The sequence below is a fragment of the Schistocerca nitens genome, chromosome 3 (assembly GCF_023898315.1).
Source record: "Schistocerca nitens isolate TAMUIC-IGC-003100 chromosome 3, iqSchNite1.1, whole genome shotgun sequence".
Lineage (NCBI taxonomy): Eukaryota > Metazoa > Arthropoda > Insecta > Orthoptera > Acrididae > Schistocerca > Schistocerca nitens.
In genome coordinates, this window is record NC_064616.1 from 680,240,021 (window position 1) to 680,370,502 (window position 130,482).

At 40.6% G+C, this 130,482-nt stretch overlaps 1 protein-coding gene and 1 non-coding gene across 4 annotated transcripts; both read left to right on the top strand.

Moving 5' to 3' along the window:
- The first annotated feature begins 1,346 nt into the window (after positions 1–1,346).
- LOC126248634 (phosphonopyruvate decarboxylase-like) lies at positions 1,347–103,801 on the top strand. 3 transcript variants are annotated; one of them, XM_049949810.1, is made up of 9 exons: positions 1,347–1,430; positions 28,863–28,991; positions 31,796–31,943; positions 32,047–32,177; positions 45,209–45,368; positions 45,847–46,009; positions 54,267–54,483; positions 70,697–70,894; positions 103,381–103,801. In XM_049949810.1, the coding sequence occupies exons 2-9, from the start codon at positions 28,875–28,877 to the stop codon at positions 103,558–103,560; spliced, it is 1,314 nt and encodes a 437-aa protein (XP_049805767.1). In that variant the 5' UTR covers positions 1,347–1,430; positions 28,863–28,874; the 3' UTR covers positions 103,561–103,801. The 3 variants fall into 3 exon arrangements, with proteins under 3 accessions (XP_049805767.1, XP_049805769.1, XP_049805768.1); XM_049949812.1 differs by lacking the exon at positions 1,347–1,430 and adding an exon at positions 1,440–1,458; XM_049949811.1 differs by lacking the exon at positions 1,347–1,430 and adding an exon at positions 26,213–26,290.
- Trnat-ugu (transfer RNA threonine (anticodon UGU)) lies at positions 100,209–100,283 on the top strand. Its single transcript has one exon. It is a non-coding gene; the product is annotated as a tRNA-Thr (tRNA).
- Positions 103,802–130,482: the final 26,681 nt, after the last annotated feature.

Here is a 130,482-nt window from a genome sequence, read left to right on the forward strand (position 1 = left end):
CGTGCATTATCCTGCTGAAATGTAGGGTTTCGCAGGGATCGAATGAAGGGTAGAGCCATGGGTCGTAACACATCTGAAATGTAACGTCCACTGTTCAAAATGCCGTCAATGTGAACAAGAGGTGACCGAGACGTGTAACCAATGGCACAACATACCATAACGCTGGGAGATACGCCAGTATGGCGTTGACGAATACACGCTTCCGATGTGCGTTCACCGCGATGTCGCCAAACACGGATGCGACCATCATGATGCTGTGAACAGAACCTGGATTCATCCGCAAAAATGACGTTTTGCCATTCGTGCACCCAGGTTCGTCGTTCAGTACACAATCGCAGGCGCTCCTGTCTGTGATGCAGAGTCAAGGGTAACCGCAGCCATGGTCTCCGAGCTGATAGTCCATGCTGCTGCAAACGTGATCGAACTGTTCGTGTAGATGGTTGTTGTCTTGCAAATGTCCCCATTTGTTGCCTCAGGGATCGAGACGTGGCTGCACGATTCGTTACAGCCATGTGGATAAGATGCCTGTCATCTCCTCTGCTAGTGATAAGAAGCCGTTGGGATCCAGCACGACGTTCCGTATTACCCTCCTGAACCCACCGATTCCATATTCTGCTAACAGTCATTGGATCTCGACCAACGCGAGCAGCAATGTCGCGATACGATAACCGCAATCGCGATAGGCTACAATTCGACATTTATCAAAGTCGGAAACGTGATGGTACGGATTTCTCTTCCTTACACGAGGCATCACAACAACGTTTCACCTGGCAACGCCAGTCAACTGCTGTTTGTGCGTAGGAAATCGGTTGGAAACTTTCCTTACGTCAGCACGTTGTAGGTGTCGCCACCGGCGCCAACCTTGTGTGAATGCTCTGAAAAGCTAATCATTTGCATATCACAGCATCTTCTTTCTGTCGGTTAAATTCCGCGTCTGTAGCACGTCGTCTTCGTGGTGTAGCAATTTTAATGGCCAGTAGTGTATATTAGGTAATTCATTTAGCTTAGCTAGTGTTGACGTATCTGAATCAGCTTTAGCTGCAGTTCTCGCATCATCAGCAAGAAGAATTAGTTAAATTTCTTGAATATGTGATGAAAGCTCATTTATATAAAACAAGAGAAAATGTTGTTCTCTGTGGCACAAAAATGCGGCGAATGCTTGCGAACAGATGGTCGACACCCTCGCATCGCGACATTATGGTGGAGCTGTGCCCTTAGATGGAACACACGTTAGGAGCATTGTGGCTTCTATTTGACGGGTATGATCTTTGGAACGGAAATTACGAAGAGCGGCTGGGGCGCCCTTATCGCGGTGTCAGAGGGTCGCGGCGCACATTCGGGCGCAAAGTAGCCACTCCTGACTGCGCCAGTGGCAGTCCGCTGGCGACCCTCAGAGACGCAGCACGCAGCAGCACACCGCTGAGCAACCAGTAAGCCAACCCACTAGCCCCAGCCTTGGTAACAGTCGCACATGCCCGCAACTACTAGGAGGCTTCCATGGCAAATCATAATCGTGATGCTTCCACTTATTAACACATTCAAGAAACTACTCTTCGATAATAACATTTTTTGCGCCTCACTTTGGTTGACAAATGGCATGGCTACTTTCGTGGCCTAAAATTTATTTCGTCAGACTATCCGTAAAATGCGGCCTGTCTTCAATGAAAATCGATAAGGAATTCCGTTGGAAGATTTGAATTCATGTACACACCATCACGACCAGTCTCTAAGGTATTCGGCTTATCTCCCCACTCTCTTACCACATTGTCCCAGTCCCAAAATACTGCGGAGAAGCGATAAAGCACATTCTCCGTACATTGCAGACAGGTGTTCTCTGCTTTACTGTGCAAATTTCGGAGAAGCAGATCAGACACTTAACTTCATTTGAGATTCTCGAGGAATAGGCTCAGCTATGCGAGGAACAAGACGTTCCATTCTTTAACAATAATTTGATATTCTTTTTTAAGTGATGAACGAGAAGCAGGATAAAGTTGAACGCTTTTATGCCTACCGAGATAACACGCCGCGTCGTGGCTCAATGTGGCACTCCAAGGATAACTCGCGTATGCAGACCCGTCTGCTGATAACCCACAGAGGTCCCACTGATTATTTCTCTTAAGACAAATTACTGACCATCTTCACTGATTTCAGGCACTGTATGCCGGAGTCTTTCGCATATGTAGAGCTTATCTGCCGCCAACAAACATGGAAAATTAGTTCCACGGAGATTTAGCAGGAAACAAATGTTATTTTCGAATATTATAACAGTTAATAGACGAAACAAAAATGTAATGGGAGCACAGGGAAATCATATTGTTCAATCAAAAATATTTTTAATGTTTTTCGAAACAAATAGTGCAGCTGAAACTGAGCAAAGAGCACGAAACGCTTTGGACACAAACGGAGCTTGTCCCGCGAGGGACGGCAGCGCTTTTTGTCGTATCCGTTTCGTTATTTTTCATTCTAATAACTGCCTACTGTAAAAGTACAACTTCGAAGCGTACCCCGTCGGTACACTGATTCTCTTTATTTATTACTGTTATGACTACTGCACAAGCAGATCATGTGTAATGTATGTGAGTGTGAGTAATCACGAAGTATCTCTGTGTCTATGAGTGTATTAGACTCTTTCTTTGTTTTTGATCCGTTATGCTCTACTTACGTCGTTGGAACCAGAACTGCCAATGTGTGTGTGCGTGCGCGCGCGCACGTGTGTGTGTGTGTGTGTGAGAGAGAGAGAGAGACAAAGAGAGAGAGACAGACAGACAGACAGAGAGAGAGAGAATTTCTCTGTATGTACACGAATGTTCTGTATCCTTATTTATGGCTTATTATGTCACGTGAGATTTTCGGAATGATTTTCTTTACTCGTGTGAACTGTCGTATGGGATATCATGAACAGTGGGTCAACCATCCACTTTGAAAGGTGCATTGATATACATAGCCTGCCCTCTCGAACATCTCTAAAGGTGACAACCAAGCTGTTAATGTTAGTCCATCTATATGTGGCAAACGGATCTCCAGCAATAGGTTCTTACATCCTTTCATCAGAAGACACTGCCGAAAGGGTTGGAATGTAACACAGGATACTGATATACAGTCTGGTGATCGTTACGTGTCTGTCGCCATCTCTTCTCATATGTATCATCAGATTCTGATAACGAAAATTTGTTCCGCTAGCAGAACCAAAAACAACAATCTTTGTGTCGAGTTCCGCATAATCAGTTAATCTGTAAACTGTTGTTTGATTGCTCGGTGAACTATGATATGGGGTAATTTTGACATGCGGGATGTTCTCAAAGCTCAGTTTGAAGCCTGAAGTTAAAAGGAGTTTAGCAAGAATAGGCATTGCCTGCAGGGGGAGCGACTGTTAAAACAAAGTTTTTGAAAACAGCAATAAGTCGCACTTAGTATTCTATATTTACCGGTTTCGCTCTTCGAATCAACAAGAGCATCATCAGAATATACAAGGTAAAAGGTATAAATTGAGATAAGACGGAAAACTTACATTGACGTTACGTAAAGAACATTTAAACGGAAGTTACCATACTGGAAATAGAATATGTACTTAACGTAACGTCACTGTAAGTTTTTCGTATTATCTGAATTTGTATCTTTTACAATGTATATTCTGATGATGCTCTTGTTCATTTGAAGAGCATATTTGAAGTCCTGTTAGATTCTAATTGGATGCCAGGATTTTGAAATCTTTAGCTGATAATCACCTCAGAACTTTGACAAAAAGAGTAATTCGGTCATATTCGGATATAAAGAAATGGAAAGGGGATGGACCGGTAGAGGTGCAATGTGACTTTAACATCATGAGAGTTAAGTTGCGTGAAGGATTCTCCGTATCGAAATTAGTTCAAAAACTTGATTGGTTTCGGCGTAAATTAGAGATCATTATCGTTTATCATGGCGCAATTTTCATCGTTTTGTTAAATTTAGTATTTCATGCGTAGTTTTTTATAAAAAAATTTAGAATGTTGCTGTGTTTTTACGTTAGTAACTGTGAATTAAATGAGACAAAGAAACTTGTAATATAGCATCACCTGTGTTCGCTGCAGTAGGAGCTTGATACTTGTCTAAAGCAGTATTTAAAATTTCTGAGTTTAATATCAGACCTGGCAAGAGGCATTTCGAACATTTTGAGATTTGTGATCTCAAGTGTAATAAGAGTGTTTTCTTTTCATTATGCGTCAATATTGGGCCTCTCTTCATTTCCTGAGAACGTAGAGAGGTTTTCGATATCAGGGAGCAAGGTAGGAAAATGAAGTCGGATATTAAAGTCCGATCTGACGTACAAAGCTTAAAGATTTTGTGGTATATACGCAACTTAACGCAGAGCTTGTGCCAGCACTAGTAAAAAATCATCCAACGGTCGTGTCACGTGTGTAACGGAACTACCAGTCTTACTTACTTTCAATAATTATTAAAAATTGGGGAAGCTAATCCTGTGTCAACGGATAGGAAATATTACCCGTTGTCTTCGTGTAAGCATCGACACAGAGACATCAGAGCAGTTTCTGCCGAGAGAAAGTGCCGAACATTACATTGACTATACAATAATATAAGTACATAAGTAAACTAGAAAATAAAGTTTACTGTTTCTGGCAGTACTTCAGTAGGTGTAAATAACTGTGGAGCTCAGGCAGGAGCTGTTGCACCTTTCTTTATTGTATATCAGAAATAATAAATACGTGTATTTGCCCCAAGTCGTTATATTAGGCACGGCGATGTTAAAAATCGTAATTCATGATATTTATGTTCATGTTAACTGCAAAGCAGCAGATAGTTGCAACTGAAATTAAGTAAATAAGTTATCTTGGTTAGGAACCTGACGCTTTCAGTGACTGCACACGAATTTGGAGACTGCAGTGACCATTACGAGTGATTCGTTACGTAAACGTCCACAGCCACCGTTTTTAATGCGTAGTCTATCGCATCCTAGTGATAGGGAGAACAAAAACACACAAAACACAACGTCCCTTCTGAAGCGTTACGTGCCATTGCAACATTTCCAGTCTAGCCCCTGAAAATATGTTTCCCATCATTCTGGAACGACTATTTTAGGAAGTTCACAGCTAATTCTTTCTTATGCACGTGTTTAAACCTAGGTCATTGCACAGTCTTTAGTGAACCAGTATTCGATGGAACTTTAAAAACTCTAAAGGAAATAAAATGTTCCCAAAGCTCCGGGCTCAAGAAGTGGGCTACATTTACTTCTACAACTGTACTTCGCAAAAGTCCATACGATATATAGTGGATGACGATCACATAGTGTACCTGTATCATTGGAACAGACTACAGCTCTACTCTCGAATGGTACGTGCGAAGAGTGACTGGATATACGACTCTCAGTTAGGCCTAATTCGTTGAATTTTACCGTCGAGTCACTACGCGATATGTATTTGCGTCTCCCAATATATAATACCAGAGACACTCTCATTCTGACTACGCTAAACTTTGGTAGTTCTTCTTTTATACTTTGTTAACTCCATTTGGTGGATGTCCCATGCGAAAAAACAGTAATCAATTATGAGTCGGACGTGAGGATTCTAGGAAGTCTCCACAGTAGATGAGTTACACTGTCGATGATTTCTTTCAAACAACCTTAATTTGACACCAGTATTTCCTGAAAGTACATTTATGTGTTCGCTTCATCTAAAGTCAGTGTTAGAAAAAACGCCTAAATAATTTTACGTTGTGGCCGACTCTAATGTCATTGCACATGGTGAAATTTGACCGTATTTCCGCAGGTTACATTTTTTTTTCAGCTGTCACTCGTTGTACAGTCTGCAAGGCTTCCTGTGTTTATATTCTTACGGAATTCGTGACTGAAGTAAAGGTTGTCCTACTGTAGCGAAATTGAGGAATCATCTTCACCAACAACAACAACAACATCGGGAATTAGTCACTTTGAGACTGTTTTGACTTCAGGAATCCTAAAATTGGTATTTCCGTTTTTTCTGTAGTCTTACAATGTAACTATGGAGTAGTTATTACACAGTGTTAATTGATATCTATTATTTATTCTTTCAACAGGATTCAGCCATTTTATCTAATTTCCTTCAATTTCTTTCAGTATGCTCTTTACCATAACCGTTTAGAGGAGAAGGAGATAGGTTTATAACCTGAAACTTGCAGGGGACAAGGCAAATGGTAGACTCAGTTCAGTGAGGCAGTTCAGGTAATATGCATTCCTACTTACGGAAGGAGTAACTTACTAGACATTAGCCGGCCGGAGTGGCCGTGCGGTTCTAGGCGCTACAGTCTGGAACCGAGCGACCGCTACGGTCACAGGTTCGAATCCTGCCTCGGGCATGGATGTGTGTGATGTCCTTAGGTTAGATAGGTTTAATTAGTTCTAAGTCCTAGGCGACTGATGACCTCAGAAGTTAAGTCGCATAGTGCTCAGAGCCATTTGAACCATTTGAACTAGACATTAGCCCGAAAAGTTTTCTGAGTATTTTTCGATTGTCTGTGAACGATGCACGGTCACAATGAAAGAAAAAACACAAAATCTTCAAAAAAGAGGTAAAGATATTTGCGGCTGATTTGAGCATTAACAGGCGATCAACAAACAAAAATTAATTAAACTGAGGACTATTTTATTATTGTTGTTTTAGTCTGGAATTTCATAGTTAGTGTTGGGTTATACTGTTTTGTTCTGTGAGTTAACAAGTCCTGAATATTTTCTGGCCCTTTCTGTGATACTAAGAGGGCGTGCTGAAAAGTAATCTCTCAGAATTTTTTATGTGAACCTCATAAAGCTTCTTAAATAAAACAAAGTTAATTAACATTCTACATCTTTATTCTTCATGTCTACATATTTATTTCTCAACATAGTCACCCTGGCAACGAACACATTTCTCTCTACGAGAGACCAGTTTGTTGATCCCGTCACTCCAGAATGTTCAACATTGTTGATCAAGCCACAAACCTCACCTCTGCTTGTACCTCTTCATCACTATCAAAGCGAAGTCATAGAAGGTGTTCTTTAAGTTTCGGAATCAGATAAAAATCTGATTTCACACACGTCGAGGTAGCACCATCATTTCCTTTATTACGAGCACGAACAACCAAACGTCGCACATTACTAATATTGATACAATCATCACCATACATATCTTTCATTCGTCTATGGATTTCAATTGCCGGCCGTTTTTTGCAGTTAGAAACTCGATTACAGCACGTTGTTTCTCACCCACCGACATAGTTACATTACACACCACCAAGTTACATGCTACAATTCAGAGCACTCTAGCGGCAGAAGTCATACCTCAACCGATATTGACAACAGAATAAAAAATTCGGAGGCATTATTTTTCTGCGCTCTCAAGTATATACGGGGTGATTCAGCTGCCTCTACCGCTCTCGTTTTATGCAATACGCAATATTATAACTGGCCTTCATAAACCACGAGAGAGATTTTCTTATTTTCTCACTCATTAAGTGCACCACTTCCACACTCGGCCCCATCGGTCAGGATCTTCAGTATGTCGTTCATGGCACTCCCTCTTACAACCGTACAAAAATTTGCGTCTGCACGAATTATATCCCATATTCGACATTTTGGTCTTCATTGACTGGCCTTTTTACGCCACCGACCTAGTCGAGAACTTATGATTCGTAAGAGTGACGTTTGTCAAAACTTTACCTAATTTTGCGAATTTTAACAGCATAAAATAAACAATTACATCGTTGTATACGTCAGGCCTTCTGATTACGAAACTAAAGTGCTCTAAGTGTTAGGCCTGGATAGAACTGTCAACGTAATTGATTTTAGCGTAATGATTACAAATGTTGTTTATGTTTCATTACTCTCAGATGCACGTTGAAGTTAGTATCATAAACGAAATAGCCAACTACGTTGGAGGCGTAATAGCCCAATGAATTGAACCAAAAAAAGGTCGGATATTGGGAATAGTTTGTGTAGTCGGAAACTGTTGTACAATGGTTGGAGCGAGTGCCACAAACCACATCCGTTCTGAAAATCCTGGCTGGTGTGGGACGAGTGTGGGGCTGGAGCTGGGTTTGAAAGTCTCTTTTGTGCGTTTTTCGTGAATAACTCGAAAACCGTCGCCTCCAGCGGAAACGTATCACAATACAAAATTTAACTACATTAAATTTCCCACAAAAAGGTCCCGTTCATTTGTCTGTAGAACCAACAGTTTTCGTGTAGCGAGAGAGAGAATATGAAAATCTCACGCGTGGTTTATGAAGGAAAGGTATAACATTGGGGGTAGCATAAAGCGAGAGCATTACGGACAGCTGAATCACCTTGTACAGTATACAGTATATGCCGGGCGATCAGAAACAGTCTCAAAAGCTTAAAAGGGTGTTGCAGGAGAAGTTATTCTGAAATATAATTTTTAAGAAAAAAATTCGATATGTTGCCCCGTTTCCGAGATATTTAGCATTCAAGTTAGCAAATCAGATGGTCTCACGAACAAGAACTTGCACGCTCTAAGATGCGGTAATGCACAGACATCTGTGGTTCTGTGCATTAGCACTTGTTCAAATGTTCATTCCCAGTTAAACTGTGTCTTTTCAGATGTGATAAATTTAAGCTAGGTAAAAAAAAAAGGTACGCTTGTTCGGTTCGAGGAAACCAAACGAAGACCACGGTAGACGACACTTTTTCTGGCAGGCTGCTTGAATTTGCGCACACGACTACCTGATTGGCTAACTTCAATGCTAATTAAATCTGGAATGGCGCAACGTATAGAATTTTTTTTTTCCTTAACAATTATTTTCAGCACAACCTCCCCTGCAGTACCCTTCCAAGCCTTTCAGACTGTTTCTGTGTGTGTGTGTGTGTGTGTGTGTGTGTGTGTGTGTGTGTGTGTGAGTGTGAGTGTGTTCTCCAGCTCGCTACGCGCAAACTGTTAGTCCTACATAAAAAAATGCAAAGGACCTTTTTAAATGAAATTTAATGTTGTTAAATTTTGTACTGAAATACCTTTTCCTTAGAGACCGTAGTTCTCGAGTGATCTTCAAAGCACCCCCACTCATAAAAAATAGCTCCACACACCATGTCCCAGCTGAGTCCGACCTTACACCATTAATGTCTCAGCTGCGAATGGTGTCAGCGCTAACCAACACGTGGCAATGCGAGATTTCAACCAACTTCCAGTAATCTGTGCCGCACTGTTCGTAGTGACACTGTACCTTTAACCTCTGCCCAGAATTCATCTATTGTTATTCGTCAATTCTTCAGAGGCAGTCGCACAACGCTATGACCCAATCGAGGTGATGTCTTTCTGGTAGGTCCTGTCTCTACTCTTCTTGACTCACTGTTTTCCTGATTCCAACTTGTCGTCACTCACTCCGCAGCCATCGTACTACATCCAATTGTCTGTGCGTTCTGTCAGTACGATGCTTCCATGTCCTTCATGCCAATGATTCGACAGTTCCCAAAGCACGAAAGATGGCAATAAGCTGCTCGTCCACGTCCTCTGTGTAGAATCTGTTGCGACCTACACCTGAAAAGCTGCAGTAACATTAGACATAAGCAATGCCATCATGTACTGATACTATTCCTCATCTCTAGGTATGACTTTTTATGTACTGAAAATACGCTCAAATAAAGGTGAACCATAGACGTTGGCGTGGTGGGACGGTCGCAACGATACAAACAACCGTACCATAGGTGCAACCACAAAGGGGGAAGGGGGGGGGGGGCATCTATTAAGAGGCCAGACAAACGCAAGGTTCCTGAATATGGTCAGAAGCCATTTCAGTAATTGCAGGGGAAACAGTCTGGATGATTGACTTATCTGGCCTTGTAACTTCATCCAAAATGACCGTTCTGTGCTGGTACTGCGAAAGGCTGAAAACGAATGCAAACTACAGCCGCAATTTTTCCCGAAGACGTGCAGCTTTACCGTACTATTAAATGATGATGGCATCCTCTTGGACAAAATATTCCGGAGGCAAAATAATCCACCACTTGGATCTCCTGGTGGTGACTACTCAGGAGGATGTCGTCGTCAACAGAAACAAAACTGGCACTCTGCGGGTCGGGGCGCGGACTGCCCTACATCGAGCAGGTAGGTTAGAACATTTAAAAACGGAAATTGGTATGCTGGAGTTATATATAGTGGGAATTAGTGCAGCTCAGTGGCAAGAGGACCAGGACTTCTGGTCGCGTGAATACAGGGTTACAAATACAAAATCAAAATGGTTAGTGGTGGGTATGTTTACTGATGAATAAGAAATAGGAATTCGGTAAGCTAATATGAACAACATAGTGAACGTATTGTCGGAGCCAAGTTGGCACTAAGCCCACACTCACCACGGTAGTACCAATTTATATGCCAGTTAGCTTCGCATAGGAGCTGGGGGACTGGAATTCGATAGTAGGAAAAGAAGGAAAAACGGTAGGTGAGTATGGACTAGGGGAAAAGAACGAAAGAGGAAGCCGCCTGGTAGAATTTTACACAGGGTGTAATTTATACATTGCTGACATTTGGTTTGAGAATCATGAAAGAAGGTTGTTTACCTGGAAGAGACGTAAAGACACCGGAAAGTTTCAGATTGATTGTATAACGGTAAGACAGAGATTTCGGAACCATATTTTAAACTAGGAGCAGATGTGGACTCTGACCACAATTTATTGGTTGTGAACTGTCGGTTAGAACTGAAGAAATTGTAAAAAGGTAGGAAATTAAGGAGATGTAGCCTGATACGTTGAAAGAACGAGAGGTTGTTGAGAGTGCCGGAGGGAGCATTGGGCAAAGAGTGACTGAAACGAGAGAAAGAAGTACAGCAGAAGACGAATGGGTAGCTTTTACAGATGAAATAATGAAGGCATCAGAGGGTCAAATAGGTAAAAATATAAGTCTGAGTAGAAATCCTTGGATATCATAGGAGATATTAAATTTAGTTGACGAAAGGAGAAAATATAAAAATGCGGCAACTGGAACAGGTGAAAGGGTGTAGAATGGTCTAAAAAATGGGATTGGCAAACAGTTGCAAAATGACTGTGCATGAATGGCTAAAGGACAATTGTAAGAATATAGAAGCGTATATTACTAGGGGAAAGATAGATACCGCCTATCGGAAAATTAAAGAGGCCTTCGGAGAAAAGAGAAGCAGGATGGAAAACCTGTACTAAGCAAAGGAGGGGAAGCTGAGATCTGGAAGAGTATACTTAGGGGCTATATAAGGGAAATAAACTTTAAGTTAATACAGTAAAAATGTAAGAGGACGCCGGCCGGAGTGACCGCGCGGTTCTAGGCGCTACAGTCTGGAACCGCGCAACCGCTACGGTCGCAGGTTCGAATCCTGCCTCGGGCATGGATGTGTGTGGTGTCCTTAGGTTAGTTAGGTTTAAGTAGTTCTAAGTTCTAGTGGAGTGATGACCTCAGAAGTTAAGTCCCATAGTGCTCAGAGCCATTTTTTTTTTTTTTTTTTTTTTGTAAGAGTATGTAGATGAAGACGAGATGGGAGATACGTTACTGTGAGAAGAATTTGGCAGAGCACTGAAAGACCTAAATCGAAACAAAGCCCCTCGAGTAGATGACTTTCCGTCAGAACTACTGAAATCATTGGGAGAACCAGTCACGGCAGAACTATTCCATCTGATGTGCAAGATGGATGACACAGGCAAAATACCCTCAGAATTCAAGAAGAATGTAATAATTACAATTCCAAAGAAAGCAGATGCTGTCAAGTGCGAATATAAGTTTAACAAGTCACGTTGCAAAACATGGAATGAATTATCTACAGAAGAATGGAAAAACTTCCATAAACCGACCTTAAATAAGATCAGTCTGGGTTGCGGAGAAATGTAGGAAGACGTGAGGCAATACTAACCCTAAGACTTATCTTAGAGGATTGGTTAAGGAAAGGCGAACCAACATTTACAGCATTTGTAGCCGTAGGGAAAGTCTTTGACACTGTTGACAGGAATACACTCTGAAATTCTGAAGTTAGTGGGGTAAAATACACGCAGCGACAGCCTGTTTACAAATTGTATAGAAACCAGACGACAATTACATGAGTCGAGGGGCATGAAAGGGAAATGGTTGAGAAAGGAGTGAGACAGGGTTGTAAAATGGCTCTGCGCACTATGGGGCTTAACTTCTGAGGTCATCAGTCCCCTAGAACTTATAACTACTTAAACCTAACTAACCTAAGGACATCACACACATCCATGCCCGAGGCAGAATTCAAACCTGCGACCGTAGCGGTTGCGCGGTTCCAGACTGTAGCGCCTAGAACCGCTCGGCCACTCCGGCCAGCCGACAGGGTTGTAGCCTATCCCCGTATTGTTCAGTCTTATTGAGCAAACAGTAAAGGTAACAAAAGAAAAATTGGAGAAGGAACTAATAAAAACTCTTGAGGTTTTCCGATGATATTTCATTCTGTCATAGACAGCAAAAGACTTGGAAGAACAGTTCTATGGAATGGACAGTGTCTTGAAAGCAGGCTAAAAAATGGACGCCAACGACCGCAAAACAAGAGTAATGGAGCGTAGTCGAATTAAATGAAGTGTTGCTGAAGGAATTAGATTAGAAAATGAGACACGAAAGTAATGGTGAAATAACTGATGATGGCCGAAGTAGAGAGGATATAAAATGTAGACTGGCAAGAAAAGCGTTTCTGGAGAGGAGAAATTTGTTTCCATCGAATACAGATTTATGCATTAGAAAGACTTTTTTGAAGGTCTTTGTTTGGGGTGTAGCCTTGTGTGGAAGTGAAACACAGACGATAAAAAGCTCAAGCGCGAAGAAGTTAAAAGCTTTTGAAATGTGGTGCTACATAAGAATACTGAAGATGCTATCGCCGATGTTATTCAATCTGTATATTGAGCAAGCAGTAAAGGAAACAAAAGAAAAATCCATGGAGAAGAAACAAAAACTTTGAGATTTGTCGATGACATTGTAATTCTGTCAGAACGGCAATGGACCTGGAAGAGCAGCTGAACGGAATGGACAGTGTCTTGAAAGGGGGATATAAGATGAACATCAACAAAAGCAAAACGAGGATAATGGAATGTATTCGAATTAAGTCGGGTGATGCTGAGGGAATTAGATTAGGAAATGAGACGCTTAAAGTAGTAAATGAGTTTTGCTATATGGGGAGCAAAATAACTGAAGATGGTCGACTTAGAGAGGATATAAAATGTAGACTGGCAATGGCAAGGGAAGCGTTTCTGAAGAAGAGAAATTTGTTAATATCGAGTATAGATTTAAATGTCAGGAAGTCATTTCTGAAAGTATTTGTATGGAGTGTAACCATGTATGGAAGTGAAACGAGAACGATAAATAGTTTAAACAAGAAGAGAATAGAAGCTTTCGAAATGTGATGCTACAGAAGAATGCTGAAGATTAGATGGGTAGATTACATTACTAACGAGGAGGTATTGAACAGAATTGGGGAGAAGAGAAATTTGTGGCACAACTTGACTAGAAGAAGGGATCGGTTGGTAGGACATATTCTGAGGCATCAAGGGATCACCAATTTAATATTTGAGGGCAGCGTGGAGGGTAAAAATTATAGAGGGAGACCAAGAGATGAATACACTAAACAGATTCAGAAGGATGTATGTTGCAGTAGGTACTGGGAGATGAAGAACCTTGCACAGGATAGAGTAGCATGGGGAGATGCATCAAACCAGTCTCTGGACTGAAGAGCACAACAACAACAGGTTGGTAGATCATAAAAGTAATAAGCTGGCACTGAAAGGAACTGAGGAGAAAATAAATTTGTAGCACAACTTGAGTAAAAGTAGGGATCGGTTGATAGAACATGGTTCAAATGGTTCTAAGCACTATGGGACTTAGGATCTGAGGTCATCAGTCCCCTGGACTTAGAACTACTTAAGCCTAACTAACCTAAGGACATCACACACATCCATGCCCGAGGCAGGATTCGAACCTGCGGCCGTAGCAGCTGCACGGTTCCGAACTGAAGCGCCTAGAACCGCTCGGCCACAACTGCCGGCTGATGATAGAACATGTTCTGAGACGTCAAGGGATAACGAGTTTGATGTTGGAGGGAAGTGCGGAGGGTGAAAACGGCAGAGGGAGATCAAGAGGTGAATACAGCAAGAAGATTCAGATAGATGTAGGTTGCAGTAGTTATTCGGAGTTTAAGAGGCTTCTTGCACAGGACAGAGTACCATGGAGATCTGCATCAAATTAGTTCAAATTGTTCAAATGGCTCTGAGCACTATGGGACTTAATATCTATGGTCATCAGTCCCCTAGAACTTAGAACTACTTAAACCTAACTAACCTAAGGACATCACACAACACCCAGTCATCACGAGGCAGAGAAAATCCCCGACCCCGCCGGGAATCGAACCCGGGAGCCCGGGCGTGGGATCAAATTAGTCTTCGGACTGAGACCACAACAATAAGGATTAATTTAAATCAATGTATCCCATAGGCATGTAAATACAGAGTGTCATTTTAATAGCGTTCGGCCAAGATATTCATAGTGTAACATTTTCCGTGACTGCAATATTAAGTTACCTGGACTGTGTAATCAAGGAATGTATCGAGATACGAACCAGGAACCAACTAATCAACCATGCCGCCTGCTGCTACCTTAGCAAAGCTTCATATTCCGCACAGGGTTTATTTAGAACACACTACGACACTTTCAGCAAACGTAGAGAACTGACTCCTGGAAACGGTTTTATGATGATTATTAGTGTTTTAGGGCGCACAACAGCGAGGTTATCAGCGCCCGGAAACGGTTTGCAATCATGCCTATGTGGGCAGAACACTGAATGCTGCTGCCTTCAAACCACCAGATGGTCAATTCATCATCGCACCTGATGATAGCGACAGGATACATCGCCGAAATATTGTGTCCTTTGGACACTAACAGCCGACAGTGGACGCGGGAATTATTTTGAGATGCTAAAGTTCTTTCCTCACGTCCTGCGTGAGATGGTGCTCAGATGTGTGAAAAAATAGAAACTTTTATAATTGTTTTCGTTTACATCTTAATTAATTAATACTTAAAAGTATTACAGTGCACATTGCTATTCCTAGGGTATTGTAGCTAAGCCTTGTCAGAACATAAGCCGTTTACAAGGCATAGTTAGCATTACTGCACTCAAACTCCACAGAAGTCAGGTATTAAAAATTATTCATGTTCTTCTGTGATATCCATCAATGGAGTGGAAGGAGTTAGCCACGAATAAATCCTTTAGAACTATTTTAAGCTGTGCTTTACTAGTGACTGAACTTTTTATGGTAACTGGGAATCTACTGAAGATGTGTGTTGCTGAGTACTGGACACCCTTCTGGACCAAACTGAGTGATTTAATCTCTTAATGAAGATTGTTCTTATTCCTTGCACTCATTCCGTAAATTGAGAAGTTGCTTTGACAAAGTGTTACCAACATGAAGCAATGGAGACTTGGTTGATGACATATTATAAAATTCTTATGTAAAATGGTAAACAACAGTCTTCTAAAATTATGTACATTTATAAACAAAAGACAGGAGTGCTGTAACGAAGACGAGAAGTTTCTTAAGTCTGGGAATTATTTCATCACGGCTATCATATTATCCCCTTGCATTGTCTCTCAGATATAGAAAAAAGTCAATTCTTCCACAATTACTCTTTAGAATCAACAGTTTTTGTATAGAAACACCTGTATGATTTCACTTACTTCGCCATTATATAACCAATAACTTCGTCCCAGCCTAGTAAATATTCTTGTGATTTAATCGATTGACTTTATTTACTGTGGGAAGTATGCCCCAACAGGTGTGTGCAGTTCTACAGCATGAAACTCTTCATTAGTCACTGATCTGAGCTTTACAATAACGTTTAATCCTGTGAGGTATGCTAGCGAACACCACATGTACTCTCGCATATGAAAGAACCTGATGGGCTTAAACTACCATATAACGAATTATTAAACTACGTTAATTTACGCAGTTATGCTCTATGGCTATTACTGTACTGGTATGGAATTAAAATCACAAAAAAAGTTCAGCTTTTTAAGATTGTCAATGTCGTTGTAGCACTTGTAATTAAGTATATATTTTTTATATTCCTCTGGGATTTCAATTTTCCATCTCCAACCTAATGCATGTTGTAACTGAGAACTTCCATCCGTTTAGTTTTGTCGTTCTATAGCTGACTGATGGCGGTTTCTTCAGATTTGACAGATTCTTTAATCTACGGAAATCGGTACATTTATGGAAACGGATTTTGAGGTACATTCCTGTTGTTCAGTGCAGACATTATTGTTTCGACTGCATGTGACCTTGAATGTACATCACATGTCAAGTTTCCTTGGTAGTCCTTTATATTGCGTTCTAATTTCACCTTTATACAAACTTGATCTTGATTTTGGTATTTCGGGAGATTCTATGTAATTTACGGTATACAGTTCTCCAATGTGGTGTGTTTTATTTCGTTGGAACAGAACAACAATAAATTCAGGTGTAGGCTTATTCGTAAACCAGAAAATTAAATATCACTGAAGAAACAGCAGCAGTTGTTTGAAATATAAAGAAAATATACATCATGGAAATCAGTCAGTTTTAAAAGCAAATTCCAGTATTAGATAATAGTAGGAGACTTCAATGCAAAAGCAGAAAAAAGAAAACATTATTCTTCATTGGTAAATTTTTGTTACAACAGCAGAATTGGTCTAGGTATTCAACATATGCTTCCAGAAGAAATAAGTATAAGATAATCTTGATAAACTTTAAACAGGACTAAAAATGAAACTGAATGAAGAAATTGTATAGAGTGCTACGGTCCTGGGCCCATTTAGAATTATACACGATTATACACTATTAAAATGTTCAGTTACATATGAATGAAACTCATAGGGAGTGCGAAGTAGTTACAGCGAAATGATTGCTGGGAAAATGTGAAGAAATCGAAAAGGAAAAGATAGTTGTCAGGACAGATTCAGCATACTGAAAAGTAGAAGGAACACTCGAAGAAACAGAAATCAAAGGGCTGACATGAAGATTGGAAAAGTAATTCCACTGTTAAACGCGGAGGAGAGGGCGATGAGTGAATAAAGATCTTTACATGTGGGAGGAACTTTCTGCTAGAGTGATAGAAAAAAATGCGAGTCTATTTGAAGGACATAGGTGATCTAATATTAGAGTCAGAGTTCCACAGAACCTTGCTGCACTTACGATCAAACAAATCTCAGAAAAATCAGAATACGCTACAGGGAATATACCGTATCTACAGCAACTAGAGGAAGTTGGTGAAGATTAACTGGGAGCCATGATACTGTGAGAGGAAGTTGACAGAGACCTAAAGATCAGATGCGCACTTCGCTATCGACCAACGGTGGATCGGATTTGTGATGAATGGTTCAAATGGCTCTGAGCACTATGGGACTTAACTTCTGAGGCCATCAGTCCCCTAGAACTTAGATCTACTTAAACGTAACTAACCTAAGGACATCACACACATCTATGGCCGAGGCAGGAATCGAACCTGCGACCGGGGCGAGTGCGCGGTTCCAGACTGTAGCGCCTAGAACCGCTCGGCCACTCCGGCCGGCATTTGTGATGAGAATAATGAGGTGGTACCTATGTCTTCGGCCTGTTTGCCTTGCGCAGGTAAAACTTTCAATAGGATTAGTCGTATTCTGCTGAAACACGATGGCCGGCCGCGGTGGTCTCGCGGTTCTAGGCGCGCAGTCCGGAACCGTGGGACTGCTACGGTCGCAGGTTCGAATCCTGCCTCGGGCATGGATGTGTGTGATGTCCTTAGGTTAGTTAGGTTTAAGTAGTTCTAAGTTCTAGGGGACTGATAACCACAGCAGTTGAGTCCCATAGTGCTCAGAGCCATTTGAACCATTTTTTGAAACACGATGTGAACATGTTTTTCGATCACCAGCTAAGATTAAGACCCTTTTAACGTCTGTAAAGGATGATCTTGTTTTGCGTAAGGCCAGAGTCTAGCGTGTCCCATGCAGCTTTGGCATGTCATACATTGTTCAGACCGTACAGAACCGGTGTATAGAGGATAAGCATCATAGGCTCACAACAGCAATCACAGAACAGTGCTGTGATAGCAACTATGGCAACAGGTTTAACAAGGAATGTTAAGAAAGGACGGCAAATATTTTTCTTCGCAAGAGTGACGCGACACAAATTGCACACCACCACTCAGGAATTATCTGAATGGGACGGAAATCGGTAAATGTGATGTACATCTACAGAAAAACAACTATTACAACTTCAGAACAACTGGATGATTTATTCAAGAGAAAGAGCTTCCGAAATTAAGCAAGTTAATGGCGCGTTGGTCCACCTCTGGCGAAGACGTGTCTGGAGGCGTCTCGGACAGCTGTGGGATACCGATCTCTGTCGTCCGCCATACGGCTCGACAACCAGGAGTGATGGTTTGGGTTCCCTTCTCTTTTTATACAGGATCCCTTTGGTTGTCATCCGCTGCACCCTTACAGCACAGCGGTACGTAGACGATATTCTACACCGCGCTTCGTAGACCTTCAAGGCAAGCTATCCTCGGCTTACATTGTAGCAAGACAATGCCGGCCGCACACTGCGACAGTTTCTACTGCTTGTCTTCGTGCTTGCCAAAAGCTACCTTGTCCAGCAAGATGGCCGGATCTGTACCCAGTTGAGAACGCTTCGAGCATTATGAGCACGGCTCTCCATCTAGCACGGGATTTTGACGATTTAACGTGCCAGTTGGACAGAATTTGGCACGATATACCTCCGGAGGAGATCCAACAACTCTGTCACTCAATGCCGAACCGAATAACTTCTTGCATAAGGGCCAGGAGTGGGTCAAAGTGTTATTGACTTGTTCACTTTGTGAAGCTTTTTCTCTTGAATAAATCATCGAATTTTCTGGAATTGTTATCCTTCGTCTGTCTGTATATGTACATCACACCTACCGCTTTCCGTCTCATTCGGATAATATATTCGTGATGCATTTCTTCTTTTCTTGTCTTAGAGTGTGTTTCGTTGCCATTTTGGTACTCTGCTTTGAATATTTCAATATTGAGATCTTTAGCATTAATCGTAAATTTTTATATTTCGCGTATCTGTTATAAAGCACTGTTTTAGTCACATAAATTATTCTTCGAGATGATGCAAAAAAATACTTGTTTTCAGACAACTGAGGAGACTTCCCATAGCTAATACAAAATATTCTTGAAGACTCTCCAATAAGAGATGACTTATTATTGCCTCAACATAATGCAGACGAAGTTCTACGACTTCTGCTCGGGACAAAATGACATTTAAATTCGCTTAAAATATTTTAATGCAAGTCTCTCGTTCAATAGTACTGTGACAACGGAATACAGTGTGGCATTTACTGATATTTGTATTTCGTTAATGCCATCGATAACATCATAACTGCTTTTTGCATCTCCATTTATTTAAGAATTTGTGATCTGGGCTGTTTAGTATATACAGCAAGTTTCTGTATCGCTGTTACGATCGTTTGAAGTCTCAATGGTAGAAGTTGGGTTTAGTCCTGAATTTCCGTCTTATGACAAGTCACTCGGTATAGTTAGGTCTTTCTTTAGCTGATTTTGAAATTTAAAAGATTAACATGCATTTTTCCACGTAGATGTTCCGTGCTATATCATCAACCCGTGCCTTCCAAATGGTCTGTTGCATTAGTTTACGCAGTGTGTATTTCATAACGGCATTTTACACGCAGCTGTAACGTGGAGTGAGGTTTGTATACCGAAACAAATTTGCGTTTATTATATTTATAGTAAGCCCATCAAAATGGAGTAGGAGTCCTCTATTGAAAGGTGTGAAAATGTTTACATATGCAATGAAACGCGTAAACGGCGAATGCGCTGTTGGTTAATGATTTTAATAATTTTATTACGCCCCTTACCTTTCTTACCGTGCAACAAGACGCTAACAAAATTGGAGAATTACAATATAATAACATCATCCACCATTCAGTGCACAGAATCTTGTGAAGTACAAAGTTCGTTTTTAGATGTTTGCCAAATGGGTTAATTTAATATTTTGTTTATTTTTTTAAGCTTATCCTGCTAAGCGTTGCCAATCAAATAAAATTTGATTTATCGCGCTTTTCTTTCTCGGCTACCGTATTATAATTACCACAATATTGTTCACGTGTGGTTTTATGACAAGCGCAAAACGTACTAAAGATACAATAACCAATGAGACGATACCGAAAGACACTCACATCATGTTCGTGACGACCAACAAATTTCATCGTTTCGGTGTCTTTTCGTAGTTTGCAAGTGAATTCGTGTAATCGTAACGAACGACAAATGCAGATTCTTGTAAGCACTGTAGAGTTTTATACCACCGACTTCTTCCTGGTTCATATGCTGAACATTAATCCATTAAAAATCTAACTTTCTAGAACAGTTCTGAAAAAAATAACTACCCACTAATGTTCTCGGAGTTAACAAATATTCGATAGTAATCTTTAATACAAAGTAACTAGGTGTAGTAACAGTAGTTTCGAACAGAAATAACTTACATTTTAAAGCGAATTTCGGTCGTACTGTGTTCAGAAAGACTAAGTGTTCCTTTGGTAGCTCAGAGCGTTCCCCAAACGCGTTAGACACAACTGAAATATCATCGTCACCGAGACTGGCCTCCAGACGTTGCTTATCGCTCAGAACTTGACCCTGGAGCATGAGGCCCATAGCATGGGCGTGAAGGCTACACGGAGGGATCATTGCACGCTGCCAACACACGAGTCCCCAGGGACATCAACAGTTACAAACTACGACGCTCACTAATTCATGCTGACAACCGACGTGGTGAAGATAGGTTCGAATCCTGCCGGAGGAAGAAACACGTAATGCCAGAATTCTGGTGGCTAGAGGACGACATATTGTGGTACACATTGCTCGAGTATTATAAGTTGCGCCAGAGTAGCAGTTTGTATTCCAAACCTACCTGCACCGAGTTATGCAGAGGAATGAAATGACACTGTTGATGGCGAATTGTCCTCCGGATTGTGACGTGAAATTCGATTGCTTCTTTGATCCTTCCGTGTAGAGTATACGAGTATGCTGTGCGTCTCGGCTTCCAGTTTCACCGTCTCCAGATCTCTACATCCACGGCTAGATGCATATTCCACACGCCACTGTAAGATGTATGCCGGAGGTTAGTTCGTGTACCGCTAACATTTCTCCCATTTCCTGTTCCACTCGCGAGGGAAGCATAACAGTCGGCAAGCTTCCACATGAGCCCAAATTTCTCTGATTTTATCCTCATAGTCATTATGGAAGATTTATTCAGGAGGCAGTAATCTGGCAAAAAACATTGAGCTAAGGGTGTTGATGATACGATCCAACCCTAAATCAGTGTATCCAGCAATGTCAACGATTGCTTCGTTCAAATTCAGCCTCCTAGGACTCAGAGATTCCTATGGAGAAACTGTCAGAATCTGATTTTCCTTGAGTCTTTTACACTGTTTACGAATAATCAGGGCTAACACAAAAACGGGCAATCCAACAGCTGGCATTCCTTTAATTTCCACAGTTGTCGAAGCTGGGAGCATGAAAATCTCAACCGATCAATTTTTATGGCCTTCAACGGGCCAAGACAGTGAAAGATCTCACACAGTCCTCTTTCCCTGCAGGTTTTCAGAGAGCTCATTTCTTTGGACATAGAAAACTACCACAGAAATTTTCCGCTCATCCACTGTACAGGATTTCCCTTGTCTTCCATAGCTTCTATAATTGGCTCACACGAGGAGTTCCACTCTGCTGCTACCAACAGTGATCACAAAAAATGGTTCAAATGGCTCTGAGCACTATGGGACTTAACATCTTAGGTCATCAGTCCCCTAGAACTTAGAACTAGTTAAACCTAACTAACCTAAGGACATCACACACATCCATGCCCGAGGCAGGATTCGAACCTGCGACCGTAGCAGACGCGCGGTTCCGGACTGCGCGCCTAGAACCGCGAGACCACCGCGGCCGGCACAGTGATCACACCTTCAGCACTTTACATGGAAAAATCTGGGCAAATCACCACTAGTGGCGTCTCCAAAATTAGACACAGACATTTTCCCTGCTTCATACAAACTTCTCTGTAAGCGCAAATGCATTTACTCCTTTTAATCAGATGACTAGGGATGTTCACATAGTCATACACAGAATTCCCTCAAAGGAATTATTATCGTTCGTTTTATTTATCTAATGATTACCAACGTCAAATGTATAGCTAGACATTTCCATACAAATATCTACCATGACATAAAAATCCAATCTTTTAACAGAATGTATGTTTTTGTTGGAGGTGAATAACCTCAGTCCACCACTGTCAAGCTATATATTGTATTGATGATGTCCTATATTTCATTGGACCAAATTCAGATACTAAAACCACATACTGAATATAGAGAGCAATATTCGATCACAAGAACAGAAATTTGCCATATGCACACATCAAAAAACGCTTTGTATCACCTCGGTTCCTAGAGTTTCGCAACCTGTACAGAAAATTGGAATAAAGATCAACATAAACATCATTTCCGCCCTTTTTACTGCTCATGAAAACCACACATTGCATGTTGCACCACCATATAGCGAGACCTTCAGAGGTGGTTGTCCAGATTGCTGTACACACTGGTACCTCTGATACCCAATACCACGTCCTCTTGCATTGATGCGTGCCTGTATTCCTAGTGGCATACTATTCACAAGTTCATCAAGGCACTCCTCAACGGCGATTCGGCGTAGATCCCTCAGAGTGGTTGGTGGGTCATATCGTTCATAAACAGCCATTTTCAATCTATCCCAGGCATGTTCGATAGGGTACATGTCTGGGGAACATCCTGGCCACTCTAGTCGAGTGAGCCGTTATCCTGAAGGAAGTCATTCACAAGATGTGCACGATGGGGGCGCGAATTGTCGTCCATGAAGACAAATGCCTCGCTAATATGCTGCTGGTATGGTTGCACTATCGGTCGGAGGATGGCATTCACGTATCGCACAGTCGTTACGACACCTTCCATGACCACCAGTGGCGTACGTCGGTTCCATATAATGCCACCCCAAAACAGCAGGGAAACTCCACCTTGCTGCACTCACTGGACAGTGTGTCTAAGGCGTTCACCCTCACCAGATTGCTTCCAAACACGTCTCTGACGATTTTCTAGTTGAAAGCATATGCGACACTCATCGGTGGAGAGAACGTGATGCCAATCCTGAGCGGTCCATTCGGCGTGTTGTTGGGCCCATCTGTACCGCGCTACATGGTGTCGTGGTTGCAAAGACGGACCTCGCCATGGACGTCGGGAGTCAAGTTGCGCATCATGCAACCTAATGCGCACAATTTGAGTCGTAACACGACGTCCTGTGGCTGCACGAAAAGCATTATTCAACATGGTGACGTTGCTGTCACGGTTCCTCCGAGCCATAATCCGTAAGTAACGGTCATCCACTGCAGTAGTAGCCCTTGGACGGCGTGAGTAAGGCATGTCATCGACAGTTCCTCCCTCTATGTATCTCCTCCATGATCCGAACAACATCGCATTTGTTCACTCCGAGACGACTGGATACTTCCCTTGTTGAGAGCCCTTCCTGGCACAAAGTAACAATGCGGACGCGATCAAACCGCGGTATTGACCGTCTACGCATGGTTGAACTACAGACAACACGAGCCGTGTACCTCCTTCCTGGTGGAATGACTGGAACTGACCTGCTGTCGGACCCCTCCGTCTAATAGGCGCTGCTCATGTATGGTTGTTTACATCTTTGGGCGGATTTAATGACACCTCTGAACAGTCAAAGGGACTGTGTCTGTGATACAATATCCACAGTAAACGTCTATCTTCAGGAGTTCTGGGAACTGGGGTGATGCAAAACTTTTTTGATGTGTGTATGATGCTCTGAATTTCAGATAATGATGGACATTCACAACAAACTCTATTTGTAGGATAGTTCCAGACAGATTAGATCCCAATAGGCATTACGTTATACATGCAATCCATCAATCACTATTGTTTGAAAGAAGTGTCTACACCCAGAAATTCATAAATCATAAAATACTCACTAAATCTTCAGTATAAAAGGTTTGCACAGGGTATTTTATCAGATTACACGAGAAATGATGCCTCAAAACTTGTTAGTCACCATAAATCATTTTATTCTTACATATTCACAAGGGATAAAATATATGACGTTCACATACGAGTAAACATAGCATCAAACCCAAATAACCCGCGTATCCATGTTCTATCGCACTTAAAAAACAGTAAATCCACCTTCTCAACAGGTAACATTAGTTCATGGTTTAATTGATATAATGACGTCAGCATTTATCTGTATACAAAACTCTTACGATTGTGTTGCATTTTCGTCTCTCCCATCCAACTTTATGTTACTTATTTACGTTTAGAATCTGAAATAACCCCTATGAATATAAAACTGGATGAAACAAGTGGTCTAAAGAAGACAAAAAGTAGCAAGTATTCTTCGTGAGTTTATCAACCATCATATAAACAAATCTAGGTCTTAGATATTTTTCACAAGGAAAGAAAGTGACTGACCGTGTTAGACCAATAAGTTTCTCCACTCATTTATCTATGATACCATTTACATATCTCTAAAACCATGGATGTTGCAAAATAACTTCAACTTACGCGTAAGCTTACCCCTATGCAAGGCCTCGTTGATACAGTTCACTATTTGCTTGCCTAGCGCGCACCCGTCGGTGCTTGGTTGGCCATTCGCCAGCCACATGGTCATGTCGAGTACCTTGCTTATACTTTGCAAGGACACGTACACAGAACTCTCTTTTTGTCCTCTACCTCGAATACAATATCTTTGTTATTGGCAGATTGCAGTGGCGGGAGGGCAGTGGTGCCGGAGTGCAGCCAGCCACACCCGGAGGGTGGAGGTGAATAACACAGCCACTGCAATAGAGTATCGTATTTTCTGTGTGGCTGTGTGTTTTGGTTTGAATGTTTTATTTCTCCTCTCTCTCTCTCTCTCTCTCTCTCTCTCTCTCTCTCTCTCTTTGCCTGACTGTGAAAACCAGAACGTCGCCTTTACCTGGCCACAGAACGTTTTGGTTTGAATGTTTTATTTCTCCTCTCTCTCTCTCTCTCTCTCTCTCTCTCTCTCTCTTTGCCTGACTGTGAAAACCAGAACGTCGCCTTTACCTGGCCACAGAACACTGAAGACTAAAACCATGTGCTTCATACTGGTAAATTATTTTATAGCCCACAATAGCCAGCCCATAAATATATGAAATGGCTTCCAGATTTCCAGCTTTTTCAGTTGTTCCATATACCGATGCACAGCCAGGATCATTTAATGACAACAGAAGAAAGCTAATAGTATCAGAAACAATTGCAAAAAAAGCGGTTCAAATGGCTCTAAGCACTATGGAACTTAACATCTGAGGTCATCAGTCCCCTAGACTTATAACTAATTAAACCTAACTAACTTAAGTACATCACAGACATCCATGCCCGAGGTAGGATTCGAACCTGCGACCGTAGCAGCAGCACGGTTCCGGACTGAAGCGCCTAGAACCGCTCGGCTACAAAGGCCTGCAATTACACAAAAAAAAAAAAAAAAAAAAACCACCCTCAAATGAAAGCCAGTTCAACGCTCGAAAAGGCAAGTTTCGAATCTAGCGCCTTATCATCATTAAAGACAGAGCGTAAGCTTATAAAGGATAAGAATGAAAGAGAAAATTGCTCATGGTCTTTTCTTAAGATCAAGTGATGCAGCGAAATCACTTGATACCTAAATTAGGATGCCCTGACAGTGGCAAGAGAGTCCATCATGCAATCATGTTAATCACTAAGCTAGAGGGAGACAATGGAGCCGCATTCAGAAGGACGATGGTTCAAATCCGTGTCCAGTCATTCAAATTGAGGTCCTCCGTGATTTTCCTAAATCGCTCCAGACAAATACCGAGAGGATTCTTTTGAAAGGGCACAGGCGATTTCCTTCCGCATCCTTGAAACATTCCGAGCTTGTGCACCGTCTCTACTGGCCTTAATGTTGACGGGACGTTAAACCCACTTTTGCTCTCTTCCTTCTCTACACCTACTCATTCCGCATTTCAAGCAAAACGCGAAAAATGAACAACGAATATATGAATGTTCATACACAGCCACGATCTAAAGTCCTTCATCACACACACACACACACATACACACACACACACATACGTTCAATAAACAGCAAGTCGTGACGCACGATAAAAGGTTTGAATTCTGCACTCGACGCGCGCAAACAAGATGGCGAAACAAATGAGCGCGTAACACGCAGCAGCAGTGCGAAGAGTTCAGTGAATTACAAACAGGATCGGTAAGGACAACAGAAGGTGAGTGAATGCTTCAGCATTGCAGTTGTAACACACCAGTTTGAAACGGTTGTCCTCAACAAACAATGAAATAGCAAGAGTAATATAAAACATGGCCTTGCTAGTGAAATTGTGCTACAAACATGAAGCGAATAATACTTCCAGTGTTTCGTTTGAATACAAACAAGAAATCTATTTCATTTTTAAGGGTGCATCAGTACTGTTTACTTGTTTAGCGAGCACAACAATTTCAGGGACCATATTTCTATCGCGAATACTACAGATAAAAGCATATTGTTAATTACACGCTCGTTTGCGTAGCATTGCCCATCGTTGGATGTCTAATGTTGATAACCAGAACTAGTTCGGAAATACTACAGGCGTTCATGGCATATAGGACACCACCTTCAACGTAAACAATAATCATTACACATTTCCAACGTTCAGTGAGAATAAGTTTCCGTAAAGGAGTCACAAACTTTTTATCTCAATTAAGTCTTATGATGCTAAGTTCCGGCCCTCAGGGAATCTTATGGAGTCCGAATTAAATGTTTGTAAATAAGCGATTCATCAGCGATATTATACTAAAGATAATGCTACGGGTTAAGTCATAAATATTACATCATGTCTAATAGCGAACGTCCCTCAGTACGTAGCGGGATGTCCGAGGTCAGCCTTATCTGTGTTAATGACCCTCGGCTCAGAATGACGCACTGCTTTCCTCTTCTCAGTACATTGCGAGTGTATTCAGAACTATGTCACTGTCAGATATTTTATTTACGTTGTTACAGTATAATGGTGAATGAAATAATTTCCACATAATCATGGACTTGAGTACCTTCATCCATTACTGCTATAATTAAATTTGTTGCGGATGTGAATTGTGCCTCTTATGAGCAATGCCTTCTGAATCCGTGTTCATTGTCTCATTAAGAAAATTTGTGTCCAGCGTATTTCGTGAAACAAGTACCCGAAAGCACAAAATTCTAAAGTGGGTAAATACCAGTGATGTTGTTGTTGTCCGAAGACTGGTTTGATGCAGATCTTCACGTTACTCTATCATTTCCCGAGCAACAAATGCAATCCACATCCATTCGAAGCTGTTTAATGTACCCATCCCTTGGTCTTCCTCGACAATTTTTGCCCCCTCATTTCCCTCCAATACCAAATTAACGATTCCTTGATGCCTCAGAATGTTTTGTATCATTCTAACCCTTCCTTAAGTCAAGTTCTGACACAATAATGTTTTCCCATTTCGATTCACTACCTCCTCGTACCTCCTAATTACTTACGCTACCTACCTATTTATTCTTCAGCATTCTTCTGTATCGCCACATTTCAAAAGGTTCTATTCTCTTGTGGTCTAAACTGTTTATCGTGCTTGTTTCACTTCCGTACATGGCTACACTTCATGCAAGTATCTTCAAAAAAGATTTCCTAATGCTTGAATTTATCTTCATATTAACAAGTACTGCGTTTTATTGCCAGAACACTCGAATACTTAGAAGATGCAACAGGTCTACTAATGAGACTGCGCACACTACGTTTGTCCGTACTCTGCCAAAGTACTACTGTGCAGTATAGGATCCTTGCCAGATAGAAATGACGGAGGACATCGAAAAAGTTCAAAGAAGGGCAGCTTGTTTTGTATCATCGCGAAGTAGGGGAGAGGTTGTCAGGGATGTGATACACGGATTGGGTTGGTTATCATAAAACAAAGGCGTTTTTCGTTGGACCGAGATCTTTTTACAAAATTTCACAACCACTCACAATTTAATGTGTTAATTTTGTACATCGAGATTTGGGGCTTACTACCTAATATCACGTAGATGTCTTCAACAATATACGGGTTGCGGGTTCATCTAACTTATTGTTCGCCAGATGGCGGTTTTAGAAGACATGTACTTGAAGATAAGTGTCGAAACGTTTTTAAAAATTAGAACATTAAATTTTGACTGATTACGATGTGCAGTTTATCGTTTTCGAACAAATACTTTAATAGTCACTCAAGTTTAACCCCACATGGCTTGTTGTTTTATACAGGTGCAATGACGGCTATCGCTCGGGTTCAAATCGAAATGTTCTGTGTGGATGTGTAATATCAGCCAATGTGCAGAGTTGTAACTGAAAATGCTACGTGATATTCATAACTAAAAGATTTTAACACTCTTACATCAACAGTTTATAAGTATATGTGGTTGCAGTACGTCCATGAGATTTTCATGGAACATTGTAGTTAGTCAAAGAAATGGCCTTCTCCACTAACCTGCCACCATCCATCTTTATAAGATCAGAACTTATGCTTAGCGGAAACCATTTCACTGCCGACAGCTAAACTTTACTATGTTAAAGTTATGCTCTCTGTACAGCATGTTTATAGAGGCCATTTCATCAAGGTGATATCTTACGCCGCTGTGATACGCAGATACCATAATTTATGTAAGACTTGAAAATAACTTCCCATTGCCATAGTAATGTCTGGGTAAAATAGAAATGAACTTCATTTTAATTTAACTTATCTTGATGAAATTCTGTTTGATCGAAAACAAGTTCCACCACATTGTATGTAATATTAGGTTTCCTATTGTTTCAGATCTCAACAACAATGAGTGCATTAAGGAAATGTGTACTCCCCGTGACATCCAAACTCCTGAACCAATTAGAAGTCAAATGTTTCAGTACTTCATCGGCTTTAAAAACTGATACAACCACTCAGGATTTGGTAAGAAGAGTGAGATAATTCTCCTCTGTAAACATAGTATGTACAAACTGATAAAATATGTAACAGTTGGTTAAGTCCAGGCCTAGAAATATTTAGTATAGAAAAACACATTTTATTCTTCTTTATACAAGATTCTCATATCACAAAATTAATACTGAATCCGTTTCTCAATGTAATATGATGCTCACAACGGAAAATAAAACTCTTCCAAAGAAATATGTACAATACATTAATCTTAATCAACAATATTTTGCATGACCATGTCTGTGTCAGGTACTTTTAATTATGAAATGAGATCAAAAACTAAGAATGTTAGCAGCTATTTATATACTGATTTTTATTTCGCTGTGATATCCTTAGTTTAAAGTCCAGTCCTCATCTTCCAGACTATACTTATATTTCAATACACATTACTCACCTTTTGAAAGAGGTCACTTCTGTAGAGCATGTTTATAGAGGCTATTTCATCAAGATGATATCTTACGCCGCTGTGATACGCTGAGACCATATATATATATATATATATAATGACACTGTAAATGTTTTAATATTATGCACAATCTATCAACAATTACTTAATGCGAAAGGAGGGCAAAAACTACAGAACAGTTATTCAGTGGGAAACTTGTGGAATGGCACCAGAAACAGCAGAGATACATTAGTATAATTTACCGACAAGAATAACATGTTCACCCTTATTGAATACTTATAGAAGAAATACAAATATAAAATGGATTTGTCTAGGATTAATGAAACTAAAAATGGGACTCTATTCTAATGAACAGCAAAGACATTGCTGAAAATGTATATGTTACTGTCCTAAACCACTCAAGAATTTCTAGTGATTGGGGACTAGTGGGATGTAGAGTAGAAAACGTGCAAAACTAGAAAGAAACAGACTCACAGGCGGAAAGTGTATATAATGAGAATTTATTTAAAAATAGAGTAGTAGACTACATTAAAGTAAATAACAAGTGCAGCATCTTAAAAAAATGAAGATGTTACAGACATTGACGAAAGCGGAAATTATTTAATAAAATTGCTTCCGCAAACAGCGAAAAACGTTGCACGTACGAAGGCAGCAAAAGAAAGGAACATCTGAAATGGGGCAGAGCAGCTATTAAAGCGAAGATCAAAGTTTCAAGCAAACGATAACAGTAATGGTAGAATAAGCAAAATAAAAACAGAACTATTTGGAAATGTCTTCAGTAGAATGTGAGAAGAAATCATGAAAATATGTTCACAGAAACAACTGAAAACAAGAAGAATGTAAAAAAGGCAAAACAGAAACTTATCTTCAGCGTACACCACTACTGAAAAGTTCTGATGACAGGCAGCACATTAACTAATAATAAGGTGGAAGTTTTACGGTAATTCGAAGCTGTTTATATAGTTCAGGAGATGAATAAGGAGCACAGATACTTCTTGATGAAAATAATGACATTCCGGAAGTAATGCCAGCCTTTAGAAATATCAAAGAAAGAGAGGTACCTGCAGATGATTGTGATTCAGAAGAAATGGTTAAAGCTGGACGAAAACTGAGCAAAGGGAATTTGCAAAATCTTTCACACAATATCTCCAGTGGGAGGGCAATTCCCCAAAACCGGAAAATTCTGTAATTATTATATTTCACAAAAAATCAGATTGACTAGACATAATAACTATTATACTATTAGCATCCCATCCGTAATGTATAGGATATTCACTGCATCTATAACTTACTCCATAGAAAACAAAACATTAGATTTTAATCAGTCAAAGGAAGAAGATGGCTTTAGAAGTGAATGTATCACAATAGTCTATACGCAAACCTTGAAGAGAACTATAGAATGGAGAACAAAGTGTGAATGACCACTTTCTTTGGGACTTGTAAATTTTGAGAAAAGCAAGACATTGATTCAGTCCATCTCAAAGCACCGAGGAATTATACGTCAATTTTAGTACTTCCATTACTTTTCACCAAGACAACGGGAAAATTTTAATCGGATGAGGAGTCGGGAAATTAGCTTCCATATCATCGGAAGTATTCTCAGTAGCCCTACAGGAAAAACTGCGAACACCAAGACAATCGTTTGAAAACAATAATTAAAAGTTGCGTCTTGTTGTCGAATATATTATTCTGATCTAAACTGGAGAATCTCCTGACGGAAGCCTGCACAAATTCACGAGAAAGTTATACCTGTCAGGGAGATAGTTGGATTGATTGAGAATATTCTAGTCAGTAGGTAGACTGCTACATATTTGGGCCAGTGAAGTTTCATGAACGTGTATAATTAATGAAAACAAACAATAATTTCGTATTCATTTGTAGAAGTCTTTTGAGACAGATATAATTATCATTCCTATTTTTCAGTATCCAGTATTTATAGAGTAATGAGTATTAATATTTCCTGTATTGCCTAAAAATCAACCTAGACTGCTGCTGCTGTGATTTTTCCAATACACCAGTGGCTCATTTCTTTCTCTAACCTTGATAAAACTGAGCTGGAACGTCTGTAATTTCGCCTTGCAAATGTTTGTGTGGTTGACTCAATATGCACACGGCCAACTGCTCCTGCTATGCTTCCCCATCTCAGTTAGAGGTCCCGCTTTAATAAGATCGATGTCTACGAGAAGCCAAACTCAAACTCCCATCCTCCTCTCGCTGTGACTAACGATCTCGTCGTCGCTTGCAGATCTAAAATCTAACTGACGCCAGTCTATGTAATTCCCAGTAACTAAATAGCATAGTAAAACGTGTATACAATAGCTACAAGATATTGCTGTTCAGTAATGTATAATATCGTATGTTTCATTTATTTCAGCAAGTTAACGAGCAAACTAGACGAAATGTTGAAGTAGGACAGTTGACTGAACTAGTACGAGATTTCTTGCATCCTTCAGAGTTCTACGACGCTGTCAGAGGTATTGGCATCGATTTTTTCTGCGGCGTTCCAGATTCACTCCTCAAAGGCAAGTCACAATAAAATGGCAGAAAATCTTAATATTTTCTTAACACATAATAATTGTCTGTCATATCTGCATTTCATTAATTTTTAGTGGCTTCCCTTGACAGATTTTTGTGCATTCGTATCGAACCGTGTGGCGCCAGAGAAGCACGTCATTGCAGCAAATGAAGGCAACGCGATTAGCATAGCGTCCGGATACCATCTGGCCACTGGTAAAGCCAGTCTTGTCTACTTACAGGTTTGTAGTGATTCACTCAGTATCATCTTTGTTAACTGAGACTAACAAAACTTAACATTTTTTTTTTAACCATAGGATAGTACATGAAATCCATAATCAATGAAAACACTATCAAGTACGTGTCTATGCACTGTACAAGCCGTCAAAATAAAAAGTTGACCGGTTTATGGCTATATTGAATAAAAGCCCCCAGGAACGTCTAAACAGCTCGGTTAAAGGAATAATATCTAAATTGAAAGGCGTGTTAGAAATGAGTGCGTGCACTGCGTGTAAGTAGAAGCGCTAGTTGTCAGTGAACACAATAAGCTGAAGCAGGCTTGTCCGCTGGTACTAGGTCAAAAACACTAAGTGTGAAGATTCATGTAGAAACAAAGATTAAATTTTAAGTTCCGTTACGTCTTTAGAAAAAACAGTAAAAGGTACGCATGTGATATTGGTACTGCCGAGAACGTGAGCAGAAGATGCGTTTATGACCTGTTCAAACTCTTCTGAGATAGAAATTTCCTATTCTACTCTGAGTAGGTAGAACACAGTTTATGATATCTAACACTGACAGCGATGTGAAGAGCAGTGGACACAACAGGCGGTTCCTGTGGTCGATAGCGGCTAACCGGAAGTAAAATCTAGAAAGTAGGATAAGTCATCGTAAGCGTGCGCAAAACAGCGGGGAGCGATTCGAATCGAAAACGTAAACATTGGCAAGGTCAGTCACCTTGCTATCAATGGCACGTACCGAAGGCTTCAGAGAATAACGAGGAATTGAGGGACCAAGTGTGAGGCCGGCCGCGACATTATTTTCTCGTCAGCGTACGGGACTACGTGACATACTCGCGGTGGCGGCGCCCTCCTTGGTAGCGAGCTGGGACTGTGCTACGAAGCCTGATTATCTCTGACTTTTCCTCCAAATCGATACTCAGGGTGGGCGGGGAAATCCGAATCGCTGTCGGATACTAAACCACTCCCCCCCCCCCCACACACACACACACCTTTAATCAGCTATTTGGGCCGGAAATGGCCAGGACTGTCTTGACTTCGTTGAGGAGAAGAAGGAGTGGTGCTGGGATCCCCGCCAACGGCTCCCGCAGCGTGTCCTCGTCGTGACGAGCCAGATCGGATGTCGGAGGTGATTCTGGAATTGCTTGGTCCTGTCTGAGGGCAGCGGGTGCCGGCCGTAGTCCATATAGAGATAATGGTTCGACCGCCATGGGTGTTTCATTCCGGGTACGCTCAACCTCTGCCGACTGCTTGGTGATGGAGTCTCTGACGTTGGTGGGAGCCGCAAGTGGCTTAGCGTACGAAAGTGATTCCACCTCTACCGGCTCCTATTGCTAGTCATTGTCGACACACTGTTACACCTAAAGCGAGAGTGGAGATTATGGTTGTGGCAGACGAGCTGTTGACCAGGATTTTCCTGGCCGTTATTGCGTGAGTCATGCCCGGCCGTTTGAGAATGGTGTGGGCGCTACGTATCGTTGCGGGTGGAACTGGTTTCGATATCTGACGATCTGCTCCTAGCCCGTGGTAAATTCAAACATTTGTCGCCCATTACTGGGAACGAAGACGCTTTGTCTCCACCGTGGGTTCCGGCCCAAAGTGCGCTCCATACGTTGGAGCACTTGCGGTAAAAGACTGTGTCCACGGGTCGAGAGCTCACTGAGCCGAGCGCATGAGGAATAAAAGGGTGCAGGTTCAGCGTGCGTGTAAAATTTCAGTATGATTCAGTCCATTTACAGGAGTGGACCAGTATTATGCGAGGAGGCCGGTGCTTGCTTCCCCGGAGTCGACTGTCACCATCATCTTGCGCACCTGCATTTAAAGGACGTGACCGTTCAGTCCGCTTCAGAATACGACGCTGGATAGAACATGAAGTAGTCAGGTGCTCATTATCGTTGCGTTTACAGAAATTCTTCAACGCAGATGCCATGAACTGAGGGTCATTGTCGGAAACCAGGGTGTAACGAAACCATGGTGTAACGTGCCCTTTATTGCAAATATGATGGATAGTGTACGGATGGTGGTAGCCATCTGTGCTACATATGGAAACATAGAAAGGGTATCAACGACTAGCAACCACATTGCTCCTTGGAACTGTCTTGCGATATTAGTAAAGTTCTGGGTACCATTTACTTTTGTGGCTGTTTCGTCTGATCCATACCTGAGCGATGCGCTAAAAATTGCCAAGGATCAGTAAGTAACAGCTCAGCACAAGCTTTTTTTAACAATTCTACTGGCGTCGACTTCCTTTATAGTAGCTGCCACCGTTGTGCTATATAATCAACTGATAATGACAAATCAACTTTATTATCCGATCTATCGAGCACCCATCGTTCGGTAGTACGGTGATGCGAATTTAGTAGTTAGCGATCTACCGTCCTCGTCATTGGTAGACGTTCATAAATAGAAGCAAACCAAGCGGTAGCTCATAGAAAACTACCCTCCACGTCGTTGTCGAAGATTTCCAGAAAAGTTAGTGCAACCAAATCGTGTCAGATTGAGCACCAACATATAAACGATGTCACTGCTCGTTCTGTAACATCACCAGGTTTACATGCCGCAAAGAGGAGCATCTATAAAGTGTCTTCCTTGGCCAGCTGGCGACGACAGCCACCGCCAGCGTGTTGCACTCTTGTATTGCCGGTGCCAGTAACAGCAGCAGACTGGCTGCAGAAGCTCATGCTGCTACTGGAAATTAATGGAGTAACGAACGGCGGAGTTACAGTTGGAGACAGATGCGACCGTGTCTCTGATTAATGTAGATAAATATGGTGGATCAGCTCACCACAGCGGTATCAAATGGTTCAAATGGCTCTGAGCACAATGGGACTTAACTTCTGGGGTCATCAGTCCCCTAGAACTTAGAACTACTTAAACCTAACTAACCTAATGACATCACATACATCCATGCCCGAGGCAGGATTCCAACCTGCGACCGTAGCGGTCGCGCGGTTCCAGACTGCAGCGCCTAGAACCGCTCGGCCACCCCGGCCGGCACAGCGGTATCCTCAGTGCAGAGTGCTGATGGACAATGGACAGTCGATCCCGTTGCGGGGTCAGATCATAGTTCAAGCTGAGTATAAAAATGTATCTAGGTAACTAACCCTTGCGATAATAAACTCTTGGATAACAATTTTGCGCTTTTTAGTGTCCAAATTCAAGACCCAGTGAATCTAGTTTTAACCATGATTCCATTGAAAGTACTTGATACGTTATGTGCGCGGTATAAGCAACTGTTTTAACCTACATTAGGTTGTGCAACAGGGTTTCAAGCTCACGTATCTTTAAAAAGGCATCAGTGCCTAAGTTTTGTAGAGCACTTACAGTGCCTTTCAGTATGTGCGATCAAGTTAAAGCAGAACTAAAGGGATTGTTCAGTATCGTCCAGCCAATGGGCAACACCCTTGGTTGTAGTAAAAAAGCCAAATGGATGAGTTATGGCAACTTTAAGTTTGCTATTAATAGTGAAGCTAACATAGATCTGAACTCAATTCCCTAGGCTAGAGGAATTGTTAGCAAAATTGGCTAGGGGCATTAATATTCTAAAACAGATCTCATTGATGTCTATTTTCAGTTACCTGTAGGTGGTAAGACAAAACAGTTTTTAGTGAGTAATATGCCATTCGGCGTGTATCGTTGTAATAGATTACCATTTGGGGTTGCAGCAGATCCTGTCATTTTGCAATTCATGCGAGGTATCCTCAATTGTATTAATTGTTTAGATGACTTATTAATTACCAGGTCCGCGTGGGAGAAACATCTGGAACATCTACTGACGTCGTTTGCGTAGCTTCAAGCCCATGGTGTGCATTGTCAGCTTCACAAGTGTAGCTTATCTGAGCCAAGTGTAAAATACTTGCGACACATATTAAGTAAAGAAGGGCTTAGGCCCACACAGAATCATGTGGACGCAATAGTGACTTACTGGCTCCCAAGAATTTCAAGGAACTGCAGTCGTCTTTATTCAAAGTTAATTATTATGCGAAATTAATCCCAAACAGGTCATATTTCCTACTTAATTAATCAAGTACATAAAAAAGAGTTAAATTTTTGTGGTCAGGGCGTGTCAGAAGGCTCTCTTGCAACTTAGAAAGCTGCCTCTTGCTTAGCAATGTTCAATGCAGGTTAATGCTTCACGCTAGCCACCTATGCCTCAGGTTCCGGCACTGGTGCAGTACTGCCCCATAAAAACGTCTACGGCATTTGTGTCTAAAGCATTAAATGTGGTCCAACGAAATTACTCGCAAGCTATCATAAACGATGTCAAGAAGTTTCATGTATATCTTTGTTCGCCCCTGGTAGCTGAATGGATCAACTGCGAACTGAAACGGGTGTCTTCCGACATCCGCCCCGAGCAGATGCAACGAACGTAAACGAGCAAAATGAAATTTAAAAAAACATTTTTAAAAAAATGGTCAGCGCGACGGGATGTCATACTTAACGTCCCGTGTTCGATTCCCGGCTGGGTCGGAGATTTTTTTTCCGCTCAGGGACTGTGTGTTGTGTTCTCCTTATCATCCTCATTTCATTCCCAGCGACACGCAAGTCGCCGAAGTGGCGTCAACTCGAAAGACTTGCACCAGGCGAACGGTCTACCCGAAGGGAGGCCGCAGCCACACGGCATTTCTGTATCTTTATGGTATGAAATTTCAGCTGATCACTGATCACAAGCCTCTCATTTCGTTCTTCGGTTCCAACTCACTATTTGCTGATAAGACAGTGCCGTGGCTGCAACTGTGGACATTGTTAACTAACAGAGCCGCTATAGGTCTACCATGCAGTACTCAAATGCGGATGCACTTTCCCACTTGCCTAGCGGCAAGGCACCAAGCTCTCCAAGCTCTGTGTTTTACGTTGGACACCAATCAGGAACACACCGTTGACGAATTCCCAAATACAGTACATGATGTAGCAACAGAAACATGCCGCCATCTGTTATTCAGCAGGGTGTTTTCTGCAGTGCATCAGGGTTGCCGATTACAAGGAAGCCAATCAGCATAACTTCCATACAAATTCCCAATTACAGCCTATGAAGTGGCAACAGAAACAGGGTGTCATCTGCTACTCTGCAGGGTGACAGGGTGTTGTCTGGCGTGCAGCGGGGTTCGCCGACTCCAGGGAAGCAGTCACCAGCTTCCTCGAAATATACCAGTCCACCTCTGTAAATGTACGTAATCCGATCGAAAGTTTGCACGTGCGTAGAACCTGCATCCGATTCGACGTGCTTAACGCAACTGATGGTGTCTTATTATCAGCCACGAACGAATCTATAGACCGTGTGCCACATGTGACCAAATTCTGCCCGCGCATACTGCAGCTGGTCCCCACTGGGAAACATTCAGAATGAAGGCAACGGCGTGGCGTCATTTGTACTGTCTCAGTGTTTCATCTACTGTTTGTTCTATCTCGAAATTGAACTGTTTCTTAGGTCTCAAGTATACTTTATCATCAAAGGCAACTATATTGCAATAAATATTTCCATTTCTCGTAGCAAAATTTAAAATAATTACCGCCGAAAACAAAGTTTAAAAAGTAACTTGCACTTGTAGGGCAATAGGGAATAGTGGGGAAGTATGGCACAGGGAGGGAAAAACGTACATAATCATGTAATTTTGCCGACAAATATATTTAATGTACACAAGATACAATTCTCAAATCACTCTTAAACTCTTAAAAGACTTACTTATCGGTAACAGAAAAAATAATTTGATTCCATAACAAAACTGCTGAAATATATTAACTTCCAAACAAAGTTCTAAAATAATTATTTGTTTACGTAGTAGAGGTGATTTGTTTTACATTCATCTGTTCACAGAAGTCACGAATGTAATCTTCGTTCCCAGTACTTCTGCAATAATAGTTCTACATACGACGCGTCATACATTTTGCAGGAAAAATTAAACTTGTTTACTGAGCCTTGTAAGTCAGCAGCTCATGCTGCATACGCTTGTTTACGTTGCTTAACCCAGTTGCTTCTACGTGGCTTCGGTAAGCATAATAGTCAGTCAGCAAACCATAAACATCATCAAAGCTCAAACTGCAATTGTCTGAGAGTGGGTGTAGTTTTTACACCACGTAGTAAATTTATTGCTAGAAAACAGTAAAAGTTCACTTTGACGTTCAAACCCAGTTGTTTGATTTGCCTTGCAGTGAAGATCAAAACGACATAAACACAACTTCCAGTTCCCGTTTGCCTTGTCGAAGCAAGCAGGTGGCTGAGGGAAGGTGATGACGCTGCAGGTGCAATCTGTTGTTGGTTTAGCAGTCGTGCAATTTCTGCTGTTGCTGTTGGACTCCCGCAGCTTTTCTTGCTGTTGCCGTTGTTGTTGTTGTTGCAGCTGTAATTGCTGCTGCCACAACTTTCGAAATTCAGGGCCCATTCTTCACACTGAATAGTTGCATGGAGAAAAAGTACTCGTCGCCACTTTTCTATCCTAGTCTGCATAGGTAAAACAGAGTTTATGGTCATCTACACCGAGGGTGACACAGAGACTAGTGGAACAAAAAGGCGGTTTCTGTAGAGTCGGCGTCGGCAAAGTTCTCGAAGTGAACAGGCAGCCAGAAGCAAACTCCGGAGGATAGCGAAAGCCGACGTAAGCGTGCTCAAAGCAGTCCTGGGAGGGATTGTAATCGTAAACATAAACACAGTGAAGATCAATCACTCAACTATCAATGATGCATACCGAAGGCTACAGAGAATAGCAAGCAATTGAGGAACAAGAGCAGGGTTATGGTATTTACTGGAAGTCCAACTGAGAATATGGGGCCACGTGACACGTTCGCAGTGGTGGCACCCTCCATGGACCGAGCTCGACCGTGCTGCAATGCCTAAGTATCTCCGACTTTTCTTCTAAATCGATACTCTGGCTTGGCGGAGAATCCGAATCACTGTCAGATACTAAAGAAAGGAAGCTATTGACCCACCAAGTGGGGACTGAACGTCAATAACCATAACAATAGACAAGGTAGACCGCAGTAGACACTGGCCCAAAATCTCGGATTTGTGTAATAAGGATACACGGCATTATCTAATTTTGTCAAACATCAAGAAAAAAGCGTTTTCTTTCGCCACTCACAATGGCCCCCATCCTCACGATTTATAAGAGCTGGGTCTTAAGTGTGTCTGTTATGTGTGACTGTAATGGGTGTGTGTATAGCTTGTTGTCACGTTTGTGTTGTGGGACAATCAGAGCACGGAAAGAGTTAAACCTGGTACCCACAGATAATCTAAACCCCCTCTAATAGCACCAAGACGATCGCTGATGTTGATGTGCCCAACCGACAGACCATCATCAACAGTATCACATGCCATCACTTCATGAGACGCTTTAGAGAAGTATGATATTTAATCCATGACATTAACACAAAGTTTGGTGATCAAGAACTTGCCGGACAAATGGTGACGATGAAAATTTCTTCGACCACGAGGATTCGAACTGGCTACCTCCAAATCGAGAGCCTCCACTCAGGCGTGCGTTAGTGATCTGGGCTACGGAACAATGTACATGTTGTTACCCATCTCAAGACGTTGTCCAGTTGCTGATTTTGCGTGACCCGTGTGGAGGTTACAACAGTGCAGAAATGTAGCACATGCAATACAAAAATTTTGTAAATGTATATGAAGATTTAGTATAGAACAAAAACAAAACAAACTCAAAATGTGTATTAAATTATTGGAGTCTTTTAAATAGTAATTTTTGTTTTAGAAATGCAGCACTTAAATGATTAAACAAATAAATAAAGCGCACGACCCTTATCCTAAGTATCTCTTCAGAGTCCAGCACCTAGAGGCAGCAATATGTGATTCCGAAATGGATTGTTGTCCGGACCGCGCACTATTCCACTCTCAGATAAAATAATACATACATGGGACAGTATAAAAATATCCATTAAAGATGATAGTTACATGACTAGAGATTGCGCATTCTGAGTAACATAGTGGATGTCATTTGTACTAGTAAACCGAATACTTTTAAGTCTCAGGACGATCGCAAAATAGACTCCGAGCACATGACACTCATAGTGAAAATGGAAGGGTGAGCGATGCCAGTGGTGACGTAATTAGTGAAGAGGTACGTAGAATAACGGCAAAGGACGCACCACATCATACTGAAATGTTACCTTCACCTGCTGTCGCAAGGATGCTATCGTGGGCTACGGTGACGGTAAGAGCTGCAGGAAGTTTTTAGCAAACAGAACACAGTATGTTGCTCTCAATGGAGAGACGTCTACAGACGTTAAATTAACCTCTGGCGTGCCACAGGGGAGTGTTATGGGACCATTGCTTTTCACAATATACATAAATGACCTAGTAGATAGTGTCGGAAGTTCCACGCGGCTTTTCGCGGATGATGCTGTAGTATACAGAGAAGTTGCAGCATAGAAAATTGCAGCGAAATGCAGGAAGATCTGCAAAGGATAGGCACTTGGTGCCGAGAGTGACAACTGACCCTTAACATGGACAAATGTAATGTATTGTGAATACATAGAAAGAAGGATCGTTTATTGTATATGTGATAGCGGAACAAACACTGGTAGCAGTTACTTCCGTAAAATATGTAGGAGTATGAGTACGGAACGATTTGAAGTGGAATGGTCATTTAAAATTAATTGTTGGTAAGGCGGGTGCCAGGTTGAGATTCATTGGGAGAGTCCTTAGAAAATGTAGTCCATTAACAAAAGAGGTGGCTTTCAAAACACTCGTTCGACCTATACTTGAGTATTGCTCACCAATGTGGGATCCGTACCAGGTCGGGTTGACAGAGGAGATAGAGAAGATCCAAAGAGAGCGGCGCGTTTCGTCACAGGGTTATTTGGTAAGCGTGATAGCGTTACGGAGATGTTTAGCAAACTCAAGTGGCAGACTCTGCAAGAGAGGCGCTCTGCATCGCGGTGTGGCTTGCCGGCCAGGTTTCGAGAGGGTGCGTTTCTGGATGAGGTATCGAATATATTGCTTCCCCCTACTTATACCTCTCGAGGAGATCACGTATCTTCCCGCGAACCATACGCGACTGGAACAGGAAAGGGTGGTAATGACAGTGGCACGTAAAGTGCCCTCCGCCAAACACCGTTGGGTGGCTTGCGGAGTATAAATGTGGATGTAGATGTAGAAGCGCAAGTAACAGCACCTGCACGCTTGCATCAATGTTAAGTAGTAGACAGTCTAGTACTTTCTAATATATTTAAAAGTTTTGCATATTTATCAAATAATATGACTGTGCCACAACGCATCATCGGAATCATTGCGGAAATTACATGGATTTGCTAGAATATACCGGTGGTAATACTTCCAGTTCCCACTAACAATAGATGTGGTGGCGCCAGAAATCATGGGTAACATCCGAGACACTAGAGATGCCACGAAGACTGAAAGAATCCCTGCGCCTGTCAACTGCGATCAACACAATTTCTAGATGTTTGTGCACCATGGTCAACTCTTGACGCTCCTGGCAAAACTGACGTAGTCCCAAGCCAATGTCGTTGCTAGATAAGAGTAATTAAACACGTGAAAGAATCTAAAGAACTGACAGTATGCAATAAAGTAAACTAAATACTTTGCACAAGTCACGTACAATGGCATGTTTCTATTCGGCTGATGTATTCCCTGGCGCGTAAGTCAGGCGACAGTTGCGCTCACGCCAGCATGAAGCTACGCAACAAAATTCTTACATGCAAGCCGAGCTCTCATGAGCACACAGACAAGCAAAGAAATTAAGAATGAAGCATTTATGCAGAGATATAAAAGCTAGCAATTGTCCGTTTCCATTGGCGAAACTTCAATAAAATAATCAGCCTAACGCTTTACGCAGCTGCCAGTACAAATGTTGACTCACTAGGATAGATGTATGATCTAAGCATATTATTGTAACATATAATTTTGTTTTCAGTATTTTTTGTGTATTAAGCTTTAGTATTCTAAGATTCGAAAGTACACTGAGGTGAGAAGTCATTGGATAACGATATGAAAATATACAGATGACGGTAGTTTCGCATACACAAGGTATAAAAGGGCAATGCATTGGAGAAAATGTCATTTGCACTCAGGTAATTCACGTGAAAAGTTTCCGACGTGATTATGGCCGCACGACAGGAATTAACAGAATACGGAATGGTAGTTGAAGCTAGACACATGGGACATTCTGTTTAAGAAATCGTTAGAAAATTCAATATTCCGCGATCCACAGTGGCAATAGTGTGCCGAGAATACTAAATGTCAGGTATTACTTGTCACCACGGACAATGCAGTGGCCGACGGCCTTCACTTTACGACCGTGAGCAACGGCGTTTGTATAGAGTTGTCAGTGCTAACAGACAAGCAACACTGCATGAAATAAACACAGAAGTCAATGTGGCTCGTACGACGAAGGCATCCGTTACGACAGTGCGGCGAAATTTGGCGTTAACGGGCTAGAGCAACTGACAGTCGACACGATTTCCTTTGCTAACAGCACGATATCGTCTGCAGCGCCTCTCCTGGGCTCTTGACCATGTCGGGTGGACTCTAGACGATTGGAAAACCGTGTCGTAGTCAGATGAATCCCAATTTCAGTCGGTAAGAGGTGATGGTAGGGTTCGAGTGTGGCGCAGATCCCACGAGGCCATGGATCTAAGTTGTCAACAAAACATTATGCAAGCTGGTGGTGGCTCCATAATGGTGTGGGCTGGTTTACATGGAATGGACGGAGTTCTCTGGTCCACCTGAACCGATCATTGACTGGAAATGGTTATGTTCGACTACCTGGAGACTATTCACAGCCGTTCATGGACTTCATGTTCCCAAAAATTTTGTGGATGACAGTGCGCCATGTCATCGGGCTACAGTTGTTCGCCATTGGTTTGAAGAACATTCTGGACAATTCTGGCGAATGCTTTGGCCGTCCACATGACCCGAAATGAATATCGTCGAACATTTATGGGACATAGTCGAGAGTTCACTTCGTGCACAAAATCCTGCACCGGAAATAATACAGACACAGTATGGCTCAGTATTTCTGCAGGGAACTTCCAATAACTTGTTGAGTCCATGCCACGTGCTGCACTAAGCTGGGCAAAAGGAGTTCCGGCACGATATTAGAGGGTATCCCATGACTTTTGTCACCTCAGTGTATAATTATCTGTAGATTATTTCAGGTCTGAAACAGTCTCTATCACATAACTTCTGGAACTCAATATGTGTAATACAACCTACTTTAGGATGGAAGGGAAAGAGCTCAATAAAATTAGAAGTAAAAATAATTAGAGTTTATCCGAAAAAAATGATCGTAACTGTAAAATTACTTAACCAGATGAGTACAACAGGACTAACTAGCACCCTCTACACGTTTCTTTCTAAGCATTTGCTAGCTAAGCACGATAAATATTTTACAGCCGTAGATTCAGATAAAGGAAATGTTCCTCTACTTACGTTACTAAATTCTCATTGCGAGTCACGGTAAACTAGATAATAATGTGATGTACCATTTCACGCTAATGAATAAGCAGACAAATATTTGTGGGCGAAGTCCTCTCCCATATGCATACGGGATAGCTAGAAATTCTTAGACAGTTAATTGTACATTATGTGATCAAAAGTATCCGGACACCTGGCTGAAAATGAGTTACAAGCTCGTGGCGCCCTCCACTGGTAATGCTGGAATTCAATATGGTGTTGGCCCACCCTCAGCCTTTAGGCATATGCTCAATCAGATGCTGGACGGTTTCTTGGGGAATGGCAGCCCATTCTTTAGGGAGTGCTGCACTGAGGAGAGGTATCGATGTCGGTCGGTGAGGCCTGGCACGAAACCGACGTTCCAAAACATCCCTAAGGTGTTCTGTAGGGTTCGGGTCAGGACTTTGTGCAGGCCAGTCCATAACAGGGATGTTATTGTCGTGTAACCACTCCGCCACAGGCCGTGCGTTATGAACAGATGCTCGATCGTGTTGAAAGATGCAGTCGCCATCCCCGAATTGCTCTTCGACAGTGGGAAGCAGGAAGGTGGTTAAAACATCAGTGTAGGCCAGTGCTGTGATAGTGCCACGCAAAACAACACATCCATGAAAAACACGATCACACCATAACACCACCGAATTTTACTGTTAGCAATACACATGCTGGCATATGACGTTCAGCGGGCATTCGCCGTTCCCACACCCTGCCATCGGATCACCACATTAGGTACCGTGATTCGTCACTCCACACAACGTTTTTCCAGTGTTCAATCGTCCAATGTTTGCGCTCCTTACACGAAGTGAGGCGTCGTTTGGCATTTACCGGCGTGATGTGTGGCTTATGAGCAGCTGCTCGACCTTGAAATCCAAGTTTTCTCCCTCCCGCCTAACTGTCATAGTACTTGCAGTGGATGCTGATGCAGTTTGGAATTCCTCTGTGATGATCTGGATAGATGTCTGCCTATTACACATTACGACCCTCTTCAACTGTCGGCGGTCTCTGCCAGACAGACGAGGCCGGCCTATACGCTTTTGTGCTGTACGTGTCTCTTCACGTTTCCACTTCACTATCACATCGGAAACAGTGGACATAGGGATGTTTAGGAGTGTGGAAATCTCGCGTACATACGTATAACACAAGCGACACCCAATCACCTGCCACGTTCGAAATCCGTGAGTTCCGAGGAGCGCCCCATTCTGCTCTCTCACGATGTCTAATGACTACTGAGACCGCTCATATGGAATACCTGGCAGTAGGTGGCAGGACGATGCACCTAATATGAAAAACGTATGTTTTTGGTGGTGTCCGGGTACTTTTGATCACATAGTGTATATACTGTATAATCGAATCCTAATATTTGGGATAAGTTCTCAGGCGAATTGCTAGACTGTTATGCCAGACATACACAATATTTCGTCAACTGTCAAAATTGTTGCCATCAAGTACACTTATGGACTTCATAAACGCCTGGAAAAGCTGAAGAATTAAATCTGCTTCCAGTGCCTTATGAGTATGGTCAGATAATGCATGTCATGTTCTACAGCACTTGTTTTCTACAGCAATACCGTGTAAACTAATAGCACAATACACATCTTGCCTGTTCCAACAGAACTCTGGACTCGGCAATACTGTGAACCCACTAGTATCTCTAGCATCTGGAGAAGTGTATTCCATACCAATGTTGCTGCTTATCGGTTGGCGTGGTGAACCTGGGAAGCGCGATGAGCCACAGCATTTGCTGCAGGGACACATAACACCAAGGATACTAGGTAAGTAGAGACAACCGTAACTTCCGTCTCGACGTAGGACGCGGCTTAGAATTTTAGGGTTGTTTAACAGAAAACTTCCCACAGATCTGATGCATTCACACATAACGTAATCGTGGAGATGTTACTCCGTGATGCAGAAAGGGATCTAAGAAAGTCTTCCATAAGGAAAATCCCACACAGTTCTTTAGGAGAAAAGCATTATGCTGGATATTCTCTGGATTAGTCGCAGGTATGTGACAAATACGCCAGCACAGCAAAGCATAATTATCAAATGTAATAAATAATTCTGTGAATTCGCTGAAAGTATCTCGTTGCGTATTTGGATACTAGCAGACGTACAGTCTTCTGTAAACACGAAATTGTCAATAGTGGGCAAAATTTTTATAAATGTTTATTTGGTCATCATCAACTATATAATTAGATAAACATATAGACATCTGTAACAAGAAATTATTTGCTACTTCATCATGTTTTACAGAGGCTGTGGGTATTGAATACACTACACTACCCGATTACATCGAGGGAGCTAAAAGAACTTTGAATAAAGCCAAGCGGTATATGGAAGCGAACAGTTGCCCTTACGCTTTACTCGTCAGGAGGCAGACATTTCTTCCTTGTAAACTACAGATAACGCCATCAAGGTATGTATTTTGTGTGTAAGAGAGCGTACGTGGCTGCTTGCATGTTTCTCCAACTGAACTTCGTTTCTAATAACCTCGCTGTGGACAGGTCGTTAACATTAACTCTCCATCACTTTTCTCTTTATAAATACATCACAGAAAAGAATACTTCACAAGCCATTTTAGTGCTACTATGGTATTTATTTATTTATTTATTTTTGATTCGCTAACAAGTGCGTCGTCTTTGCAGTATTAAGTGAACATTGGTATTAGGTGAAATCACACAGTACCGAAAACGTAGTTTTTTATCAATTGCGGAAACTATTTTCCAGAGTGTACTGTCCATGAGTAGGTCTATGTAGGTATATCTATTCGTATCCTTCTTAATTCAGGGTACAGCAGGGATGACACATGCTCATTGGAGATAATAAGACTAAAAATTTCATATCGTAGACCACATATCAGTCGTTGAACTCTGAAATATGTCATCCTAATTGTCGCATAGTCTCACGTTGTGATAATGAATACAGGCTGAAGCAATGAATTAAAATTTGTACCCAAGATTCAAATGGTTCAAATAGCTCTGAGCACTATGCGACTTAACTTCTGAGGTCATCAGTCGCCTAGAACTTAGAACTAATTAAACCTAACTAACCTAAGGACATCACACACATCCATGCCCGAGGCAGGATTCGAACCTGCGACCGGAGCGGTCGCTCGGTTCCAGACTGTAGCGCCTAGAACCGCACGGCAACTCCGGCCGGCTGTACCCAAGGGTATCAGGCAGATGCGGTAAAGGATCTCCAACATTAGAATAGCATCTTAGAATTGAACGAAATGAGGATAATCCTACCTGTACCCCAGACGTAGGTCATACATTAAACAAATGAAATTATACAGTATGTTCCAGAGACATATTAAGTCTCAACTTTATCTATGATAACGAATACAGGTCTGTATTCCTTATCATAGATACAGGCCTGTATTCGTTATCATAGATAGATTTGAGATTTTATACAGGGTGTTACAAAAAGGTACGGCCAAACTTTCAGGAAACATTCCTCACACACAAAGAAAAATGGCTCTGAGCACTATGGGACTCAACATCTTAGGTCATAAGTCCCCTAGAACTTAGAACTATTTAAACCTAACTAACCTAAGGACATCACACACACCCATGCCCGAGGCAGGATTCGAACCTGCGACCGTAGCAGTCCCGCGGTTCCGGACTGCAGCGCCACAACCGCTAGACCACCGCGGCACACACAAAGAAAGAAAATATGTTATGTGGACATGTGTCCGGAAACGCTTACTTTCCATGTTAGAGCTCATTTTATTACTTCTCTTCAAATCACATTAATCATGGAATGGAAACACACAGCAACAGAACGTACCAGCGTGACTTCAAACACTTTGTTACAGGATATGTTCAAAATGTCCTCCGTTAGCGAGGATACATGCATCCACCCTCCGTCGCATGGAATCCCTGATGCGCTGATGCAGCCCTGGAGAATGGCGTATTGTATCACAGCCGTCCACAATACGAGCACGAAGAGTCTCTACATTTGCTACCGGGGTTGCGTAGACAAGAGCTTTCAAATGCCCCGATAAATGAAAGTCAAGAGGGTTGACGTCAGGAGAGCGTGGAGGCCGTGGAATTGGTCCGACTCTACCAATCCATCGGTCACCGAATCTGTTGTTGAGAAGCGTACGAACACTTCGACTGAAATGTGCAGGAGCTCCATCGTGCATGAACCACATGTTGCGTCGTACTTGTAAAGGCACATGTTCTAGCAGCACAGGTAGAGTATCCCGTATGAAATCATGATAACGTGCTCCATTGAGCGTGGGTGGAAGAACATAGGGCCCAATCAAGACATCGCCAACAATGCCTGCCCAAATGTTCACAGAAAATCTGTGTTTATGACGTGATTGCACAATTGCAACATTACCTTCCTTCAATTGGACCAACTGGCGGTGAATCGAGGAAGTACAGTACATACTGACGAAACTAAAATGAGCTCTAACATGGAAATTAAGCGTTTCCGGACACATGTCCACATAACATCTTTTCTTTATTTGTGTGTGAGGAATGTTTCCTGAAAGTTTGGCCGTACCTTTTTGTAACACCCTGTATGTCTCTGCAACATATAACTTCATATGATTAATATCTCACATAATGTTTACTACCTCCATAAACCAGTTCCGTTGTTTTTGATAGCCATTCATTTTTCAGTTATATTTCATTTAACAGTAACCAACAATTAACTTTTTGTTTCGAATACTCACATAACACCTCATGATAACAAGCCTGAACCGGAACTGTCATCAGTGTAACCACCATGATAGATTAATGTTAGAGTCATAACTCAGATGCTCCAAAATAATGAAAGTTGAGATGGCGACATATTCTCATATAGCTTTATACATAGAACATAATTCACGTAACAGTTATTCACATTTGGCACAAGATCCTTGAGAAAACCAGTGTTAGACTTCATGGCTGGTTTCAAAAGTCTCGTTATCCGCGGGATCGTGTGAGTTTTGTTCCGTACCTCATCTTGACAAATCAGCGATTAGCTCACTTGGCGCCATTTTCTTGTGTAGTAGTAAATGTTGATGCCAGTGGAGTGTGTTTTCTGTTCTGTTCAGTTATTTTGGGGAATATAATTTAATATAGTGGTTGGAATAAAACTGATTTGAAACACAAATCATGGAAGAAAACGTTTCACCCGTTGGGGAAAGAGGAAGGCCAAGGAAACGTTCACAGCATCCAGAAATGTGGAAAAGTCAGGAAGTCAAATGAATGAGGTTTTCTTCATTGTTTTCAAATTAAACTGATTCTTGTCATTGGCTTGATTTGTTCCTCTACGTAAGAATGTATAGGACCATTCTTTTGAGCTTGACAGTGAGGAATCGCAAATTCAATATTTTAAGTCCATTTTTGAAAAATAAACAGAACCTCACAGTTTAGTTTGTTCTATCATTATAGGTACAAATCTTCAGTGCTGCCCCAGTATCCAACATGTCAACACCGTGGAGGAGCATTTAATTGCTGTTCACTTTCTATGAACGCTATTAAAAACTTTCATGATTTGTTTTATAAAACACCGGAAAGAGATTATCAGAATCAGTTCATATTGAAGTATGTGGAAATTCGCAACGTCATCAGACGTCGACCTAGAAAAGACAAATCAAGTCAAAACCAAAAGTCGCAGCTGCTTAGAACGACGAAATATTTTATACGAAGCACACAGAAAAATAAAGTTCCAGTTTGCATGTCAACCTTTATAAATGTATTGGGAGTGTCACGATTCATAATAAATAATATCACTAAACAGCTTCATCAGCAAGGTTTTGTACAAGACCGGAGAGGTGGCTTCAGGAGGGCGGCAGAATATGAACCCAAGAGAGACTGTGTCATGAACTTTATCAGTAGTCTAAAGTATGTAGAGACACATTACTGTAGAGACGAACAGAAAGACGGTATCTGCCTGCGAATATGAACTGTAAAATGTTATGGAAAATTTATTCTTCCAAGCCCGAAAACATCCCTGTGAAGCTATCTTACTTCGGGTACATCTTTAACACAAAATACAACGTAGGCTTTGGTACACCGAGAACGGATGTGTGTTCTACGTGCTTAAGCCTAGCTGAAAAGTTAAAACATGAGAGGGACCCTAACAAGAAAACTCAATTAATTACTAAAAAAGGGTTCACAAGTTAAAGTATATGGCATTTTTTAACAACCCGAAGGACAAAGACGTTGAAACGTTAATTCTTTCATTTGATTGTGAGGAGAATATTCCATTGCCCAAAGTTCCAGATCATTCATGCTATTATAGCAGACAAATTTATGTCCAGTATTTTACCATTGTTAAAGTTCACAGTAAATCTAAGTTAAACCGTTCCACTGTCACTTCTTATTGTTGGCCAGAAAATGAATTCAGTCGAGATTCAGATACTATAGTCTCATGTGTGTTTGATACATTAAACTCCCAAGACACGTCCCATTACAAACAAATTCGATTGGTATGTGATGGGTGTGCTGCAAAAAATAAGAATTCTACTTTGGTTGCGATGTGTCTGTTTTGGCTTTCCGTAAAGTCTCCGCCACATATTGATGGAAATGAAATGATTTTTCCAGTCACCGGTCATAGTTCCATTCCTCCAGACCGTGTGTTTGGAAATACAGAAAGGAAAATGAAAACAATGGAAGTAATAGTAGAGCCTGAACAAGTGTATGAGATAATTTCGAGTTAGTCAACATTGAAATTGGTAGGAAGAGACTCTAGTGTTGCCGACTTCAAGAATTGTGTGAAAATTGCATAACGAAATCCAGGATCATGGCATTTTTCAATTTCAAAATGCAAGCTCATTTACATAAGGCGCGGAGTGGGAAATAAAATTCTTGTGCGTGGTGAACAAACGTACAGAAATGACTTTGGAGTGTTTAGATCTGTGTTTAAATCTGGAGTAAATGCACTTACACATCCCGAACTCATCCAACCAAAGAATTCAATCTCTTTAGAGAAAAGGAGGGATGTTGAAAAACTTCTGACTGCACATTATGGGGAAAACTGGAGAGAAATTGAGGAGCTCAAGTTCTATAAACATGTCATTGATGAGAATGCGTCGGATCAAACTGATAATGAGTGTGTGTGTGACATGATTCAAGAGGAACTTAATTGTGATGTAGACATAGAAGAGTAAAATTATTTTCAGTTTTAGAAGTGAATCTCCTTCAAATCTTCAGTTTTATTTTAGTAGCTTATCTTCTTTTGGTATTTGATGGTTTCTGTCTTCTCAAAGAATGCTTAACAAGTTTGAATTATTTTCCTGATTATAATATTCTACTTTTCTTTGTGATCAATAATTAGTTCTCATGAATGGAAAATTTGTAAATTCCTTTGATCATTAAACTGAAGAAATGTGCACGGTAGACATTTCTTTTATGAAATTGCAAACGGTATTCGAAACTAGAGAATATCTTTTGTAAACTAACAAAGTAAAGTCCATAAAAGATGAATAATTGGTATGTATCACGATTAAAATCGGAATGTAATATTATATATACACTGTAGAAGAGAAAGTGGCTTGCAGTCGGAACCAAAAAGTGTTGCATATCGAGTCGCAACACGATAGTTTCCGCGAAACCAACATCGTCCAAACAGCTCAGTACCAAAACTCACAAGATCCTAAATGGATATTGACAAAACTTACATGTTCCACAGCTCATTAACAAAACTCACATGATCCATAATATAACCTTAAATAATTGTCAGTCCGGAACCGCGCGACTGCTACGGTCGCAGGTTCGAATCCTGCCTCGGGCATGGATGTGTGTGATGTCCTTAGGTTAGTTAGGTTTAAGTAGTTCTAAGTTCTAGGGGACTGATGACCACAGCTGTTAAGTCCCATAGTGCTCAGAGCCATTTGAACCATTTGAATAATTGTAATTTCTCAATAAGCAAACATAATCAGAAATGTACATAATGATTTATAGCCATTGTTCTTGCACATACTGATGTCAATATATGGGACATGCGCACGACGCATGTAAAACACGTTTTTAGTCATTTGTGAAAATTTATGTTTTTGGAGCATGTGAGTTATGCTTTTATACCATGACAAATTAGTAGAGACGCAGCATTTACGAGACAGTACACAGAATTGTAGAAGCTAGCAACATTTAAAACTTTAAAAAATCACGTACGTTCGGAAATTAAAATCCGTTTCGACATATAAAAAGAGAGATATAAAGAAAGTAAGGGAGAAATATTTAAAACAGTACAACGTCGAATAACATTTAGTTTCACTGAGAAGATATCGTCGAAGCAGACGAGAGAAGAGTAAGAAGGAAAAGTATTCATCTTCATTTCCCGTAGCTCTGGTTAGTGTTACATGCAGTGAGTAAGGAATGTATTTGGACTTCTAAATATTCAAGCTTTGGAATTTGTTTGCACTCACATCTTTGTGTTGGCGAACGCCTATATTGGTGACTGTTATAGACCTAGTATGATTTCACTTTATGTGAAACAACAGAATTGTAAATGTACATATACAATACTTGTTCACAGATACAGAAATTTTGTTCCGTTCGCAACGTGGTGCTGAATTGCTCCGTTGCCACAAATTCACAAGCAAGAATGGAAGATTATTAACATTTGTTACCAAGAAAACACTACGTGAGACGTTGGATTAACACAATAGTCACCAAAGGTCGTTACTGTTTGTCTACCCAACTGTCCATATTTGCTAATACCTGCGGAGAGGGGTATGAAAACAAACATGAAATTATGTACGGCAGGAGAGTACATGTCGTCTTGAATTATTTCCGATCTTGAATTTTTGAAGTACCATTGCTGTGTGCTTCATAGTTTCATCTTCGGCTTTTCTCTATAAATTCTGTACACCACTCATAGTTGGTTTTTCTTAATCACATAGTCAAACAACGCGTTAACGTTTATCTTCCCTATTCTTACTTCTTTGACGTTGGCAGAGCCATCTGCCTCGCCTAGACGATAGTCATTATATTTGCATCTGCAGGTATACTTTGATTTATAATAACTGTCCTCCACAAGTATTACCAAATATTTTTCTCTGCGTAACACAGATATTTTGGTTATTAATTACTTATATGGGTATCTGAGAATGGCACATTTCAAAAATGTCAGGTGCTTGTCACTTTCGTTTTCGGCCATGTTGTATGCCCTGACAAAGCATTTCGGGGATTGAAACGAATTCTAAATAAGCAGTTTCTTCAAATGTTTCTAAAAATATATGCCTTCCAGACTAGGGTCTATCAATGTATTAACACAGGAAAGAAGCTGCGTACGTTATACGTGTCTGTTAGGAAATATTCGTTCCCAGACAGTTTCGATTATTTCACTACAACGACTGTGTTATTCTACAAGACGACGACTGCATGATTGCATTCAACCCTAAAATGATCATTTTGAGCATATACCGTATCGACAAGAGAGACTCCACTATTACAGCAGAACTAGAACGATAATTAGGAAATTTATAAATGGTAAACCCACGTTCGTATAGATTTTTCTTTCCGGTTTGTTGACTCTTTGTTTCCTGATGACTTGAGTAACAAATATTAAAAATCATATCGAATACAGGGTGATTCAATAGGTTGCGCATAAACTGAAGGAGCTGATAGAGCAGTCGAAATACAACTTAGGAATAGGGGACATATGGTCTTGGAAGTTATCGTGAGTAGATGAAAACTTTTGAGTGTCAGTGACAATAAGGACTGTCAATGCATTCGCTCCTTAATTTCAGCGAAAACAATTAACTGTTTACTCAACAATGATTTAAATTACAGAATGTGTTCAAAATGGCGATCACTATATTCAACACAGGCGTAACATCCTCGTAGAAAATTCTGGTGCGCTATACCAAGTACACCAGGCATCACACGAACGCCATCAGACGCTGCAATTATCCTGGCGAGAAATGCTTCTTCGTCGGGAGCTGGCACCAAGTGCATAAAGCTCCTGATATGTCACACAAAAAAAAGGTCAAGAAGTCAAGAAGCGTGAGATCAGGGGAGAGAGGTGGCTATGCAATTGGATCTGCCTAGGGCAGGGCCAACGAGACATGCGGGCCCTGTAGCGTGCGTCATAGCGCCTAAAACTACGGTTCTTCGAGTTGCAGCGACTGTTTCCGGCAGGGAGCCAGTTACCATTTAAGACCAGATTAATGCCTCGTTGCTGCGCATGTAAATACAGTCAAGCTCCCTTTGTGGTAAGGTCTTATGGGACCAAACTGCTGAGGTCATCGGTCCCTAAGCTTATGAACTACTCAGTCTAACTTAAAATAACTTACGCTAAGGATAGGTAGCCCACGAGTAGTTCCAGGGGACCACGCGAAACCGAACAGCCTGCCGGATGGAGTCATTGCGACTGGGATCAGCACATCTCGATCTTGGCCGCTTTCGGCCTTGTAGATACTTCTAGACAATGGATGCGCTGCCTTTCATACAAGCAGTTTCTCAGTTGGCCTCATAAAACTGAGTGCCCCCTATTGCAGCCCTCCAACCAAGCTATAATTCCTGACACTCCCTTGAGTTAAACTCGGGTCAATCACCTTGCACTGTGACCGATCTGCACGGAGGTGGATTAGATGGAACAGCAACAGTGTTTTCCTCCAAAATTTATTCCAGCAAGGAAATCTTGCTTAATACAACTTAAATGGCCAGAAATAGTTTTCTTTTGTTTCAATGCAACTGGCAGACACTAAAGTTTTTCGCGTATTCTTCCAGGTACTCGATGACAAGGGAAATGGCACTGCAGATTATTGTGGATACAATAATGGATAATTCGATTATTGTAAGCACAACAGGAATGCTTTCCAGAGAACTCTTCGAATATCGAGTTTCGAGAGAACAAGGACACGATAAAGATTTTTTGACAGTGGGATCCATGGGCCATGCCTCTACAATCGCCCTAGGAATCGCGTTGCAGAAGCCAAGTAGACAGGTAATACTTTCATTATTGCTTTTAATTTTAATTTAAACACTTCATTTGTTCAAAATTTCGATTTAATTCTTCTTTGGTTCATCCTGCAAACCTAAGTACAATTTAGAAGCTATGAAAAAATAAAAGATTGTAACGATGATTTCTAAAATCTTTTTGTTTGATATATTGCCTTAGCAGGTCAGAAAATATTTTTTACTATTACTTTGTTGATTTTGTAACAGCAGATCGTAGGTTAATTTCTGGATAGAGAACTATTTACTAGTGTGTAAATGTAACTCCATTCACGACTATGATGAGTGAAATATGATTCAGTCGTGTTCGCTTTGACGTGCTTATTCAGATATTGTGGAAAGAGACAATGTTCTTCGAGAATTTAATAGATTTTGTAATTCATCGGATCCAGAGGCCTTATATGACAAACTGTAATTATTAACGATTATTTGTATGGTAGTAGTTTAGATCTGCTGATGTAATTGAGTGGAACCTATCACGAAAGGTTTCGCTTCAGTCTGCAGTAATCAGCTGCCTTCCTAAGTGGTTAGTTTAAACATGATGTACCTCTTCCTCAGTAACCTAATTTTTCTGATAAAATTTTTCATCTGTTATGTGAATAGATCGTATTGAGTAAGAATTTATAATACTTCATTTGGTCTAGTTAAATGATTGATCACTTGGTGAAATATTTGAAAACGGGGTTTTCTGATAGAGAAGTCAGCACATTCACTCACTGGACTTGGACTTATATTCTAACTAATTTTTGGAGGGCCGATGTACCCCATAAAAAAAAGCCGGCACGGTAGCTCAGCGTGCTTGATCAGAGGGTTAGCTACCCTCTGTAATAAAAAACTGAGTGAACAGATCAACAAAGGACCTGAACGGCTGTTATCGGACGTCCGCTACGAACAAATTCATCGACCAATATAGTGCAAAAATGAGAAAGAAAAAAAATCGGTCTAAGGCGCTACAGTCATGGACTGTGCGGCTGATCCCGGCGAAGGTTCGAGTCCTCCCTCGGGCATGGGTGTGTGTGTTTGTCCTTAGGATAATTTAGGTTAAGTAGTGTGTAAGCTTAGGGACTGATGACCTTAACAGTTAAGTCCCGTAAGATTTCACACACATTTGAATTTTTTTTATTTTTATTTTTTTTAAATGAACACGTAAACCTTTCTGTACGAGCTCTGATTTCATTTATTTTATTATGATGACCATTTCTCCCTATCTGGCTGGAAAGCAATAAACTATTTTTACATTCAACTCGCTTATCATGTCCATGACGTTCACTCCCTGTTACGCGATAAAAAAAACGAGCTGCCCTTCTTTGGACTTCTTTTTATATCCATAGTCAATCCTGTCTGGTAAGAATCCCATACCGCACAACAATACTCTAGCAAAGCACGGACAAGTGCAGTGTGGGTAGTCTCTTTAGTAGGCCTGTTGCATCTTCTAAGTGTTCTCCTAATAAAACGCAGTCTTTGGGTTGCCTTCCCCGCAACATTATCTGTGGGATCGTTCCAATTTAAGTTTCTCGTAATTGTAATGCCTAGGTATTTAGTTACATTGACAGCCTTAGATTTGCGTGATTTATGGTTTAACCGACATTTAACGGATTTTTCTCGTTCTCATGGTGATGACTTTCCCGTATTCACAGACAGTTACCACTTTTCGTACCGCACAGATATTGTCTCTAAGTCATTTTGAAATTGGTTTTGATCTTCTGATGAGTTTACTAGATGGTAAATGACAGCATCTTGTGTAAAAAATCTAATAGGGCTGCTCTGATTGTCTCCTAAATCGGATATATAGGGGAACGCCAGATATCACTTCCGTCTTGCGCGAAGATTTTCCGTCGACTGATATGTACTGTGACCTTTCTGAAAGGAAATCACGTATCCAGTCACACAACTGAAGCGATACTCCATAGGCACGCAATTTGATTAAAAGTCTCTTGTGAAGTACGGTGTCAAAAACCTTCCGGAAATCTAGAAACATGGAATCAGTTGGAGATCCCGTGTTAATAGCACTCATTACTTCGTGAGAATAAAGAGCTAGCTGTCTTTTGCAAGAAAGATATTTTCTGAATCCGTACTGACTTACCTCCGAGGTAATTCATAATGTTCGAACATAGTATATGTTCCAAAATCCTACTGCAAATCGACGTCAGTGATATGTGTCTGTAATTCAACGGATTACTCCTATTTCCTTTCTTGAGTATTGGTGTGAGTTGTGCCGCTTTCCAGTTTTTTGGTATACATCTTTCGTCGTGTAAGCGATTGTATATGACTGCTAACAAGGGAACTTCCCCATCGCACCCCCCTCAGACTTAGTTATAAGTTGGCACAGTGGATAGGCCTTGAAAAACTGAACACAGATCAATTGAGAAAACAGGAAGAAGTTGTGTGGAACTGTGAAAAAATAAGCAAAATATACAAACTGAGTAGTTCAAGGGAAGATAGGCAACATCAAGGACAGTGGGCCCATCGGAGCGCTGTGGCCTCGTGGTAACGTGAGCAGCTGCGGAACGAAAGGTCCTTGGTTCAAACCTTCCATCGAGTGAAAAGTTTAATTTTTTATTTTCAGTTTATGTGACAAACTCTTATGTTTTCATCATTTTTTGGGAGTGATTATCACATCCACAAGAAAACCTAAATCGGGCAAGGTAGAAGAATCTTTTTACCCATTCGCCAAGTGTACAAGTTAGGTGGGTCGAAAACATATTCCTGTCATGTGACGCACATGTCGTCACCAGTGTCGTATAGAATATATCAGATGTGTTTTCCTGTGGAGGAATCGGTTGACCTATGACCTTGCGATCAAATGTTTTCGGTTCCGATTGGAGAGGCACGTCCTTTCGTCTACTAATCGCACGGTTTTGCGATGCGGTCGCAAAACACAGACACTAAACTTATTACAGTGAACAGAGACGTCAATGAATGAACGGACAGATAGTAACCATACAAAAATAAAGAAAGTAAAATTTTCACTCGTGGGAAGACTTGAACCAAGGACCTCTCTTTCTGCAGCTGCTCACGCTACCACGGGACCACGGCACTCCTGAGCTCACGTTCTCCTTGATGTTGCCTATGTGGCCCATGGACTACTCAGTTTGTATATTTTGCTCATTTTTTCACAGTTCCACACAACTTCTTCCTGTTTTCTCAATTGATCTATGTTCAGTTTATCAAGGCCTATCCACTGTGCCAAGTTATAACTAAATCTGAGGGGGGTGCGATGGGGAGGTTCCCTTGTAAGTATGGGGCCATTGAGCCCGCCCGGCTAGCCGCTCGGTCTATCGCGCTGCTTCCTGAGCGGGAAGGCATGCTGGTCCCCTGCACGAATCCGCCCGGTGGAATTAGTGTCGAGGTCCGATGTGCCGGCCAGACTGTGGATAGTTTTTAAGGCGGTTTTCCATCTGCCTCGGCGAATGCGGGCTGATTCCCCTTATTCTGCCTCAGTTACACTATGTCGGCGATTGCTATGCAAACACTGTCTCCACGTACGCCTGCACCATAATTACTCTACCACGGAAACATTTGGGTTACACTCGTCTGGTATGAGAGGTCAAGCAAATTTTTGTCTGCTTTTTTTTTAAATAGATTTATTTTGCATTTGCTGTTGGTGGATTTCGATGATGCGGTGGTCAGTCTCGTTACAGCGAACATTCCGCCACTTGTCACCGCATCCCTCATAATGCTTCGTACTTGCTCAGGCTTATTTGTTGCTAAGAGGTCAAGCATGTTTTTGCAACCATTTACACTTCGAGTGGGCTTCTGAACTAACTGCTAAAAAATAAATTTCGGGGAAAGCATTTTAGTACAGTTTCTGACCATGTTTTATATCTACCAGCTGCTTTGAACATGTATTTTCACTAACAATCGAGGGTAGATTGAAGCCACCCGCAACTGCAATTGTATGGGGGGGGGGGTACCAATTTATATTATACTCAAATTTTTTTAACGGTTCAGCAACTGAATCACCTGGGTCGGGGTGTCGGTAAAAGGAATCAATTATTAATATATTCCAGTTGACAAGTATAACTCTTAACCATACCAACACCTCAACTTTGCTACTTCTAACCACAACAAACCCGGCGCCACCAACAGTATTTAAACTATCTTTTCTGATCCCAGTTAGATCTTTTGTTAACATTTCGGCTGAATTAGCTTTAGCCAGCTTTCGATACCCGTAACCATTTGAGCTTCAGTGCTTTCTATTGGAGCTCTGGTTCTTTCCCGACACGGCTACGACAATTTACAGTTGAACCACTGATGGTTGCTATGTCTACCCTCTTCCTCTGCTTGTCCTGCACCCTTTGAAACTGAGACCCTTTCTAGTCTTTCCCGACAGCCTCTAACCTTTTTAAAAGAAAAAAAAACGCCCACTCCACACTACTCGTGTAGATACTACATGTGTGTAGTAGACTCCTGACAGACTAAGCTGAACCCGAAACCCCGACACGCTATGGCATAAGTCGAAAAATCTGCAATCTACACGGTTGCAGAATCGTCTAAGCCTATAATTCAGAGTCTTTGACTCGACTCTGAACCAAAGGTCCGCAATTGGTAGTGTCGACGATACTACAGATGGCGAGCTCTGCCTTCATCTCACAAGCAAGACTTGCACTCTTTACCACTTCAGATAGCCGCCTGAAAACAGACAGAATCTCTTACGATCAAAAGCGACACACATCATTAGTATCGACATGAGCCAACACCTGCAGTTGGCTGCACTCTGTGCTCTTCGTGGCACCTGCAAGCACTCGTTCCACATCTGAATGGACACCTTCCAGTATCCACACAGAGTGCTCACTGGATTTCTTCCCCTCCTTAGCAGCCGTATATGTAAGAGGACACATTATGCGCCTGATATCGGAGCTCTCAGTAACTAGTAATGCCACCCTCTGTGGCTGCCCAGATCCTGTGGGCCAGAGACTTCCTCTGGAACGGATACTCAACTGCATCTGGCTCAGGGTCTTTCTTTACAGGTGTATTGCTGATAATGTTACACATTTTGTTTACTGTAGACGGTGTTACGTATTTTGTGTTTTAACTGAGGTATTTTTCCAAAATGGTTCAAATGACTCTAAGCACTATGAGACTTAGCATCTGAGGTCATCAGTCCCCTAGACTTAGAACTACTTAAACCTAACTAACCTGAGGACATCACATACATCCATGCCCAAGGTATGATTCGAACCTGCGACTGTAGCAGCCACGTGGTTCCAGACTGAAGTGCCTAGAACCACTCAGCCACAGTGGCCAGCAGGTATTTTTCGCTCATGTTTCAAGTGATGTTAGTGATATTCTTGAACGTGTTTTCAGACAGAAGTATTCTGTGATTTTTATAATGTATTGATCTACCACATGTCAGACAGTATGGTCTTCCTGTAAAAGCTTCTTCCTGGTGTTAACTGGTACAGCTGTCTCAACAGTCAAGATTTTGATAGGAATTAATCACGACAGAGTTGAAGAGAAATTTTCTTCTGCAAGATAAAGTAGTACAAGCGATACTAGAGTGACTGACAGGGACAGGAGGTCCTTAAAGATGGTTATCATTTCAGATAAGAAGACTGCTGCCACCAAAGTGACTGTGGGACTTAATAAGTGTGTATACAACATGATTTCAATTAAAACAGTGCAATGGAAACTGTTAAGGCAAATCATCCATGGAAAAGATTCTTCTGGCCAACATCTTGCAAACATAATGAATGCAAAGAAAAGAATTCCATGTTGCAAGGGACATTAAACATTACTTCTAATGAAAATAAGCAATGTAATCGGATGAGACTGTACTGTTCCCTGCCATAGGATGTTTTTACAGGCAGAGGGGCCCAAACTCACAGCTTTACTTCCACCAGTACATCATCTCATACATTCCAAATTTCATATAATTTCTCCTTTGGAACTAGTGGGATTAGCACTCCTGGAAGAAAGGATATTGCAGAGATATAGCTTTGTCATAGCCTAGTGGGTGACTCAAGAAAAAAGTTTTCACTATGCAGTGGACTGTGTTGATACGCAACTTCCCTGTCAAGTTTCACAGAAGAACTTCTGCAAAATTTGGGAGGTAGGGGATGAGGTATGGGCAGAAGTAAAGCTGTGAGGATTGGTTGTGAGTCATGTGTGGGTAGCTTAGTTGGTAGAACACCTGCTTGCAAAAGGCAAAGGTCCCGGCTTTGAGTCTCAGTCCAGCACATAGTTTTCATCTGCCAGTAAGTGTCATATTAGTGCATACTTCACTGCAGAGAAAAAATTGATTCTGAAAAAAGCCCCCAGGCCATGGCTAAGCCATGTCTCTTCAATATCCTTTCTTCCATGAGTGCTAGTCCTGCAAGATTCACAGAAGAACTGTGGAGCTTGGAAGGCAGGATATTAGGTACTGTGGAAGTAAAGCTGTGAGTATGGATTGTGAGTCATGCTTGGATAGCTCAGTTGGTAGAGAACTTGCCCACAAAAGGCTAAGCTACTGGGCTCAAGTCCTGGTCTAGCATACAGTTTTAATCTGCCAGTAAGTTTCGTATCAGTCTACGGTCCACTGTGGAGTGAAAAATTCACTCAGGTTACAAGCATTGTTTTGAAGCCAAGCAAAGAAGCACCAACAGAGAAAGTAGTAAATGATGTTTTTGTGAAAGTTACTGAGTGGTTTAGCACAATTTGGCTCCCTTTAATCTTTGAAAATCACAGCTTACCTAGTTTTGTACTGACGAAAGTATCCCATCTGCTTTTACCTAGTACATCAACAAGAAATAATAGAGTAGAAAGTTTTAAGTTCTTAGGTGTGCATTTTAATGAAAATTTAAACTGAAGAATTATATAGCACAGCTTCTAAAAGTTTAGGGTGAGCCACATTTGTCATAAGAATAATTGCCAACTTTTGGAGACATAGAATTCAGTAAATTAAATTATTTTGCATATTTTCATTCACGGATGTCTTACAGACTGATATTCTCACTTAGGTAAAAATATTCATTGCACAGATAAGTACTTATAATTTTGTGTGGCATTCACACACCTACATCTTGTAGGCATTTGTTCTATTGACGCATTCCACATCATACCATTGATGACAAATATGATCTGTGCAACAAGTAACTAACTAACTGAACCCAGGACCGCAGTATACTGCAGGTCAGTGAATAATATGTAGACAACAATGTTTCATTATTGTATTACTTCTTAAGCATTCTTAAGATGTAACACCATGCACTAATTTTGTGTTTAGTGTTTCTACATAACTTGCCCATTGTAAATAACTGTCTATCCATACTCATAATAATTTTTTGTGGGAGGCCTTCTGAAGCCTAAAATTTCCAAATTCCATTACTATGCCAGATTCTTCTTTGCTTCTTAAGTGGCTGAAGCTCATTCACACTTCTGTTTGCCATTAACTACCAAACAGTTATGACAAAACCATTTTCCTACCTCTTCTGCTATTACTACTATTTTCTACTGTAGGTTGGGTACATTTTGTTACTTAATAAAAATAATGGTGCTGTCTACAAAATACACAGCATCTTCTGCATATAACTGTAGCAGTAAATCATTTAAAACTACTGATAACAATAAAGAGACTAGAGGTACCTTATTTAACTTTTCTGATTGTTGAGACTGAAGTTCTGCCATCATGACAAACTTATACCCTCTGATACCTGTCCGACAGATAGGAGTTGAACTAGTCATTGGTCATAAACAGGATACCATAACAATATAATTTACTCAGCAAAAGGTTTAGAAACAGCCCACAGTTTGATTCATCACTGTGTATGAGACTAAGGTTCACTTTCTAAAAACAAAGACTGTGGTTTCAGTGGGTTTGATTTTTCTAATGACATGCTGGGCACTGGACAGTATTTTACTTTTATTCAGCAAATCTGATAGTCCTTCATATATTATTCTTATGATATTTTTTGAGAATCTGGATAATAATAACACTGGTCTGTAATTGGTTACATCATATCTGCCATCTTTTTGAAGGAAAAATAAATAAATAAATAAAAATAAAAAATTAAGGCTTTTGCTATCAACTTCAAAAACTCTATACAACATTTCGTTTTTCAGTCTGCTAATGCAACTAGTGTCCTTAACTTCTGATGGTGTTCCTCAATGTGGAGAAATAGGTTTTCTTCATTCATAGGTACTTAAGAGTTTGAAATGTTATTGTTGGGTTCATTCAAATACACTTCACTACATGGGTGTACAGTTTTGAATAATACAAGTAGGCATAATTCACTTGAAACATGTACTCTCTGTTCCTCTGTATATCTGGAATGAAGTATTTCACTGTGCAGCTCTCCTTACATTGCAGTCTTCATTGTAGGTATTCTGTGGACATTTCTGTCTGGCTCTAACAAACACTTAAACACACTATGGCACTCAATTGGCCAGCTAAACACCCAATCTTAATCTTATAGAAAATTTCTGATGCTAATAATGAGTAGACTAAAGGTACTTTCAGAAATGTTTTGTAGAGAACAACAGAATAGGTTTCAGATCAGAAAATCTTGCTTAGAAGTGTTTCTCCAGTCTACCAAATTGTTGAAAAACATAGAGGCTACAGCTATCCCAGTACATACCCCCTTTCAAGTATGATAATCCTTTGATAAAGTTAACAGAGTTACATTATGGGAAATTTTAGGAAATAATGGTGTACTTCAGCATCTAATGCGTATTATTCAAAATACATACAAACACAGCAAAATCAAAGTACAAAATGGTATGCCATTTACAAGAACCTTCTCTCAAAGAGTGAGACAATGGTGTCCTTTACCGCACACATTCTCATATACATGTATAAAAACAGTTGTATGAATCAGTAGCAGCTCATGCCCATTTTCTTTGGTGGAGCCCAGATAAAAAGGCAATAAACTTCATAAAGGAACCATTTACAACTGTTGTTGTATAACATTCATGTACATCATTTATGTTAGAGGAAAGGAACCTTTCAACAGGTTTATTTCCCATGATGTACCTCAGTATAATGACAAACTGACTTTTGCATGTAATATGTGTTATTCCAGCTGCCTGCACAGAAAGAAAAGTGGCAGCATTAATGTCTTTAAGCAGTTCTTCAATGTAAACGTGATACATACAGCCTGAAAGTTCATTTTGTATAATTTGCTACACATATTTACAAGTATAAGTATTACAGCCATCTAATTCATCAACTAACACACTGTCAAGATTTTCATGAAGAGATAATAAATCTAAGAAATTACCACAGTTAGCTGAACCCTTAGTGCTAACTCATGTGTGTTAATGTGTTCTCTTAAATATGAGGGCTGTTCAGAAAGTAAGGTCCAATCAGTTGTGAAATGAAAAACAAATAAAAATCAAAAAATTTTTATTTCCAACAGATAGCCACACCTTCCAGCTACCTCTCTAAATAGTTGCTACTCCAACTTAGACATTTGTCGTGGTGTTGAACAAACTTTCCAGTACCCTCATCACAGAAAGTAGCTGCCAGTGCTTTCCACAATTCTCTACACTGGTCTGCCTTTCATTGTTTGTGCCAAAATATTGTCTTCATAACTAGTGGTTCACGTGAACAGAGATGACAACGGAGGGAGCCAATTAATGGTTGTTTTGTGGGTGATGAAACACTTCTCATCGAAAACGCTTCATTGCCCCTGCAGAATGCGGCTGAATATTGTCTTGAAAAAAGAAATTCATGACATCTATGTAATGTGGGTTGCATAGCTTCAGGTTAAATCTCTCATGAGATCCGCATACTTGGCAGGAGACACTGTTGTCTTAGGCATTTCTACTTGATCATTTTGCACTCTGGACAGATAAGGGTGACACGAAGCGAATGACAGGTACACTAAAGACACTGCCCAACACATCTGTGCAACGTTGCATTGGATTTTCACAGTGGTTTCCATTTCATGCCTAATCGGACCTTACTTTATGAATACACCTCATACTTTAAATCCTTACAGCTGATTGTTGTCCACAATCTTTCACCACCAAATAACGTGCAATAGAAACAAACTTCTGTTTCTCTTCACTCACTGTTAAGTGCAACTATGTACTGCAGAAAGTTATTTTCTTCTTTCCATCAGGTTGAGACATTATGAATCCTTCTGGATGATTTGGGAATGACTGCTTAGTTTCTAGCTTCTCTTTCATATACAGAAAATTGTAGAATTTTGTAGCAAGCAATCCGCTTTATTGATTTTAAAATCACTGTAAGAATTCTTGAGTTTCAACCAAAAAGCTCCAGAGTACAAAACACTACTGAGAGATGGCCACATATACAGTTTGCGACATTTTGCGTTGGCCTACAGGATGGTGCGATAAGTGATGTAGATGAAAATTTGGGTTACAGGCTTAAGCCAATTGGCCCCAGACACTGTGTATAGGTGTAGATGGGTCAAGAGTGGTAAAGTGACAGACAACAGAGCTCGCTCAGGTGCAGGGAATGAGGGGTATGCATGAGCCAGTCCATCCAGTGGGACCATCCAAAGTAGCTCCAAGCTGTGCTATGGACAGGGGTGAGGTGGAGGAAGGGAAACAACTTGGTCACGTCACTACAACTGTAGTTTGCTGAGCTGAGGGTATGGAGGCAGTATGGGCCACAAAGTGCTGGCCCTCGGCTGAATAGGGTGGGGACAGGAGAAGAGGTCCATCACTGTGGAACGATGGGTTGAGAGGAGGGGTGATGGAGAGTAGCAGCAAGATTTGGCCCCACTACTGGCAGCTTAGAGAAACATTGTGTGTTTCTGTAATGGAACTATGGAAACTGCACCTGATTACTGATAGTTACCCATACTATGCCAAAATCATTTCATACTACTGCACCAAAATCATGTCATACTTAAACTGTTTCATATAAAACTGAAAAAAAAATGCAGAATGAAATTATATCACAAAATTCTGGTGGGGCCAGGCCCCTATGACTAAACTACTGGATTGATTTCAAGCAAACTTGTTACATGTACTGCTTAATGTCCAAAAAGAAGTACTGTGGGAGTAAGAACCAGCTATCTCCCCTTGCAGTGGGGGTGGCATAGGGTGCAGCCATTGAAAGAGGAGGGAGGAGATACGGGCAGTGAAAGGGGTGAGGAGGAGATAGACAGACAGAGAGAGGGGGAGGAGGAGATGAACAGATATAGGGGAAGGAGGAGATGAACTGAGAGAGGGATGGGAGGAGATGGACAGAGAGTGGGAGAACAGGGGTAGAGAGGCAGGGAGGAGAGACGTACAGATAGAGGAGGTAGGAGGATATTGACAGAGAGAGGTGGGAGGAGGAGGAGGATGAGGAGCGGGAGGAGGAGGAAGTGTGTGCAATACATGTGGTATATATGTGTGCAGGCAAAACCGATGGTAAAAAGCTAGTTTAATCCCCTGATATTCTGATGTGATGTACTAACATTATTTTTCACTGTGCTTTTTTGGGAATCTTGTGACATATTAACATTATTTTTCACTGTACTTTTATGAAAATCGTGTGATATATTAATATCTCTAGTACCTACCTGTCTGAGCTTCTGATTAAGCTTAATTTCATTCTATTTTGAATCATTGGACACTGAGCCTCAAAAAGAGGAACTTCGTGCCCCCCCCCCCCCCCCCCCAAAGATTTGTTATCATCCCAGCCAATTTACCCTTCCCTTTGCAACTGAGATCCAGGTCATGTCTTGTGAAGTCTCACCTACAAATACCATCAACAAGAACCAAACCTATGCCTGACAAGGTAGCCACCCAAAGCAGCTGATATAACTCCATATTGACCCTCCTGACAGAGCTGTTCAATTGTGGCTGATCATACTGCATGAAAGCAGGAACTGAGCCAACATTTGTATGGTTTGTTGCAGATGCTATCATTAACAGGACACACAATATTGTATCCCTGATCCCTATCAATACTGTTTTCTGCTCCTCCCACTACCACAACATGATCCAGCTTTGTAAAAACCTTGCACAATGATCCTACATCCTCTATCACTTGGGTAGGACATTAATTGGACTTGAAAAACCTTGTGACCTGGAACCTGTCACCTAATTTTTCTTCAAGATCTGGCTCACACATGTTCAGTCCTTAGATCCAAAGTGAAATTGTCCTCAAGAATGTGGAAAAAGTAATAAATTTGAAACATATTTTCATTTTAAAGTTAAAAACAAACTTCTAAACTTGTCACAGATTTTTAAATTTATATTCACTAAATGTTTGCATGAAATCATTACAATTTTGGCTGTTAAAACATTATTTATTGCAATAAATAATGTTTTAACAGCCAGAAACAGAATGATTTCATTTAAAAATTTCACAAATGCTGTGGACCACTTATCACCAGACTTCTATATTCACTAAAGTACAGAAGAAAATTCTTATGCTATTGTAGACATATATCATCACACAAGTACAGAAGGGGGATTTTACGAAAACTAATGTTATTTGATGTTAATAACAGTATACATGTTAACTAGTTCTACTAAAAACTTCAGTTATGTAGAAAAGTTAACCAACAACAAATCCTTTAGGCTCCTTTACAATTGCATTTTATTAGCGACTAAACATTTTATAACTGCTGAAAAGTTATTGGAAATGAGTGTTACTGATTAATGGACCTTCTGGGTTAAAGTGTGTGAATATAAATCTTTTGGCAGCTTATTCTAATTTCTTTTATTGATTTCATGAACTGAGCTGTTTGTTCGAAATTCCTTGTAGAGGTCTCTGCAAGACATTCTTAAATTCAAACCATGAATAATTCATATTACATGCTTTTGGAGTCAGAGAACTTCAACTTGGCTTGATGAGTTGCATCAAAATATGACCCTGTATGAGATTATAGAATGAAAGTAAGTCATGTATGTATTTTTTTAAATTTTGTATCACTTATGTCTAACAACATTCCTATTTTTTCTTCTTCCGTATCCGGATGCATCAATTATATCTTCCCTTCCCAGTACTTAGCAATGTAGTTTGCTTTGTCATTGACTTTCAAAATATCACCTTTAGTGCATGTTATAGACATATCTGGGCAAATCAGTAGGTGGTCCAAGTCCTGTATTGTTCCGCATTCACACCTATCGCTGTCACTGTAACCCCATTTAAATAGATTTTATTTGCACCCAGTTACTCCAGTGCGCAGCTGGTTTAATGACCTCCAAGTTGTAAAAGGTAGTTGAAATCCTGCAGATCCCTCCTCAAGTAGTTCCATTGTGGAGTGTGGCACCATTTCTTCCCAAAGAGATAGCCGCCTTGCGACGGGCTTGGTGGCGAGCTCTTCAGTAGTTTCAATGAAACTCCTGCGGGATTTCAACCGGACACGTTGTTTTTGGTGCATATGCATCGGGTGTCGAGGATCGTTCTTTTGTTTTGCTCTTTCGATCTCGGCGGCTACTTGTCTGCGGATAGTGGGTGGTGCTATGCCTATGATGGGATAAATGATGTCTGTGGGAGTTGGTTTGAGCCATCCTGTGGCAATATGTACAGTTTCGTTTATGGCGATGTCAACTTGTTTAGTGTGAGCAGAGTTCCTCCAAAGTGGCGCCGCATATTCCACTGCTGAGATACTCAGCACCAGACCCGTGGTGTGCAAAACATGTGGTTGAGCTCCCCATGATGAACCTGTTAGCTTCCGCAGTACATTGTTCCTGGCACAGACCTTTTTTTAGTGTTGTGACAGTGCTGCTTAAAAGTAAGTGCTCTGTCCAGTGTTACTCCCAGGTATTTTGGGCTGTTTGTATGTTTCAGCTCTTCCCCTTGCCACATGACTCAGAGTTTCCGTTTGGCTTGTTTGTTCCTAAGATGGAAGGCGGATACTTGAGATTTACTAGGGTTTGATTTGAGATTATTGCCATCGTAATAGGTAGCAAGTTCTGTTAAGGCTCCTGTGAGATTCTCCTCCACTTGTTCAAAGGTTTTATCCTGAGTGGCCACTGCTGCATCATCAGCATATATGAACATTCGTGCCTGGTGGCTGATGGGAAGATCATTGGTATAGATGTTAAATAATATTGGAGCCAAGACACTACCCTGTACAAGTCCATTTTTCTGTGTCCTCCATCGGCTGTTTTTAGATTGTGAGGTTACATAGTAGCGTCTGTTCTGTAGCATGCATTGCACGAACATGCATTCTGGGTAAGCAACTTATGGTTAACTGTGTCATATGCCGCACTGAGATCCAAGAATGCGACCCCAGTTACTACTCCTCTCTGATAGCCGTCTTCGATGTACTGTGTGAGATTAAGGATTTGGCCACAGCATGATTTTCCTGGTCGAAATCCAGCTTGTTCGCTAATAAGGGCTTTGTCCACATAATCAGCTATGCGTTTGAGGATCATTCGCTCCAGCACTTTAAATAAATGACAACGCAGTGAGACAGGCCGGAAATTTTTAGCTTCAGCTGGGTCTTTCCCTGGTTTTAATAACACAATAACCCGAGCTTTCCTCCACAGTTTAGGAATTTGCATTGTTGTGATAGTTATTCATTAGCTCTAGGATCCATGCTTCCTATAACAAATGAATGATGCCCCATTTTCTGTTTCTTCTCTCATAAAATTATAAAAATTAGTTGGCAAAATAAGTGGATGTTTATCGAATGCTCCATTCAGGAATTCCACACTGGAAATTATCTTTGCCATATAATTCTCTGTGATGTATTTTAAGAGTGCAGATGTATTGTCTGTTCCATTATGGTTTGTAGTCAGCATACTAATCACTTGTGAAGAGAATCTGCAGGAATGTACACTCAAGCACTCACCCAAGTCTGAAGCATTAGTGGTTAAGTATTGTATCTTGACAAGCAATTTACAGCACTGAAATGACAAAGAACAGTTATTATTGTTACATCATAGTGTAGCACACAAGACTGCAATTATTATAAAATTCATAAACTTTTAGCACAGCTGTTAAGCAGGGATGCAATATGGGCAGTATGGGCAGTTCAACACCTTCCATATGAAGATAATTCAAACTTCATGTTACCTATAATTTCCACTTCTTCTTCACATGACACCACAGCATGCAGCTCACTAATCCAATATGAACTCAGTAACACAATAGTGTCCTTCATCAGTCCATGGTAATGCAGTATGGTGTGTGATAGAGGCAGCCTAGATGTGATAGTAATACTAAAGAAGTCATAATCCAACTTTTAGTGGCTTTCCATGCTAATAGCACAGTGTCAGTGATGTAGTTAGTTAATTCTAGGCTCCATCCATCATGTAGGCCTATGCAATACACCATGTTGATAAAATGTGATGTGTACCATCCATGCACACTTTTCATTTATTTATGCATCTAAAGACATATCTTCCAGAAACTTTATGTTTTTCTGATATGTGTTTCACAATGTGTCACTGTTTTCTGTAAGACACAATTTGATGACAACACAAATGACAATGTCGGTAATTGCATAAGAAGATGGAAGAAAACAGTTTTAGTATTTATTATTATAGGAATAATGTGGAGACATGTTATTAATAACATTTTCTTTGGAATAGAATTTATTGTTTTTAATTTTCTGGAAAATTACAATGGTCCTAATATACAGTTCAAAGTAATTTTAGCATATTATTGTTTAGAATGTTGAGTGGAACTCAGTACATAATTTACTTGTGTGAAATTCAAGACTAGTTTGTGTGTTATGTGCATGAATTTCTTAGTGAATTATTTTAAAATTTCATCACTTTGATCTAAATTTTACTCTCAATGTTTGTGGAGTGTGTAGTTTGTGGCCGTGGAACTTACCTCTTCAGAGTGTTTATAATATTTTGTGAAACTGTATTACAAAAATCTTACCAAAAAATAATACTGTGCCATATTATTTGCACAGTGAAGTGACAAAACTCATATTGAAATCAGAGCTTCAGAAATATCTTGTGATTTGCTTCCCCAACTAGGAGAATTAATTTTAGGTATTTTATGATGTAATAAATCTGTGGCCCTTATTTTCAAAATGTGAGCTGTTTAATTACAGGTCATAATTTCTAAGTCCTTTCTATATAATAATAAAAGAAATTTTACTCTCAATGTTTGTGAAGTGTGCAAAGCATACAGTATTCCAGCAAATCAATTGAGTTATTCAAACTGAACATCAAATCCATAAACACCTTAAATGCTTTTTCTGGTTTTTATATCCAAAATACAATGTTTAGAATAAAATTATAAATCATGACAATATGGCATTAAATTATTACCTTTAGAATAAGCAACAGGACATTGTTAAGGCATTAATCATACAGACCTGAGCAATAATTTTCTTCATCAGGTATACTGCCTAGATGGTGATGGAGCGATGATAATGCATATGGGTGCACTTGCTACAATAGGACAGACAAGTCCAAAGAATATGAAACACATCATTTTTAATAATGGTGCGCATGATTCTGTGGGAGGACAACAAACAGCTGCTAGAAATCCACAATTTGACATAATTAAAATATGCAAGGGAAATGGATACACACAAGTAAGTTGCGTACAAAATTATCATAATATACACAAAAATTACTAACTTGCATGTCTGAAATGTAGCATAATTTGGTGAGTAAAGAAGCTTCTTATTTGTTGAAATTGCTGTAACTGTATAACATCAACAAAGAAATATAAAAATTTTTAAGAAGTTTTACTCATCTCACAGTGTTTTCAAATATAGATCTACTCTCAGAAGTTTTATGATTCCCAAAACTGCTTTTATGTCAGACTTCAATTGCAACCTATCTCTTTACACTGAATATATAGCAATATACAGAGATTAAAGGATAAAATTATCTATACAGTAGTAGATATTTGTGGTGTAATGGATGTTAAATGCCTGGGGCTATAGAAGAGATTGTCAATGCCTACACGTAAGTATAAGGATTAATTTCTTATATCAAAATAATGAATAACGAGATGGGTATTAACCACCAAATATCAGATTATGTCTTTTAAAAATGCAGTATGGATGAAGAGAACATTTGCTTTCACTTTTCAAAAGCTATCAACAATTAATGACATTTACATGCCATAAATTTCAGTGATGTGGCAGGTATTAATTTTATGGAACAGTGTACACATGAGATCTAGGCCATTTTCAGTTAAGTGGATATTTCTGTGAAGAATCCTTACATTTTATGAAAGAAGAAAATAAATAAGTTTGTGAATTGAGAGATCATGTCACTAGTATTTCAAAGCTTCAGCAAGTGCTCTGTGACCTATTGTGCAAGTTGTAAAACCATCAAATTTGTGCATTCACCATTTACCACAGTTTCAGTTTTTGTTTGAAAGACTAGAGTATCATGTATCAGAGAAGGGCAGATTGTTCCATTCCCTCACAACCTTTCCTGTAAATGTGGAAATGCTCATTTTAAAATTATGATCTAGTCTTTCACTCTTTCACCATTTTTCAGTTTTGTGCTTTCTTCTGTCTGATTGTGCAATGTAGCCACGCAGTGTAATGTACACATTGGCTAAAATATAACAAATCCTTTTTCAGATGCTTGATTATTCCAGTGCCACTTCACTAGTACACATAATTTTGCAGGTTTTCACTGCATTCTTCAAAATTAACTATCATCTGTAGTTCATCACTTGAAGTAGAGTGTTACTTTTCCTATAGATCATACTTTTTACACTAAGATTCTAATGCATTTCTTTCCTTTTTGAGGAATGGGGAAGAGCGGGTGTATCCCAGGTAATTTAATTTCTCAGTCTGCATGAATAAATAAAGAGCTCCCTATAAAACATAGTTCAACATTGGCTTATGCCTTTTTCTACAGAACCTCATCTGTTGACTCTCATTTATATTGATGTCACACTGTTCACCCAGTTCTGTATTCTGCAAATATTCTCCTGAAGAGTCTCTCTCTTAATTCTTTTCTGCCATGGTAATTGAATGACCAAAACTCTAATAATTACCAGTGACCTGTGCCTGAATCATTCACATGTATTTTGAATGATAGTGGTGCCCATACAAGACCTTGTGAGAAATGTAATAAGGTTGTCAATTTCATTGGTCTTATTCTCTGTTATCTGTGTTTTTTAAAGAACTTATACCCAGATCACCACTTTTTCACTAACCTCAGCAGTATTTAGTTTTTGAATGAATGCTTTTGAGCAAATCTATAAACGGTTTCTGCCAAATCCAATAAAACACTGTGTAATTAATTTCCTCACCTAATGTGTCTGATATGTGCCAGACAATTTCATAAATATAGCTAAGGGCTCTTCATTGTCGTCCATGGTGGCTATAGCTGCTAGCTGGCAATGTGCAAGTCAGTGGTTTTATACCTGCCTCCCGCAGTAACAAGGGGATTGTCATCATAGATACGAAGGTAACAGCCATGGCACCTTCTCTAACTATGAAAGCTGTGCTAAAGGAGTAGTCCAAAACAAATTATGTACTCCAACAGCTTCAAGAACCAATGTAATAACAAATGCAGTACAGCTCACTCCTGCTGGAACAAGCACACAGAAGTCTGAAAGCAAGATCAATAATTCAGGGAAACACTCCACTATTCCAAGTAGTTGCAAGAATAATGGAAAAACAAGATCAGTGCAGCCTACAGTGACAACCGACACACCGAAGAATGGAAAAATGAGCTTAAGACCAAAACGACCCTCAAGAATGAACCAGGATTTTTTCTACCCTAGAACAGGAAAAGTTGCAGTATAGAACTTTCAACCAATGTGTAGACAACCAACTTCTCTACGATGAGTTCGATAAAACAAACTGTAAGTGTAACTAAATCTAGGCTCCCATCAAATTCTTTTCAAGTTATCAGTCTAAATATTCAGTCTCTAAGAAATAAATACTTTGAACTAGAAGTTGCTTTAGATGAGTTTAACATTGAGTACTTGTGTCTTTCGGAGCATTGGTGTAGGGAATATGAATTAAACAACATCATTATACACCCTTGTAGACTAGCTAGCTCTTACTGTAGGGAAAATGCCAGAAGTGGTGGTGTCTGTATTTATACAAAAACAGGGATAAAATTCAAAAGGAGATGTGATATTGAAAAGTTAAGTGTAGAAATGCATTTTGAAGCAGCTGCTATTGAGTTGTATGGTAAGCAAAGGAAAACGATAGTAATGATTGTGTACAGATCACCATGTGGAGGTGAAGGCAAATTTTTTTCAAAACTAGAAATTATGTTAAACATTGGGTACAATGAAAAAGCTACTGTGCTTCTTTGTGGGGATTTTAACATAAATCTTATGTGCAATAATATGGTTAAAGATAAATTTCTGAATCTTTTACAGAGTTTTAACATGTTACCCCATGTAATAGGTCCTACCCGAATAACACACACATCACAGACCCTCATAGATAATATATTCTCAAACATAGATTCCAATGAAGTGGAGGTAAATAACACTGACCTTGGTTTATCTGATCACAATGCTCTTGTGCTTTCTGTTCCCCCAATGCATGTGAAAAAAACATCTTGCCACACTTATAAAAGAAGTTTTTCTAAAGAAAAGTGCACACATTTTGTTAACTGTCTAACCAATGAAAGCTGGACAGATGTGAGATCAGAATCAAGTGCAAATAATGCATATTCTTCTTCTATATTCATGTCACAATTTGAAATGTTTCCCTACGAAGTTAGTGAGGTCCAAGTCTTCAGAACAAAAAGCACACAAACCTTGGATAACTACAGGCATTAGGATTTCCAGTGTAACCATGAAAAGACTGAACCAAGAAATTAATACTTGTTCAGATCCACAGTTTGTAGAATATGTAAAAACATACAGAAAAATATACCGAAAGGCAATAGCAAAGGCAAAGTTGCTATACAATGACAATTTAATCAGTAAATCAGACAACAAACCACAAACTATATGGGACATAGTGAGGAATGTAACTACTACCTTGGGAGAAGAGGAAGAAATAATACTTAAAAGCAGTGAAAATTGCAATATAGAAAAGAAGGAAATGGCAAACTATACTAATAACTATTTTTTAAATGTACCACATTCACTAAACTTAAACTTCACAAAACAAAAAATAATACATGCTCCAAGGGTTGCCTGCAGAATGAATATTCCTTCAACAAATGAACAGGAAGTAATTAGAGTGATTAGAAGCTTAAAACCAAAAATGGCAGCAGATGTTGATGAAGTACCAGTTTCAATCATAATAAGAACTGCAGTGCAGATTGCAAAACCTTTAGCACATATTGCAAATTTATCCTTTAGTGAAGGTGTGTTTCCTCAGTGACTGAAGATCTCAAAAGTGAGGCCACTATTTAAAAATGGAGACAGACATAAAATAGAAAACTACCATCCAATATCACTTCTTCCTGCTTCCTACAAAATATTAGAGAAAGTGATGAAATTGAGAGTCACTAGTTACCTAGACAATAGTAAACTTTGGAATAGTAATCAACATGGTTTTCGTGCAAAATGAAGCACAGAAACTGCATTCATAGACTACACCCAAGAAATACACCACTGGCCATTAAAATTGCTACACCATGAAGATGACATGCTACAGATTCAAAATTTAACTGACAGGAAGAAGATGCTGTGATATGCAAATAATTAGCTTTTCAGAGCATTCACACAATGTTGGCGCTGGTGGCGACACCTACAACGTGCTGACATGAGGAAAGTTTCCAACCAATTTCTCATACACAAACAGCAGTTGACCGGAGTTGCCTAGTGAAACACTGTTGTGATGCCTTGTGTAAGGAGGAGAAATGCGTACTATCACATTTCCAACTTTGATAAAAGTCGGATTGTAACCTATCGCAATTGCGGTTTATCATATTGCGACATTGCTGCTCGCGTTAGTCGACATCCAATGACTGTTAGCAGAATATGGAATTGGTGGGTTCAGGAGGGTAATACAGAACGCCATGCTGGATCCCAACAGCCTCGTATCACTAGCAGTTGTGATGACAGGCATCTTATCCACATGGCTGTAATGGAGTGTGCAGCCACGTCTCGATCCCTGAGTCAACAGATGGGGACGTTTGCAAGACAACAACCATCTGCACGAACATTTCTACGACGTTTGTAGCAGCATGGACTATCAGCTCAGAGACCATGGCTGCGGTTATCCTTGACGCTGCATCACAGACAGGAGCGCATGTGATGGTGTACTCAACGATGAACCTGGGTGCACGAATGGCAAAACATCAGTTTTTAAGATGAATCCAGGTTCTGTTTACAGCATCATGATGGTCACATCCATGTTTGGTGACATCGCAGTGAATGCACATTGGAAGCATGTATTCGTCATCTCCATACTGGCGTATAACCTGGTGTGATGGTATGCGGTGCCATTGGTTACACGTCTCGGTCACCTCTTGTTTGCGTTGATGGCACTTTGAACAGTGGACGTTACATTTTAGATGTTTTATGACCCGTGGCTCTACCCCTCATTCGATCCCTGCAAAACCCTACATTTCAGCAGGATGATGCACGTCCTGTACGGACCTTTCTGGATACAAGAAATGTTCAACTGCTGCCCTGGCCTGCACATTCTCCAGATCTCTCACCAATTGAAAACATATGGTCAATGGTGGCCGAGCAACTGGCTCATCACAATACGCCAGTCACTACTCTTGATGAACTGTGGTATTGTGTTGAAGCTGCATGGGCAGCTGTACCTGTACACGCCATCCAAGCTCTGTTTGACCCAATGCCCAGGCGTGTAAAGGCCGTTATTACGGCCAGAGGTGGTTGTTCTGGGTACTGATTTCTCAGTATCTATGCACCCAAATTGCCTGAAAATGTAATCACATGTCAGTTCTAGTATAATATATTTGTCCAATGAATACCTGTTTATCATCTGCATTTCTTCTTGGTGTAGCAATTTTAATGGCCAGTAGTGTAATGCTAAATCACAGTAAGGCTCAGTTTTTGCAGTTTTTAACACACAATACAACTAAACCTAATGTTTTAATTTTACAGAACAGGCATATGATTAGTGAAACTGAACAGTTCAAATTTCTAGGTGTTCAGATAGATAGTAAGCTGTTGTAGAAAGCCCACATTCAGGGTCTTGTTCAAAGACTTAATACTGCCATTTTTACTATTCAAACAGTATCTGAAGTGAGCGATCGTTCAACAAAAAAATTAGTCTACTTTGATTATTTTCATTCGCTTATGTCATATGGTATTATATTTTGGGGTAACTCTTCCCATTCTAAAAGGATATTTTTGGCTCAGAAACGGGCGGTTCAGGCAATAAGTGGTGTAAGTTCACGAACCTCTTGTCAACCCCTGTTCATGAGTCTGAGTATTTTGACATTGGCCTCTCAATACATATATTCCTTACTGTCATTTCTTGTTAACAATATTAGCTTATTCCCAAGAATAAGCAGATTACACTTGGTTAATACTGCAGAAATCAAACATGCATTTGGATCGGACTTCCTTAACTCTTGTGCAGAAAGGTGTGCAGTATACTGCTGCATCCATTTTCAATAAGCTACCACTCAAATTCAAAAATCTTAGCAGTAATCTATGTGCTTTCAAACCAAAACTGAAGAGTTTCCTCATGGATCACTGCCTCTATTCTGTCAAGGAGTTCCTTGAAAAATCAAGCTGATTCTTATTGTATTGTTGATTGCGTTTACTTAAACTTATGGACTGACTTTTTTTGGGTTCATAAACATTTATTTTTATCTGTTATTACTTTTATGTTGTGATATCATGTACTGACATGTTCCATGACCTTGGAGATTTGCTCCGTAATTTGGTCCCATGAAACTTGATACGTAAATAAATTTTAAAAAATCATAGAGCCGTCAAACAAAAAACTGTGCCCAGTTCTTGCAAAAAAGCACAGCTCACACCTGCCTACAAGAAGGGTAGTAGAAGTGATCCACAAAACTACTGCCCAATATCCTTGACATCAATTTGTTGTAGAATACAATGATGTATCTTGAACAGAATGACCTCCTCAATGCCAAGCAGCATGGATTGTGAAAACATTGATCATGAAAAACTGAACTTGCACTTTTCTCACATGACATACAGAAAGTTTTGGATTAAGGCAGTCAGGTAGATGCAGTATTTCTTGATTTCTGAGAAGTATTTGACTCAGTAGCACCTATGCTTATTGTCAAAAGTTCAAAAGTGTGATCATATGTCGTAGCAAGCAAAATTTATGACTGAATTGATGACTTGTTGGTAGAGAGGATGCAGCATGTTATCTTGGATGGAGAGTCATCATCAGATGTAGAAGTAACTTCAGGTGTGGCCCAGGAAAGTATGTGGGGACCCTTGCTGTTCATGAGTATATTAATGACCTTGCAGACAATATTAATAGTAACCTCAGACTTTTTGCAGATTATGCAGTTATCTATAACGAAATACTATCCGAAAGAAGCTGGATAAATATTCAGTCAGCTCTTTGTGAGATTTCAAAGTGGTGCAAAGCTTTGCAACATGCTTTAAATGTTCATAAATGTAAAATTGTGCATGTCACAAAATGAAAAAATATGGTACCCTATGACTGTAATATCAGTGAGTTACTGTTGGAATTGGCTAACTCATACAAATACCTGGGTGCAACGCCTCATAGTATATGAAATGGAATGATCACATAGGCTCAGTCCTGGGTAAAGCAGGTGGTAGACTTCAGCTTATTGGTAGAATAATGAGGAAGTGCAATCAGTCTACAAAGGAGATTGTTTACACATCACTCGTGCTACCAGTTCTAGGATATTGCTCAAGTGTGTGAAACACATACCAAATTGGACTCACAGTGGATATTGAACACATATAAAGAGGGGCAGCTTGAATAGTCGCAGGTTTGTTTGGTCCATTGGAGGATGTCACAGAGATACTGAAGAAAATGAACTGGTAGACTTTTGAAGATAGACATAAACTATCCTGAAAAAGTCTATTAATGAAGTTTCAAGAACAGAGTTTAAAAGATGATTGTAGAGATGTGCTACACTCCCCTACACATTGCTCACATAGGGATCATGATGATAAGATTAGAATAATTACTGCGTGCACAGAGGCATTCAAACAATCATTCTTCCCATGCTACCTACATCAATGGAAGGGCGAAAACCCTAACGACTGGTACAGTGGGACACACCCTCTGCCATGCGCCTCATGATGATTTGCAGAGTATAGGTGTAGATGTAGATGTATGTGTATTTACAGGGTACAGTCATGGTTCCCATAGGTTTAAACAACTCAGTGCAGTGAGTTGTCTTGCAATTTTTTGTCATAACTGGTAGAGCCTTTTTTGTAGCTTAAAGATAGTTTGTAGATTCTGCTCATTTGTCCTCCAGAACATTATTACATAACTAATTACAGAATGAACATATGCTAAATATGCTGTTCTGGTGCATAAGCTACTATGCACAGAATTTATTACTCTAAGTACAAAGCATGCTGAAGTTACCTGTATTTGCTTCCCAAGGGCACTTATATGCTCAGTCCACTTTAACTGTGTGTCAGCATGCATCCGTAGAAATGTTTTTCATACACATTCTGTGAGCTCATCTTCCACTTTTAAAGAGTTATTTTTGGATTTTCTGCATATGTGGAAGCTAATGTTGTTGGGTTTTTTTACATTCAAGGTTAATTTGTTGTTGCCTACCCACCTGCATACATGCAGCAGTGCTTCTTCAGCTTTGTCATTTAGTATACTTGGTGATGCACCACTGATTATAATGTAATGTTACTGTCATCAGCAAAGAATAGTGTTCACTGTGTCTGACACTCTGGGGAAAATCATTGATATACACTCCAAGGAAGGAAAAAAAAGAGAAAAGAAAAATAAATAAATAAAATGAAAAAAGATGCACCATGAAGGAATTACCCAAATTGGATGGAAATTAGTAGATGTGACATACATGTACAGACAAACAAATTATCACTGTTTCAGAAAAATTGGATGATTTATTCAAGATAAAGATCTTCACAAACTGAGCAAGTCAGTAATGTGTTGGTCCACCTCTGGCCTTCATGCAAGCAGTTATCTGGCTTGGGACTGATTCATACAGTTGTTGGATGTCATCTTGAGAAATATCATACCAAATTCTGTCCAACTGGCATATTAGATTGTCAAAAGAGTGAGCTGGTTGGAGGACCCCACCCATAATGCTCCAAACATTTTCAATTGTGGAGAGATCTGGCAATCTTGTTAGTCAAGATAGAGTTCGGCAAGCATGAAGATAAGCAGCAGAAACTCTCACCATGTGTGAGTAGCTATTATCTTGCTGAAATGTAAGCCCAGGAGGGTTTGCCACGAAGAGCAACAAAATTGGGCATAGAATAACATTGACATACTGCTGTGCTGTAAGTGTGCCACAGATGGCAACCAGAGGAATCCTGCTATAAAATGAAATGGCACCCCAGACCATCACTCCTGGTTGCCAGTCCGTATAGCAGATGACAGTCAGGTTGTATCCCACTGCTGTTTAGGGTGTCTGCAGACATGTCCTGGTTGGTCATTGGGGACTGGAATTTCACTAACTGGAGTAGAATTGTCTTCAGAGATGAGTCTCACTTCAAAACAGGCCATGATGACCAGAAAAGACATGTCTGGAGATGCCCCAAGGAGCTAGAGGATACCAACATGACTGTCATCCATCATACAGCCGGTAACCTGGAGTGATGTTCTGAGGTGTCATTTCTTTTCATAGGTAGTCCCATTTGATTGTCATCTGCAGCACCATTACATCACAGCCATATGTCAATGATATTCTACACCCTGTTTTGTTGCCCTTCATGAAAAACCATCCTGGGGTTACATTTCAGCAGAATAGTGGCTACCCACACATGGCAAGAGTTCCTACTGCTTGCCTTTATTCTTGCCAAACCATACCTTGGCCAGCAAGGTTGCCAGATCCCTATCCAAATGAGAACATTTTGAGCACTATGTGCAGGGTTCTTCAACTAGCTTGGGATTTTGATAATCTAAGGTACCAATTGGACAGAATTCTGCCATGTTGAACAACTGCTTGTGTGAGAGACAGAGATGGTCCAATGTCTTATTGTCTTGCTCAATTTTTGAAGTTCTTTCTTTTGGATAAATCATCCACTTTTTCTGAAACTGCAATCATTCATTTGGCTGTACATGTACTACACATCTATTGATTTATGCCCCACTCAGATAATTCCTTTTAAGTGTGTATATCATGAAGAGCATTAGGCCAAGCACACTTCCTTGGGGAACTTCAGTATTAACATATCTAGCTTAGAAAGGTGTTTTATGATATAGTTGGAGTTTGTTTGAGAGATCTCTACCCATTGCACTCTGTTTTCCAGGTATGAACAAAATCACTTATTTGCTATCCACCCTATATCTAGAGAATCTAGTTTATTTAAAAGGATTGTGTGGTCTACTGTATCACAGGCTTTTCTAAAGTCAAGCAAGCCTGTTACATGGTTTTCTTTGTCTAGTGCTTCCATAACAACATTTTTTTTTTTAAATGAGCTATAGCTGATTGTTTGCATATACTACGCCTTAAACCAATGTGTTCTTTACACAGAAGATTGTACTTTGTTAGGTATCTCATGAGTCTAACCTTCATTGTGGTTTCTATTACTTTTGAAACTGATGACAGTAAAGACATAGGCCTATAATTTTCTATATTTTAAGGGCCATCTTTCTTATACAGCAACAGGACCTTCGCATACTCTAGTGTCTCTGGGAAGCAGCCTGTGGCAAATCGTCCATGTACTACGATGTGTGCTAAGGGGTCTTTGATACTGTCTATACAGTCTTCAGCAAGCACACACGCACTTCATCTATACTGTGGAGATTTTATTTTTTAGGTTCTGAATAATATTGCTTAGTTCTTCTGCAGTGGTGGGTTTTAGCATCTTTGTGTTTGGAACATATTTCAGTGTTTGTGCAGTCTGTATTTTGTTAAACTTCTGTTGTATTACATTGGTGCATAAGTTCATAGCATTTTTGTTTTGAATATTGGTATTCTAGTTGGTATGAGTTTCTTTACCAATTGTCATTTTTTATGTGTAGTTCACTGTTGTTATTTGAATTTACATGTTGTCATTTTGTCATCTGAGGACAGTGAACGGAGCTGTGGACACTAGAAAATGAAGAGCAAAGTGGAGAAATCAGAACATTTCCAACATATTCTTCTGTTTGAATTAAATAGAGGGGTGATAGCAGCAGAGGCAGCCAGAAACATTTGTGTCATGTATGACAATGATGCCATTTGATAGAGCACAGCAAGAAAATGGTTTTCTCATTAAGGAGGATCATTTTGACGTTAGTGGCTCTCCACACTCAGGCAGGCCTTCAGGGTTTGATGAGAGTGGTTTAAATGCATTAATCCACAATGATCCACAGATGCGTACTTGAGAACTGACAAACGTGATGAACTGTGATGATTCCACCATTGCACAACACTTGCATGCAATGGGGAAGGTTCACAAATTGGGTGTATGGGTACTGCATGCTCTAAGCCAAAACCACAAAAATCCTCAGGTGGCCATATGTACATCTCTGCTTGCTCATCATCAATTGGCTCATGAACAACAGACTATTGCTATCCTGCTATTGCTATCCTGTATTGGGGAACAAAGAGAAGTCCAAGGGAGCCAAGTCTGGAGAATAGGGGGGATGTGAAATGAGTTGGAATACTATTTCCATTTGTGACAAGAAATGGTGTCATGAGAAAAAGAAAGGGCTGGTTGATCCCAAACAAGGCAGCAACTCCCCACACAAAGACCTGCAGACATCTACAAAAGACAATTTTACACATCTGGTGGAATAGTGACCACGTGGTGTCCTACGAATTACTTCCCCAAGTTGTTAACATCATTGCTGATATTTATTGCCTACAACTGAGATGTGTTACAGACACAATTAAAGAACGAAAATTGGGAAGACTGTGTGAAATGATGCTACTCCACAATAATGCCCATCCACATTCTGCTAAACCGGAAAAAAAAACACTATACAGGAATCAGGTTGGAAAGTCAGACCACACCAATGTTACTGAATTGAACAACCTTCAAGGAACTTTCTTACAACATGAAAATGTGCTGAAACATGGCTTGATGAGTTCTTTGCTTCAAAACCACATGTTTTCTACAGTCACAGAATTGAAAAGTTACCCTAGTGTTGCCAGACTGTTGTAGAAGTGAAGGAGAATATGTTATTGATGACTACATCTACATCTACATCTACATTTATACTCCGCAAGCCACCCAACGGTGTGTGGCGGAGAGCACTTTACATGCCACTGTCATTACCTCCCTTTCCTGTTCCAGTCGCGTATGGTTCGCGGGAAGAACGACTGTCTGAAAGCCTCCGTGCGCGCTCTAATCTCTCTAATTTTACATTCGTGATCTCCTCGGGAGGTATAAGTAGGGGGAAGCAATATATTCGATACCTCATCCAGAAACGCACCCTCTCGAAACCTGGCGAGCAAGCTACACCGCGATGCAGAGCGCCTCTCTTGCAGAGTCTGCCACTTGAGTTTATTAAACATCTCCGTAACGCTATCACGGTTACCAAATAACCCCGTGATGAAACGCGCCGCTCTTCTTTGGATCTTCTCTATCTCCTCCGTCAACCCAATCTGGTACGGATCCCACACTGATGAGCAATACTCAAGTATAGGTCGAATGAGTGTTTTGTAAGCCACCTCCTTTGTTGATGGACTACATTTTCTAAGCACTCTCCCAATGAATCTCAACCTGGTACCCGCCTTACCAACAATTAATTTTATATGATCATTCCACTTCAAATCATTCCGCACGCATACTCCCAGATATTTTACAGAAGTAACTGCTACCAGTGTTTGTTCCACTATCATATAATCATACAATAAAGGATCCTTCTTTCTATGTATTCACAATACATTACATTTGTCTATGTTAAGGGACAGTTGCCACTCCCTGCACCAAGTGCCTATCCGCTGCAGATCTTCCTGCATTTCGCTACAATTTTCTAATGCTGCAACTTCTCTGTATACTACAGCATCATCCGCAAAAAGCCTCATGGAACTTCCGACACTATCTACTAGGTCATTTATATATATTGTGAAAAGCAATGGTCCCATAACACTCCCCTGTGGCACGCCAGAGGTTACTTTAATGTCTGTAGACGTCTCTCCATTGATAACAACATGTTGTGTTCTGTTTGCTAAAAACGCTTCAATCCAGCCACACAGCTGGTCTGATATTCCGTAGGCTCTTACTTTGTTTATCAGGCGACAGTGTGGAACTGTATCGAACGCCTTCCGGAAGTCAAGAAAAATAGCATCTACCTGGGAGCCTGTATCTAATATTTTCTGGGTCTCATGAACAAATAACGTGAGTTGGGTCTCACACGATCGCTGTTTCCGGAATCCATGTTGATTCACACATAGTAGATTCTGGGTTTCCAAAAACGACATGATACTCGAGCAAAAAACATGTTCTAAAATTCTACAACAGATGGACGTCAGAGATATAGGTCTATAGTTTTGCGCATCTGCTCGACGACCCTTCTTGAAGACTGGGACTACCTGTGCTCTTTTCCAATCATTTGGAACCCTCCGTTCCTCTAGAGACTTGCGGTACACGGCTGTTAGAATGGGGGCAAGTTCTTTCGCATACTCTGTGTAGAATCGAATTGGTATCCCGTTAGGTCCAGTGGACTTTCCTCTGTTGAGTGATTCCAGTTGCTTTTCTATTCCTTGGACACTTATTTCGATGTCAGCCATTTTTTCGTTTGTGCGAGGATTTAGAGAAGGAACTGCAGTGTGGTCTTCCTCTGTGAAACAGCTTTGGAAAAAGGTGTTTAGTATTTCAGCTTTATGCGTGTCATCCTCTGTTTCAATGCCATCATCATCCCGGAGTGTCTGGATATGCTGTTTCGAGCCACTTACTGATTTAACGTAAGACCAGAACTTCCTAGGATTTTCTGTCAAGTCGGTACATAGAATTTTACTTTCGAATTCACTGAACGCTTCTCGCATAGCCCTCCTTACGCTAACTTTGACATCGCTTAGCTTCTGTTTGTCTGAGAGGTTTTGGCTTCGTTTAAACTTGGAGTGAAGCTCTCTTTGCTTTCGCAGTAGTTTCCTAACTTCGTTGTTGTACCACGGTGGGTTTTTCCCGTCCCTCACAGTTTTACTCGGCACGTGCCTGTCTAAAACACATTTTACGATTGCCCTGAACTTTTTCCATAAACACTCAACGTTGTCAGTGTCGGAACAGAAACTTTCGTTTTGATCTGTTAGGTAGTCTGAAATCTGCCTTCTATTACTCTTGCTAAACAGATAAACCTTCCTCCCTTTTTTTATATTCCTATTAACTTCCATATTCAGGGATGCTGCAACGGCCTTATGATCACTGATTCCCTGTTCTGCACTTACAGAGTCGAAAAGTTCGGGTCTGTTTGTTATCAGTAGGTCCAAGATGTTATCTCCACGAGTCGGTTCTCTGTTTAATTGCTCGAGGTAATTTTCGGATAGTGCACTCAGTATAATGTCACTCGATGCTCTGTCCCTACCACCTGTCCTAAACATCTGAGTGTCCCAGTCTATATCTGGTAAATTGAAATCTCCACCTAAGACTATAACATGCTGAGGAAATTTATGTGAAATGTATTCCAAATTTTCTCTCAGTTGTTCTGCCACAAACGCTGCTGAGTCGGGAGGTCGGTAAAAGGAGCCAATTATTAACCTAACTCGGTTGTTGAGTGTAACCTCCACCCATAATAATTCACAGGAACTATCCACTTCTACTTCACTACAGGATAAACTACTACTAACAGCGACGAACACTCCACCACCGGTTGCATGCAATCTATCCTTCCTGAACACCGTCTGTACCTTTGTAAAAATTTCGGCAGAATTTATCTCTGGCTTAAGCCAGCTTTCTGTACCTAAAGTCTCTCTTACATGTATCTGTTGTGTTTATTAAACTTATGGAAAAATGCTATGAACTTATGCACCAATCTTATATGAGGGGCATTTGAAAAGTCCATGCAAAAATAAAAACTACTAACGTGTTTGGGGTAAACCTTTTTTATTTTTTGACATAGTCTCCTTTTAGACTTATAAACTTTATCCAATGCTGTTCAAATTTGTTGATCCCTTCCAAATAATAGGAATTGTCCAAGTCTGCAAAATAGCTATTAGTTGCTGCAATCACCTCCTCGTTTGAATAAAATCTTCGTCCCGCCAGCCATTTATTCAAATTGGGGAACAAAGAGAAGTCCAAGGGAGCCACGTCTGGAGAATAGGGGGGATGTGAAACGAGTTGGAATACTATTTCCATTAATTTTGTGACCACAACTGCTGAGGTGTCTGCTGGTGCAGTGTCATGATGGAAAAGGACTTTTTTGCGGTCCAATTGCCGACGTTTTTCTTGCAGCTCGGTTTTAAAACAGTCCAATAACAATGAATAATATGCACCTGTAATAGTTTTACCCTTTTCTAGATAGTCGATGAGGATTATTACTTGCAGATCCCAAAAGACAGTCGTCATAACCTTTCCAGGCGAAGGGATGGTCTTCGCCTTTTTTGGTGCAGATTCTCCCATGTTAACCCATTGTTTAGATTGTTTTTTGGTCTCAGGAGTATAGTAATGTATCCATGTTTCATCCATAGTGACGAAATGACACTTAAAGTCCTGTGGATTCTTCCTGAACAGCTGCAAACAATCCTTGCAACACTTCACACAATTCCATTTTTGGTCAAGTGTGAGCAATAGTGGAACCCATCTTGCAGATAGCTTTCATATGTCCAAATGTTTATGCAACATTTTATGTACCCATTCATTTGAGATGCCCACAGCACTAGCAATCTCACGCATCTTAACTCTTCTGTCATCCATCACCATATCATGGATTTTATCAATGATTTCTGGAGTCGTAACCTCCACAGGGCATCCAGAACGTTCAGCATCACTTGTTCCAATATGGCCACTCCAAAAATTTTGAAACCACTTATAAACTGTTCTAATCGAAGGTGCAGAGTCACTGTAATGTTTATCAAGCTTCTCTTTAGTCTCCTGAGGTGTTTTGTCTTTCATAAAGTAATGTTTAATCACCACACGAAATTCTTTTTCGTCCATTTCTTGACAATCACTCGACTTCCTTGATTCACACGAATGCCAAACACAAAGAAATAGACCAATATGGCAGAAACTTGGTGTATATTCTTTCCAAAGATGCTACTAACTAAACACGACCTCAATACGCACTGGTGGTTCCATCTCTTGGACTTTGCACGAAATTTTCAAACACCCCTCGTATCTTGGTAGATATGGTGCTGAAATATTGATTTGCAAAGTTCTTTAGTCTTTTGGAATCACGTATTGTGCTGAAATTGTGTGTTCACCTGCCGTGTAAAAAGAAAAAAAAGAAGAAAAGAGTTTCCGGTACTGTTGCCTTCCAGATGGTGTTTTTTTTTTTAACATCTTAAAATGGTGTTTTAATGCGTTTTTTCATCAGAGGTACAGTGTACCACCACAAATCAAGCAGTGGTCTCCTGTTTTGGGACATTACACGCTGCTTTTATTTTATTTTCTGTCTTCTATAAATTTTCCATTTTGAGACCTTTCTGCTAGTAGTAAAACTTCTCTATACTAGTGTATGTTTTTGCATGTTATGTTTTTGAAATGCAGGATCATTATTGTTAATTTTTGCTTCCAAGATCCTTGAGGGTTACAGAGGATTATCCCATTGGTCTCCCCAGTTGCTCTTGTTTTGTGCTTTAATGGCTCTTAGTGCTTTTGGGAACCCTTCTTCAAATTTGAATTTATATATCAATATCAACTTTTAAAACTTTCAATCCATATGAGTCTCTGTGTACAGCTTTTTCAATGTTTCACTCTTCATTTGCATGGAAAATTCAACCCTTTTTGGCTCCAAGAAAATACTTCTATATATGAGTATTTTAGTTTTGTTTTTTACAGCCATGTTTAAGAACTGACTAGAATGATCTAAAAGGTCAAAGTTATCTACAACAACATCACAACTTTCTTTCTCCAAGTCGATTAGTATATGGTCAATGATCGATACTGAATGCTTGGTTACCCCTCTGGCTGTGTTAATCATGGTGATGTTCTATAGCTGTATATAATGTTCATGAATATGTTGCAGAACTCATCTAGGTTCAATGTGTTAATGTTTAAATCTTCTTTGCCCTTTGTGTTAGGAACCATGTCCAATACCTGGATTAATTTTGCTATAGATGTATCTATATCACCACTAGGAGAGTGATAAATACATAGTATAGTTAGTCTTTGAAATGTATACAGCTTTCTTATCTCTACAACTTATATCTCTATATGTTTTTCCTCATTTGATGAAATAATGTCATTTTTACCAATAGATGTAATCCCTTCCTTTACATACAGGTATACCAGTATGCATGATCAACCACCTCTCATAGTGGTTCTACTACAATGGCATGCTAGATAATATGAACTTAGAGCTACATTTGTTATTTCAGATCCCGTACACCAATGTTCTATTATGCAAACAAGTGAACTATAAATAGTCTGCAGTTCCACTTCTAGCTGTTGCACTTATTTCTTATGGACTGGATTGTTTGGTGGAGAACTGAGAAACACTTAGCACTGCTTACCTTGGAGACTCCTAATTTTTCTTGTCTTTGTATAGAAATCATTTGGATGATGAGGAGCTATAATTTTCTTGTTCACTTCACTATCCGTTGTTGTTCCTGCTGACTCCTTGCCTGTTTTTGCATGTTTTTCTGGCACTGATGATGGTTCTCTCTCTTCTACTTCTTTTTTTTTCCCCTGGCAACTGTGTTGAGTTTACCCTTTTAGTTTTGAAGTTATTCTGGCGGCATCTTTTTCTCCTTTATCAGGGCTCACCAGGTATTTTCTCCCCAAGCCATTTTGGTGTAGTCTGTGTCATATGTGGAATCTAAATCCTGTATTAGCTCATATCAACACATTTCACATTTTTAAAATGTCTGTAGATTTTAGCAAACTGACCATTGGCACTTTGTATTTCTGAATTAACACATGGCTGTATCACAAGATTGTGGCAATGTGGAATATTAACAGTTACATTTGTCCAGGTTTACTGTGTGAAAAAAAAATAGTTATAAACTATGATGTGCACACATTTTATTCAACATATAATTGTCACTACAGATATTCAAATTTAGGTTACGAAAAGTTCGATATGCCTACCATCATTGGCGATGATGTGGCACAGATGAATAGCAAAATTCTGCAATGACCTGCTTAAGTGTTGGAACATTGATGATGTTGATGACCTCCTGAATGGCTGTTTTCAGCTCAGCAATGATTTGGGGTTATTGCTGTATAATTTGTCTTTAACATAGCTCCACAAAAAGGAGTCACATGTGTTCAGATCCAGAGAATATGGCAACCAGTCAAGGCCCATGCCAGTGGCCTCTAGGTACCCCAGAATGCAGTCCCAAAAGTTATCCTCCAAGACGTTAAACACTCTCCTACGTCTGTGGGGTAGAGCTCCATCTTGCATGAACCACATCTTGTTGAAATCAGGATCACTTTAGATAGTGGGGGTGAAATCCTCTTCCAACACCTTCACGTACCATTCGGTAGTCACTGTGCCATGACTGGACATTGCACACCACAAAGTTACCCGTTGAGGGTGAAGAGACTTCTCAACTGTGAAATGCAGGTTTTCAGTCCCCCAAATGCGTCAATTTTGCTTATTGTTGAACCCATCCAAATGAATGTGGGCTTCATCACTAAACCGAACCACGCATGGGCAAACTAATTCCAATCATTCCCCATGGCCAACAGTGCAGTTTGAATGTCCTAACACAAATTGTTCAGAAGTTATGATGATTTTATTTTATACAGTTCAATAATTATCACCTTGTACGCATGAGGTTTTTCAGACACAGTTTAACATGGTGCATAGCATTCACTGTTTCATTTTTGTATACATCGTTTGAGCCTCCCAGAAGTATGACAACATCTATAGCGAGTAGATTTTTTACCTCTCAGATGCCATCAACTTTGCAATTTGACCAAGAGGGGCTCCTCATTTCACTATACCACATGAATATAGGACTATATTTTTTAGTTTCTTTCTTTTAGTCTATTTGCAAGTCCATGACCACAGCCATCTGAAGCACAAACAGTTTTGCCATTACTGGAGTTCACAGCCTGGGAATCATTCTGTATCATTTCACTAAACACTTGAAGACAACTTTGGATCAGCAAATTTGTATTGGCCACATTCACACTTATTTGTCAGCATTGATTAATTTTCTGCTCCTACCTTATTCACATTGTTCTTTTCATTTCCACGCCATTCATAAGAAATGCATACTGGTACAGCACTTCTGGAATTAAGTTTTTGTGTACAAATTTTATGTTACTTCCACAGCTTTTTTTGATTTGGTACTTTTCCCTAAGGGTGACACTACCGTACAGAAATTTTTGCACGTTCAGTTCACCTATTTTATGCTGTAGTTTCATAATATCAATTTTTAAAGTATCAATACTAAACTGTAAACTAGCTATGCATCCTTTCAATTTGCTAATTTTATCCTTACAGTGTTCCCGCATTTTCTTATTTACAGCAAAATTCACATTTTTTAAACACATGCTTAACTTTTACCATAGCCACAATCTTGGACCTATCTTGTTGTATGAGAACAACAAATAAACGGCCAAGACCAGCACAAAAGTTCAGGTGGCAATTAGAAAAAGATTTAGTGACAAAGAGAAGTAGGCCCACATAGTTGAACAATTGGGTAGCATAGGCTAACATGAGTATGAGATGAAACAGTCATATCTAAATAATGTTTTGGTGGTGTATTACACAGTCAGTCCATGTCTGATGAAAGCCAACAAGGTTTACACCTATTTAAGGGCACTGCTGATGACATACATCAAGGATTTCTTTTGAAAGATGTCAGCACAGCAGAGGACTTCAACATTCTTGATTCTAGAACATTGGAGCAGTGCACCAGAAAAGAACATGCTAAAATACAGAAATGCCATAACGATCAGACAACATCCAAGGTACTTGATGACACAGATAACACCAGTACCCTCACCAATTCAGTCACCAAACAGAAAACAGGTATGTGGAAAATGGGGCATGGGCACAAACACCAATATGTTTCCATTGATGATAACATGGGACGTCATACACTACTGTCAAGAAAAAAGAAAGGGTGTGTGATAACTATTATTTCACATGATATCAAACAAGGTCATTCTATGCACACTATGCAACTGCATATAACTACAAGCGATCTGTATGATGAAACATATTGCCATATCCGTGTCAAGTATAATGTCCGACATGCCGCAGTTATTCCCCTTTGCTACACAGATGTTCCAGCCGCCAAAAATCTGGAAAATTAAACAAGATGACCTATGTTCTGAGACTCAATTGCCATTGTACTGGAGTATTCAAATGGAAAATATATCCAGCTGACAGGATAGACATGTGAATTTGTCATTTTACTGAAATGCAGTCTTTATGTAATCCTGGGGTTATAGCAGATATCATAAGCAGTCATAGACTGTGGTAGATTGTAGCTTCTAATTAAGGAAGCTGAAGTTAACACAACAGTTGCTCTGGGTTCATCTTTACTGTTGAAGATACATTTAACCTACCATCACTGAGATGAACTCTAGCCAATAGTCTAGATCAGTCATTGTCAAACTGTGGCCCACAGGCAACAACTGGCCTGAATCAAGTAGTCATGTAGTTTACAATTGTCAGCTGTATTTTACAATAACATGCATCTAGCAACTAACAGCTGGATCCATGAACATCAAATAACTTTAAGGGCCTCTTGATAGTGTAGTTTTCCTGCAAGTAAAAAAAAAAAAAAAATTACACCGACAGCAATATTTTAAGATGTGCTTGATTGCAGTTGGCATTGGTGAAGGCAGCCATGAGATAAGTAAAGGGCTGCTAGCCTCAGGGGCACAGGGGTCAGTAGCATGGCCACTGTAGCATTGGAGGATGTGAAGGAGGGTGAATGTTTCATTGTTTATCTTCCAGTACTGACAACTCACAAGCATGCATGAATCATACTGGTCACCTGCTACAGAATAAATTTTAACACTGAAGTGACATGTATTCATCAATGTGCATAACAGAGATTGTCATCTTCAAACTCAGTACTTATTGGTAGCAAGGAATGTTAAATTTATTAAGACAATGCAATGAATACAAGAAAACTGGCATTCAAATAATTTATCAAACTTTTGTGATGGTGTCTGATACTTAGTAGTGCATTTGAATATAAGTACAGATACTACACTACTGGCCATTAAAATTGCTACACCAAGAAGAAATGCAGATGATAAACAGGTATTCATTGGACAAATATATTATACTAGAACTGACATGTGATTACATTTTCAGGCAATTTGGGTGCATAGATACTGAGAAATCAGTACCCAGAACAACCACCTCTGGCCGTAATAACGGCCTTTACACGCCTGGGCATTGGGTCAAACAGAGCTTGGATGGCGTGTACAGGTACAGCTGCCCATGCAGCTTCAACACTATACCACAGTTCATCAAGAGTAGTGACTGGCGTATTGTGACAAGCCAGTTGTTCGGCCACCATTGACCAGACATTTTCCATTGGTGAAAGATCTGGAGAATGTGCCGGCCAGGGCAGCAGTTGAACATTTCCTGTACCCGGAAAGGCCTGTACAGGACCTGCAACATGCGGTCATGCATTATCCTGCTGAAATGTAGGGTTTTGCAGGGATCGAATGAGGGGTAGAGCCAGGGGTCATAACACATCTAAAATGTAACATCCACTGTTCAAAGTGCCATCTATGCGAACAAGAGGTGACCGAGACGTGTAACCAACGGCATCCCATACCATCACGCCGGATGATATGCCAGTATGGCGATGACGAATACATGCTCCCAATGTGCATTCACCACAGTGTCGCCAAACATGGATGTGACCATCATGATGCTGTAAACAGAACCTGGATTCATCCGAAAAATGACGTTTTGCAATTCGTGCACCCAGGTTTGTCATTGAGTACACCATCGCAGGTGCTCCTGTCTGTGATGCAGCGTTAAGGGTAACCGCAGCCATGGTCTGCAAGCTGATAGTCCATGCTGCTGCAAACATCGTCCAACTGTTCGTGCAGATGGTTGTTATCTTGCAAACATCCCCATCTGTTGACTCAGGGATCAATACGTGGCTGCACGATCCATTACAGCCATGGGGATAAGATGCCTGTCATCTTGACTGCTAGTGATATGAGGCCATGGGATCCAGCACGGTGTTCCGTATTACCCTCCTGAACACATCGATTCCACATTCTGCTAACAGTCATTGGATTTTGACCAACACGAGCAGCAATGTTGCAATGTGATAAACCGTAATCATGATAGGCTACAATCGGACCTTTATCAAAGTCAGAAACATGATGGTACGCATTTCTCCTCCTTACACGAGGCATCATAACAACGTTTCACCAGGCAACACCAGTCAACTGCTGTTTGTGTATGAGAAATTGGTTGGAAACTTTTCTCATGTTAGCACGTTGTAGGTGTCGCCACCACTGTCAACCTTGTGTGAATGCTCTGAAAAGCTAATTATTTGCATATCACAGCATCTTCTTCTTGTCGGTTAAATTTCGCATCTGTAGCACATCATCTTCATGGTGTAGCAATTTTAATGGCCAGTAGTATATTATTAATCAAAGTCATTCACACACAATTAAACCAAGAACACTTACCATGCAACTGTGGTATCACAATTATTAGACTGCTGAGTTTGGCAGCATTCTGAAACAGAAAACAGTCAACACAAAATGTTCCAAATGATGCCAAATTTTAATACACTCCTGGAAATGGAAAAAAGAACACATTGACACCGGTGTGTCAGACCCACCATACTTGCTCCGGACACTGCGAGAGGGCTGTACAAGCAATGATCACACGCACGGCACAGCGGACACACCAGGAACCGCGGTGTTGGCCGTCGAATGGCGCTAACTGCGCAGCATTTGTGCACCGCCGCCGTCAGTGTCAGCCAGTTTGCCGTGGCATACGGAGCTCCATCGCAGTCTTTAACACTGGTAGCATGCCGCGACAGCGTGGACGTGAACCGTATGTGCAGTTGACGGACTTTGAGCGAGGGCATATAGTGGGCATGCGGGAGGCCGGGTGGACGTACCACCGAATTGCTCAACACGTGGGGCATGAGGTCTCCACAGTACATCGATGTTGTCGCCAGTGGTCGGCGGAAGGTGCACGTGCCCGTCGACCTGGGACCGGACCGCAGCGACGCACGGATGCACGCCAAGACCGTAGGATCCTAGGCAGTGCCGTAGGGTACCGCACCGCCACTTCCCAGCAAATTAGGGACACTGTTGCTCCTGGGGTATCGGCGAGGACCATTCGCAACCGTCTCCATGAAGCTGGGCTATGGTCCCGCACACCGTTAGGCCGTCTTCCGCTCACGCCCCAACATCGTGCAGCCCGCCTCCAGTGGTGTCGCGACAGGCGTGAATGGAGGGACGAATGGAGACGTGTCGTCTTCAGCGATGAGAGTCGCTTCTGCCTTGGTGCCAATGATGGTCGTATGCGTGTTTGGTGCCGTGCAGGTGAGCGCCACAATCAGGACTGCATACGACCGAGGCACACAGGGCCAACACCCGGCATCATGGTGTGGGGAGCGATCTCCTACACTGGCCGTACACCACTGGTGATCGTCGAGGGGACACTGAATAGTGCACGGTACATCCAAACCGTCATCGAACCCATCGTTCTACCATTCCTAGACCGGCAAGGGAACTTGCTGTTCCAACAGGACAATGCACATCCGCATGTATCCCGTGCCACCCAACGTGCTCTAGAAGGTGTAAGTCAACTACCCTGGCCAGCAAGATCTCCGGATCTGTCCCCCATTTAGCATGTTTGTGACTGGATGAAGCGTCGTCTCACGCGGTCTGCACGTCCAGCACGAACGCTGGTCCAACTGAGGCGCCAGGTGGAAATGGCATGGCAAGCCGTTCCACAGGACTACATCCAGCATCTCTACGATCGTGTCCATGGGAGAATAGCAGCCTGCATTGCTACGAAAGGTGGATATACACTGTACTAGTGCCGACATTGTGCATGCTCTGTTGCCTGTGTCTATGTGCCTGTGGTTCTGTCAGTGTGATCATGTGATGTATCTGACCCCAGGAATGTGTCAATAAAGTTTCCCCTTCCTGGGACAATGAATTCACGGTGTTCTTATTTCAATTTCCAGGAGTGTAGTCAGTACTTGGGTACTGGCAGCCCATGCTACAGCTAGTCTATTGAAGGGTTGTAACACAGTACTTTATGTAGATTACCAATTAATAGTCTAAAAAGATCAGTGCATATGTGGCCCAAGATGTTGACTCACAATGTTAGTATTGACTCTTGAGCAAAAAAAAAGTTTTACGACCACTGATGTAGATGCTTGATTTAATTATGAATCTCTAGTCAAAGGCCAGCAGGTAGTCAACCTCACAAAAGAAATCCATCAAGAAATTCTCACATTAAATATATAGGTCAGTGATTATTATAGCCACAAGTGGATGAGAGGAGCTTTTGGTCACCAATTGCCATGACTAGATACAATTTATTCCTAAGGATGTGCAAGTAGGGACAGCCAGATCAGATCAGAAAGATCAGCTCAGTGCTATACTACCATTACTGACAACCAACCAGAAGAATCTCCTGCCATTAAGTTATGGCTTGAACAAGAAACAACATTCACAAATTTTGGCCATTCTACATCAATTTTTGGGTGCAATTAAGTCCAGAGTGGAGAGAAGGCAGACCAGCCACCACCATGTGAAATATCGTATCAATACTTGGGATCACACCATCTATCAGCCTGCATATAATGTGTCTCCAGCTGGACAACAGGTAATTCAGAATGAAGTGGAGAAGATGCTGCAAGGTGACATCATTCATTACAGAGTTTCTTGGTCTTCCCTGTAGTCCTTGTGAAGAAGAAAGATGTCACATGGAATTTCTGTGTCATTATTGGTGGCTCAACAAAATCGCCAAAAATGATATATGGTCTCAAGGTTGACAAGGCTTACTAGGATAAGATCGCTTTCATAACACCAGATGATCTCTGTGAGTTCAAAGGTATGTTGTCTGGTCCAGGAAATTCTCCAGCCACATCTAGTGCACAATCAACAATCTTATTTGACATTTTATATGGATGATCTATGCTTGGCAGATGGATATAACTGTTCTTTTCTCAAAGACATTTTCAGAACGTCTAAACTGCTAGACAACAGTGCAGAAGTGTGTTCATGACATAAGTCTTCATCTGAATAAAAGAAAATGTCTCTGTGGCACCCAAGAAACAAAAATCTTCAGGTATCTAGTTAAGACACAGATTTTGTTCTGATCCAGAAAAAGTAAGAGCAATAACAGATTTTCTAGCTCTTTGGCACAGTCATAGCCTAAAAGACTATCTCAGAATGTCTTCCTACTACAGATGTTTCTTAAAAGATTTCAGTTGCAAGGCATGACCAACATAAGAACTGCTGTATTGAGATGCCAAATTTTCTTGGAGCAAGGAGCAAGAGAGTTCATTTTTATTGTTAAGGAGCCACTGACATCTTTACCAGTCTCAGTACTTTTTGACAAAAATTCCAAGACAGAACTACACACTGATGCTAGTGGTTATGGAATATGTGCAGTTGTAATTACTCTATGACTGAGAAAGGGTGTCTTGGAGTTATTTGGACAATCAGTATATTATTACCCTATTTATATGGCAGGCTTTTTGCTATTGTGAATGACCACTATTTTTTGAGCTGACTGATAAGAATTAAGAATTCATCAAGATGACTGGCAAGGTGGACACTGAAGATTCAGAAATACAGAACTGAAGTAATATACAGATATGGAGAGTGATGCCGAGGAAGCCAACTATCTTTCCTTGGACCCACTGGAACAGCATTACAGCACTGGTGATATCCCAATCACCACTGCACTAATTGAGACTGAAATTGAACAAAGGGAAGATCAGACATTACTGAACAAAATGGAGGCCTTAGAGGAGGAATAACTTATTGAAGGAGAATTCAGATTAATAGATGGAACATTGTATAAAAGGAATTACCACTCATTGGGACAGAAATTGTTGCTTGGCACTGCAGAACATTTGCAGCCAGCCATATTGAAGTGTTTTCTATTTTCATGATGCTCTATCCTCAGATCATCAGGGATTTGTGAATATGACTGATCCAATCAGAAGCAGGTATCATTAGCCAGATTTCTACAGATCTGCCAGGCATTATGTAAGTCACTATAGGGAATGTCAACAACAGAAGCCTATGCCTATGCTCCAAGACATCTGGAATCAATCTCTCCTGCAGTTTCTCCATTACACAAGTTTAAATTTGGTTCTTGGGTTGGTTTCTCAAGTCAACAAATGGGAATAAATGGATAACAGCATGCACTGATTACTGTACCGTATAGACTGTCACCAAGGCTGTACAAACTGCCACAGTTTTGGAGATTGACTGGTTTCTTGCAGCAGACATAATTTTGAAGCATAGAGCACCATGCTTATTGATCTCTGAACATGAAAAATTGTTTCAGTCATGCCTGGTGTCAGAAGTTATTTCATGATGCAACATCGTCCACAGGATAACAATTGCCTACCATCCACAGGCAAATGTCCTCCTATAACATTTTAATAAGAGGCTAACAGACATATCCTTATGTATGTTAATGACGTATGAAAGCCTGGGATATAATACTATCTGTTGTGATATTTGAATGCAACACAAGAAAGCAAGACACTACAGATTTCATGAGGTTTTTCCAGATCCTTGGTCAAGAGTGTGTAACAGCAACTTCTATGTATGCTCAATAGACATGTTTTCAGTGTAAAGTGATAGTTCTATGCTCTTGAAACTGCTACTAGATTCCAGATTCTACACAGCAATAGGAGCAGTTGTTCACCTGTATGTTGCAACATAAAGCTAAAGTACTTTAACTGATTCACTCTTTTCCCAAGTTTTGTGATCTTCTTTGCAGAATTATTTTCGTTTTCCATGTGTGTCTCATTCGCTAACACCTACCTTAGTCAGATTTCTGTGAAAGTCTGTTGATCACTGCACTCTGAAATACTGTGTAAGCAGACTAAATGTTCTCAGACCTCATACTCTATAAAATCATTATATATCTGTGAGTTTTGGTGAAATGCTCTGCAGTGGCCAAATAGTAACTGACTGTCATGTGGTTAGTGAAATAAAAGAAGCTATAGAGCTCAAAATATCTAAAACTTCAACAAAATGGTAGCTTGCAGCTTAGTACATTGTAGAACTCGTTTATTGTGAGGTTATTGTGAGCACGGCAACACAGGATGAAAAAATTGCTATACAGCTGTGGACTAAGTACCCATGATGTCACAGCCGGTACCATAGCTACATAAAGATGAGCCCAGCAAGCACATGGCAGTCAATTACCACTTGATGATGGCCACAGCATACTTGGTGGAAAGTTGATGGGTACATAACCATTTGATGAGGTTGGAAGCTTGAGAGGATTTTATTCTGTCATATAACCATAAGGCCATGCATTAACGAACAGTTAAACACATTTAATATCTTCTGACTTATTTCACTTTCATAAGAACCATTTTATGTAGGACCTGTGCAAGGAACAGTAACCTAACTCCTTTTTTCTTGTAAATATATATTATGTATTCTTATCTCCTTCCATAACTGAGTGGTCAGTGCAGCTGACTGCCATGTGAGGAGCCAAGGTCAATTTCCTGGTCCTGTCAGGGAATTTTCTTTGGTAGGAGGTGGTACAGGGTGCACTCAGACTCATGACACCAACTGAGGAGCTAGTTGACCAAATAGTGCCGGTTCCAGGGTCAAGAAACACAGCAATGACTGGGAGAGCAGTGCACTGACCACATGCCTCTTCATTCCGTATCTGATGACACCATTGACAGAGGATGACACAGCAGTTGGCCAGGCCCGATTGATCCTTCTGGGTTCAGAACAGATAACTTTATGTTTGTTATTTATTATGTATTCTCATTTTATCACATATTTTACATCCTTGAGGATCTCCTGACAATAGATCTATTGAACCAAGAGTATGTCTAATCTAATCCAAAGCAGTGTAGCAGGTCTATCTATAACACAGAGTATGAAAAATGTAATCTGAATTTTGCTTAGTGTGTTATGGTCCTTTTTAAGATATCACTATTGCAGAAATTTAAATATTCTGCAGAATAATTTGAAATTATGTTTAACTCTATTTGATCAAAACCAACATAACCATAACATTGATGCAAGAATTGGTGCATGTAGTATGACATTGTGGTTAGCGTCACTGGACTCTAAGAGTCCAAAGTTGTGCTGTTTGGACTGTGTCACTCTCCAGCACCTTAGAATATATGATGAACAATCTGCTTTGATATCTTAAATTAACAATGTGACTTTAGTATCTCAATAACGTTTTCATTGTTCTGAAAACATTTGAAAATCTTCTAAGGCACCTGACAAGTCTGTTGAAGTGTGTTCAGACTGCAGGCCTCTGCCTATATCCAAAAAAATAAAAAATAAATAAAAAATCTTAGGGCATTTAGTGAATGGCAAAGGAGTTCATTCTGAGCCAGAGAAAATAGTCACAGATTTTCTGACGCTTTGGGAGTTTCATGATGTTGGAAGTTTTCTATGAATGTGCTCATACTACTGGCAATTCATAAAGAACTTCAATACCATGGCACATCCCTTACAAAAACTACTGAACTCTGAACTACTGCAGGGAGACATGAAATTTGCCAGGAGTGCGGTGCAAGGAAGATATTTCCTTTTCCTTACAGAAGTGCTAACATCATCTCCATTTCTTGCATTGTATGATGAGAATGATGAGGCAGAACTTCACATCAACACTAGCTGTTATGGGATGCATACTGTTCTAGTGCAAATTCAGAAAGGTGATGCAAAAATGTTCTCATTATCCAGAGTGAGATTTTCACTCTTCAGGGGAGTGTGTAATGATACGAAACTTCCTGGACATTGAAACTGTGTGCCAGATGGAGACTTGAACTCGGGACCTTTGCCATTCACGGGCAAGTGCCCGTGAAAGGCAAAGGTCCCGAGTTCGAGTCTCAGCCCAGCACACAGTTTTAATCTGCCAGGAAGTTTCATGTTCTCATTATGCTTCAAGAATATTCTCCAAGTCTGAGATGAACTACACTACAACTGAGAAAGAGTGCCTTGTAGTAGTTTGGGCCATCAACAAGTTCCAGCCTTATTTATTTGGAAAACCATTCACTGTTATGATAGACCACCACTCTCTATGCTGGCTGATTACCCTGAAGAGCTTTTCACGTCAATTGGCAAGATGGGCACTGAGGCTTCAGCAGTATGTCATCACAGTAGTATACAAAAGCAGATGCAAACACAAGGATACTGACTGCGTTTCAAGGAGTCCTTTGAAAGAACTCAGCAACATGGATGAAGTTTGTCATCGCTACATTAAATAACATTGCTGCTGAACAGTGGGAAAATCTAGCACTGTTGAAAACCATAGATGCCTTGAAAAAGGAGGAACTGACTGAAGGAAAACTCCAATTAATAAAAAGACGAAATGATAATTAAATAGACACCCTAGCTGCAAACAGGCGTTGATATACTTCACTGGGGACATGTTGAAAATGTGTGCCCCGACCGGGCACACGCTATGCCCGAACTCGTACGGGACTTGGTAGATTAATCTGCCACGAGTAATGAGTATGATGGGCAAACATCTATTAGGCGCACTACGAATGTAGTGGTGTGGACATGTTGGGAATGTGGATCTCACGGGGAGCGTGCAAGGGATAAGTCCCTGCATACGCACTATCCTCTGTGCCCTCGGTGGCTCAGATGGATAGAGCGTCTGCCATGTAAGCAGGAGATCCCGGGTTCGAGTCCCGGTCGGGGCACACATTTTCAACATGTCCCCAGTGAAGTATATCAACGCCTGTTTGCAGCTAGGGTGTCTATTTAATTATCATTTCATTTCTAGCAAAGCTGCATGGTCATCCACGGTATGTGTTCTTTCGGGAACAGATACTACCGTCATATATAATAAAAAGACCATTGTATAAGAGGAACTGTGATCCAATGGGGCAGAAATGGTTCCTCATCAACCCAGCTCATCTATGGACAGCTATCCTGAAGTATTTCCACAATGTTCCAACATCTAATCATTTGGTATTCCAGAAGACTCTAGGCAGAGCCAGATGCAGGTATCATTTGCCAGGTCTCCACTGATCTGTTAGGCACTATATGAATCACTCTAAGGAATGCCAACTGTGAAAGTATGTGCTGCAGTTACCTCCATGGCATCTGGTACCAACCCAGCCTGCATCAGTACCATACCACTGGATTGGAAACAATCTCTCGGGGAGATTCCCAAAGTCAACAAATAGTAATCAATAGATAATACTCTGCACTGATAACCTCTCTTGCTGTGTTGTTACCAAATCTGTGCCCACTGCCAAAGCTCTGTAAATTGCAAATTTTCTTTGTGGAACACAACAGTGTGAAGCACAGAGCACATTGTGTGATGATCTCTGACTGTGGAAAAGATTTCCAGTTGAGACTAGTATTGGAGGTAATTTCACATTGCAGTGTCACCCACAGGATGACAACTGCGTGCCACCCATAGACAAACTGTCTCACAGAATGTTTTAATAAGACATTGGCACATATGTTCTCAATTTACATTGATGTCAAACAGAGTGGTAGGGATACAATACTGCCTGTCATGACACACACAACACAGCAAAGCAAGACATATGTTAGTGACACTGTTTTTCCTGCTCCATAGTTCCATAGTCAAAATGGCAATGGATTGACTGTTGCTGTTTCAACCGGATGAAACTCAGAATGACTACATGAAACCTCTCATCACGAGGACCAAAGAATCAAGACAACTGGCTCACATATGAGCCCTGGATGCTAAAGGAAGACCAAGGGTGCTGTAATGGCAAGCACCAGCTGGTGAAATACAGCCCAGGAGAGACAGTAAGGATTTTTATGCCGGTGCAGGAAGTAGGACTCTCAGGAAAATTAGTGAAGTTCTACTTTAGAACTATCATATCCTTCATGACAAATGAATCTGAGTATTATGACCCTTCATCAAGAAGACAAAAGCACAGAGATATCACCCATGTCTTCTGTAAGAAGACCTACTACAGTCCTGAGATGCTGATTGCTGATGGCAGCTTCTCGTTCAGAGATATAGAAGACTCACTCGATGAGCATGACGCTTTGATGGGAGGGGTACCTTCAATGCTCTTCGTGGTGAAAAGGATATGACAATATTGCCAGAATGCAAGGATGTGTCAGTGCTGCCATACAGAGAACCATTGACAACACCTAGAATCAGGGTACTGTAGTCAGCTCCAGTGCGAACTTCTGAAACTTCAGGGCACTGTTTCTCCAGGAGAGGTAGCACTACCATGAGCTGTGATGCATGGAGTGTGGCACAATGATTAGCACCATTGGCTGGTGTGCTGTGAGTTACCATATCAAACCTGACCACCAGCAGTTATTTCTTATTTAGTATTTGTCATTTCTGGAAGCTTTTCAAAATGGCTTATGTTTGTAATGCTTGTATATTTCTGGAATGTTTGCTTTTTGTATAAATAGCTGCACTCTCCATCTAGGAGTTCAGTTCTGTTCTGGCTGTACAATAGTGTTAGTAATAAACATGCTTTCAGTACTAAGTATCAAACTTCACTGATGACCCTGCCATCAGATTTGAGCTCTATTATGATTTAGACATGACCATATCACCAAAGTATTCCATTCTCTATTCTGTTTCTGTGACCACCATAATGGTTCCTGCTTTCTTTCTTCTTGTGCAGTATTATTTGTGTTCTGTCTTTCACATAGTTGTGCCTTCCTGACAGATACAATCCGTGTGCTATAACTTGTTGAGCTATCACATTCAACACTTTTTATGATACTCTACCACTGACTGTATTTAATACACTTTTATCCTGCCACACATACCATTCTTCTTCTGTTACATACCCATGCATTATATGCTCATCACATACGTCACTGTTTCATTTCTTCAATCCTTTCAGGCACACTGACTATGGTCCATGCCCAAATATAAAGTGTAGCACTCCCCAAGAGTGACAGATACCTCCCGTCAGCAATCTTTTCTCTATATTGGGAAACTTTTATAAATGTCACTCACTGCTGCTCCTTTCCCATGTTTCTGCCATTCTCTCATTAACTTATTTCTAATTTGCAATCAGCTTAATCACCTACAATTTTGTAGAACTTCTCTCTGAAGCCAGTACTATATTCCTCTATGTCTTACAAATTGACCAATGGCAACAGCTCCGATCTTCTTGTGTTGGAGAGTAAGTCATAGCAAGACTTCTCCCTATGTGAGGCACAGCACATCTGTCAATGTTACCACCCTCAACCTATGAGCCCAAGCACTATCTTTGTGAGTCATAATGTACTGTGATATCTGATTAAATGGCTTCCAAAATCCTTTTTGGCCTACATTTTCAATTCTTTGCAGAAAGTGACATCACCTCAGAGGGTACTGTATCTGTCAGGAAAACAGCTTACATTTTTAACATGAGATAGGTAGTTCTGTTTTCATCTGACATGTCGCCTAAGTACCTACATGTCTTTTATTCTTTGCAAGGTCTCTCACCCAGTCCTGACTATATTATTATTGTCATTGAAAGATACTTTCAATAATTTATTGACCATTCTTTTTAGCAACAACTTTCAGTTTATTTTGCAGACACCATTTATTCAGTATCTCTTTTTTACCCTTTACATTGTCTTTAATATGTTCCTAGGATCTTTCAGTCTTGGCAGTTGTATAACCACACAAGCTGTTACTTCTCATGCTGTTGTCTTTTTTTAACATGGGCTCTGTGCCTACCCCACAGCACTTGTTGCCTGACAGATAGTGATATGTGTACTAAATTCACCAGCACATGCGCCCCTTTTTATAATATGTATGAATTACCATTTAAAGAAGAATTCTTATTTCAGGGTAAAGTGGCAACAAATGAACGTGAATTAGCAGAAGCTGTCCACTGGATTCAAAATATTGAAGGTCCTGCAGTTCTGGAAGTGAAAATCTGCCAAGGCAGTCGAAAGGAGCTGGGAAGGCCAAACAGAACACCTTTACAAAATAAATCTGATTTCATGAATTTCCTAGCATTTTCCTGAGTAACAAATGTAATCCAGTACTGACACTGTGATCTCTGTGTTACCACTATGTGTTGCATTAACTCAGTTGTATTAACACTCTAATAGTGACTCAATCACTTATGAAAGAACAATTATTTAAAGTAACAGAGCAGAATTCTTCTTTAAATGTATTGATCCTGCTCTGAATATATATGTTCATTAACTGTTTCACCCAATGTGTTCTGTAAACTGTATTTGTAATAAAAATAATTATTCATAATCTGAATTGTTTTTTAGTTGTTTGAGATTGAGTGAAATGCTTACATCACTGAGGCAGATGAAGATAGAATGAAAGTATTGCCACTTCCAACCTACCCTTTTCTTTCCTAAAGCCTGTTAATTGTTACCTTTCTATGACAGGAAATGTTAGGAAGAAGAATTGAAGATTAAACTAATGTAATTTATTTAGTCAGTCAGTCACGCCACATGCACATATAGCACTTCATTTTTAGCTGTTCGTTGACTAAAGAGACACCATAAAATTATCAGCTATTAAAAATTACCAATTCTTCTGAAGTATTAAAAGTGCTATGGAAGACAGTATCCCTTGCTGATAAGATCCACATGTTTTGCAATCAGTCACATACTTTTTGTGTGTTTGCTGATAGACTGAATTATATAGTGTGTAACTAAATTGATATCCAGGCTTTGAGGACAGGTTCCTTACACCAAAACAAGAAAATATATCTAGTAATCATGGGATCGAAATGCTAGGAGCACTTGACCATCTTGGATACTGTGAACCACATCTCTTATACTGCAAACTCTTTGAGTTCAATGTTTCAGGAGGAGGTAGTATGGATCATAAAATGTCCAGTAAATGTAGGCTCTAAAGTGTGTAACCTGTCCACAATGTCTGTGAAGGGAATTCAGTTACATCCTGTATAGAAACACTGTAGATCTACAAGTGTAGTAAGAAGTATCTGAATTTCAATTATAGACATGTACACAGCATTTGATTGTTCATATCATAAAAGTTTACTAGGGAAGTTCATAATTAAATGACTTTGTTCTCATTCCAGCAACAGAAAGCACAGAAATAAAAATTAAGCTCAGAGGTGGAGGCAAAGTACTCCACAAACATACACGCACACACACACACACACACACACACACACACACACACACACACACACACACACACACTCTCTCTCTCTCTCTCTCTCTCTCTCTCTCTCTCTCTCTCTCTTCATTTGTCTCCAACAATTACCTAATGTATATAGAAATCATTACTGTTTCATGACTGCATCATTAAAAATTTGTTATTATTATATTTATTTGCTAACACAAATGGTTTTAATACAATTAATTTTATACAATGTAACACTTGTTCCAGTTTTCTGTAGTACTATTAGGTCTACAACTTTGCTTCCACCGTTTTTTCTCAAAGTTCAGGGCTTTATTGTGAAAAACTTACAAGAAATTTATGATTCATAGTATTGCCCATCACTGGCCACTACATTCTCCCATCTTTCAGATAGCATACGAATCCCATGGCAGAAGAACTGGGCGTCTTTTGTGGGGATCCATGAATCGATTCAATTTTGCACTGTCCGAAAAAGGTGGTAGTCAGAGAGAGAAATGTATGCAGAATATAGCGGGAGGGATAGGACTTCTCACTTCAATGTTTCCATGTATATTTTGACAGGTTTTGCGACATGGGGTCGAGCACTGACCTGTTGCAGTATTACCTTTATGTGTCTATCGCTGTATTGTGATCGTTTGTGTTTCAGTGCTGGGCTCAAAGGCATCAATTGCTTTCAATAATGTTGTTGTGTGATTGTCTTCATCTGTTTCAGTAGCTATGAAAATGTTCTGCCTTCCACCGCCATGCCAAAATCTTTGACATCAAAATCACCATTCTTAAGGTGTTGGAAACATTCTCTGCACATTCTTCCACTAATAGTTCCCTCACCACTGGTCTTACCTAGCATTTTAAGAGCCACAGCCACAGATTTCTTCATGTTAAAACAGAAAATTAAAACTTCTCACAAATGGCGAGAAATGGGTATGTAAGTTGACTTACTTAGTCAAGAATAATCTTACGATGCAATTACAAATCGACTAATATTTTTATGGCATTGTGTTTACAGATGCCTAAGCGTATATTGTATTACACCTATGACCAACCACCTGAACCCCACTTGCTGCTACTGCCGTCTATTGCAAAATGGTGGAAGAAAAGTTGTAGACCTAATAGTATCAGGTTCTTCATTAATACCTATGAACTCCTTTTATTTTGATCCCAACTTTCTTTGCACATGATTCCTATAAGTACCTCAATCAGAGCTGTCTTGAGAGGTGGATAACAGGAGGAAGCCCTGCTGCTAGTCCAGAATATTCCCCTGAACTGCTGAACTGGAATTCACCTATTTTTTTCTATTTGTTCGGCTAAAACATTTCCTATGAGAAACATGTACTGTGTGAAGGAGATTTCCTGGCACCAATTGCCTTTACTTGTGGTCTATTACAGGTGATACTAGGTATGTTAGAAAAGATGTCTCATAACCTACTGTAATGCTCTCATGATAGCATCAAAGAAATTGCAGGCAGTGGGTCAAATTCAGAAAAAACTACTATTATCTGCTGACTGACACAACTTTTTGACTTGTACTGGAAAAGAGGAAGTTCTGGGTTTCATGTACAATCAGACAAAGTGGCAATTTGAGGTAGATTTTTGCTTATAACTATCACTGGTGTGTTATGTAGACTGTTGTTCCTTTCATTATATTACTATTTTTACCATTCATCCCTGCACTTTTCTTTTATCAGTGTAGAAATACCCTATGCATTCAATTTTAGGGTCGATTATGGTTTAACATACTATTAATGAGGAGCTCATTAGATGTAGGTCACACGCTCAGACTGGGGAAAGATGAGGAAAGAAACCAGTCATTTCCTGGCACTGTCAAATCTTGATTTTGTGACTGGTATTTGAACCACAATGCTCCTGAACGTGAGTCCAGTTTCTTACCACTGCACCACCTTATTTGGTTATTAGAAATACTAGATTTGGAGAATACCATCACATCCACCAGCAATTATACCAAAAAGTGATTCAATACACAAAGGGAAACTGTAACACTTGCAAAGCCTGCACCACTGGTCGACAGATTAAGTTCACTGATTATCCAGTTCTCTCAGACAGCATAGATTTTCAACTGACCAGTAATGCATATTGTGAATATAGTGCATATTATTTGTAAATTATGCTTCATCAACAAATAAAATGTTGTAGTTTCCACAAGACACAGAAATGTTTCTTTTCAACCATGCCTAAGAGATAGCATGGCATTATGCATTGTCCCAGTTGTGATCGCAGCCAGATTCCATACTCTCTTACTAACGTGTGGCGCAAAAGACAAACTATGTGATGTATTGCTCCACAAATGTATACAGAAACATTTATTCGTGTACTTGCGTTAATCCTCAGCACTACTACACTACGCCATCAATCTAAATAAGCTAGTCTAACTTTGACCCACAAGATGGGGTTAAGATTTTGACTACTCTCCAAAATCTGAAAACTGGACTGAATATGCACGTTGCTAAAAGTTCATACACCACTTCCAACTGGCTCATAGTAGCTTCTACTGATAATCTGCACCATAATAAAACAGGAATACAGTTCAAAGTCAATAGTGAGAAAGTCGCATAAAAACAAAACACTCAAATTTCCATGGAAAAAAATGTAATTTGTTGGCTCCAATTAAACCTCACCAAGTATGCTTTTTTCGTTGAACACCACTTCCAGTTAGCTTCTGGATCCACAATCTGATGCAGTGCCTCTGCCTACTGAGCGACATGCATGCTCACAAAACCACAACATTCATCTAGAAAACCAGAAAGCATCTAGGCAGAATTCTACAGCCACATCTGGGATCACCCTTTCGGAAGCTTATAAGCATTCCATACTGGAAAACTACCCTCACTGATCATGAAGAATCACTAACTCTCAGTTTTGTACAAGCAAGACATAAAATATCATCTGTGCCCCACAGGGTCTATGGCTCACTTCTTACCCTTATTACAGCCACTGGCTGAATAAAATTTTACAAGTTTCAAAAACACTTCTTGAAACTGTTTTTAACATTTAGCACTTTTAGACAATCAGCCTCAGGTACAGAATTAAGATATTACCATTGGCCATTTCCTGCACCTGGTAATAAAACATCTCTAGAAGGTTCTACTATTACCAAGACCCACAGAATTTTTTCCACCATGTGTTGGAAAGCACCCTCCTTCATGGGAAAATTTTAAATCAGCCCAGCGGTACCAGGCCACAACCCATTTAGACCAACCAATCATCTCCAGAATGAGCAAGCAAACATCTTGTATATAATACCAGCAGGTATCGATATCTTCATTTACATGAAAAAAATCCATATAAAAGCTGTGTTCACAAAAATTAATAATTTCACTCCTAAATATTTATATTTTATTATTTGCAATAATGTTGAAGTTTTGACACAAAATTTTGTAAATTCTTTTCTATCAATTTTACTAAATATTGAGCCGTAATTGTCCCTGTCAAAGAGTTAAACTCTTAAGAAAACCTATGGATTTTTATCATGCCTCCAAAGAAGAAAACAAAGCTAACATCAAGATTATCAGCTCAGTAAACCTCCATATTTTCATATATGGATATACCCTTCAATTCAACTCACTTCACAATAATGAATAACATCTGGTCTGAGGACAAGTCATTGAATATGCAGCACTGAAGAGGAACATTACGATCTCCTTCACTTAGACACCAGAAACTGGCCCTTGTAGCCACCTCCAAAATAGAGCGCACAGATGCAGAGTTGAAATTACCATATATACATGAATATTCTGTGTGGTTGAATGATATAAGTACCTTCATTGGGAAAAAAAAGAAACCAAGAAAAGGGAAATATTGGTTTTAATTTGTGTTGGTGAGTGAACATCATCTAGCCATCCATTTCATATATCAGTGTTTAAGAGCAGCTTTGCATGGTTGATTTATACACACATGTAATGGTTGCAGGATGGATGTTAGGCCTCCAAGGATGATGACCAAATGAGTTTTCCTCTTTCATTACTTGTCTCACACTTCCTCAGTTGTATGTCTGCTGAAATTTTCCAGGACTGATGTGTTACATAAATTCAGTGATGCGCCAAGGTGATATTGCCAAACATGCATCAACCAGTCAACCAGAAGGCCATTGCCCATGCAGTCTTTTGTAATTGTTCTTTCCAATGTGCCTTTCACTGATATTTTTGGAATATTTTTCCTTTTAAATGTCACATAAGGTGGTAGCTTTCATCAGTCACCAGTTACATGCATCATTGTTCACCTTTGCTTCTCATTGCTGTCAGTTCCTATCATGATGATGGATTCCCCTTTTGACCTGCATTACCAATTTCCAATAATATATATGAATGTTCACAGTGCAAATTTATCATTTAGTGATGTAAATTAAGTACTTTTTTCTCATAATTGCCTGGAAGCCTGGTAGTTTTCCTCTGGAAGCCTAATCCACTTCAATTGAAAAATCTCTATAGCCAGCCCTGGCTAGCTTTGAAGCTGGTGATGTCTAGTTCTTTGTCTGAAGCCAATGTTTTGAGTTGACACATTTCACTAGTCACTGTGCAGCCATATTCTCACTTCTCATCCTTTTTTTTTTTGCCATTCATGAATACAACCATTGCTCACATCATACTTTCTTTCCACTGCATGGTTTTCAATGTTCTCTGCTTCTTCAATAATTTTAAGTTTTTGTTTTTTACTAGCTGTGTACAAGCAGTAATGAGAACTTGAAGCCATTATTAACCAGTTACATAAGGATAATAGTTCATTTCTAATGTTCCACTGTTGTGTCACAGACTGGGACTGCAACAGTGCTATAGCATAATGGAATCTACTGTTGGAGGCAGAGCAGTACCAACCTTATTGCAATTAATCCACGCACCCGTTTTTCGTCCTTAAAGTCAGGATAAAATATGTGTGTGTTATTTGCTTATATATGGTATATATTACTATGCCACTCACATAATTTTAAGCAACTTTGAAATTCATTGTCATGAAGTTGCTGTTTGTGCTAAATGGGGGAAGGATGAAATGAATTCGAATATCATATTCACAGAATGTTCCTTTGGTCGATTCCACTTGCACATTCAAGGTACTTCATATCAACATGTGGATTACATGTCATCATTTCTAAAACATAGCTGTGTTTCTTTCATGAATTGCTGCTATTTTTTTAGCATATTTTAGTCTTCACACTTCAAGTTTCTTTAAATTTTTTAAATAATTTTTGCAAAGACAGATCATAAGGGCTTGGTATGATCATTGTACCTTTCATTATACAACCACATTGCTGCAGATTGGTGACATTTGTGCAGTTGAAAACAACATCCACTTTATTGGCTGCCATGTACATAATGAGAATCTGTATAGTTTCATGAGTAAGTTGTCTCGGCACAATAGCAGCAGACCATAGACTGAAGGGTTTAAAGTGCATAGGTAAACACACAGGTCATACTTGAGTTCATGTTTGCTTACATTCCCCCAAACAAATATAACACTAAATAATGTTGCATAAATACAGTGATGTTACTTCCAACCACAGAGAATGAAATCAGTAAAACAATTCAAAAATTAAAAAATAAAAAGTCAGTAGGCTTAGATGAAGTACCGATGTGTGTACTGAAACAGTGCGTAGGGATTATACAATGTTCCTTAACAAATATAATAAATGAATCCTTCACATCAGGGACATTTCCAGAGCAGTTTGCTTATGAAAGGTAATGCAGAAAACATAGAAAATTACCAGCCCATTTTCCTACTGTCAGCATTCTTAAAAATAATAGAAGCAATTATGAAAGACAGATTAATGAATTAGCTGAATAAATACAATCTTTTAAGCGAATCTCAGTTTGGGTTCTGAAGTGGCAAAAATACGGAGTCAGCCATAGTAGAATTCACAAAAGTTGTACTTGATGTTCTTGATAAAGATGAGTGTGTCACAGGCATATTTCTGGATATTTCTAAGGCGTTTGATACAGTCGACCATAAGTTTCTACTAAATAAATTAGAAGCATTAGGAATAAGAGGGGTGGCTAACGACTGGTTTCAGTCATACCTAACAGATAGGGAACAAAGAGTAGAGATAATACATACTTCAAATAGATCTAAACATTTAGTAAAACACTTATCCGAACCAAAATACATTAATATAGGGGTTCTGCAAGGTAGCATATTAGGACCAATACTGTTCCTTATATACATCAATGACTTTCCCAGTAGTGTTACTCATGGTGAAAAAATCCTTTTCACTGATGACAGCAATATTATAGTCACTGAGAAAACAAGAGAACTCCTTGCTGAGAAAGCAAATGAAACTCTCAAGTAAGTTTATGATTGGTCAATAAGCAATAAAGTGACATTGAATATAAAGAAAAGTAATACCATGAATTTCAGTTTGCAGCAGAAAAATGACAATGTTAAATTAAATGTAGATGGCACCTCTATAGACTGTGTAATAAATGCAAAATTTCTAGGAATGAATATTGATTCTCAGTTGAAGTGGTGAGAACACACAAAGGTACTTGCAAACAGAATGTTACCATCATGTTATGCCCTTAGAATCCTATCATCAGTGTGTAACATGAAGTGTCTTTTAGTTACATATTATTCATATGTACACTCAATTCTTAGCTATGGCATTCTTTTTTGGGGAACAAATGCACAAAATATGAACATAATTTTCAAACTCCAGAAAAGAGCCATAAGAATAATAACCAAAAATACTAGTCGAGCTCATTGTAAAGATCTGTTCAGAACACTGGGGATTTTAACTGCTCCATGTCAATACATTTACCAGTCAGTTGTACACATCAAGAATAACATTCGTAATTACTGCGCAAACAGCTCTGTCCATGACCCTTCAACAAGAGATAGGCTCAACTTACATTTACCAACAAAAAATAAACATAAAACTCAAAACAGCATTTTCTACCAAGGAATAAAACTGTACAATAAATTACCAAAAGAGATTAAAGAAATTGCAAAAACACACTTATTTAAAAAGGCAGCTAAAAAGTACCTGTTATGCAATATATTTTATACATCGAAGGATTGCTTAGCTAAACCAGAGTATGGGTTTGATAAAAGAGTGTTATACAAATAAATAATAATGATAATGATTACAAAATATCCAACATTCCACATAACACCTTCACTTTATGTTTTTTCCCTCTTTTTTTCCTTTCTAGAAATACTTACCCCCATGCTATGCATAGCACAATACTAACACCTCTTCCTCTTTCTGAGGTCAACATCTCACTCATTATGGAGGGATGCTGACTCATTTTTTCAGGGCAGCAAATGCGAAGTTGCAGTACAGAAAATGGCCCTGAGATGACCGGTGTGTGTGTGTGTGTGTGTGTGTGTGTGTGTGTGTGTGTGTGTGTGTGTGTGTGTGTGTGTGTGTGTAATGAGTGAGGTGTTATGAAGCAATGTGTGTATAGTGTGTCCAGTAACTGATAGTGAGATATGGGTGAACAATGTGGCATTACATTATTTAATAAGTTATTCGTAAAAGAAATATTGTATACCAGGAGTAAATCTAATGATTTTTTCAAACTAGAGGTCTGTAAATACACTACTGGCCATTAAAATTGCTACACCACAAAGATGACGGGCTACAGATGTGAAATATAACTGACAGGAAGAAGATGCTGTGATATGCAAATGATTAGCTTTTCAGTGCATTCAAACAAGGTTGGCGCTGGTGGCGACACCTACAACGTGTTGACATTTGGAAAGTTTCCAACCGATTTCTCATACACAAACAGCAGTTGACCGATGTTGGTGAAACATTGTTGTGATGCCTCGTGTAAGGAGGAGAAATGTGTACCATCATGTTTCTGACTTTGATACAGGTTGGATTGTAGCCTATCACGATTGCAGTTTATCGTATCGTGACATTGCTGCTCGCGTTGGTCGAGATCCAATGACTGTTAGCAGAATCCGGAATCGGTGATTTCAGGAGGGTAATACTGAATGCCGTGCTAGATCCCAACGGCCTCGTATCACTAGCAGTAGAGATGACAGGCATCTTATCTGCATGGCTGTAACAGATCAAGCAGCCACATCTCGATCCCTGAGTCAACAGATGGGGATGTTTGCAAGACAACAAACATCTGCACGAACATTTCGACGACATTTGCAGCAGCATGGACTATCAGCTTGGAGACCATGGCTGCGGTTACCCTTGACACTGCATCACAGACAGGAGCGCCTGCGATGGTGTACTCAATGATGAACCTGGGGTGCACTAATTGCAAAACGTCATTTTTTCGGATGAATCCAGGTTATGTTTATAGCATCATGATGGTTGCATCCATGTTTGGCGACATCGCGGTGAACACACATTGGAAGCGTGTATTTGTCATCGCCATATTGGCGTATCACCCGGCATGATGGTTTGGGGTGCCATTGGTTACACGTCTCGGTTACCTATTGTTCACATTGACAGCACTTTGAACAGTGGACGTTACATATCCGATGTGTTATGACCCCTGGCTCTACCCTTCATTCGATCCCTGCAAAACCCTACATTTCAGCAGGATAATGCACGACTGCATGTTGCAGGTCCTGTATGGGCCTTTCTGGATACAGGAAATGTTCAACTGCTGCCCTGGCCATGACATTCTCCAGATCTCTCACCAATTGAAAATGTCTGGTCAATGGTGGCCGAGCAACTGGCTTGTCACCATACGCCAGTTGCTACTCTTGATGAACTGTGGTATTGTGATGAAGCTGCATGGGCAGCTGTACCTGTACATGCCATCCAAGCTCTGTTTGACTCAATGCCCAGGCATATCAATGCCGTTATTATGGCCAGAATTGTTTGTTCTGGGTACTGATTTCTCAGAATCTATGCACCCAAATTGTGTGAAAATGTAATCACATGTCAGTTCTAGTATAATATATTTGTCCAATGAATACCCGTTTATCATCTGCATTTCTTCTTGGTGTAGCAATTTTAATGGCCAGTAGTGTATGTGTGTATACGAATTAGCTTATTTTAAATTGATCTAGATTTGTAAATACTTTGACATGTCCTATATCCCGGTAAAAGAAGATCTACAGATGAATAAAGCTACTGCTACTACTACTACTACTACTACTACTACTACTACTACTACATTTGATACCATAGTGCAGACATTTGTTGGATGTTATCTCCTGAAGGATACAGTACCATTAATAGCTTTTCAAAAAGGAGATCACATTTAAAACAGGGTTTTGAAGGATGTTATCCTCTTGTGTAAAATGATCTGATAGTACATTACCAATTCTATATCTAAAATAACATGGTGAGAGGAAGGACTTTAATAAAACTGGAAGACTTGTTTGAGGATATTATGCCTTCAAGGTAGTGTCATAGGTCTTATAAGTGTATAAAAAAGTACGTTTTAGATGATACCTGGATAGGAAATCTCATTGCATAGCTTCTTCCAGCTATGGTAGAGTGATGTCTCCTGAACCCTTACTGAAAGTGACTCAGGAGCTCTCTGGCTTCTAAGCTCCAAACAACGTAGTAGTTAATCATATGTTCCAACGTCTTTCCCATGAAGATGTTGAGGGATACACAGCGGTAGCTACTTAGGCTCGTATGACCTTTCCCAGGCTTGATGAGGGGAAATGAAACAGTTTCATTTCATGAGATGGGGAATTATTCAGATTCAAAATTAAAATCAAACAGATCGACGAGGGTTGTTTTAGTATTTTCGCTGAGGTACTGTATCATGCTATAATGAATGCTGTTGTGATTTGATGACATATCACATATCAGAGACAATGCTGACTGCGGTTCCCATTTTGGGAAACGGCAGTTGTAAACTTCATTGGTAGAAATGACATCAACACCACCCCCGAGGCAGACTCCCGTGTCACAGGCCAGTCTCCTACAGAAAGGCGGAGACATAACTCTCCACAAACAAGGCCACTTCGTGCAACACTGTTGGCTGCCTTCTTGGGGTGCAGTCTACAACATCAACAAGAATGTCCTAGGACTCTGTTGAGAAGAGCTGCAGGCCACCAAGCAGCACTAGCTGCCTTTGGAGAGCTATCTGGTCAGCAACCATACCTGATGTAGCAGCCACTATGTGAGATGTTCTACGGACATGCTGACAGAGGGACATGAGTACATCAGCAAATTCTGGCTGCAAGTGCTCTGCTGGCTTGTCTGGCTAGCGGTGATATGGGGTAAACAATGCTATACTTGTTGTTAAGAAATGTATAAACTGAGAGAAATGTCTCCTTAATGTTTTTCAGCCTTCGACAGACCCTCACTACAACATTCTGCATGGTTCAATCCTGACATATGCAGAGGCCAAGGCCCCAGCCCTTTATATGAGAGTTGCCCAGAAAGTAATGCACCACATTTTTTTCTTCAACAATTCTTTATTGAACATAATGAGAATTACACATGAAAGAATGGTATTTTCTCTACACACCCTATTTTTCCACGTAATCTCCATCCCATTCTATGGCCTCACTCCAGTGTGAAACAAGGATGTGTACGCTCTGTCAGTACCAATCCTTGACCTGGTGGCAGAGCTAGTGCTACACTGTGTGAATCACCTCCTCATTTTCCTCAAAATTTCTGTATCTTCCACGAATGGGAACTTTAAAGGCCCAAACAAGTGGAAGCCTGAGGGCACTAGCTCAGCACTGTAGGGTGGATAGGGTAACACTATCCACACCTGTTTTTTGATGTGTTCAGAAGTCCTCCGACTTGTGTGGGACCAAGCATTATCGTGTTGCGGCAAAACATCTACAGAGTTGCTGTGCACCAAAGTTGCCAGAAGCACGTCTCAAGTTTTGTTAAAGTGTTAACATATGCTTCTGAATTAATGGTACTGCCTCTTGGCATCACATCAATGAGAATCACATCTTCACAGTCTCAGAACATTGTTATTGTGACCTTACAGGTGGAAGCAGTTGCTTTGAATTTTTTCTTCTGTGGGGAATGGGAATGATGCCATTCCACTGACTGTCGTTTTGTCTTCTGCTCAAAATGGTGAACCCAGGTTTCATCACCTGTCACAATCCAGGACAAGATGGCCTCTCCCTGAGCTTCAAAATGTTCAACAAATCAAGACAAATGTTTTTTTCTGTGTGATTTGTGATCCATTGTTAGAAACCACAAGACCTATTGTCCCCACACTTTTGAATTTCCAACAGTGCAGATAATTGCATCCACACTTCATTTACTGATTGACAGATCCAGTGCCAGCTACCAAGTTGTAATGCATCTGTCCTCGCAAATGAAAACATTAGCTCACTGCAACATGTCAGGTGTGACAGCTGTGGATGGTCTCACCCACTGCTGCAAATCATGGAGCTTCATCTAACTGCATTCTGATGACCTCATCCTACATGCCCAGTGACTAACTGTACTTCTGCCAACAGAAGATGCTCCATAGACTTTGCACAATATCTGTGAATATTCCCCACAGTTTCTTTCTCTGCAGTGAGAAATTCAATCACAACACATTTGTTATAACGTATGTCACCTACAGATGCCATTTTGAAATTGTCCTGCAGCTACACTGTCTGTCAGAAGTGATGGAAACTTGGCATGCTCACTCAGGACACTCCAAATAATACATATGTAATGTTTCGCATTTGTAGCATTGTTTTTGGCTCAGAAAAAATATGTGGTGCATTACTTTCAGGGCAACTCTCATAAATGACGCCAGCAAGTGGCTGCCAGTGGTAGAGATATCCATGTCTGATACCACAATCACACATCTGCACCCCCAGTAGACGAAATTCTCTGTCTAGCTCTTCTATGAGGTCAACAGCTACAGTCTGCAGTTTGTCGCTACGTAGTGCAGTAAGTAACTGTCTTCTGTTGGCCTTTTTTGTTTCTTTTGTTTACGGCCATGTTTAACATTTTAAATGTTCGGATAATAAGTTGCCGTCTCTTTAATCTAAGAATAGATGATCAATGCAGCTAGCCACTATCTCTGTGTAATGTCTTGTCTGTTGTCTTTAAGATCCCTTCACCTTCACACATAAGTCTATACAGTAAAGTAAGGCCCTCCCAGTTCTTGGCTGATCCGTGATAAGACAGGCGAAAAATTAGACTGAAGGAGGATTATTAGTATTATCTCTATTTTCATTCACTCTCTCTCTTTCTCTCCTTTATCTACGTATAGTTTTTAATATAAGATTTCATTACGTGATATGGTTATAAAAAGAATCAGCCAGATAGAATCTTTGGTAGAGTCCTTCATCTTGGTAATCGGTGGCTGGCTTGCTGTAAGAGATCTTTACATTTATTATTACTGTTAAACACTGCAGTCAGTTGGGAGAATCAATTGTTTGGACAATTTGTTCCTTTTATGAAAGATTGCGAATTCCAGATGTGTATGAAGCCTTTTTGGATGATTTAACACAGTCTCAGTGATTGCAGGCTCTCTTCGACACAGCTGAAACTTCCCAACTAATTACAGGGCCAACATGATCAACAAATGATTCAGAAAAAACTCATTTGTTCATTCACTCCAGAACAAAAAAGTCACAAACCTTATTTATGGAGGAAATCGTGTATTAAATCCATTTCCATTACATGTCCAGATCTCCAGTGATTCCATGCCTTAATTATTTTCCTTTTACAATCTCTTTCTCTTCAAAACAAACCGCTAGTGGCACAAATGTTAATTGGCTTGCTTTAGCGAGAAGAAAAGCCGAATATGTATCTCTCAGAAACACGTCAATCCATCAACAGATATTCCAGAAGCTGTCCTAGTTACCCCTCTAACAACCATGGAGAATGCATATATGCATCTCTATTATTTCAAAGAATAAATGCACTGGAAAATACTTTGGCGTCAACGAGCTGTCGCCGCACATATTACGATAAAATCAGATCAGATAACTTTTCCAAAGTGAATGAATGTGGATGGTTTGATTGAAAATGATTAATTGGTGCGTGGTAAAGGTATTTGCTGTGGGGACATTACACATGGTGGGGCATCATGTATCACATGAACTTGAGGGTGTCATTTGTTAAACCACAGAAGCCTGTGGACCTGCAAATTAATGGAAGTTTATCTGGGCTAGAGAGGTGGCACTAATGTAATTCGTCTGGACATGAGTTGCCATTTATTCAGGTCATGTCAACTATATATAGCACGTATGGAAGGTTTGACCACAAGGCATAGCAGTGCACAGAATCCCATTGGGCAATGATATGACATAAGGTTTAATACAGACTGTCTCTTATTTGTGTATTGTTAGTGCAGTTTCCCTATTGTTTCTTGTATAATGGCAGATAGACATTATAAAAATGCCAAAAGCACATGTGTTAACCTTGCATGATAAGGTGGAAGCCTTTAAATGACAGACAGCTACATTTTTGGAAACCACAGCTGAACAGAAGAAGCTGAATGATGCATTACTAATGTAAGTATAAACATTGGAAGCCGTTAGTGGGTAACCACAATCTGATTTGGGAGGGACATAAGCCTTTTCAAAGATACCCATTCGTTTCATTATCCTGTATCAGTTAATCTGGTAGCTCCCGTTTTGGGGGAAACTACCAAGGACATATATGTTTTTATTAGTTATGTGAATGCTGGTCTGATGAAACTTCCTTAAATATGATTAGGTTACAGTTAGTGGTTGATGCAAATATGTACATTTTGTGTTGTATATCGACCACAGGCCGACTGCATTCGCTGCTAGTACAACGACTTCACCCTGAGGGTTGTTGCCTTGACCTGCAGATATCTCTCTTCCAGAAACTATTTACTAATACCACAAGGGCATTGCGTGTTATGAATACAATACTGTACACAAACAGTCTGTTGGTACACTGCTTGTTACAGGCTCCACCAGAGAGCACCAGCCACACTTCTAAGCAGCACATACATCAGGAAATCAGTGACACTGCTATCAAGGAAACAAGTATCATCTACACATTATGTGGTTGCAGACATACTTCTGCTTGCAGGATACTTAAGGTGAAGGGGAGCCTCCAGAGATGATATTCAGTTGCTCACCTAGTTCCAGGCTAGGAGCTGGCTACACTTGTAGTTCATCAGTCAGAACTCGGTGAGATCAGCCACAGCACTCTGCTCTATACTGCACAGTCTACATGCTGCTTCACATTACTGGGGGTGCAGCCCCCATGGACACCACTCTACAGCCCACTCAGAGCAAAACTTCCTTTGGAACTGCTGTCACATCAGTCAGCTTTGTTTCTGTTATACTCAAGTGATCATGAATGATCTTCCAGTTGTTACTGACACTGACTTATTTATAAATTAGTCCCATGAATAAACTGTTATTTGCTTCAACCTGAGAATCATCATTTAATTTGGTGTCCATCTCATAAAACAGGATATAAAATTATGCACCATGAGACTTTGAGTAAGGCTCAAACATCTGGTGAGCTAGCTAATGGACACACCTCAGCACTATCATAAACAAAACAGCACCAGATTTTTTTTTTAGGGAGAAACTCAATGGGTTGCCTCAGAAACATTCCAAATCAGTGGAGACCTTCTAGCACAGGATTAGGAAGATTAATGCACAAACTGATGAATTGATGCAGAATGCAGAGACTGACAGAATCACCCTGCATGAGGCATAGGATAGAGCTTTAGATGTATTTGTGAGGGATATTTATGCTGACATACAGACAAGAATCATGATGGAGAACCCAAATGATGTTTTTGCTGCTATTAAGATCGCCACACAGCTGGAAGAAATGGACATTGCTACTAGCGGACAGAGTGATCATAGTGTTTTCTCCTCAGAATTATAGAGTTATAGGTGCAGGCATATGGGCCACATCAGAAAGCAGTCCTGCCAGATGCCATGTTACAAGGGTGGAGAAGTATGGCTAAAGGAGTCTGATTGCTGGAGCAAAAATTGGGATTGATATGTCCCGCCACTGGTGCCAGTACCTCTTTTATTGTAGTGTCATCTTTGCCATCAATTTTACTTTAGCAGGCCACGAGTCGGCTGTTCACTGTGGGTTCAGCATTTAAGTCTGCAGCGTCAAGGCAGCAGGGCTCACTGTGTGGTCTTTCGGTTGCAGTTACAGCACAGTCGGGAGTTTGGCTCTTACTTGGTGCATGTGCTCATTGAGCATGGTATTACTGGATTGCTGTAGCCAGAGACGGCAGAAGTTTTTGGGTTCCGGCACAAGGTATGGTATTTGGCTTTTCTTGCCATGCAGTGCATCTTGAGAAGAAGAGCTTGCCAGAGCTTCATCTGGCATTAACTGTTTGCCTGGAAATATGGTGTGTATTTGATATAAACAGGTCCAATTGTGTATATATACATATGTTAAGGGTTAACTAATGTTGTCTTGAGTGACGAGTCTGATATGTCAAAGTTATGTCACATGTGGCATGATAACGGGGCTTGGGCTTTCCACCTTAGTTTCCTACCACTTGAGGAAGGATTTGTTGATATACATAAGGAAACCCAGTGAGCTCCTTATTATTGGGTGATGGCATATCTAAAATTGTTGTAACCTTGGTGATTAAGTACCAAAATTTGCACCTTAATTAACAAGAAATGAAATACTATGTTGTTTCATAAAACTACATCAGAATCCACAAAGGAGTAGTTCTGGTGGGCTCTTGTCCATTTTGGGGTCAGGGATTTTCACCTGCCTCAAGATGACTGGGTGTTTGTGTTGTCCTCATCATTTCATCATAATTCATGAAAATGGCATGTTTGGACTGAGCAAAGTTTGGGAATTTGTACGGGTGCTGATAACCATGCAGTTGAGTGCCCCACAAACCAAATCATCATCATCATCTTGTCTGTTTAAAGTAATACTCAGCTGTTGTTATCATGTTTCAGGGAACCATCTTATTTACACATGTATTGCAGTCTTTAAATGAATTTGTGAACATTGATCTTAAAAAAAATTTTTTTTTGTCGAGCCTTCCGGTTTTAATGTTATGTTTTATTCTTTTATGTAATCTGAATGTGCAGTTGCAAGTGTGCTGTCGTAGCTGATTTATGTTTCAGTTGTGTGGAGCATAGTGTAGTTCCTCCAGTATGGTGGGACGTGGCACTGGGGCTTGATGACTTGGCCATTGCCAGAGGAACTGTGTTTCATTAGAATGGCCTTCTGTCTTGATCTCGTCCTTAAGTTGAGAATTGCTGTTCTCTTTGTTCCTGGCTCTGGCAGGTTGTTAAGCATTGTAGTTTGATCCTCCGCCGCCTTGGCAGATGCACCTTTCGCTCAAAATATGAATTTAAATCTGTAAAACTGGATCACTCCGTAATTAGTGCCCAGTCAAATTACTGAATACTCTGCCTTATTAATTCTGTATTCCATTATCAGCCATTTGTATCATAGTTGTACCCTGTATGCTGATTGTGAAGTTTAATTTTATAAAGGAGAGGTTCATGTGCGTATGTTCTCAGGAAAGGATTAGGTGCCAAGGTGCTGTTTTCTTTATCAATTATTTGTTATTTAGTTAATACCTACCTGTACTGGCATCAACTAGATTATTCTGTAGTCAGAAGTTCTTGTCTTCATTGCCGGATGTTCAAGTTTTAGAAGTTGCCTTATTGTTACTTGTGTGTATTATGTTATGCATTAATGTTATACCTTGGTATGAAGTTATATTACAAGAGAGGAGTCATTGTACAAGTTAGTCTTGCATGTTCAGAGTTTGGCAGGTTTTGATTTTATTAATTCTTTACATCAACAGAAATTTTGTCAATGTTTTATGCATTTGTTATGCAGATTTCTGTAAGGATTTAAGAAAAAATTTTATTGTGCTTGTTAAATTGATTGATTTTATTGTATTTAAATTGTGCAAGCTAATAAAAATTGTTTAAACACAAGCTGTGTATGTTTGGTAATTATGGCCCTGCTGCTTCCTGTCATACTATTGGGCGCAAATTGCACATCCCAAATGGCAGCAGAGTCTTCGACTCCTTAAAACAGTGGGGGGTTTCCGTACATAGCTTATGTTGTCAACTTTTTTGTGCTATTGATTGTAGCCTTGTATATCTTCATCTCTACTAATTCTGTTGTTTTGCAGTTACCGTGGCCATGGTTCATGCATGTGCTGTTCCCGGCATTGCTCATTTATGTAAAGGACATCTCATATATGAACTCCAAATGGTTCAAATGGCTCTGAGGACTATGGGACTTAACATCTATGGTCATCAGTCCCCTAGAACTTAGAACTACTTAAACCTAACTAACCTAAGGACAGCACACAACACCCAGCCATCACGAGGCAGAGAAAATCCCTGACCCCGCCGGGAATCGAACCCGGGAACCCGGGCGTGGGAAGCGAGAACGCTACCGCATGACCACGAGATGCGGGCTATGAACTCCAAATCAGATGATTATCTATCAAAGGAGGAGTGTCTGATATTGCCACATGTCTCTGCGCCGCAGTACAAACATCAATTTACTTCCCTCCAGAACATTTTGCTGCTCTTGGTGAGTGCCTTTCCCATGTCTCAATTCGGGAACTAACACAAACTGTAGAATTTTTAGAATCGCCTCAGGCTACCAGTGTCAGGTGTATAGAGTACAGGCACATTTGGCCCATTACAGTAACTATTTGTTGATATAGCAATCATTACTCCTTCACCTGTTGGCTGTTGGTTTAGAGAGGGGATGTTTTGGGTCTGAACCTGAGGCCAAGATACAACCTTTATTGACTGAACAGTCAGCACCAGGTAGTTTAGCTGATCAATTTGCTCATTTGCCTAACCCAATATTGTTGCTTATTAAGGATATTAATGAACTGTCCTTGGATTCTGTGACTGCAGTTCAGCAGGTTTTATGGTTGCTTGTATGCCTTCAGGTTCATGTGGATGTGCCTCACAGGTTCATCACTCCATTTTGCTAGCCTTACTTTATCCAGTAACTAAAGGCAGGTTGTGTATACTTTGGGTGTAAGTCTTGCAGGAACATGGGTCATTAGGGCAGCTTAGGCAATTTGTGTTAAAGCAAAAACTGTCAGCGTGTATTCATGTTAATTTAGAGCAAGAATATTATTGGAAAGTGCAGGTGCAGCAGGAAACCTTAGGACAATATTTTGACCAAGTATGCATTGCTGTCGACATATTAGACATGCGCATCCCGGAAGCACAGAGCATTGACCATCTCATTGAGGGGCTGTGGCCCCAGGACCGTTCGTGTTTTATCTTTGTGAATAAGCCTTCCTCATGGAGTCAGTTGCAAGATTTTGTAGATACAATGGAAGCTCTCATGTTTGCTGACAAACGGCGCATTGCTTTGAGGGATGGTCAGGACAATGTTAGTCAGTCTATGTTTAAACAGATGCAAACACCAGAGATCTGACATTGTTTTCACTGTGGTACTGATGACCATTTTGCTCCACAGACTTCACAGCAATGAGCTTCCCATCCTAATAATTCACATTTAAAGAAGAGGGGGTTGGCTCATTGTAGGAATTGGCTAGTTAATTGTAGGGCTATTGGCTCATTGGCCACCCACTCCCTCCCTTATGGTGGCATGTGGTGGCAATGAACCCGTATGTGCCCTGCTTGATTTAGGCAGTTTGGTTTCTCTCATTGATGAGGACTTGTACCTGGAGTATTGGCACTAGTGTCAATTTTTGATTCCAAGGCCGGTCGCACAAAGATGTAGACTTGCGGATGGCCAAGAGCTGCCTTTGTTAGGCAAGGTGTGTGGCAGTTTAGCGGTGCAGGGCTTTTTGTGGCCCATGGAATTTATTATTGCTAAAAACTTGAGTGTACTGGTCATCCTGGGCTGTGATTTTGTGCATCGTACCAGGTTAGTACTTGATTATGCTGGTGGTACCTTCCACTTTCAGTTCTCGCCTGGAAATTGTTTTGGATTCTGTGCTTACTGTAAGAACAGTGGGTTGCATACCATGCACAGCTGTGAGGGCAACATTGATCTTAGTCACTTAGATTATCTGCAGCATAAGTCTTTGAGGGACTTGTTGAATCATTATCCAGTATTATATCCATCTTCTGGATACAATTCCTGTGTGCCAGGCACCCTACAGACTTTCCCCTCCTAATATGAAAATCCTGTGAGCTAAAATCGATGATATGTTGGAGGATGGTGTTATCCATTATTCTACTTCCTCTAATGCTTTGCCGGTCTTCCTGGTACCTAAAGGGCATGATGGTGATTTTCGAGCTGCCGTTGATTATAGGGCCCTGAATAAGAAAGTCATCCTGGAATCGGTTGCCTTGCCTGACTGTCACAATTGTTTCACTTGGTTTTCTGGAGTGCACTTCTTTACCGTTTTGGACTTAAAATCAGGCATACTATCAAATTCTGCTGGCTGATGGCTCGAAGGCGGCTATGGCATTCTGTACTGATTCAGTCGAGTTCCTTAAAGCCTTGCCAATGGTGCAGCTGTTCTTCCCCATGTGTTGGATAATGTTGATGATTTGGTTATTGTTAGCAAATCTTTCTCTGAGCATCTTGATCAGGTTTTTTCTTGACTGTGAGTAGCTGGGCTTACGGTCCAGCAAAATAAAATTAACCTGTGTTGGCCTTGTATTTCATTTTTGGGACATCTGGTCTCTGCTGACGGTGTTAGAATTGATCAAGACCATACTAAGGCTATCAAGCAATGTCCTCCCCTCAAAGATAAGAAGGGCATCACCAGGTTTATTGGCATGGCCAATTTCTTTCATAAGTTTATTGGTAATTTTGCGCAACTGGCTGCACCACTTAATGATCTGCATAAGAAACATCACCCATTTGTCTGGAGGGAAGAGCAACAGCATGCCTTTGAAGTGATTAAAAGCGCTATTGCTAATCCTCCAGTTTTAGCAGTACCTAACTTTAGTGACACTTTTATTGTGCTGAGCGATGTGTCTCGTATTGGAATTGCCGCCATTCTTTTTCAAGAACAACAAGGTGAAAGGCATACTGTAGCTCATGCCTCTCATTGGCTTACTTTGGCTGAGGCTAATTATTCCATCTATGAATGCGAGGCTTTGGAAGTGTTGTTCACTCTCGAGAAGTTTAATTTTTATTTATAACACCAAGAGTTCCTTCTTGAGATGGACAATCAAGCCCTGAGTTGGGTGCTAGCCGGGGCTTGCAAGACCAGTCAAATAGCCCATTGGGCAATCCGGATATTTGCCTTCCACTTTCATGTTAAGAATGTACAGGGGTCTGAGAATGTCATCACCGATTATCTTAGCCAGATGTTCACAGAAGGGTCAGGGGAAGGCGGGGAGAATTCTCAGCCTGTTCTTGGTGAGAATAGAATTCTAACTGAGACACCTGGGCTCTTTTGTGATCTGAAGGTTAAGCAGGGGGAAGATCCCATATGGGGCCCCATTCACCAGCACCTAGAAGTGGGAGAGCACAGGGAGGAGTACTGCCCGAGTAAGAGCGTTTTATGTAAATGGGTGGGTGCCAGCCAGGAGCTGAGGATCTCCCTACCTGGTGATTTGGTACCCATGGTGCTGCACTATTTTCATGATTCCGTTGTCAGCAGCTATTTCAGACTTTATAAAACTCTGAACCGGGTCCATGAGGGATTTGTGTGGCCACATCATGATACTCGTCGATTTGTGGCAAGGTGTGATCACTGCAAAGGTACCAAGCCCAATTCAAGTGCCCATAAAGGTCTTCTTCAGCCTCAAAGGGAACTCTATCCACTAGATAGGCTCTTCATGGATTATATAGGTCCTTTGTCTCATACGAGGAGAGGTAAACATTATTTGTTAGTGGTTGTGGACACATTTTTGCGCTTTACATGGTTGCTCCCTACATATAGTGCTACAGCTGAGATCACTATCACCCAGTTGTCTCAAGCGTTTTCTTGGTTTGGTCCTCCAAAATCTCTTGTGAGTGATAATGCCCCTGCTTTTAGTTCTAGGCTCTTTAAGAACTTTTGCTTTAACCATGGGATTAAACACATCACCGCAACACCATATTATCCCAACCCCTCTTTTGCAGAATGGATTAACAGGAACCTTAAGGCTCCTCTTAGTATTTACCATGCCAAGACTCCAACATGCTGGGATGCAACCTTACCAGGGTTAACCAGGCTTTTAATTTGCATGCCATGAGGCTACTGGGGCAATGCCTGTGTCACTCATGTTTGCCTACACTCTCAATTCTCCATTATCTAATCTCTGGAGTATTAGTGACCTTTTGCCTGTGACCATTACTCCAGGGAACCTAAGAGAAAATTGGGAGTGTGCCAGGCAAAATATTAATTTGACTCACCATCGCCAGGCCACTAGATATATCAAGGACGTCGCCCCTTTAAGGGTAAGATCGGCGATCTTATTTTTATCAGGAATCATGGTGGTGGAACTGGGCAAGATGTTAAGGAGAAAATGAGACTGTCATATAGAGGGCCCTGCAGGATTATTAAAATAATTTGTCTGGTTAATCTTGAGGTTAGGAAGATCTCATCTGGCAAGGTATTTTGTGTCCACATTAGTCAGGTTAAACGCGGAGCTGGACCACTGTGAGCCTGCCTGAGAGTGGTTGACTGCTCAGGGCTAGGTCTGAGCATGAGTGGAGGAGGTTGTTATGTTGTGCCACTGGCACCAGTACCCCTTTTCTTGTAATTTCATCTTTGCCATTGATTTTGCTTTGGCCGGACGTGGGTTGGTTGTTCACTGAGACTGCAGACGTGTGTGCAAGTTGTGCTTGTGTGTGTGTGTGCGTGCGTGTGTGTATGTGTGTCTACTGGTGACAAAGGCCTTAATGGCAGAAAGCTATGATTGTGTGAATCTTTTTATTGTGCCTATCGCGACTCAGCATCTCCGCTATATGGTAAGTACCAACTTTCCTTCTCTCGTGTTGTTACAAACTATCTACTCAGTTGGAATACTGCGATAACACTATCTGATTTGCCTCTGGAGGTGCACTCCTGCGGCAATTTGTCACTGCCACTTAACTTTACTGACAGTCATCTATTACAATCATTGGATATACTCATTACCCAAGAAAAAGGACAAATTAATGTGGCTTAAACTATTGGGCACTTTGAGGATTGGCACCAGTAGAAATATATGTTGACTGTGACATTGCCTAACAGCATTTCCACTCCTCTGGCCCTAGTTCTGCTGGTGTAAGTATATGGCTCCAATACAGTATAGGCTATTGTAAATGCTTTCCACAATTGTTTCAACTGGTTATACCTGTATTCCAGCCACCCAGCAATTTATAACAATCAGCAAAGCATGGACCTCTTCCCCTCCCTTAGATATGTGTAGATAGCTGTAAGATTATTCATGAGAAGTGTTTTTTTAAGGTATTCTTGGGCTTCACATCAGTGCCTTTGTATTTAGAGGAAAAAATTAGTTTCAAATAGAAATGGCAAAGAAAAGACTAGTGTAAAGCCTACATATTACTAATTTTGCTCTCTCTCTAAATTAAGGAAATGATGTAACCTGAAGGGAAAAAAATCCCTACTACATTTAATCCCTTTTTATGTGTAAATGTTCCCCATGAGCCTCCCACTAATACCCACCAGATAGAATGTTGCAGTTTTGGAGACCTTTCAAGGGGTTACACCAACCCAGCATACACCACCATCCACTGGGCTTCTGCAGCACAGCTATGTCCTGCAACAATATGCAGAGACCTGCCTAATGCCAGTGGCTACTGCAGCTGTGCAACCATCACACCCTCACCCATCACCACCATGCACTGCATGTCTCTGATGTTAACCAGGTAACTCATCTGTGCATGTGAGGCTGGAGGTGGAGAGACTATAATTTTATGATCATCAATATTTTTGTCTGGAAAAAGGACTCAAAAAAGGAAACAAAGAAGAAAACTTTTTCAAACACATTGTAAAAACTATTATGTACTCTATCAAATTTTGTTTTTAACGACAAGGACAACTGCCACCTCTTAGCTCAATACTTTAAAAACATACTCAGCTGTGCTCCACCCAGTGAAGACTTCAACTACAAACAAACCACACCAAACCCGGACTCACTGCCTCCTTCATTGGAAGAAGTTCGACAAATCATTCAACTTCTCAAAAATAATAAGGCAGCTGGAGAGGACTCTATCATTGCTGAACTCTGGAAATGTGCTGGAAGTAATGCCATGGGCAAGCTCACTGAGATCATCCAGAACATCAGGGAAACACAGAAATTACCACCTAATTGGAACACAGCTCTGATCCGTCCCCTTCACAAAAAGGGAGATGTTACAACTACCGTGGAATTTCTCTTGTCCCCGTAACATACAAGATTCTCTCCAAGGCATTATTAACAAGGGCAGAAGTACTAGTGGAAAGTCAACTGGGAGAATATCAGGGAGGCATCAGGAAAACCAGATCCTGTGCTGAACAGATCCTCAACCTTAAAACAGTACTGGCATACTCCAAGATAAGAAACCACAAAGTGGTTGTCACCTATGTTGATTTCAAGAAGGCCTATGGCTCTGTTGATAGAGAAATACTTAACAAAATACTCCAGGAATTAGGACTAGACAACAGAACCTGCAGACTCATTCTAAAAACCTCAACAAGCACCCATTAGAAGGTCAAATTTAGAGGTGAGATCTAAAAAGCTTAGAGATAAAAACTGGAGTGAGACAAGGGGATGGACTCTCCCCTCTTCTCTTCAACTGTGTCCTCAAAAAAGTTGTGAGAGAATGGTGCAAAGAACTGACCAATTTGGGTGTCAAGAGTGGTGTCTACCTGGGCCGAAGAATGAAGGACTTTGTTAGAACTTCTAGTTTAACAAGTATATTTAGGAACGACACGACAACACATATATGTCACAGAGTAAGTTAACATGTGTACACGTTAGCATTCCGATAAGCACTGAGTCTCAGTCTAGCAGCCGCTGCTCGGCTGGCCGCTTAGGTGGCGCCGCTGCTGCATGGCTGGCAGGCAGACAGCGCCGCACGTAGAGGACGTGCGTAATTGCGCGGCGGCACTTTAAATGATCGGCGAGTCACAACAGACTTATTGTAGATTGACTGGCTTTTGCAGTTGATATGGCACTGATTTCTGATTCTCTTGAAATGGCAACAATGCAGGTAAACTGCCTCAGAAAACAGGCAGCCAAAGTGGGTCTTCAAGTGTCACTGGAGAAAACAGAGTTCTTCGGCACCATCAAAGAAGCTAACAAAGATATGTTCCTAGATAAGGGAAAGATCAAAAGGACTGAGAAATTTAAGTATCTTGGCAAATGGATTGAACCCAAATTGTAAGAAAAAATGTCATTATTCATGAGAGTCAACAAGTTGGAACTAGCCTATCGACTGACTATGAACACCCACAACAAGAAATGCCTGTCACACAACCTGGAACTTAAGCACTACACATCAGTCATGTGACCAGAAGTCCTGTATGCCATGGAATGTCTTTCTATGAACTAGAGATGTCTGATGGAGAAATTGGAAGTCAGAGAGAGGAGAATCCTCAGTAAGATCCTAGGGCCAGTAGGAGAAGCTGGGGAACTCAGAAGGCAGCATAACTTGGAGCTTTATGAACATATCGAGAGGCTCTCTGATTGTGCAAGAAAAAGAAGGGCATAGCCATGTTGCAAGATTGCCTCCAAACAGATTGACCAACCGTCTGTTCACCTTCTGGCAGAACAAGAAGGTTCACACCACTTGGCTGACAGAAACCAAGAAGGACATTAAAGAACTGAGAATAACTGATCTCTAGAACAGACAGTCTGTGAGAACCACCCTGAAAGAAGTCCGAGGATTTCAGGAAAAGCCCCAAAGAAAAGGCACCCCCTTGACAGACGAAAGGAAGGAGTTACAACAACAGAGGATGCGACAGTATTGGGCAAAGATCAAAACCCAACAATTGAACAAGCACGGTCCAAAGTAGGCCCATTCAAAACGAGAAGAAGAAGAATAGCCCCCCCCCCCCCTTCCTCTCTATTTCATAAGGTCCCATTCGCATGCTGTCTGTCCAAGAGAGTCTTAACACCAAATTATTGAATTATTTGGGTGAACACCGATACTTGACTTCTGCGGTAGGGGGAAGGATTGTGCAGGGACCACCCACTTGGAGAGAGTTGGCACAGCAGATTTTAAAATCTTCTATTGAGACTTCTTATTCCTTTGATACATGCTTGGACACCCTGCGGACTGCCCACAGTCTACCCACAGCTTCAGCATGTGCTGCTCGATTATTACTGTTCACACAGTAAGGATTATCTTGAGTGGACTTTGTTTACCACCCTCGGCCAACAGTGGTGCTAGAGAGGATCACATGGTGCCCTGGACACAGTTGCATGTGGGACGGAGTGAGATGCTTCATTCTCTTGTCCCCACTCTCCCATGCCATCCTCAGGATTTTGGTCATAGTTGCCACATCTCCAAGCAGTTGGTTGCCTCCCTAGAATCCTCAAATGTATACCCTTTTCTTTCTGATGTCCTGTACACTGCTTAGGGAGTATTCCAGTGGCTTACCTGGCCAGTACAACTGCAGTTATGTTATGTTCAAGTGAATAATCCTAGTCATTGTGGCTGGTAGGTGGGAAGTCGGCTCTCTTATGGCACATTGTGTCCTAATAATCAACAACCCACTTTCTTTGAACTCCAACCGTTTCACCTCAGTGAGCCTTCCTTGCTCACAACAACTTGCTACTACTACCACCACACTGTCATACACGGAATAAACACAGTGCAGACGCCTTCCTGGAAAAACAGGATATCCCTTGGACAGTCCTGACCCTCTGCTCTGACCATGAATAACTGTGCTGCCCATGAATAACTGTGCTGCACACTCATTCACACTCATGTGATAACATTAGCTGGAGGTACTGTAACTTCCCTCCTCCCCCCCCCCCCCCTCCCCTTCCCTGACATTGTCACAGCTCTTCCTCTATCATCATTGCCTGACTGTTTTCAGACAGCAGCAACACACCAGTTGTCCTCACCTGCACAAATTTCC

Coding starts and splice junctions, on each gene's coding strand:
- LOC126248634 (XM_049949810.1), top strand. CDS start 28,875: ATGAGTGCATTAAGGAAATGTGTACTCCCCGTGACATCCAAACTCCTG. Junction 31,944..32,046: donor TCCAGATTCACTCCTCAAAG/GCAAGTCACAAT, acceptor TTCCCTTGACAG/ATTTTTGTGCATTCGTATCG. Junction 46,010..54,266: donor CTACAGATAACGCCATCAAG/GTATGTATTTTG, acceptor GTATTCTTCCAG/GTACTCGATGACAAGGGAAA.